We start from the raw sequence: 121,896 nt of genomic DNA on the forward strand, positions 1-121,896 counted from the left end.
GGACAGCGGCTCCCCCGGCCCCGGGCGTGCGGAGAAGGCTCCTGCTCCCCTCAGCCCGGGTGGGAGGAGCGAGCTGTCACTTTTCGGTGCTGGGCTCGCCCAGCATCCCTGTCGCAGAAGCGCTGCCGGGCTGCGATGAGTCAGGTCGGCGCTGCCACGCGTTCCTCCCCCAGCCCGCGCCCCGCTCCGGGGTGCTCAGCTCCGCGGCCGCCAGGGTGCTGGGCCGGCCGCCGGCCCCCGCCGGGCCCCTCCGGCTTCGGGGCCGCGCCGTGCGGGGGCCGCCGCCCCGCAGCCCGGGGAGCCCCGGCTCGGGCGGGCATCCCGCGGGACACGGGCACGTTCCCGTCCTGCGTCCCACCTCCTCTCCCAGACAATGAAAGCCTGCCCTCCTTCCCGAGCCGCAGCAGAACAAATAAAGCAAGCACCATATGGTGCCAAGACACGTTGGAAATGGGGCCAAACCCAGGAGGCAGGGGGATGGCAAGCCTCCATCCCCACGCCAGGCCCCATCTCGAGCTCCGGGCGAGGGTGGGTTTGGGGCGAGCCCTGCACCGTGCCGGGGCTGCTCCTGCTGCCCCCGCTCCCTGCTCTGCGGGGGCACGGCTCCGTACCTCAGCCCGGCTTTGCAGTGACTCCCTTGTCCCCCTCCCTGCCTGCGGCGGGGCTGAGGAAGGAACCGAAGCTGCCCACAGGAGCCCTTCCTCCTGCAGGGGCTCGGCTGGCGACCTGGCTCACCTCCGGACCGGCACTGGATCTGCCAGGGATAACGCCCTGCACCCTGCCACATGACAGCCTGCATTCTCCTGCCCTTCCCCCAGAATCACAAATCCAAGGAGAACTGCAGCCGGCCTCTCCCCTACAGTCCCTGCAGCCTTGGAAGCTGGCGGGGATGCTTCCCTACAGCTTCAGGACGCCACAGACATCGGCCCCTGCTGTGGACAGGACAGAGAGTGGCATCTTTTTCTACCTGCCCCAGCGATCCTCCCACCTGGATACGCTCCCACAGACCTGCAGCTCACAGGTGCCCGCGTGTTTTCAGGCCTGTCACCTCCACACACAGGCACCTGGAGGCGAGATGCCCCCAGACAGAGCCGGGCGTTCCCACGGCTGGGTTTTTGGAGGTGCTGAGTGCCTGCAGTCACTTTGCAGCCAGCTTCTTGCGCGTCCCTCCCAGCACCCAGCCTGCCTGGGGCTAGGGCCCAGCATGGGACAGTGGGACCCAGAGTGTCCTGGGGCTGGGCATGGGTAAGTCCTGGGGTCAGAGGGCTCCCCCCAAACTTTGACAGACCTTCTGCAGCCTTAGCAAACGGACAGAAGCCCTGGGCATGCCTGGGAGCCCCATTTGCAGAGCCAGGGTAGTACCTGTGCTTCCACCCTCGTTTGCCCCACTCCCTCTGCAATGGCCTCAAAGAGGGAAGCATTTGACTGTGCCCTCCAGGCCAAACTGAATCAAAATGAGGATCTCCCAAAGGTTTTGTAGCCATGGGGTCCAATTCCATCACTTGCTAATGTGAGCAGATCATTTGCACCTGAGTCATGCTGATGAGAATCAAGTAAGTTGTGCAAGCAAAGGGGTTTATTGAATCATACACAAAAATGCTCGGATGATAACGATCAACCAGGGCCCAGGGAGCAGCCCACGGTCCTCCCCCTGCCCCCCGCCCTCCTGTCTAAGAGGCCGTGCGGGGAGGCGCACAGACCTCATCCTGCTCCCCACCTGCCACCAGCTCCGAGCAAGGCGCTCAGCCTCTGGAAATGCTCCACGCTGACTCGTGTTTGCAGAGCACTCTGCGGACGCGAAGCGCTGTATGAAATATTCTGTTATTATTTATTGCCAGTGTCATAGATAACTGGGAAAGCAAGGGGCAGTCGTGTCCCACACAGCCTTCCTAGGCTTCCGAGCTCACGCAGCCCCGGCGGAGGGTCCCTGCTGCGACGCTGTTTGTCGGCCAGTGGCCGCGGCCGCCTGTGCTCATCCTGGCCCCAGCTCCACCCTCTGACTCACTATCCCTCCACTTGTTGATAAACAGAAAAAAATGTACAATGGGTGCATTGAAGTTGCACAGTTAAGCAAAGAGTGCAGCAGTATCGGGTCAGAAGGGGAACCTCTGTCATTTTTTGCTCTATTAATTCAGAGGTGGGAATTGGTGGAAACGAGGACAATCGACAAAATGCAGGGACAAAAATTCTGAATTTCTGAACGTCCCCCAGGGTTGGATCCTGGGCAGGGTTTAAACGCCAGCAGGCAGAAAGAACAGCAGCGAAATCAGGAACAAAGAGGCCGTGGGTGCCGCGGGCACACGCTGGCCAACTCCTGGGTGTGGAGGAAGGAGCCCGGGGGCGGCGCTGGGCCGTGCCGTGCCGTGCCGTGCCCCTGCAGAAGGGCAGCCTGCGGGAAGAGCACGTGCAGCTGTGGTGGCGGGGCTGGGCTCCGGCACCTGGGGATTAACCAAGCAGGCAGCAGAGGTGGCGAGGCACTCACCTTGCACAGCGACGACCTCCTTTGCTTGAGGTGCCTGCACGCAGGGGACGGGGGGACGTACCGGCCCGTGGCTGTGCCAGCATCGCCGCTGCACGCACGGGATGGTGCCCGGGCACCGCAGGGGCAGGCAGCAGGCACAGCTCCACCCAGCAGGTCACCGAGGTGCTGGCAGGGGCAGTGCAGCCAGGAGCTGCCACGGCTGTGCGCAGCAGCCGGCCTGGGTGGGAGAAGCCCAGGGAAGCTGCGGGTCCGCACCAGGACCAGGACCCTTGCAGCTCCCGAGGCCTCTGGGCTGGTGCGTTCGGCACTGGGGTGATGGGGTTTGCGCCAGGAGCCGCGTGTGCCCACATGCTGCTCCGGCCGGAGCCTGCCGTCAGCAGGCAGGCCAGGGACCCACGCCTGCAGGAGGTATTTGCAGGATTGGGCCCAGAGCAATCTGTTCAGATAGAAGTGGGTGGTGAATTAATGGAAATGGGAGAACAACTCCCCTGTAGCTCCAAAGCGGGGCGTTAGCAGCGAGCAGAGCTCTGAGCCGCGGAGAAGGCTGGAGCCCTCCGTGCCATTTCATCGCTGCTGCTCTGCGTCGGATTTCCCAGGAGCCCTGCAGCCTCGGCCTCATTAATTATGCAAATGAAAAGGTGTTGCCAGCACGCCATCCCGAGGTAGGATCCCTGTGGCCCAAGTTCTGCTCCCAACCTGCCGGCCGCTGCCCCTGCGCTCAGGCCAGCGAGGGTCCGGGAGCACATCAGGCAGGATGGATGTTTGCAATAATTATCCAGTCATCCCCTTCAAGTGTACTGCAGCCATAGCAACAGACAGATGTTCTGTCCCAGCCAGAGTCCGCAGCGAGCTGGGGAGAGAAGCACAAAAATTAACCCGTTCAGGCCCAGGACAATGCAGAATCCGCTTTATTCTGGGACCAGAGCAAGCCTCAACATCTCCGAGGAAATTCTAGGAAATCAGGTTAAAAAATAAAAACATACACACACACACACCATGAATAACACTTGCCCCGCTGCTCACTCACCCGCTGTCTTGCAGGAGTTGGCTGAAGGGCAGCAGCACCCTGCAGCACCCTGCAAGCCCTGCAGGCCCTGTGGAGCCCCCCCGTGCCCCCGTCCCAGTGCGGGCTCGGCCGGCCCCGCAGGAGGCGACGCTGCCGGTGCGTGAGGCTCTCGCTGCCCGGCGGTAACCGGCCCCTGGAGATGAAGGACACCGGGGCTGCTGCTGTGGCCGAGCACGATGGGCACCCAACCGGGCAGGGAAGGGAGACGGACGAGCCACCTGGAGGAGCACCCACTGCTAAATTAACAGCTTTGTCAAAGTGTTTAAAGTATTAGGAGGTGGGACACAGCCAGACGGAGAAATAGCTGGCATTTCGTTGTCCTGATTCTGTGCAGGTTTCCAGGATTCTGCCGAAGTCGCTGACATCCCACCCAGAAATGCTGTAACAAGGGTCCTCCTGCCCACCACCACACCGAGAGCTTCACCCAGCTTCTACAGGGGCCCTTATCAGCAGGCAGCCCTCTTCAGGCACAAGGTCTTTGCTGCCTTCTCCTTTCCCCACTTGCCAGAGCTTCCTTTTAGCACTAGAACCGAAGTGTTTTAAGCCAAAGGGCAGGCTCCCACAGAGCAGTGCCTTCCGAAGGGACCGAAGCTGCCCGGCCCGGCCAGACCCTGCCGTCCCTTCCCATGCCAGCGATGCGCTGCGGTCCTGCAGTGGCAACCCAGCCCGCAGCACCGCTCTGGGGATTCCTCTTGGCGGCCCGGAGCAATCCCCTGACCTCGGAGCACTATGAGCAGGCTCACGGGAAAGCCCCGTCCAGATGTCTGCAGCTGCAGATGCTGCTGGAGTGCACCCACGGTGAGGATTTCAAAAGAGGACAATGGAAATGCGGGAGGACAGCCCGCGCAGATGTGCCTAGGGGAACCAATTACACCTAAAGGGAAGGAGAGAACCCTCTCCTCCCGGCTGGGTGAGCGAGACAACCCACCGTCCTGCACCACTCGCAGAGGTCACAGGAACGCAGTTTCACTTCCCAAACTGTAAGGCTATTTTTGATTCATATTACTTCCTTTCTTGTCCTCTGGCACCCAGACAATGAGAACTCCAGCTCGCAGAGGGCATCCTGGCTCCTCAACGTTTGCCTAGTGACAGCTCGTACCATGTCCACACGGCCTACCCTGGAACTCTTCGGTCTCCTGGTTGGGGTTTTTCCTCCTTCTCCTCAAGAAGAAGGAGGAGAGCAGTAAATGTGCTGATCTTGAAAGCGAGGGAGATGTGGCATCGTGTGCAGTCGCACAGGATGTGGGCAGGTGCCATCAGACTTCCCCACGCAGCTCTGGAAATGTAACTCAATCCTGATCTACAACTCCCTGGCTGTTCCTGTCCCAGGCTCCCACACAACTCTGGCAGATGATGGGTATTTCAGTCCTAACCAAAACATTTAGGCTACTGCACTCCTTCTGCTTTCTTTTTTCTCCTCTTTTCTTTTTTCTTCAAGCACATCAGTTGAGCGTTCACGTGGTTTGATTCCCAGACCTCTGAAGCCAAGCTGGAGATAGAATAAGGTGGGAGAAATGTCTATTATTCCCACAAATCCCAGTTCAATTTGTAACTCCAGCTCCTCTGCTTGCTTCAGTCCCAGGCCTCTCTGGAGCAAAAGACACACCAAATAATGTTTTGGTGCTGTGACATGGACAGAAATTCAATAGGCTCCAGAAGGAATTCGCGCTCTTTGCTGACTACCCTTAGCTGTTTTGACTTATTATCTGACCTGGATCTAAATTAGGTTTTGATTAAAGTCAAGAATAATTTCTACTTTGAAAAGTCTCATTGTTTAGGTTCAGAGTTAGCAAAAACTACAGGAGAATTAAAACTGATCTCTCACTTTGGGGACAGAGACCTCAGAGGGACGTGCTCGGCTGTGCCCAGCGCCCGCTGCGAGGGGCAGCTCCGCCGTGTGATGCCATTCAAGAACCGACCACGCTCCGTTTTCACAGCGGTCAGGTTCCCTGCCCAGTTCTCCTCTGGGATCGCTCCTGGGGAGACTCGCTGATCCGATGCCTGGTTAGCATCTTCTAATTCCAAGCGTGGCTTTACACACAGTAAGGTTATTCCTACTTGTTCTCATGTAGTGCTGTAGCTCAGTTCTCTTCTCTCCCTGGTGTTTATCTCCTGATTGTCCACAAATGCGTCTTCTCTCAGCATTCGTTTTGCTGAGATCAGTGAGCCGAGTCATCTCTCTAAGATACTCTCCTTCCTCCTGAATATTCTAGCAAACTGTCTCCAACCAGAACTAGACAGCAGTCCAGGGTTTCACGAGAGCCTTTTATACTTCACCATCTCTCTCCCGAAATGACTCTCCCAGGACAACTTGGGATCGTTCTCCTTTTTCTTGACTGTGTCCCGTTGGTGGATCACAGCTACCTCACCTAGCTCCAGGCAGGTGCAAGTCAGATGGGGACCAGGTGAGACATGTAGGCTGCCTTTACGTTAGGTAGAAAGAGTAAGGCACCTCCGGAGAGCGACTCGTCTCGCTCCACGACAGGCATTTAGAGCATCTGGGATGAATCGCTCCTCAAGGCGCTCATCTTCCCACATCGACTGTGAAGGGAGTCTGGGCAACCAGGCACTACCAGCTGGCCAGAGCTTAAATGGCTGAAGCTGAGAGAGCCAGGCACTCACCCCTAGTGATCCAGTAAGTACCTCCACATTTCTCTGCTATTTCTTTTCCAAAGGAGGAACTCCCAGCTTCTAGCAGAAGTGATCGTTACTACCTCCTCAGCCCACTTTGTGCTGCTCAGGACCCTGCCACGTCCACTGACGTGGTCCCAGTACAAGAACGAATCCAGCTGTTGACCAGCACCACCAGGACAACTCAGGCACCGGCTGGCACCGCGCATCCCAGCAAGCCTCTGCGGTCTGCGGAGCACTTGCTGTGCGTGACTTTGCACAGCTTTTTTGTCTTTCAGCTGATAAACCGCATTTAGGAGAGCCCCAAGGAGAAGGGTACTTCCCTGTTGTCCCCTTCCCACATCACTGTAAGTGTGCCTGGGGCGAGGGCTGGGAAGCGCCCCCTGTGCCACCTCACCCCGAGCAGGCAGCCGGCAGCCCCTGCTCCCGGCCAGCCGAGAACGGCTCCGGCACCATCCTGCTGAGAATGGCTCCAGCACCATCCTGCCAAGAATGGCTCCAGCACCATCCTGCCAAGAACGGCTCCAGCACCATCCTGCCAAGAACGGCTCCAGCACCATCCTGCTGCGAACGGCTCCGGCACCATCCTGCCAAGAACGGCTCCAGCACCATCCTGCCGAGAACGGCTCCGGCACCGTCCTGCTGAGAATGGCTCCAGCACCATCCTGCCAAGAACGGCTCCAGCACCATCCTGCTGCACCGAGGCACGAGCCGGGCTCCCGCGGGAGGAGGGAAGGCCGATTCCCCGCAAGGAGCTCGCTGCCTTTTTGCTTTGCATCTCCCATGGAGGAAGTTGCCCAGTTGCCCAGGATACAACTATGTTGTGACATTTGTTTCAAAATACAACTAATCCTGCCGTGATTATTTGTTCCAAAACATCGCCATTCCTACCTGGCCAGCTCGGTGGGCACTGAGCCGCGGCCGAAGGCGCTGTGCGCTCGTAATGGTGCTGGGTGCAAGGGCCCCGGCAGGGGGTCACACGCCGTAGCTGTTGGATGGGACAGCTGCAGGAAACACGGGAATATTGCTGAGCTGAATCAGTCCATCTAGGCTGCTGTGCCGTCCCTGACCCTGATAAACATCAGGTACTTCAAAGGAAGCCCCGAGTGCTACAGCAAAAAACTGTGGAATGGAATATCCACAAAGGCAGCGTCCTTCTCACTCCTGACAATCGGTTTTAGACTTATCCCCTAGAGCACGAATGTTTATCTCTCCCTTTCTTTTTCTTAAGTCTGTGCCTTCACGTGTTTCTCCTCCAAACAGGCACCCGGTCCCTTTGAACACACAAACACTCTGTGTGGTGATAAATTCCATGGGTTAGCTGTAAGATGGGTAAAAATTATCTGGTTTTATCCATCTGGGTGACTCATAATTCTGCTGATCGTCCCTTATTCTTCTACCTTGAGAAGAGACCTCTGAGCACACACCCTTTGCCTTCTCCATACATTCCCATCCTACAGAACAGCATTGCAGCCTTCCTCGTTCATCTCCCACCTCAGCTAACCTGCCTTAATGTGTCTAATTAAGTATTTCCGAGGTATTATAATCACTAATTCCTGATTTCCCTGTTTTTAGGTATCTCCTTCTGGTGAGGGAATAACTACAAGCAGTGATTATAAGTACCCCTCCATGAAAAAATGTTACAAAGAGAAGTGATGTCCAGATCATATTTCTTGGCAGTTACTAAGAACAACTTTTACTTGTATGGTGTAAGTAGCAACGGACCTCGCGTAATCTCACGCTTGTCTGCAAAGGAACCTGCAGCAGATCCCCTGTGCTGAACAACTGGCATCGCTGTCATCCAGAGCTGAGAGCCTGAATGCCAGTGCCAGCAATCGCACTTTTTTTTTTTCTTTTTCTATTTTTAAGGACAAGAGTGGCCTCAATTTCATGCATTATAATCTGGCATGTCATGAGATTACCCATGCAGTGCAAGTTAAACCCTTGTTGAATCTGTGCTGGATTGGGACCTAAAACGCTGGTCTGCACGCTGAGCCCGTCTGTGAGGGGTCTTCCCAAAACCTTCACGCAGAGGCTAGCAGTTCTTCTTGTCCTGCCTTGCCTTGCCGAACTGGGGAAACTCCTGTCCCTGCTCTCAGGAGAGTGATCCCCCCCCACTTTCTAGGTGGAGCCCCAAACCTTCTCAGCAGAAAGATCAAGGATATTCAGGTAGTCACATGAAAGAGCAGACAAGACAATTAACTGCAACTGTTAACAAATCAAAACAGATGGAAGATAGCAGAGGAACCTAGCCAAAGGAAAAGGTGAGCAGGATGTAGCTCGTCACAGCTGGAATGCCAGGAAGCACAGAAATCAAGCCCAGCAAGCGCTGCGCACCAGATTAAGGCCACTCACTGGAAACGCTGCAGTTTCCAGCAATTTTCTGCGGGGGACAGCCACTGCCAGGGAAGACCATAGAAGTGTTTCCCTTCCACTGGCCACGCTGCCATGTGGCAGGAGCAGGCTGGCTCGTCCCACGCCAAGGATGTGTCCCAGACAAACGCCACGCTGCTGGCTGGGTGGGCAGCCCGTGCACGCCCAGGCCCTGACCCTTATTTCCTGATGTCCCAGCATTTCCCTGCTGCACAGGTGAGGAGGTGACAACATCATCATTCTAAGATGCAAATACCACCGGTGCAACAGCCACCTCACTTCTGAGCACAACCAGTAACCGTGAGCCATGCCGTGGCCCTCAGCGTTGTTCTTCCTCCTCTTGACTCACCCCTCTATTCTGGCTCTCCCCATGCTAGAAATTACCTCCCACGGCCAGTGCCTCCAAGGCACATTTTCCGCTTCCAAGCCCTTGTTGGAGGCTCTCCTCCAAGCCTTCCTGCCCTTCACTCCTGCCATCGCACAGCTCCCTGCACCTCTCTCCCCACACGGCAGCCCCGCAGCTTGTCCCGCGCCTGCCGGGTCCTTCGCTGCTCGGGGCACAGCCAACATCCTCTGCAAAGTGCCGTGTTTGTTGGGGAGGGGTGTCCCATAACCACTGAGGAATATAAAGCTTATTACTCTGCTTCGCTGTGATGGAGCTAACTCTTGGTGGTCACCATGATTTGGCAGTGATAAAGCCCAAATCCGTGCTGTTCATGGGAAAACATCCAGGTCCCGTGGGCAGGCAAGCTCCTGCCTCGGCTTCAGGCGGATCAGACTTTTGTCCCCACCTGCAGTGCCGTGAGAGGATGTTCCCTCTTTCCTTGGCTCCCGAGTGTTTAAATTGCAAGGTGGGAAATTCATTGATTTACTTCACTCAGGTCTGCTCGCGCTGAGGAAGGCAGCACTGCCGCTGGTCAGAACAACTCCTCATTTTCGTAGTAAAAGGGAGGCTTCCTCTTACTCTTTTCCCCACTCAGCATCTTCTGTGAAGCAGCTGGACTAGTGCTGAGCGCTTCCCTGATGCTCCGGACAGGCAGCGACCCCCCCTTCCCACAGGGCTATTTGCAGAGTTCTCAGAAAGCTCACCCACCCCGCTGCCACCCCGCTGCCACCCAGCTGGTCACTGCTGGGCACCCGCAGGCAGCACGCCCGCGTGCAGGAGCAGGCTGAGCTGAGCCTCGGCAAAGTCTTTGCGAGAAAGCTGGCCACCAAGTCCCAACCATGCTGAATATTTTTCTCTTTTCTGCCATTTCCATCCCCCCCAACCGCTCCTCGCAGCTGTCCCCTGAGAAAGCTGTGCTTCCATGGCTGACTGAGGCTTGAAAGGATGTCCATCTTATTTTTAGTGGTCAGCAAAAATACTGCACTGCACTGGCAAGTTCCTCTAGGCATCCTGTGTTACGTGCCTTTGGGTAGAAAAACCAGAACAGGGCAGACCCTCTGCGCTCCACAAGTCCCTCTCCATCAGCGTCATGCTGGGCTCAGTGCAACCTGGATGGTGAAACTGGGAAATTTTTGAGAGCTGTCCAGAGCTGTCTAATGGGGTAGAAAGGGTCGACGTGACTCATAATGGAGCATTTCAGTAATTAATTTCAGTGCTTCAGCGTGACAGACATCACCTTGTGTTCACCGTACCGCCCCCAGCATGGCTAGCCCACTGCTCAGGTCCTGCAGCACTCAGTTCTCACCTGGGAGACCTGGCCGGGCGCAGTGCGGCCGACAGGGTGCGAGGTGCCAAAGAGAAGAGCCGCCACCGGCCAGTGAAGCGCCCTCGCTTTTGCCCCTGCCTCCAGCCCCGGGCGTGCGGCACCTGGCAGCGGTGTGCCTGCCAGCTCCGGCCCCGCTGCGCCCCTCACCTCCAGCCCCAGCCCCAGCCCCAGCCCGCTCCCTCAAGCATCCCCCATTCCTTTTCCAGGCTCCCACAGGCTCCCGACTGCGGCTTCCACCTCCTCGGCTCAGCCCTACCTCCACCGGCACCGCAGGCAGCCCCCGCTGCGCACCCAAATGACACGGAGCAGGCGTGTGCCGCCACGGGGCAGGGCCGGTGCACACGCGTGGCACCGACGGGCGGGCACGGAGCACACGCGTGGTACCGCCAGGAACACGGCACACGCGTGTGTCACGGCCGGGGACGGCCGGGACCGGCCATCCGGTCCCCACGGTGCCCCCCGAGCTGGCGGCACGCAGCCGCCACCGGAGACCCCCGGAAGGTCAAGGACGGTCCCCACGGAGCCCAGCCCCGCAGCGGCCGGGCCCGGTGCCCCCGCGGGACAGCTCCGTGCGCCCCGGGCCCGCCGCACCCCCAGGCGGCCGCGGGGACCGGCCAGGCCCCGCCGCTGCCGGAGCAGATGCGCGCGGGGCGGGGGGCGGCTGCCTTCCCCCGCTCACCGCCACGGAGCGGAGCGGCACCGGGAGCCCCGGCGGCTCCCCCGGCCGGCTGGGGACCGGCCTTTGTCTGCAGCCCCGGGGCTGACAGGGGCACGGCCGTCCGGGGCCGGCGGGGGCTGTCCCGGGGCGGGTGCCGCCTTCTCCCCTCCCCGGCCCGGCCCGGCCCGGCCCGGCGGGACGAGCCCGGCCGCCGCGGCGAGCCCCTGCCCCCGGTGCCCGCCCGAGCCCCGCAGGCCGCCGGCCCGGGACTAGCGCCGCGGGGGCGGCCCCGGCGCGGTCCCCGCCGGCCGTGCCAGGCCGCTCCGGCGGGCGGCGGACCTGCCGCTGCCGCTGCCCCGCGGCTCCTCCCCGGCTCTGCGGCGGCCGCGGCGCTCGGCAGGTGCCCGCCTCCGCCGGCCCGCCCGGCCCGCGGCCCCGCCGCACACGTGCGCCCGCGCCCCGCCGCGCCGCCGCAGCCGGCCGGCCTTTGTCTGGGGCCGGCACCTGGCCCCGCGCCCCCGGCCCGGCCCCCGAGCGCCCCCGCCGCCGGCCCCGGCCGCCCCCCCCCCCCCTCGCCCTGCCCGGCCCGGCCCCCGGGCGCCCCCTGGGCCCGGCGTCCCGCCGCGGCCGGCCCGGGCAGAGCCGGGGGGGGGGGGGGGGCAGCGGGCAGCGGCCCGGGGGCGGCCCGGGGCGGGCGGCCCGGGGGGGGGTGGGGGGGGTGGGGGGGGCGCGGCCCCGCGGGTCCGGGCCGGGGGGGAGCGCGGGGGCCGGGCCGGGCCGGGCGAGGGGAGCGCGGAGCCGCGGGGCGGGCGGAGACGGGGGGGGCGCGGGGCCGCCGGTGGCCGGGCCGGGCCGGGGGGGGGGGGGGGGAGCGCGGCCCCGCGGGTCCGGGCCGGGCCGGGCCGTCCGGGGGAGGGGGCCCGTCGGCGGCGGCGCGGCCGCTCTAACAGGTGGGATCCCGCTGAGAGGAGGAGGCGGCCGGAGGGGGCGGAGGAGGCAGGGACGGGCGGGCGGGCGGGCGGAGGGAGGGAGGGGGACGAGCCGGAGCCGCCTGTGATCCTGTGACAGGAGCGGCTGCTGCTGCTGCTGGCGCCGCCGGTGCCTCCCGCCGCCCGGCTCCCGGGTCGCTGTCCGAGCCCCGGCGCCCCCCCCGCCGCGGCCCCTCCCGGGCATCGCCCCCCAGCCCCGTCCCGGGCCGCGCCGCGCCGGGGCCGGCCGGGCTCGCCGCGCCGCCTCGGCTTCCCCCAGCCCCGCCGCACGCCGCGCCGGGACAGGGCGCGGGGCCGGGCGCCGCCGCCGCCGCCGCCGCCGCCGCTGTCGCTGCCGCCGCCGGCCGGGCGATGCCGAAGCCGCCGCTGCTGCTGCGGGGGAGCCGCCCCGGGGACAGCGAGCTGGGGCGGCAGTTCCGGGACTGGTGCCTGCGCACCTACGGGGACTCGGCCAAAACCAAGACGGTGACCCGGAGCAAGTACCAGCGCATCGCCGAGGTGCTGCAGGGGGGATCCGGCTCCGGCGGCGGCTCCGGCGGGGGGGAGAAAGGCAAGTTCCAGTTCTGGGTCCGGTCCAAGGGCTTCCGCCTGGGAAACGGCACCAGGGAGGCGACGAAGATGGGTCAAGTGGTGGTTTATGTGCCGGTGAAAACGGGAACGGTTAGTGCGCTCCGTGCCCCGGGGGCTCTGTGTCTGTCTGTCTGCCTGCCTGTCCGTGTCTGTCTGTCCTCCCCGGGGGTGCGGGCGGGAGGGGGGGGGGGGGCGGCGGGCCGGGGGGTTGGAGGGTGAGGGGGGACCGGGGCGGGGGCGGGCACCCCGGGGCCCCTCTGCCCGCTCCCCTACCGGCCCCGTCCCGTCAGCACCGGGCGGCCCAGCCCCGCCGCGCCGCCGGCCGCCGGGAGCGCGCATGCCCCATGCGGGGCGCGACGCGGGGCCCGGCCGCTCCCGCAGCCCCCCGCGGCTCCGGGCGGCAGCACCGGGACGGCCGCCGCCGCCCCGAGCCGACCCACCCGGGATGCGGATGGCGAGAGGCGCCCGCCCGGAGCCTCGCACCTTCCGCCGCCCCCGCCCCCCCCGTCCCATCCGGTGCAGCCCCGAGCGGGCGGCGGCGGGGACGGGGGCGGGAGGGGGGGGGGGGGGGGGCGGCGGTGCCCCCGTGCACCTGCCCCCGCGGGAGGGGGGGCGGGGGGGGAGCAGCGCCGCCGCCCGGTGCGGGCCCCGCCGCCCCCCCGCCCCGTCCGCTCACGTTCGCCCCGCATTTCCCATCCGCCCCACGGCCCGAGCCGGGCTTGCAGTCAAGGGCAGAGCGGCGGCGGGGAGGGGGCGCCGGCACCCCCGCCGCTGCCGCCGCCGCGCCCCGCCCGCCCCGCCGCACCGAGCCGAGCCGTGCGGAGCGGAGCGGAGCGAGCCCGGCCCGCTGCGGCTCGCCCGGCCCCGCCGTCCCGCGGCGCTGCCCGCCCCGTGCGGCCGCGGCAGCCGGTGCCCCGGGGGGTGCGGGCGGCGGCAGAGCCCGGATTAGGGCTGCCCCCCCCTCCCCCGCGGCCGCCGTCCCGGGAAACTCCCCCGCCGGAGCCTCATTGTTCGGCGCCCCGCCGGGCCGGCGGCGCGGGGCGCACCGGGCCGCCTCCCCCCCTCCCTCCCTCCGTCCCTCCCTCCCTCCTTCCCTCCGTCCCTCCCGCCCCGCCGCCGCCCGGGGCTGCCCCGCCGCCCCATTGTTCCCGTCCCGAGCGCGCCCCGCTCGCTCCCCGGCGCGGAGGAGAAGGCGCAACTTTCGCAGCCCCCGGCCCCGCGCGCTGGGGTGCGCCCCGGCCCCGCTGCCCCCCGCCGCCCGCCGGGGGGAACCGGGGGATTGCTCCGGGCCAGCGGGCACAGAAGGGCTCCGGGAGGGCTTTTTTTTTTTTTTTTTTTTTCCTGTCCCTCCCCTCCTCTCCCCGCTGCTGCTGCTGCTGCTGCTGCCGCTGCTCTAAAGGGTGCAGTGTTTTCTGTGCACACACAGACTCCAGCATTGATGTGGCTGGAGGATGCTTCCATTGAGGGCAGCCCATCTGTGGCAAATGCTTCTAAACGCACTATTTACCTCCCATCTGGTCTGCCTTATTATTGGGGGGAGGGGGAAGGGTCATTATTTCTCCTTTTCCCTTCGTGGTGCTCAGAGGCGCCTTTCTTTCTCCCCTTGCAGCCCCCCTCCCCCATTCCATGCCCCAAAAAAATTCTTGGCAATTTTTTTTTGAGACATCTCTGCAGCCCTCCTCTACCGCTTCCCCTCCGCTCCCAAACAGCCCCTGCCGAGGGCGGATTAGGAGCCGAGCCCCCTTGCACAGATCCTGCGCTTCCCCCAGGTCCTCTCCATCTAGCCGGCGACTCTATCCCAGATCTTCCAAATGCTGCAGAGTCATGGTACCCCAGAGAGGCCACGCCAGACTCCCTCGACCCCGCCGCCAGTGAGACACCCCCTCCCCTTTGTCCGTGGCGGAGTCCCGAGGGTCAGGAGCTCAACGAGGCCGGCGCAAGCCCGCGTATTCCCAAAGGGCTTCCGCACAGATGAAGTTTCAGCGAGGAGCGTGCCTAGGCCCCCACATCTTCCCTGGCAGAGTCCCTGCAGGCTACAGATAGGAGATACACCCAGGCTCCCGTAAGCCAACGAACAAAAAGCAGGCATGCCCCCAGGGGACGGCTGCCTTTTCCGAGGGGCAATACCGCTTATTTCCCAGGGACTGCAGTACCTGCCCGAAGTTAGGGCTGGCAGCGCTGCAAAGAACCACTGGCTGTAGGAAAGAGCTGTCATCGCTCTCCCCGAAATCCTCCGGCGCCGGGTCTGTAGAAGTTGTGGCCGCCTCTCCCCCAGGCTCCCGGCCCCCCCCAGCCCCACCTCGCCCCCCCCAGGGAATCCCGTGGCTGGCTTCAGCCCCAGTGCGTGTGCTGGGTTTTGGCTTTGCCTGAAGTGGCTCTCAAATGTAGAGGTAACTTGACGGGGATTTTCTTCAGCTCCTGATAAGTCGGTGCTCTCCTGGTCTTTGGTGCTTTGGGCTGGTTTTGTGGGTGTATTTCGTTTCTCTCGTGCATGCAGTGAAATAATTCACGACGCCAACACGAGCTTTTGGCTTGACAGTAAAGTGTGTATTCTGTTTTCGTGCCTGTTCTGCCGCTTCTCCCAAATGGTCCCGGACTGGCGTTTCGGTTGCTTTCTCCTGGCCGTGCTCCTCAGCAACCCGATACCCCTCGTCCTGTCCCCCCGTCTTCCTCCCAGCACATCTGCCGGGGCGCTGGCGTGCTCGGCACCGTCCCGGGCCGCAGGGACAGGCAGAAATACACGCGGCCGGGGGGCAGCGCCGGGGGCGGGGGGGGCCTGGGCGCCGCTGTGCTGCATCTGCAGGTTGCTACAGGAAATCCGAGGTACCGGAGCGAGAGCTAGAGGAGAGGTGCTAAAGAGCGCGTAGAGGGCAGCAGTGGGGATAAGATCTTTCCTGCCCCTGATAGGGCTGGGGCCACTCCTCCTCTGAAAAAAAAAAAAAAAGGCAAAAATCATCATAGTAACCCCCGCAGCGACCTGGTAGAGCCGTCCCTTTTGGCTTATGCATCCTGAGCTGGCTTGTGCATTTTCTGCGCATCTGTAGCGAAAACATAATTAACATGGGGTTATTATTTTCTCTCCCGAGTAACTTTCCCTTGCCCTCCTCCAGGCCTCTCATCAGAACAGGCCTAATCAGATTTGGGTGGCTTGAGAGCTGTGACTGTGCACTGAGAAGGGGGCATCTGCCTTAGGTGGTGGTCAGAGCAGATGGTGGTCTTCTCAAAGAATGCACTGGGAATAGGAACAGCAGTGCGGACGGATGTCTGGCACAGAGACTGTTCGGATTTCTTTTTCCCAGATGAACGTCCCAAAGATGCTGGACATTTAACACATACAATTAAAAAAAAAACCCTCCGCAGCTACGCACGGGGTTTGGCAGCGTAGGGCGTTGTTGTCCGACAGCCCGGTTCACGCTCCGGCCGGGTGCTGCATCCCGCAGGCCAGGCGCTTGGACAAATCGGCGTTTAGGCTGTGCTGAGGAGGAGGGTATCTTTGTGTGCTGCTGCAGCACAAACAATGGATATCCCAAAGTGCCCAAGGCTGCCGTTCCCTCACGTGGATGGCGTGCACTAAGGTGCAAACCACCTCGTTATCCGCCTGCTGGGCCGAACCCCGCGTTCCCTGGGCAGCGCTCCCCCTTCGCCCCGGCATTGCGAAGAACTGTGGGAGAATTCGGTCGTGACAAGGTGCTAAGATGCAGTTCGTTAAAATCTCGTGTCCCTCCTGTCCTAAGCATTTAGCATCACTTAGACAGTCTTGTGCAGAAGCGCGGTGAGGCAGGGGAGCAGCGCAGGGGCGCGGGCGGCCCTTTGGTGACAGCCGGGCTGCGGGTGCCTTTCCCGGCGCAGCAGGGCGTGCTGGGGCCGGGCGTGAGCTGCGGGAGTGGTTACGCACGCTCTCTAAATCAATGCCGTACCTCGCCGTGCGTGGTGTGAGCTTGTCACAACTCCGGAGCGGTGGCCAGCCTCGCAGGATGGATTCATTCTGGCAGCCCGCGACGCAGGCTGGAGGACTGAGTCCAGTCGGGCTGCGGGGTGAGGTACGGGAAAGCCTCGCGCTGGGCTGACCCTTTGGGTATTGTGCAAAGGCTCGGGGATTGGGTAGGCTCTGCAGCACTGCCTACGTTTGATTTTGCTTTCCTGCTCGCTCTCTGTCCCCTGCAGAGCTGGCATGAGGTTCTGGAGTTCTTTTAGGCATTAATAAAAGGCTGATGACATTTGTGAGGGTGGGCTGCTATTGTTGTAGCAGTGCAGTTCACCTATGCTGGCTCCCCCGGAACTGAATGTTTGAAATCATTTCACGATTGTGCCTGGTGAAATTCATCCAAGGAAAGGTACTGTGGCGGGGAGGAGCGCTACAGAGAACAGAATGAGACCAAAAAGCAAAATGGATGCAGGCCTTTCACCGACAGCAGGAAAGACATCACATGGGACACGGATAAATCTCACAGTACAGCGTATCCCTAAATATATTTTAGTTCCCAGAGACAGAGAGCGTTGTGATGCTGAAGCATGTGAAAGCCGTGATGCTAGGCCGTGGGACAGCACAGCACAGTGGCAGAAAGCTTGAGTTGAGAAGCTGGGCATGTCGGAAAGATGCTGCTCCAGCAGTTAATAGAGGCTACATTTTTCCTGGTACAAGTGCACTTCAATGCCCATATTCAGTGCCCCAAAAAGCTGCACATCTATAACCTCTAAGAACATTAGTCAACAGAAGGTTTTCACTATTGTGAATAACCACTTAGACTTTCTGTGGACTTCACGTGATAAAAAAAAAATAAATCAAGACTGTTCAGAAGAGCCTTAGACAAGGCAAATGGGCCTGAGGGTATTATCTGAGAAATTGTCTATTACTTCTTTAGCACGAGCCTTACTTAGAGTATACAGAGCCTTCACCTGCTCTGAAATAGCCTACCCCTGAGCGTGCAGGGCAGCAGTGGCTTTTCCAAGGAGCTGAACTGGTGGCAGGTTTACATTCAAATGTGCACTTAGGAGACTGGCACAATGCTGGCTGGATGCATGGTCCCATCCAACCAAACACAGAGATCTCCTACCTCAATACCAGTTCCAGGTTCAGCTCTGAGTTTGCACAACATCAGCAGCAGTTTTTGCTTCTGAAGACTGCTGGTGGTCAGAGTCACGCTAGCGATAACCCGTCCAAAGGTTCCCCATCCCACCCCTTCTCCCGGTCCCAGCCCCCTTACGCATGCCCGGATAAACAGTTTCCAAAACAGTCGTCTCTATCCACCGTTTATGCCGTACGTCCTACGTGATTCCAGAAACATTGCTGGCATTGCCGATCTGAGAGGAACCGAGATCCAAGAGGATCTGAGAGTATTTCCTTGATGAAGCACTCGTATCACCTGAAAGTTATCTCCCCCTGCAACTGCTTTAAGATTTGTGTTGCTTGTTGGGCGTTGCTTTGAAGAAGGGAAAAAAAAAGAAAAAAAAAAGAAAAAAAAAAAAGAAAAAAAAAGAAGCAAATGAAACAGAGCTTCTGTAAGGCCTTCTTAAAATAATGCTAAAATGCAAAGGAAGGAAAGCCAGGTCCGGTGAGACACTGCTCTTGGGGCTCTTCAGATTATGCCCCGTCTTTGCAGAGGAAGAGGGGTCCAAGCACTCAGGGCCCTGCATTAGCGAGGAGCTGAGAGGACTGACGATAAGAGCAAATGTAGGCTGTGCTCTCACCTCTCCTCCAAGGGCCGTGACTCAAAGGGACTTACTCTTATTCTGAGCAGGCAGGGGAATTCAGTTGCTGACTAAGGATGGCAGCAAAGCCCAGAAGAGGTTGTTGCACTGGTTTCACTGCGAACTTTCTCAAGAATGTTTGTCCAAACCATTCTCAGCAAAATTCTCAGATAATATCGTTCCCTCAGTTTTGTTTTTGCTATTAAATTAGGACTGATATGAGCAGTGTATGAACTTTATGGACAAAATAAATTGGCAGGGAAACCACAAAGAGGCATGGGGCATCAATGGAGTGTCCAGCCAGCCAGCACACGTTGATGCTCTGGCTTCACAAAACCTTGTCTGCGTTCCTGGGACGAAGGAACACATATTCTTTTCTCTTCCCTTAGTGCAAATTAGCATTTACCTTCCCCTGATCTCATGTTAGCTGTGCCCACCTCTGAAGAACTGCATCCAGATGGGCCAAAGTCACCACCGAGTTTTGGTGTCTCATCTAATTAGCTGATTGTAGCTAGGAGGTACCTGGTGGCCAAAATCGTCGTCTTTGTTGGAATGCTGCTGACTTCCACTTTTATGGCTGGTGCCAAAGAGCGGCAATTTATTTGAGAAGAAATAGCTGCAGAATGGACGTGCGTGTATATGGGAGCGGGCAGTAATAGCAGAGGTTTGGAGTAATGGTTTCTTTCCCGTGTGTCTGAGATTAAGCCAGCAGCCACTGAAAGTAGGAGGCTGGTTATGTCTTGCCAGAGCGGTACTGGGCCTTTCACAGGAAGACAACTGGGAAACCGGGATGCTGTGTAAATGTTTTCTCTCGGCCCTTTTTCTGTTTTGGCTTGACGGCCTGGAAGGCACACGTTTACTCTTCTAACGTACAGGCAGAAGCAATGCTAGCATCTCAGCCGGACCTGCTCCACGCCGAGAGGGAGGGATTGCTCTGGGGAAGGCAGGGCAGGGCCTCGGGACTCCTGGCCTGGCTTGCATTTGAGTGAGCGATCTAAGAGCAGACCCCGGGTCATCCATGCATCCGCGCTGCTGAGGCATCCGAACCCTTCTGGGTGTCGGTGCTGCGAGCGCTGCCTGCGCTGGTGCCATGGTGGCCTGGGTGCTCCGGGGGCCCTGTGGCAGCACCCAGCCGGGGCAGCTCCTCCCTGGGCGATGCTTTCGGGTCGTTGTTGCCACTGCCGGTTCGGGTGCCGGGTACCCCGGGCCCACGGGGCTGTGGCGGCGGGGAGGAGGCCTGCCTGCCCTCGCTCACCTGCCTCGGGCCTTGTGATCCAGCACAAGCCCTTGAGCTGGTGACAAAGGTCTGGATGTGGGCTGGGAAGTACGGTCCTGTCTCTTAGCAACTGGTTCCTACCTCTGAGCTCTCGGAGCTGTGTGGGACAGAGAGCATCAGTCACGCTCCTGCTGCAGCAGCAGCGTGCCGAGGAGGGGACGGGGGGTCCGGCCCGCTCCAGCCACAGCCCCGACGCTTAGAGAAGCTCGGGCATTTCTAACACGAGCAGTCAGCTGCGAGTCCTAATCAAAGCTTCGGTTTAATTGCTTTGCCCGTGCCCTGTCTCCGCAAGGCGAACACATCGCCCGTTGGCCGCCTGCAGGGGCTGCCTGCCAGCTACCTCGGGAGCAGCTCCGCGCTGCCCCTGCTTTTTGGTGGCAGGGTGGGGACCGGGCGGGGAGGAGGGAGGACACGGCCCATGTATTTCTAGAAAAATTAGATGTCACAGGGTCCTTCCCTGAACTCCTCCGCACTGCACTTGGGAATCCCCCAGCCCTCCTAGGGACATTTGCATTGCTATTTTCTGTCTCGGTGCTTGGTTCTGCTATTTCACCCTCGTGTTTCCTCCTCCTAACCAAAAGCGACTCCTCTCTGGTGAGCATTTCTCAGAGGCTTCCTTGCAAAGAACTGTTTCATAAACATTTTCACAAATCCTCTGCTTTGTCCTCCTAATTAACCATCCAATTGGCCCCCAATGGAGCCTTCACCTCTCCTGTGAAGATCCTGCTTGCACAGATTATAACCTGTCAGCTGCCAATTTATTCCTCATGCAGAGGGCAGGTTATATTAATTGTCTGTCATCCCTGCCCCGTTTGGTTCGCCCTCCCTTTCTTCTGCTCACCGCAGCATCCCTGTTTCGAGACACGGGCTCACAGAAAGGCAGGGGAAGCCAGCGGCGAGGCAGCGTGGCTTTACCGATGTGCCCAGCCTGCAGCGATGAGGCTGCTGGACCAGCCGTGGTGGGATGCTGCTGGGCGGTGTCAGCCCTGGGAGAGGGGGCCCTGTGGACGGATTGCCATGACGGAGCCGTCGGTGTTAAACAGCACGTCTCATTTCTGATCCCCCCACACGTAGTTGCAGTTGAGAGCTCCAAAAAAATCCATTTGGCTGGCCCAGGTTAATCGGGAATCCGTGGGGATGATTTACAAGTCAGATCTTGGAAGAGTTGGGGCCCACCCTGCGTGGTTACAGTGGAAACAAGCCAGAATTCAGAGGAGGGTTACCTGACAGATCTAGCAAAATTCAGTCAACTTCTGCCCCGTCCCCAGCTCCCTGTGTGGGACCCCCCCACACCCTTTCAGGTCCGTGTATGCAGCTCAGAGTAAATAAACACTGACTGCGGTAGGAGCCTGCTGTCACCAAGGGTAGGTGCCGTGTGTTTTGCTTGGTTCAGGTGTCAGGGAAGGGGGTGGTGGAGTCCAGCATAACCCTTATGGCTCAGCACCGTCAGCTTTTGGGGTAAAGGCAGGAAAAAGGCGCAGCAGCACAGTGCAGCTCATGTCCTCGGTGCCCTTACCTGGCACAGAGGCTCGGTTCTGGGAGGCAGCTTGAGCCCCCTCGAAGGGCTGCTGAGTTGTCAGCGCTTTCCTAGAGGCACATCTTGCAGTGCCTGCGGGAGTCTCTGACTCTGGCCCACATCCTCTGCATTGCCAGGGAACAATGAGCTGACACCAGGATGCCATGCGTTCGGGGCTCAGCCTCGGCCCGCCTGACCTTGATTCACTGGAGCATCATTTGTAACTTATTTTACATAATTTTGCTTGCCCCTAACGAGCTGAGCTGCTGCTGCTGCACTCTGCCTCCTCCTACTTAGTTTCATTTTGACATCACCGTGTCCTCACGGCAGGTTCGATGATGTTGCACGGCTGCCCTGACGCTGCTGGGTCTGTTCCCAGGCAGAACGAGGGGTAACCTTGCGGCGAAGGGTGACCTCGTCACTTGGTACAGCGGCGTCTCCTCCTCCGGCTTGAAAGATTTTGCTTTGGTAGTGATCTTTATTAGATTCCTGCCTCAGAGCTGGGAAGATTGTTTACTGTGATAAGTTACTGTAGGGAAGAACCACCTCTAAACACGTACTGAGTTTGTGTTGCAGCTATGTATTTTCAATATTTTTCCAATATTCGATATATAATTTTCAACATATAGCTGCAGACTTGCTTTAGAATGCTATTTAATATAAATGCTCTTCTAATTACAAATTCAATTTCTTGCTACCCCCCCGGCATGCCCCTCCATCTCACCTAAAAAGATCCAAATGCCATTAAGAAATCGCCCCCCATCTTTACAGGTTTATTAAAAAAAAATAAACAACAACAAGCTTGCATTTTAGCTCTGCCTAATTGTTCAAAATAACAAGAAATACTGCAGCACGGCAGCAGCCACCAGATGACAATGCCCGTGACACCTGCCCGCTAGCGAGCCACCCCGCCGCACCTCCCCGGCTCAGCGGAGCAGCGCGGCGCAGTCCGGAGGCTGCAGCCGGGGCGATTCCCCGGGCAGGCCGGAGCTCTCTGCAGTCGGGCGCTGTGCTCACGAGGCCGCACCGGTGTTTCCACCCCAAACCGTCAGAGACGAAGCCCTGACGCAGCTCGGCCTGCCCCGGTGCACCCAGCGGTTTGTTCCCTTCGACGCGGCCGGCTCGCCCACGGCGGGCAGCGCTGGCTCCCGGCTGTGCCCGGCCACGGGGTCACGTTCGCCCGGCAGCGTGCACTCACCTCCCGGCGCAGCTGCTCCTGTGGCTTCCCCGCGGCGGGCGGCCGGTGCTCGCGGGGAGGCAGCTCGGCTCTCCTGCACCGTGCAAAATGTCCTCTGCCTGCAGGGCATGGCAGGCACGCAACCGAGCCTCTGCCCGCCGCCGCTGCTGCGCCCGTCGCCCCTGTGCCCCGTCGGCACGGGGCATCGGTGCCCACCCCACCACCCGCAGCCCCCCGCAGCCCACCTGGGCCCTCCCCGCAGCCGGAGGCAGGGCTGCCATTTCCAGGCTCGCCCCTCCCAGGCTGCCGTGTTTTCATTCAGAGCCCTGGGAGCCGGCAGAGAAATAAGCTGAGGTCAGAGCAAAGGCCTGGGCTCATGGAGACGGCTCAGCTGTGGCTGCTGAAAGAGCAGCTCGCTTGTAAGAGGCGCCTGTCCCCGGTGAAAGACATACACCTCAGCTTTGTTTGCCGTCTAAAAATAATGCGCCTGGCTCCCCCTCACAAGGAAGTATTTACCTTGGAAAAAAAGTATTGTGTACCGTGCCGGCTAGAGAAACAATGCGAATGCACCGAGCACGAGGCTGGCAGTCGGGGACTCGGGTATGCTGCTCCACCAGCCCCCGGCCGGAGTCAGCGGGTAGCCCTGGGGAAATTATTTCTCCTGCCTGCCTTGGTTCCCCCTGGAGAAATTACCTCTCCTGGGCCGTGGTGAGGATCAGTTGATCAGCAGAGCCAGGGCAGGTTTTACTGCAGTGAGGAGGACTGTAGCTATAACAGCTGGATTGGGCTTCATGTTTGCCTGGTAGTTTGTGCAAAATTATGTATAAATGTTTAGCACAGAGAAACGTCATCAGCATTTTAGCTACCATTTTTTCCCAATTTTCCAACCAGATATGTTCAGAAAAAATTCCCAGAAAAATACCTCTGGAGAAAAAGGAGCAAAATCTGTAAGTTAAAGCATTTCCCATGTTATTCTGGTGGGTTCTTTTTATCATTAGCCATACAGTTGATATTGTCCTCAGTCTAGCATTTCCCCAGGGCCTATTCCTAAGGCATGCACTGTGCCCGTGGTAAGAGGGACAAGAGGAAGAGGGAAGTTCTAGGAATCGAGCTCTTCTTTCTCCTCGCAGCATTAGCAGAGGGAGCCTGCTGTGGTTTAACATATCCCCCGCAAAAGCTGCTTTCATCCTACACCTAAATACCATGAGGAGTGAACTTCCTAAAGCCCTGGAGAAGTCTAAATATAGAAGCCAATCAAGGACCGACTTCCCAGAGATGAGAAGTACCAAGAACAGTTTCTTGATCAAAAGTTGTAAGAGTCCATATTGAAATAAAGCGTCTGTCTCGGTACCCAAGCCTGCGCGGAAGGAGTAATTGTAGAGGTGGGCTCGTGCTCCTCGCATGCCGGCTCCGTCTGCCTCGCGGTAGCCGCAGCGCCAGGTGCCGGAGGCAGGCAGGAGGCTGCGGTCTGGCGAGGTGGATGGATGCAAGGTGCGAGTCACTGAGGCACCGACAGGAATTTTTCTGACAGTGCGACAGAATTTCGCTCCTTGCTGTGTATTGCAGTTTCTGTCCCTCTGTAACCCACGGCTTTTTCCTGTGCCTGTCCGCTCCTGGTCACAGCTGATCATTTTTTTCTGAAGAACAAAAATTTTCTTAGAACAAAGCACAACTTACAGGAAATTAGAAAGGCACGACACCACGGTTGTGAATCTCAAAGCAGCAATCTGACAGCGCCTCCGTGCACGTAGCAGAGGGAACCACCACAGGCGCCGAGGAAGAGCAGGGATTGCTGATTGCTGCAGAGATGGCGCTGCCAGGCGTGAGCCCTCGGCTGTGCCCCATGGGGGCACGGGATGGGGAGCCCTGCTCTGCCCTGCAGCACTGCAGGCAGAGGGGACGGCGCTGCCTCTTCCCCGCCTGCAAGGGAGGTGACCTTGAGGGGCCGCTTAGTGCAACCAGCCCCAAAGCTCCCATTCGGGTGTCGCGGGGATGAGCGTGACAGGGGCCCTTCCAGGTAGCCGTGGGAAGTAAGAGTTTAACGTGCTGAGAGAGGCTGTACTGAGCCGGGGGGGAGATGCTGTGGTTGAGACAGAGACGAGCACTTTCGTGTGGGATGTGCGAGGACAGGGGAGGGCTGAGGGTCTGCTCCTCGGACAGCCCGCAGCGTGCAGCCATAATCAGCAGGGCTCTGCCGGCAGGAAGTGGCTTTTTGCTCGCAGGAAGCTGAATTCGGCTGCTATCAGCCCCTTGCGTAAAGGCCAGGGGAGCGTTTTATCTGCCGTTGAGCGCAGCAGATGGGGAAGCAGCCGGCACTCCCTCCTGTCCCGCTCCTTTTCCAGCACCCCTGCCCCGTGGCCCTCGCGTGACCTCCCCCCCTCTGAAAACCGCCGCTTTCCTGCAGAGCGGTGCAGGGCAGAGCTTGCTGCGCCCAGGAAAGCTGCCGGCCCCGCTGGAGGAGGCAGACATTGCCCCTGCCGGAGCGCAGCCCTGGGACCCCAGGCTCCCGAGCTCCTCCTGGGCCTGTGCCGCATCCTCCAGCAGTGACCCCGCCAGGCGTGCAGGCCGCGGAGAGCCGGGTCCCCGGGCGTTCGGGTGGAATCCTCCCAGCTTCTCTCAAATCAGAGCGGCAGAGCCAGGAGAGGGGACCGGGGCACAGAGGCTCGTGGGGACGGGCGGCCCTTGCACGAGGCCGCTCCTCGCACGTTTAGGTCTCGCGTTGCGCAGGGAGGCAGCAGCATTTGGGGGCCGGTGCAGAGGTCGGCGCGGGGGTCCCGCCGCCCTGCGGAGGGTGAAGCGTGCCCCTCAGCGCTGGGCTCAGCCGCAGAGCCCCGGCCGGGACCGCTTTCACACCCCAGGCAGCCAAGAAACGGCTGCAGGGGCCTGCAGAGGCCCAGCGGGCGGCTGGCAGCAGGGAACGGCGGCCGGGGGCGCTCGGGGTGGCCGCTGCCCACCGGGACCCGGGGCCGCCTGCGGCCTGGGAAACCGCCCCGGGGCCGTGCCCCACGGCCGCTCGGTGCCTGCCGGGCCGCGGGGGGTCCCCACCGGGGCCGCCCCCGCCAGCCGGTGCCTCCCGGCCGCGAGGAGCCGCCCGGCCGGACCCGGCCCGGCCCGGCCCGGGGGAGCGGATTACCGCCGGCAGCGCGGCCCCGCCGGTTGCCATGGCGACGCCGCTACCTGCCGCCGGGGCCTCAGCCCGGGCCGGGCGGAGGGGGGGGGGGCGGCCCCTTCTTCCCCCCCCCCCGCCGCCGCGGCAGATGTCACCGGGCGGCCCCGGGGCGGCCCCCGCGGAGCTGCACGGCCCGGGGCAGCGCGGGGGCGGCCGGCAGGGAGGGAGGGAGGGAAGGGGGGGGGGGGGGAAAGGGCACGGCCGCGCCCCAGCCGCTGGGCCCCGGGGGAACGGGGACGAGCGGGGCCGCCGAGGCGGGGGCCGGCGTCGTGCGGCAGCCGGGGAGGGCAGGGCGGCTGCGGGAGAACAAAGATGCGGGGAGGGGACGCGGGCGAGCCCCGTGAGGGCAGCCCGAGGCCCGCCGCCATCTCCCCCAGCCCCGGGGCGCCTGGCGCGGGGCTCTCCCCTCCTCTGGCTGCCGAGGGGGGCTCCGGTGCCGGGGGTGCGAGGGGACCCTAACCCCAACGCGGCCCCCTGCCCCGAGCGGGGCCCCGGCCCCAGCAGGGGGCTCGGCCAGGGGCAGCGAGGAGAAGTGGGGGGGGCACGGGGCGAAGGGCGCGGGAGGCTGGCGCGGGACGTGGGGCCGAAGGGGCCTGTGAAGTGTGAGCGGGGGGCACGGGAGGAAAGGGGGGGCCGAGGAGAGGAGGGAGACAAAGGGCTGCGGGGAGGAAGGAGGCAGGTGGGAAGTGAGGGGGAGAAACGGACAAGAGGGGTTGGAGAGCACCGAAGGTGGTTGGGAAGGTGGGAGAAAGGGGAGCAAAAGCTGTAGGAATAACGTATAGGGGACAGGCCAGGGACAGGAGGGGAGGAGATGGGTGAGAAAGGGCAGGAGGAGAGGCCGACTAACGCTGGGCAAAGGTGGGAGGAGGTGGGATGCCGGAGCATGGCGAAGGGGCTCCCTCTGCCAAGCACCTGAGGTGCCGCCGGCTTCCCAAGCACCTGTCTCAAGGCTGACTCCTGAAATCTTGTGTGCATTTTGGGGGCTGGCAGCTCCCGGTAAAGCCCCAACACCAGTAGGGGGCAAAAGCATCCTTTATGCTCGTCCTTCTTCCCAACTGAATTTTTATTGCTTTTTAAACTTAATGGCTTTTAAGCCGTTCTGAGATATTACGGGCTCTGACTCATGCCTTGAATACTTGTGAGCAATACTGGGTGTGGAAGGAAGACGGACGGAGAGGGGCGTAGGCCCTTTGAGAGGTAACCTATAGCACATATGTCCTCTTAAATCCTAGGTCAACATTCGGTTATATTGCCACTGATAAACCTTCATAATCCCAGAATCACCAACTTGGTACAGCTTCTTATATCCAGTGGCTTTGATACCACTTGCATCTCACCTGCTTCCCAAAGCTAAATAGTCATCGTGGGGGGAGAAGTCTCAGCGCGGACAAGGGGCTGGAGAGCCTGAGGAGTCGGGAGGGCTGCAGCAGGGGACGGGCTGGCGAGGAGGCAGCTCTGGCACCCGGCATCCGGACGGGCTGGCGAGGAAGCCAGCACTGATGAGCAGAGAGGCTGTAGTGATGCCAGACCCCGAGGTTCTCTTAGCTGCAGTCATTGTAAAACCAAGGAGGAAACGGGCAACCACCGGCCTTGCAGGGATGAGGGTATTTGCTGGTTGGGATGGCCCTGGAAATAGTGATTTGCGTGTGGAGTTGGTTGCAACCTTAATTTTGAGGGCGCTGCTTGTTGCGACTGACTGTGCTTTTCTCCTGATGCAGTTTCCTTTGTCCTGTTTCTCTAATTATCCTCATTTCAACCCTGCTCTGAGGATTATTGGTCAGTAGGAAGCCTCCTAATGCCCATTCCTCCTTGGCAAGGGAATACCCGTGCCCTGGATTAAAGTGAAACTCCCCGAACAGTGACAGAAGAAATTAGATCTATATTCCTCAGAAACCCTCCCTCAGGCGAAGTTTCCCGACCCCCACCACATCAGCCCTGCCACCGTGCCCCTTGTGTTCGTTCTCAATATTCTCTTTGTTACAGCCACCTTTATGTACGGCTCAGAGCTCCCGAGGGAAGGGAGAGGTGGTTTGTGCAGGAAAAGCCCCGTGCCCGTTTCCAGAGCGAGCACGCCCACCCGTCCCGCTGCGGCCGTGCCGAGTGTAGATGGTCTCTGCTCTGAAATCGGGGTGAGCAGCTTCAACAGGCAGCGCTTCACGGTAAAAGACTGCTTACCCAGTGCGTTGGGTAGTCTTTAGCAGAAGTCCATCCCTCTAAATGATTGATTTTTGAGATTCCCTTGACTGGAGGCTTAAGAACAGCATTTATTCAATCTGTAGTCCGTGTGAGTATGTACAGCCCAAGCACCAATAACAACAAAAAAGACAGCTTGGAAGATGGGATATTTCCTTTGCATGCAGCCCTCTGCTTGCATTCACAGATTTGAATGCACACGAAGAAGATAGTTTGCAGGTCATTTAGATGTGCAGGTTGCTGCTCACCAGCCTGCTGTGTACAAACTGGGCTGCATCTGTGCATTTATTTTCGGAAGGCAGGCCTCAAAGGGAAGTGTTATGTATATATGTGTGTGCGTGTGCGTGTGTGTAGCATATATTTATATATACAGACGCAGCAATGGCATTTTTTCAAGCAGAGGCAGAGTGACCTCCAGCAGCCTGGCCCTTTCTGGTACTCCCTGCTGTCAGGGCAGGCACCGACCGCCTCCATCGCTGCTCCCCGTGCCGAGGCTTTGTGCCCGAGCGCCGTCAGCAGCTGCCGGCTACCAAAAGCTGCCTCCCCTCCCCGGCGCTCCCTGCCAGCGTGAGCTGACACCGTTCTTGCCAGTCGGCTCGGAGGAACACTGCTCACCACACTTCCCACTCCCACCAGTCTGTCACCACTGCCGTGTGGCAGAATTACAGCCTCCTGCTCCTCGGCACATCCGAACACAAAGAGCTGTGCTGCTGCTGCCAGCGCTCAGCTGCTCTGCGTATGTGAGGGAGGGAGGGTGCCTCGGAAAGGTCAGTGCAGGGAAGGAGGGCGATTCTGTCTCGTTCCTTTAGGGGCCGTATCCTGGCATCACAGTGAAATTTTGTCCTGCTTATCGATCGTGTTCGTGGGGACTGCGTTCAGCTGGGGTGCCCCACGCACGGGCACGCACATCTCGGGGGTTCCCAGGGTGCTTTAGTACCGCTGCAGGTCCACACAGCTTCCTCTGCCTATTCCCTGCCTAGCAAAATCATTCCACATTATGAAAATTGAATTTCTCGATTGGTTGTGACTCCGCTCTGGACTCTCCCCTCGTTTTTGTTCCTGGCCCAATTTCACTGGCAGCTTTAGCAGCAGAACAGCAGCAGCCGCCACTGCCCTGGCTACAGCATCCTCCCCCCCAGAGCACTGTTTAATTTATCCCCCACCTCCCCTGCGCCCCAGGCGGCTCGGGGCCGGCGCTCTGCGACTCTGCCCCCTCCAACCACATTAGCCCCGGGCCCATCTCGTCACCCCTGTCACCCACCGCTGACACTAACTCGACTTGCCTGCACTGTTGTAGGGGGCAGATGGACTGTCGGAGCCCGAGGGCATCTCTCTGAAACGCGTGGCCGTGGTGGAAGATTTCTTTGACATCATATACTCCATGCATGTGGAGAGCTCGTCGGAGCCGGGCAAAGCACCCAAACATGCCGGGCAGAAGAAAACCTACCGAGCGGTGAGACCCCTCTTGGTGCGCCCGGCGGCGAGGGGACGGGCGCGCAGGGCAGCGGGAAGCGCTTCCAGCGGGACGGCCGGAGCGGTGCCGCGCAGGGGGAGGCTGGAGGCGATGGAGGCCGCTTGCCTGTGCGAGGAGGCGTGAGAAAAGAGTTGTTTAAAGGCACAGCAGCTGCGCTCAGGAGACGGGAAGCGGGGCTGCAGCAGCAGCACAACAGCACGGCTGCTTAGAGAGGAAAGACCGAATGAATCATACAAAGGCAACTGTACATGTCTGGGGGAAAAAAAAAAAAAAAAGAAAAAAAGGAGAAATGCTCAGCATCGCTGATGTGCGAGGGGATGTTTACCCAGTCCCCCGCGCTCTGCTCTGTGCCATCTGCCTCCCCTGTGCCAGCCTCTCCCCAGGGAAATGTCAGGCCTGGGCCTCAAAGGGCAGCAGCAGCCAGGAGAGGGGACTGGGGCACAGCCAGAGCCCGGCCCCGCTCAGCACCACGCCAGGGGCATTGGCCTCAGCAGCCCACGGCTCGGCTCCCTCCTCTGGAAAATGGAGGCTGTTCCCGAGCTGGGTCTCCTCAGGTGCTCCCCGGATGCTGAGAACCAGATCTATCCATCCTGAAGCCATTCTAGTTAGGTCAGGAATAATTTAGCTTGAAGTGTGCTTCTCCAGGGAGCTCCCTGTTTCTCCTGACTCTGCACAGCCCTTCGATGCAAATATTTGGGCTCTCCTGTTAAAAGAAGAGCTGAATTCACTGTCCAAATCCGAGCTGCTCTCCTGAATCCCACAGCCCTGAGGACCGAGTCGCGTGGAGACAGAAGTGGCTGGCAGCAGCTGGCGTTTCTGGTGCGCGCATCAGCTCGGAGAGCTCTGTGCAGGCCGCCCCGCTCTCCGCGATGATGCCCGGGGTTGTGCGGGGCTTGGTGCGGGGCTGGAGCCCTCGCGGGGCTGGGGGCTGTCCGTGTGCGTCCCACGCCATGGGATGGTGCAGCCCTGCCCTGCAGGTCCCCACTGCTGGCACTGCAACGTGCTGTGCGCGCCCTCCTGCCCTATGGACTGCAACAGCCCTTCCCCAGTTCCTTCGATTCATCTCTCAGAAGGACGAGGCTGTGCCTGGGCAGCTCAGGAGAGCAGCGGGGTCCCGCTCTGTGCCCGGGGCTCCTCGCTCTCCCCTCGGGCTCCCTCCTGGGCTCCCCCTGCAGCACCGTGCGTCCCGCTGGGCCCGGGGCTGCAGCTCCGGCCGGTCGGCTCCAGGAGCTCGGCTGCCCCCAGCTGCCTCCCCCTCTCCCCAGCATTTCTGATTAGAGAGGCACTGGAGAGTTTGCCCTTGTCCCTGACCTCCAGAGGGAGGCAATCAGAAAGGGAGTTTGGATGGGAGATAACTCATCAGGGAAGCTGTCTGCTCTGCAGAGCATCAAATCAGCTGAGAAATAACAACTGTATCACTAAAATTAGCTGAACATTTGCAGCGGGAGCTGAGGGCCTGCTAGAGCAAAAGCGACAGGGACACCGGGCTCGGCCCCGCAGGCGAGGCGGAGGGACAGCTCTCTGCACACACCGCGGTTCCACATTTGCCGGCAGCAATTTTCAGGCCCTTGAACGTCAGCGTTTCTGTGGGAGCTCCTGGTGCTCGAGCACGGATAAATATCGCGCGGAGGCAGGGGCTGAGCCGGGCGTCTAGGCAGCCACAGCAGAGCTAGATGGGGCTGTGCCTAAATAGAAGGAGAATCCCATGAGGACCAGGCACTGCATCCTCCATTTGAATCGCTGGGACGAGGTCCCTGCCTGAACTTTCTACCCATCTGGCATTAGCATGCATGTAAAACACTGGGCTCTGCTGCCGCTCAGTGGAGATGGATGTCTCTCTCCCTCCCACCGCAGCGTCAGGGCCCAGCGCTGCTTCGCCATCACCGCGCAGCCCCCCTGCCCCAGCAGCCTTCCTCCATAACGCGTTTGCCATCTATTTAGGAAGACTTAAACGTCGCCCCTTCCCGTAGGATAGAAAATAAAAAAATATGCTTGGAATTCATGCCCCTTTAATTTTGTTAGCGAAATGAGGTGGGAGGCTGAAGCCCCTGGCCGGAGGAGGGTCCGGGCTGCCCGCCTGCCTCTGCCCCGCTGCCGTGGCTCCCCGGGTGTCTGGTTGCAGCCCCGCTTCCCCTGTGAGCCCCGCTTCTGCTGGGCTCGCCGCCCCGAGGACGGGCCCGAACAATTGAATTTCTGTCTGCTTTATGACCCCACTTGTAAGTGCTGTGACCCCTGCTGGGGTCGTGGCCCTGGTTTGGGAACCGCTGCACTGGGACAAGTCACTTAGACCAAACAGGATGGGTGATTAGCAGGAGGAACCAACCCCAACGTAAGAGGTGGGCTCTCCACCCTCTTAATGCCTCCCAATTAAGACCAGATGTCTTCCTGGATGATGTTTTAGGCAAGGCACAGGCTGCTGGGCTGCAGGAGAACCTGGGTGAAGCTCCCTGCCTGATGCTATACAGAAGGTCGGGCTCCATGTTCTCCTGTGGCCTTGCAGAAATCTTTACATTAACATTGAAATTGCCTCCTCTTTTCTCCAAATAACCCAAACATGTTATTTAGAAACACTGTAAGGTTGCAGCTGTCAGGAACTGATCGGAACAGTAGGGGCCCACGACAGCCAGGTGCCTTCTGTGGGTGCTGAGGTCTGGATATAGGGCTTTAACTTCAGGTATCTGAGTTTAAAAAATTTACCCTTAGGTCTTCCTCATCTGTAAAATACACATTTCCCACAAAGGTTCAGGAGATTTAATTCATCGCTATTTGTAAAAATGTTTTCAATTCCCTAGATAAAATATGTCACAAAAGTGCAAAGTATTATTAACAGTAATTGATTGTCATTGTGGGAAAAAGTGACCTGCCCTTACAAAAGATTAATGGATTCTTCAGGTTACTGGTGCGACGGTAATTAACAATGCAAACAGAGCTGAAGAGGCCTTACTTTCTCATTTGATTCTTAGGCATTCGTGGCTTCCCTCTTCTCAGACTCCAGGGAGGAGCAGAGAGGAGTTTCGGGGCGGGGGGGCTGAACCTGGCCCTTTTTGCTTGGCCACCCTCCAAAGAGCGTTTGCAGGACGGGTGATGCTCAGGGCAGGGCAGGGCTGGGAGCAGCACCCCGTTGCTGCCCCTACCCCAGCTCGCTGGGCTGCGCGGGGCGAGGGGGGACGGTGCTGGCTGCACCCCGGCCCTCGGGCTCTCAGCCAGGCCATGCAGCCCTCTCTTTGTTTCTCCAGATTGCAGAGACCTATGCCTTTCTCCCAAGAGAAGCTGTGACCAGGTTCCTGATGAGCTGCACCGAGTGCCAGAAGAGGATGCATTTCAACTCCAACGGACTGGAGCCCAAAGGTAAAGGCAAAGGGATTGCGCTAGCAGAGCGGGCAGCATCCCATACCAGACATCACGGGAGGGCTGTCGGTGGCTGCCCCACTCACGGGATGCGGCCGTACCAAATGGTTTTCCCACCCTGGGCTATTTTCAGTGAGCTTTTGCAGCAAAGCCTAAAGAATTGTTTAAAACTTGTGTTGTCCATCACCGTTCATGCACTGTTTTCAGCAGAGGGAGTGGGAAGGGGCTGCTCAGCCCCGCTTTCCTTCTGAGCAGGCGATTCCTCTTCTGGGTCCACCTTCCCCAGGGCAACTGTACAGAGCTCGGGTCAAAACCTTTGCAGAGAGGTCTGCAATCAGCTCGTGACTGTATGTGGGTGGAAGTGCAGACCTCTGAGAAAACCTGAGCTAAAGTTTTTCCTTTAAACTATTAATTTGGTAATGAAAGACACTGAATATGTCTGAATAACTGAAGTTTCTGATAAAGAAGGAATTTGCAGTAATTAATAGATATGCACGTCATGATCCCATTTTGGATAACAGAAAGTGTTTTGGTAATCAAAGTTATATTATGCCTGTGTATACAACCAATTAGCATGGCAACTGTGGTAGTTAGCTCATTACGGTTCTTTTGTAAACTGAGCCAATCTGCAGCTCCGAGGCCTAAAAGCTATAAGCAGCGCGTAAGATGGGACCAAGTTTTCTTCTAGAGTAAATGGTTAAAGCTGATGTTATGTTTGTTTTTTTTTTTCTGAATTGTGAACTTGTTTTCCTCATCAAGTGCAAAGCATCAAACTGACTCTGAGAGGTTTCGCCCAACAAAATTACTCCTATAAAAAAATATAAGCAAACTGCAGAGACTTAGAATATTTCAAAACTCTAAAGGCAAATAGAATCATTTGGCAGCTCCTATCAAGCAGACGAGCAGAGTTAAATGAAAAAACAGGATCCAACAATAGGAACTTTCTAGTATTAAATACCAATTTCCAACTGTTTACTACTAGGAACAGACCTACAGACAGCCCGGAGGTTCCGTTTAAGTGGCTTATGTGTGCCAGTTATCCATAGCTAGTTACTGAAATGCTTTGTGCTTGCTATATTTTTTTAGAAACTCTCGCAAATAATCCTACGTGACATTTATTAGCCTCGGCTCCAGCAGTGCAGCCCTTGCCCGTCCTGCCTGCCAAGGGCCCGATCCCTCCTTCAGATCAGGTCAAGAGAAATTGTGGCCTTTGGCCTCTGGGGGAGCAAGCCCGACCTTTACACCGGCCGCACCGCATCTGCCGCACGTGGGGCCCCTCGTGCTGCCCCTCGCGCTGCGGCCGCACCAGGACTCGGGGGCAGGAGGGGCGGCAGGGTGGGAGGCTGCGGAGCTGCCCATCGGGTTGCTGCCCACCGGGTTATTGCCCACCGAGGCCGGGTCCCCTTTCCGGGGGCTGCTGGTGGCAGGGTCCTGCCCTGCATGTCCCACGTGCCTCCCCCGGGGCCGCGGCACCGTCCAGGCTCAGTGGCAGCGCACGAAGGCAAGACGCTGGGTGTCCTCCCCAGGAGCAGGGCTGAGATGTGCTGCCCTGAGCAAAGCAGAGCAAAATGACTGCCACGAGGTTTTCCCCCTTACCGGTTCTCTCGAAAATAAGCCCAAGAGGAAGAGAACACGCGTCGGAAGTCCTGCTCCTTATCCGCCAGGAATGGAAGGACAGAAATACCTTTCTGCTCTGAATAGTACCTAAATAGTGACTAAGTACCTGTGAAAACACAGAGAGTAGATTAGATAAGGTAACTTTTACTGGGGAAGAGCGTCTGATTTCACTAATGCATATTCAACAATTCATCTGGAGCAAATCACCAAAAAATGCTGGGGTTGTAGAAAAATTATTTAGGTGTATTCACATGCATAAACACATACAGACATACATATGTAAACTCTAACTCAGTGAGATGGAAACATTGGAGTCATTCCTACCTACTCCTACTTCTCTTGTCCATTAAACAAGCCTCAGCACACTTCGTTTGTAATCAGAAAAATCCCTAATTAAACGTATCTAACGTTGAACCCTGCAGGGCACCCACATAGTTCATAAAAGCAAAATTATCTTGCTCATGGGAAGCTTTGAACAACACTGTACTTTTACACTGTTATTAAATTAGGGCTAATTCCAGTGGAATTATACGAGTCTGGAATTAGGATTGAAACCATTTTACTTTAAACCGTTCTGCCTGTTTCATCTGTATTTCCAACACACAGGGCATGCGATATAGTTAACTTTTACAAAAGGAGCTAAGCGATTCCAGTAGACCCCTTTGGTGACAGAGGATATGAGGATTGTTCCTGTGGAGTCCTCCAGACCCTTTAAAACAAAGGTTTTCTTTCTTTGCAGTTAGCTTTAAAAAAATAAATAAACAAAGGTTTTTTAGGCTCCAGCTCTTCCTGTTGCAGTTGCCCGAATTACAGGACATTTGTTGCTGCTAGCGGGACGATTCCAGGGTTACGCCGGGATGGTTTCAGGCAGATCTAAGTGCCAAGGTTCATCTCCCTTCTCCTGCTCCCACCTGAGGGTGCTGAGCCGCCTCCGAGGGGCCTCGCTCACCGCAGCAGCTCTGAGCTACGGGGGGCAAGGTGCAGGAGAGCGGCGTGCCGGCCTCAGCGCCGCAGGGCTCGCCCCTTTCAGGCCTGGGCTTCAAGGAGAGAGCAGCCCCATCTGTGTTATTCTTAGCAAAGCTTTCCTAAACTCGTCCCGGTGACCCCAGCCCAGCTGTGTAGGAGGCAGGTTTTGTTCCTGGGAGCTTTTTTCGCTTTTACTGCAGAACCAGCCTGCGGGAAGCACCCCTCGTGCTGGGATTTTGCGTCTTTTTATCACAAGATAACGTCCTTGCGCAGTAGAAAAATGGCTTATTTTGCATGCTTATGTATACATAGAACGGCTCCTAATTAATCTGTAGGTCGACGCATGACAGAGAGCGGTGATATACAGCCATGAGGAAAGAGGAGAGGAATTAGTTTACAAGATCCCCAAGTTTACAACATTCCTAAAAGCTTTGCACCTTCATATGCGAGCGAGTGACGGCCCGAGGAGCTGCGGCCATCTGTCCTGCGTGCAGAGGCAAGAACGCTTCGGATGCCCAGGACTGAATTAGCAGGACCTGGAAAGAAAACCTCGCATTTCCACAGACCTTGCCTAGGCTCTCGGTGTGGAAGATTTGCAAAAACTTTGCAACGTTTAACTCAGTTACAGACAGTATGTTTTTGGGTCAGGTAATTTTTTAGTCAGTCACGATAGATGTGATATTTCCAGAGGTGTGAAGCATCTCCAGGTCCACTGAGTTCCACGGGGATTTTGTGATATTCAGCATTTCTGAGAAGCAGGCCCATTACGTTTGGGTTGATGGATTTTCTAAGCTGCTGTAAAACATTTTGTGAAGGCTGTTTGTTAAAGGGGCTGTGTCAAAGGTGCCTGTGAAACTGGTGACCCCAGAAAATGCAAGCCAGGCAGTGGGATTCAGAGATGGGAGTGGAAACCTCCCACCATCAGTTCACCTTCAGCTCCTGGAAATCCTTCTTCGTTGTTGCTTAAGCTTGCTTTCCCCTGGATGGCTGCACATCCCTGCCGAGTGCCCTGGAAGGTTGGGTCAGTTCTCCACACTTGCATATCCCTGGGCTGAAGGCAAAGAAATCTTCCTTTTTGCCAGCAGCCTTTCCTGTGGGAAATGGCAACTTTCCTCGTGAACAAACACACTGCATGAGCATGTAAATTTAGTGGCAGAATAAATAATTGTAGCGGTCTCCAAGTCCTGCGCAGGGAGCTCCACAGTGATGACGACAGAGCTGACAAGTCTTTGTGAATTCAGAAAAATCATTGAGGATTTGCTTTATTGGGACTTGCCTAGTCTGGCTAGAAAAAGTGATCTGCAGGAGCAGTCTGAATCAAGAGTGATCTCCAGAGCTCAGTATGGTGCAGCCAGAGGAATCAACAGGAACAATTTAAGTTGAAGATTTTTTTAAATTAAGTTTGTGTTTTAATGAGGGTGTTAAAAATAATCTTCATCACCAGATAGTGATATTTAATAAGTTGCCTTAATGTTAACTCCTACCTGAGGGAATCCCAGCAAAATTGGCAAGACTTTGCAATGCTAAAGCAAGCTGCAAATATATTCGTGTTCATCAACCTCTGCATAAATCCCATTTGCATGGAAGTGCTTCTGAGACCTTCAGCAAGACTCAGTTTCTTCCTCTGTTACATTTTAGTTTGGTAGGCTGAAAAAGTATATATTGTGTGTAGTCTTTTTCCACACACAGGTGACAGCAACGCTTTTTCTTTTTTTTTTTTTTTCCAAAACAACATCTGTTCTGTAATTATCCTCTTGGTGGGGTCATGTTCTTATAGGAACCTTAGCTCAGCGGGCACCAGCTCTAGTTAGGGATTCTAAGTGCTTCAAATACGTATGTTTAATGATTATGAGAACGCATCGCAGGTTTGCGCTCCCACATCCCCGTATCTAAACTGATTTTTTCCTCTGTTCCTCAGAGAGCGAACCGCCTTCCTCTTTGGTTTCTGGGATCATTGACTACAACATGCCGCTCACCTCTACTTACCTGAAGCAAATGAAGCTGCGGGTGATGAATTCGCAGGAACAGGTGAGTTCCTCTCCTGCCACAGAGCAGCGCGCGGCGCACGGCGGGTTTCTGCCCATGCGGAAGGGGCAGAGGGGGCGGCTGAAGCTTTCGGGGGGATTTTTGGAGGATGCTTTTGGATATGTCCGGTTTGTCCAGGCGGGTCTGGCTTTGACGAAGTCCAGCAAGTGTTGCTGCGTGGCAGTGGGGAGGGCAGCGTGCCTCGAAGCTTTTGGCTGTGAAAAAGCAAACAGCTGCATCAGTCCTGTCAGCGGAGAGGAGCTGAGATGTACTTGGGGCAGTTATTGTTTATAGCAGTCTGCTTGATCTTTAGACTTACGGTTCTTCCAAAAAGTTGTCTTAAAAATAAATACAGTGCATAGGAATTTGTTTCTTTACCCCTTCCTATTTGCCTGGGAGCTTTAGCAGATGGGCTCCGAAACCCTGCCAAGGCTTCAGTCGCTCTGGTCAGCAGCTTGGTGAGGCTCAACTGCAGCCACTCCGCTCTTGCGTCGCAGTGGGAGAGGGCTCAGTTGGTTGATGAGAGTATTAAGCCACTGGATTTTGATTTGGGACCGGATGGGGCAGACTGCCACAGGATTATACCCAGGCTATGCAATTTTCTGAAGTTCTGCAGCTGCAGAATTAGCTATGGGAACCTCTGTGCACCATGGAAACAGTCTATAAAAAGAAAAGCATGTTTTACTCGCTCCCCACAAACCGGCACTGCAAGCCAGTGCTGGATCTTCTCTCCAGCACACTGAAACCTAAATCTGATCTCCTGCATTATTGCCAGTTTGCAGTAATGAAAGAGTTTGCATTGTGCACGGGAGGGAAACATTGCTGATAGCTTGAACCGTGAAGTCGTGCCCCGTGGATATTTGTTTATCTAATAGCAATCTAAGGGGACGCTGGTAAGAGAATCCAGTGCCAGGGTGTGAAATGCCAGACGTGGGTTTGCTGTCCGGAGCTGAAGGGACAGACACAGAGCTCCTCCGTTGTTTCAGCGGTGAAACCTTGCCTGAGAACGAATGGACGTCTGACAGGAAGCACTGCTGCGTTTCAGAATTTTTCCTTTGCGTGCACTGGACACCCAAGTGGGTCGAGGGTTTTGTTAGCAGCAGGCTGAGCTGCACGGCGGAGCTGCGCGGGGCCGGGCCAGAGGCAGAACTCTGGACAGCTCCAGCCCGGGCTGCGGGACGGGGCTGCGGGGTTTGGGATGCAGGACGAAGGGGCAGGGCTGCGGGGTTTGGGATGCAGGATGGGGGCAGTCTGCGGTAGGTGCCGCTGCAGGGACCCCTTTGGCCAGCCAGGATCGAGGGCTGCCATTTCCTTTGGCTCGTGCAGAGCGGTTGCTGGGTCTCGGTGCAAATCCTAGCAGAGCGGCGTGGCTACAGCCGGGCCGATGCACGTGCCATTAACTACCAACCTTTTCTTCACCAAGGACTTAGCGGTCTGTGAAGGCTAACCGCGCTTTTCAGCATTTGAGGTGGTTCCTTCAAGTTAAGTTTGATGTCTACGTAAAGGACAGTCTGAGAGGTTTGTTTATTTACCACTTACACGTTTTCTACTGATAGGGCAATTCCTCTTGGCTCCAAAGTGCTGTTCAAGAGAAGCATGTTGTGAAGCTTAACTAAACTCCTGTGCCAGTTTCTACAGGTAGAAAGCAGGACTTGTAGTTTGATCTCACGTCTGTAATAGGAAATATCCTGGAAGCTAGCAGACGGTAGTACAGAATCTTGAGTTTTGAAGCTGCAAGTTTAGGGATGCGTTTCGAGAACTTCGGTTTGGTAACTCAGAGTTTTGAGAAGTGTGTGCCCTGAATTTTGCTGTAGGAGTTTGCACTGGCTCTATCACTGGATAGACAGACATAATGTACTGCTAACAAGAATGCAATCCGAGCTGGGGGACTGAGGGACACAGGCTGCTGCCCCCCCTCTTCCCAGCAAGGCAGCTTTAGGGTGAGGGAGCTGCGGCTGCAGTGGCTTCAGGTGTTTACAAACTGCAAAAGTCCTTTAAAGGCAGAAGTTATTCTGACTTGGCTACTAATGTAAAAACGAGGAGAAAATGCTCCCTGCTTTTAAAGTTTGTTTGCACTACACAAATATACACGGCATGGTTTTTATATCTCAGAATTTACAAAAAGATACTGGTTCCTCTGTCTCGGCTTTGCTGCCTTGCCACCTTGCTGCCTTGCACTGCGCTAACGTTTGATGGTATTAATAGAAATAAATTAAGCAACTGACTTGTGTTCTACTTGGCTTTTGCCAAAAGCAATTATTTGTATGCAGCAGCACCAGGAGGAACTTGCTTCACTAGGGGTAACAATGAATGAATTTATGCCAAAGTGGCCTTTTAACTTCATTATTCAGGAAAAAAAATGTGCATGTAACTGTAATTTATTACTGCTGTTAAGCACATCAGTATTAGGGCAACAGTGTCTCCACGAGGAAGCACAGCCAGAAGAACCTTAGAGAAAGCATTTTATCCGTATTTAGGGACAAAAAAAAAAAAAAAAAGAAAACACACAAAAAAACAGTAAAGTAAGGCACTCTTTCCGTGGCCGTTTATACAATGAGGAGTTCCTGCAGAATTTACAGAACGAGAAGGCAAATCACCATCCTGTATGGAAGTATGCAGAGAACAAAAGTCAAATAATTTTCTCACATCAGTGAAGATCAATATATTTTGAGTCAGTACATTTATTCTGGCACGCCTGACCCACGCAGCTTATATTGGGTTCAGTAGAACATGCAGGAGCTTCTGGGCTGTGCGTCTTCCTTCATTCCAATTTCATAGCAATTCTCCTGTGTGAGAAAAATCGGGCCCCTTACCCTTGCCACATAGTGCAGAATTAGCCATATTTCAGGGTATCTGCTGAGGTATTAAAGCATCCTCTGAACTTCTGACCTTTTCAGTCTAGCAGCAAAAAGGAATGAAAAGAGGATATTTGATATTTATCTATAATGATCCTTCCACCTCATTTTCACACAATAAATATTAGCATTTTTAAATGATTGCTTATTTGAGTTTATTGCAGTCATTTTCCAGACAATCTTTTCTATCTTATTCAAACTCATCCGTGGATTTATTTTTCATGCCACACTGTTCAGCATGATTTCCACTGAGGCCTCATGCACAGTGGCTGGTGGAATACGACCGCTTTAGAAGAACAAACCCCAGCACTGAAATGCCAAGCTCCCTCTGCTTGGAGACGCTGCTGCTACCTTGGCAGATTCGGTCTGGGCTGAGTAACCAGGTTTAAATGATAGAGAAACATTTTCAAAGGTTGCTTCAATGACTGCTGACAGAAGGTCACACAATCAGTGAATGGCAGGAGCTGCTCTTGGATGTGAAAAAACACAAGCTTTTTCCTTGTTGCTATGGCTTTGCTACACGGACTTGTAAGTGCTCGCGAGGGAGAGGGCCTTGTCCTGCACCCTCACACACTCCACCTGCCCATTAATTGCACGGTGAGGCTGGGGTGACGGTGCAAGGATGTGAAGTGCTTTGCAAAATAAGAACTCGGTTTCGAGAAATATTTCAACCAAAGCAAAAGGGTAATCCTGGAAGGGGGGGGGGGGGGCAAGGGTTGAGGTCCCCCCGCTGCACAGGGAGCTGACGTTGTCTCACGGTGGTTAGGGTCCTGCCTCGCTGCAGGACCTGGGAGATCGCGGAGCCTCGTGGCCAGGGAGGCTGTCAGCAGCGTGAGGCCCTTCGCCTTCCACTCTGCTTTCTCCCTGGTCCGCCGCTATTGTGCTTGCTCACTTGGGTGTCTCAGAAGGCTCCGGTATTACCAGAACAGCTGAGATGCATCTTGCCCTGGCAGCGTGCTTGCTTCCTTGCTGCTTCAGGTCCATCTCCGTGCTAATGCTGGGGATGCAGAACTGGCTCGCGGGAGGCAGCCGGGGCAGGGAGGAGCGCACGGCTGGAGCTGAGGGCTCGTGGTTGTGTGACGGTGCTGGCCAGCCACAGCTCGGGGCCGTCCTGAGACCCGTGCAGAGTTGGTCTAGCAAATGTCCTGGGCTAGATTTCTGAAATCTGACAGCATTGCGGTGATTAACACAGGTCTGAGTGTGTCAGTTCATTAGTGAGAATCATAGACATCTCTTTTTGTGTGGTCCAGAAGACCAGCGCCAGGTCTGGCAGATCTGTGCGAGGTCCAGGTACCGGGATTTAGCTGTTTGGGTGCGTTGTGAACAGTTGTGAAGAAATGTTGATGTGCGGAGAAAGCAGAAGCGTGCAGTAAGTATTCCTGTTCGGTGCTTGGAAGGAAGCGGGATGATGTGTTTGCATCACATGAGAATGATAAGGTACTTCCTAGTCCATTAGTGATTAGAGAGGGTGTTAAACATCTCCAGGAATAAATATCTCTAAATCAACATGACAAGATAACTTGCATTCAAGAGTCCTTTCCTCAGCTTGGGAAGATCGGTGTTTCCTGACATTCATTTTTAAGACACTTTGGAGCACTAGCAAAATCTCCTTGGATTTTCCCCTGGAGAAAGGGGCATATTGGCCCTATGTGGAGCGTGGCACCGGGACCAGCGGTGACCCTGGGAAGGACGGGAGAGCTGCGGCACCGGGCACGCGGCCTGGCAGGCTGCTGCGGGGGGAGAGCTTTCCGTGACCCTTGGGTGTACCGACAAGGACGGGGACAGCAAGAGGAGGCTGCGTCATCCCGGCTGGGCTTGCTGAGACCGAGACTGCGATGCCACATCCAGGTCTAGGGGCTGTTTTTGAGAGGCCGTTGAGAGGCTGCCGAGGGAGCAAAGTGGCACCAGGGCTGCCCTGCGGCTGGGCCGGCAGTGAGGGGCTGCGGGAGCTGCGTCTGCCTGACCAGGCAAGGAGCTTTAGGGGTAATTTGATTGCAGGCTCTGAGTACCTTGAAGTCAAACAAACTTAATAAGGAAATAACATAGACATAACAAGGAAAAAGGCTTAAGGGCTGAACTTAGGAAAACTCAGAAATAAAGGGCACATTTTTAGCAGAGGGAGAGCGAACATTCACTGAAACAAGCTCCCAGGGAAGAGATGGGTTCTCCATATTTGTATCTTCCAATCCAAACGCCTTACCCTTCTAGAAGATACTGTTTTGCTAGATGCAAATTACCGAGTTCAGTATAGACATGACTCTCTGAAATACAGATTTAATTTATGCAATAAAGGCTTGATCATAGATCTGCATCAGCAAAAAAGCCCTCTAGTGGAGATGCAGCTTCTACTGGCAGGAGTGGGCTTTGGCCAATAAATTTAAATTTTGCCCTAAATGACAGACTTTGTCCAGGCAGAAGCAGGGGAGGCGGGCCCAGCCATCATAACAGCATTCCGTACATTTGCTGCTTCCCTTCACCCTCTTAACTGACAAAGACGGTTTAGCAAAACTTTTATCCTTGGCCTTAAGGGCTCATGAGATGCGGGAGGTCAGATGATCAAACCATTTAGCCTGGTTTCAAACTTCTGTGAATGGCTTGCTTTCAGTGAAGGTCAGCTCATTTTTGTTATTGGAATTAACCATGAGGTTCCCAGCTGGTAAAAACATGTGACGTTTATTTCCAGTTGTGTGGATCTTACAGTATTTTTCCCAGTGTAGCTGCGTTACAGGTAAGCTTTGTACCTGCTCAACGCAACGCTTGGTGCAAGCAATACAATTTGAGAGCAGACCCTGGGCTGGCTGGGGTAAATTCTGCCACCGCAGCTTCCATCTTCCACACGAGGTGTGATGCCAAGGCCCTGACTCTTGGCAGTTACAAGGAAAACCACGTAATTCTCTGTAAGAAGGGAGGCGCTAAATCAAGCGGCACGGCCAGATTCTGGCGATGCTCACCACACTTTGTCCTCCTGCGCTGCCCGGGCGTGTTTAGCGGCTGCGTGCTGCTGCTCCCCTTTCCTCGCTGGCAGTTGGGTGTCGGAGGAGCGGTGCCGGTCCCTCGGCCATGCAGCTCCGGGGCTGCCTGGCCCCGCGGTGCCCCCGCCGGTTCCGTGCCTCTGTGCTGGGCCTGGTCATGGCCTGGGCCTCCCTGGCCGAGCGGCCTGCGGCAGCCTCGTTGCCGTAGCCTGTTTCTGGGAATACCGAGCAAATAGGGCCAGAGATCACATCGTCTTTCTTGAATTCACCGTTTCTTCCAACTATGTCCCGTGTTTTGTGAGGAGAGATGCTGCCCACTCCCTGTGCGGCGACAAGCATCACGGGCAGCTTCTCCCAGCAGAACTGGAGACCAGGTTTTGGTTCGGATCCCGCAAAGGGGGCTCTGAGGCATTTCCGCGGGGGCAGCGTGGCAAGGCCACGCAGGGTTACGAGAGCGTTCAGTGTCTGTGCTCCCTGACGGAGCACCCGTGGACCAGTCCCACGGATCCCGTTCGGGTTTCCCGCAGCCGTGAGAGGTCGCACCGGGGGCTCTGCATCACCTCACAAAGCCGGTTGCTGACGTGCTGCGTGTTGACTTTGATCGAGTCACACAAATGGCTGCTTCTTAATTGCCTTCTCCCTTTAAAAGGGGGCTAATACCTCAGAGAGACTTCTGAGGTCTCGCTCACTAATAAAGCTCTTCGAGAGCTCGGATGGCAGCTACTTTGAGAGCGTGAACTATTATTAATGATTTCCGTTATTATAGAAGATGAAGCTGTGTGGTTCAGCTTTGTAACCTTGAATCATGTACTTGCTTGTGTTTCTGCTCCTGTTAAACCTGCACAGGCAGGCTTGCACCTTGCTTGGTTGCACAGGCTCTTAAGTCCCCCATCATGAGGCTTGCCTGCACAAAATGAGCGTGTGCATCTCTGAGGAGCCAGAGGACTCACAAAGATGGATGCTGAAAAAACAGCGTGGCTTGAGGATGGCTAGGAATGGTTAGTGTCGGTTACGTTTCAATCGACTCAGTTCTGGTTGGGGTGTCTAAGAGGCAAGCTGTGAGGGTCGGTCTCAATTTTTAACACAATGCAGACATTCCTGCTGGTGCCATGTGTTAATGCTTTGACAGTGTTAGGGGAGATCGGATCACGCTTGGCTGCTGGTACCCCGGCCCTTCAAACACCCGCTTCCCTGTACTCCAGGGAAAGCAAATTACATCCACAGAAACTACTCCTTTCTTGCCTCTTTATTTGGCAGTGATTGGTATACCCCCTGAAGTATGCTGTATTTCCTCTCCATCTCTTGGTCTTGGCTTCTGAGGAAAAAAAAAAAAAAAAAGAAAAAGGCAGTTTTATTCATGCATATGCCAGATGCTAACAACTGTTACTTCTACAGAAGGAGCGACCAAGAAGAGGTGGGAATACAGCCCTCAGCCCACAACAAATCTGGTCTGTAATAAAGTTTCCCAAATCTTTACTCTCCTTTTTTTCCCGACTCTGCTCTGGATGCCAGATAACTTAAAATACAGCCTTGATAAAAGTTGTGTCTCCTCCTGCCACGTGACTGTGGCCCTCCTTCAGCTGCTCTCTGCTTTTACAGCGCTGCCCCTCTTGCCCCGCTCTCCTTACGGGCCTCACTCGTGGCAGATTTGCATTTTTGATGCTTATTATCTATTAGTGTGTGATGCTCACGGAGCATCAAACGTGGAGGTCCCGTTTGTTATTTAACCTACTTTCCAGAGGCACAAGAACATCAAGTGACTTGCACAAGGTCGCCCATGAGTCAGTGACTCCTCTGGCATGATAGCCGGATCCTGCATCGTGCAGTCCTTGCTCCCACCACTAGATCACTGTGCCCACGCTCATCAGCAACGTAACTTCCATTAAGCTCCTACAAAGTTTTCGAAAGGTAGCTTACTCCTGGATTTGGCAGCAGCCCCGGTGCTGCCTATGGAGCCTTGCCTTGGGAAAAGATGGCAGATTAGTACCTTAAGGCATTATTATCTGATATTGGGATAAGCTGCGCGACGCGTGGGCAGTTACGGACTCGGGGCACGGTTCTTGTCAAGACCTCGAGCTCAGGCTGTGGTGGCATTGGCAGTGACCTGCCTGGGCAAGCGCTGCCTGACAGGGAGCCCAAGTTTTCCGCACGGGTAGGTCCGTGTCCATGAGAAAGGGTTTGCAGGGATCAGAAGTAATGAACACACAGAGAGGGAAGGAAGCGACTTATAAATAATATATTTGATGTGTATTATATATATAAAATAATAACAGTAGTACTGGTTTATTATGTGTTGGTTTTTTTTAACTTAGTCCCGTAAGGCACTTACCCCTGTTCTTGACAACTTGATAAATTATTATTACCGATTCTATATCTAATTGCCAGTTATTTCCCCCTAGATAGTTTGAATCAGAAAAATGCCCACCAGCAGGCAACTCCACACGCCGCCCTCCAGAGCTCTCCCGGCTCCTCCTGGGGGCAGCCCCGCTTCCGCCGGTGAGCCCCGCTTCTGCCAGCCTCGTGACCCCGAGTGCTGGCACAAACAATCGCATTTCTGTCGGGCTCATGACCCCACTTGTAGCGGCGGTGACCCCATTTGGGGTCAGGACCTCCAGCCTGCATGGGGAAAGGCTCCTGCCCAGCAGCTCTCGCGGAATTGCGTTTCCACCCTCGCTCCCTGTGTGGACGCGTCTGCTCGGCACTAAGTTTGCCGATGTGAAATTTAGGTTAATCCATTTCCAAAGTGGATTAACCTAGCCCACACAAAGGCACTTAGTATAAAATAAGAGTGTCCACATGGGGAGGCAGCACGGAACGGTGCCTGCGCTTTAAACTCGCACCCTTGCTATTTTGTGCTCCCCTGCACGACAGCGCAGCCGCCGCGGTCCCGCGAGGACCTCCGCTCCCGAACGGCTTTGTGCCGGTCCAGCTCGAAGCCGAAGGGAGCGCAAGGCATAAACAAAGCCCGGCAATGGGAAGGGGTTAAAAGCCCGCTCCGCCGAAGTCCACGAGTCTCCTGTTCACCTTAAATGGTCACGATTTTATTTTAGCTCCAGGGAGGAGCAGCAGCCATCGAGCTGGAAGGAGCGCGGGGCAGGCCCGGGCTGGGGGCTGCAGCCGCTGCCCCCCCCCGTGTTCCGCCTCCCGTGGGAGCCCAGGGGACCCCCAGGGGACCCCCAGGGCCCCGCTTTCACCCTCCAGCCCCCGGCCCAGAGCTGGAGGGGCCGAGCCCGGCCGTGCCCCTTGCGCCTCCCGGCCCGGCGGTGCGGGTCCTGCCAGGCGCCCCCCAGGCGGACCCGGTACCGGGGGGGTTACGGCGGGGGCAGGCTCCGCCGTCGAATCCGTTACGCTCGGCTCGTCTGGTGGGAATTTCCCCGGAGCCGTTACCGGCGGGCGGAGGGGCCCGGGTCCGGGCCGCTGGTGCCCCCCGGGGCAGCCCCGGGCAGCCGAGGGACGGCGGCCGCCGCCACCGGGGCCCTGCCTGGACGGGGCGGCCGGGCACCGCTCGCTGCCCGCGGCACCCCCGGGGCTCCGGGCACTGTGCTGCGGACGGGGGCTGCCCGAGGAGCGGCTGTAACGCTTCGAGGCGGCCACGGGGGCGCGGAGCGGGGCCCCCGTCCGCTCCCCTCCCGTGCGGCCGGAACAAAAGGATCCGGCGGGGGGCGGCGGGCGGGGGCTCGGGCACCGTGCGCCCACCGGGCTGCCGGCCGCGAGGCGGGGGGGCGCCGGCCCCGACCCCCCCCCGGGCACGGCCGAGGGCGGCCCCGCTCCCCGGGGTCCCGGCGCGGACAAACCCCGGGGCCGAGCCGAGCGGCCCCGGCCGGGGTGCGGGTCCCTGGGGCCGTGCGGTGCCGAGCGGGGTGCAGCCCCCCCGGCGGTGCCGTGCCGTGCCGAGCCGTGCCGAGCCGTGCCGTGCCGAGCCGTGCCGAGCCGAGCCGTGCATTCTCGCGGCTCTCCAGCAGGCGCCCGGCCCTGGACATTGTCTCTTCCTCCCGGAGGAAGGGCCCTCCCCGGCCCTCCACAATGTGCTCTTCCAGGCGCGGCTCCCCGCGCCCCCCGCCGCGCCCGGCCCGCTGCGCCCGCCCCCCGCGGCCCCGCTCCCCTTCCCCCGCCGCCTCCGCCCCCTCCGCCCGCGGCCGCCGGGGCCCCCGCTCGCTCCCCCCCTCCCCACCTCGCCTCCCCGTCCAACCCCCCCCCCCCCCCCGCCCGCCCCCCCGGGAGCCGGGAGTGACGCGCTCCGCAGCGCCGGCCCCTCTCCCCGGGCAGCAGCTGGCTGTCAGCCTCTCCGGAGCGCCGCCAGCCCGGGCCCCCTCCCTCCGTCCCTCCGTCCCTCCCCGCCCCGCGCACCGAGCCGCGCCGCCGGGCTGGCGCAGGCCGGCAGGGCCCCGGCCCCGCTCCAGGTAGGCGCCCCCCCCTCGCCCCCCCCCCCCCCCCATTTCCCCGGACCCCCCTCCCCGGGGGATGCGCGGGGGCTGCGGGAGGCGGCGGCGGCGGCGGGGGGCGGGCGGGGCGGGGGCGGGGGCGGGGGCCCGGCGGCGGGGCCGTTCCCCAACTCCGGGGCCGGGAGGAGGAGGAAGAGGAGGAGGAGGAGGAGGAGGCCGGGGGGAGCGGCCGCGCCGCCCCGCTTCCCCGGGAAGTTGCGGCTCGGCGGGGCTGCGAGGAAGGGTTAAGGTTAGCGCGTCCTTCCCCGCGCTCCCCCTTCCCCGGAAGAGCACAAAAGCCCAGAAGAAAGTGGGAGGAGGCGGCGGCGGGAGCGCTCCGGCCCCATTAATTCCCGGGCACCGGCCCCGCGCCGCCGCCGCCATCGCCGCGCCGCTCCCCCGGCCCCGGCCCCGGCCCCGGCCCCGGCCCCGGGCGGGGATTGTGCTGGAAATAGCCTCCTCCTCCCTCGAGGTAAAGCCCTACTTACGTGTCAATCCCCGCCGCACGCCGAGCCCCGGCTGCCGGCGGCTTTGCGCCGCGATCCGTCCCCGCTTCCCCGCGGGGCCCGGGCGAGGCCGGGCCGGGAGCGAGGAGCTCGGGTCCCGACGGCGGCTCCGCGTCCCCCGACGTCCCCAAGCCCCCGCCGGGCTCCGGCCGCGCGGAGGACGCCGGTGCCCTTTCGTTCCCGGCGGGGTCCTGGCGAGGAGGCGGCGCCGCGGGGTCCCCGCCTTGCGCCCGGGAGCGGGGCGCGTCCGGTGGGGCGAGCACCGGGACCCCCGCGCCGGGCGACGGCTGCCCGGGGCAGGGCAGGGGCAGAGCACGGGCAGGGGCAGGACGGGGGCAGGGGCAGGGGCAGGACGGGGGCAGAGCCGCCGCCGTGCCCGGCTCCCTCCCCGCGCACCGGCCCCGGCGTTCAGCACCTCCCCGCTGAACAGCAGGAGCGCGGCCCGGCCCGGCCCGGCCCGCGGGCGGCAGGCGGGGAAGGGGCGGCCGCAGCCCTCGCCCCCTGCCCGGGCGGCCGCGGGCGGCATCCTGCCGCTTGCTGGCCGCGGGGCCTCTCCTCGGGGTGATTTTCCCAGAAGAGGACTCAGAAGGGGGATGGGGGGGGGGGGAGGCAGCGATCCTCCCTTCCCCTTCCATTTGTTGTTCGCGTTGCGGCTCACCCGTTGACCCGTTTTTGGGAAGTAGCAAACACTCATTGCTGCCGTGTCCCGTACGAATCGGCAGGAATTGCCCTCGGTGAGGACGCAGGTAACCTGACAAAGAGCGCCCGGGATATCTTGTTTGGCGTGTGGATCGCGCACGCGAGTGGGCAGCGCGGCCACGGATCGCTGCCGCCACGGCCGAGCTGTTCGGCTGCGCCTCGGGGCTCCTCGGGCTCCCCGAAGCAACGACCACTACAGCATTTGTGGCTGCAGTACCAATCTTTGACCCGGAGCGGTTTATCTTCCATTAGTAAGCCTTTCTCTGCGCCGAACTGGTTAAGTTAGGGTCAAATCTGGTTCAATACCTTCTTGGCATGCTCAGAGGGCCGGGTTTAAACAGTTGCTGAGACGGAGATGAGGCCACCTTCCTGATAGCTCCTTGCCGAGCGCCGCGCTGCCGCGTGGGCTGGCGGTGGGAGCTGCGTGCCCCGCGGGGCCGGCGGGTCGCGGCTGGCACCGAGGTGCGGTGGTGACGGGCCCGGCGGTCACGCGTCGCCTTTTGTTGCTTCTAAAAACACCGCTGCCGCTGGTGGGAAGCTGAGCGAGGCTGCCCGCCGAGGGGTTGCGTGGCGCACGGCCTCGGTTCCTGCTCCGCGGAAGGAAATCCGACCGGGACAGGAGGCTGCGGCTTGAAAGGACGTGTTTTAAAATGAAAGGCCTTGAAAAGAGAAAATAAACTATCCTCAGAACCGGAGCCTGGAATATTTAGGCACGGCGTGTAAAGGACTGGAGAGACGCTTGCAGGGCAGTCCCCGAGAAACTGAGCCAGGCTGTAAAATAAGCAGGTTACCGATAGCCTTGCATTTATTTACGAGATACGGTTAGAAGAGCAGCTCCCCCCTGCCCTGGTCAGCCCGCGCTACGGGAGGTTTTTCTCCAAGGAGGAGAGCTGCCGGTGGAGAAACGTTGTCTAGCAATTAAAGCGTCACAGTGCGGAGGTCTCGCTCCTGCTCCCGGACCTGCCACCAGCCTGCTGCCTTCTTGCACCAGCCCGTGCAGCCGTCGGGACCCCGGGCTTTTGGCTCGGTAAGGGGAAGAATACTTTCCCAACGTGGAGGAAAGTTGAGAGCCTCAGCAGATGAGTGCACACACGGTGCTTGAAGATTCGTGAATGAAAAGTGGGACAGAAACGCCGAGCGTTCGTTCTGCACATGCGAGTGTCTGCCTTTGCCAGTTGGAAAACATTGGCTGCGAGTGTCTGCAAAGCAGCTGTGAATATTGGACTGTAGATAAGGAGAGGAGCAGGGATGTTGTTTTTCCAAACCCTGCGCGGTGCCTGGAGTCCTGCTCCGATGTTTGGGTGTGGCTTGTGAACGCACCAGCAGGATCCGACTTCCCCTTTCAAAAGAGGAGCTGCACGCACACGGCCTGACCCTTGATCGCTCGGTCCCTTGAACGTTGGAAACAAAGCGATGGGACTTTACTGCGGGGTGAGAAGATCTCTCTGGAGAGCTGGGCAAAGCAGGAAGGAGGAGGGCAGCGGCCACAATGCTTGGGTTTGAGGAGGGACTGCGGGCCGGCGGAGCGGGGCAGGCGCTATCACTCCCCTCTGTGCCACGAGTGGCGTGGAACTGGGGACGAGGCGGCCAGTCCTGAGGCAGGCGCTGGTAATGGATTGTGTTCTGTTTTCTAATGAAAGTTTCATTTGAAGTTTGTTTACAGGAAAGAAGAAATTAGCAGAGAGAATTCTCCTGAGAACCCAGAGAGGAAAAAGAATGAGCTGCCTGACTCGCAAGCCAAAAGAGGGTGGAAGGGTAGATTAGATTTACCGTATTGCTCCGAGTTGTAGCTGTTGCTGCTGTTCAGAAACGCTTCCTTGTTTGCCTGGACAGCGGAGCCTGCTGTGAGTCTCGGTGTTCAGCCAGGTTACTGGCGTTTGGAGAAAATTCGGGGCTGCCCGCCCTGCCAGGTGTTTTGATCCCGTGGCTGGGTGCTTCGGTGCCGGGAAGCTGCGCCGCAGCCCCGGGGTCTGGTTGGCGGCTGGAGGGCAGTGCTGGGAGTCACGGCTGGCACGGACGGGCAGCAGAGGAGGTCGCAAAGCCCGGCTGTCCAGCCCCGATGGGTGTTGCGAGGAGAGAGCGTGCCGGTGGCTGCTGGTGGCCCCGCCGGCAGCGACGAGGTGGGTGCAGGGGCACACCGGTTGCCGGAGCCACAGCCGGGGCTGCCAGGGTGTGCAGCAGAGCAGCTCCCCGGGCTGCAGCCCCGCTCAGGGAAGAGATGCAGAGGCGCAAGGAGCTCCCGGGGCACCGTCTCTTGGTGCCAAGCAGAGGGGCTCCTCCAGCAGCTCACGCTCCAGGCTCGGGCTGGTCGCTGCCGGGACCCTGTCGAGTTGCTCACCGCAGCATCACCGGCAGCGTTAGCTGGGCATCGCTTGGGGTGCGCTCTGCTCCCGGACCCGTGCGCTGCCGGGGAGGTTTATCCCAGTTGCGTTTTGGATGAGGGTATTAGTGCTGAAAAGCAGGCGGCCTTGGCTGAAAGCAGAGGGTGACACCGGGGACATGGGGATGCTGTGCTGGGCAGGGTCCTGCATCAGCAGCATGCTCCCTGCTGGTGGCTGGAGCGTGGACCTGAGAATGTGCGGCGGCCTTGTTTGTCTTGAGTCATTTATAGCTTATCAGTTTCTGCTTTGATACCCGGGGTATTTCTAATAATAGGCTAATGTTATTGCACCTCGAGAGAATTGTACACATTTGTAAAGCACTTTACATAGCATGTGCATGCAAGGCATCTTCGTGGCTCTGATTTTCTGACTCGTGTGAGTGCATGCAGAGCGTGCTGCCTCCTGGGCTACGTTCGGGTGCTGAGGCTGGGCGTCCTCTGCAAAGCAAGCCCCGCGAAGTTACGCCTGAGCCAGGCACTGTCCGAAAACCTTCTGGTCGCTCCTGGGGCTCCTCACCCTCCAGCTGCCAGGTGTTAGGCTGTGGGCAGCAAGGACCTTGGCATTTGTGTTTGTCTCTTAAGCTCCGACAGTAATCTTGGGTAAGCCTTGTGCAGAAGGCCAGATAGTAGGGTGGCTGGCTCCCTGTAAATGCGTGCAGTAACGGGACTATAAAAGCATGCAGCGGGGAGACCTGTGCGCTCCTCTCCTGTTCGTGCAAGATGGAGTTTGCGGAGAGGCAGGATTGCTTCCTGGCTGGGGCAGCAGCTCAGTGTGCCAGCCGCAGCGTGCCTCCCAGCGCCTCCCAGTGCCTCCCAGCGCGTCCCAGTGCCCTTCCAACGTGTCCCAGTGCCCTCCCAGCACCACCTGCCCTGCTCGAGCCCCGTGCAAGTGCAGGCTCTGCACCGGGGGCCCCTTGCATGTGGGTGCGGTGTGTGCGGGCACCCCGGTCCCGGGGCAGCGGGCAGCTGAGCCGTAAATTCCAGGAAACTCCCCGGGAGGCTGGGGGTGGCGCGAGCCAGCGCCTGCAGCTCCTGCCTCGGGCCAGCAGATGTGTCTGCAGGGACAGGGAGCGGGAGGAAAAGCACAAACCTGTCTTTAAAGACGTTTATTTGTTCACAATAAAAACTGTCAGCCAGAGGCAGCCAGACAGGGCAGTTTTTATGAGGCGCAGCCTTACGTTGGAGGGGTTCTTGCCAATTGCTTCTTACACGGAAAGGGAGCGGGTGGTGTATGTTATCTCGGGACGAGGGGAAGGAAAGAAAAGGAGCTGAGCATTTACAAGCCTTTGAAATACTTCAATCAAAGGAAAGCGCGGTTGAAAGCGCTTCTGGAAACATTTTTGGTGTTCCCCTCCACCCCGCAGCCCTGGATGCGGTCTCCGTCCGTTATTTTGGGAGGGCGGCTGGGGAGAGGAAGGCAGATAAAGGAATTGCCGGCGGGGCCGTGTGGATGCGGGGACGCGCATCTGCTTCCTGCGAAGCGGCGTGCTCGGCTCGGAGGGCTCGGCTCGGGGAGCTCCCCCGGCCCCTCCTCTCATTCAGGATCTCAGCACTGCCTGGATGGTGATGGTTTTGAAATCCTGCGGCTGACCTTTCCGGCTCTGGAAGCGATCCAAGGGCTGTGTCTCGAAGTACTGTAAAGGTTAGCCAGAAGGGAGAGAGAAAATGTCCTTTCAGCAGCAGGAGTGGGAGAGAGGAATGTAATCTATGCCGCCGGGAAGCCGCTGCTGGGGCTGGCAGGGCTCTCCTGCCCCAGGCGGTGCCTCCCGGGGCGGGCAGGGGCCACCGCAGCCCCTCTGCCAGTGCCGGCCTCCAGCCTCCAGCCTGGAGGAGCCTCAGCCTCCCAGCCTCGGGGTCCTCCCTTTGCTAACACAAGCCCCTTCCCTCCAGGGGCCTTTTCTGCAGCATCGGGCAGTTGGGGGCTGTGGGGACCGATGGCACCATCCCCGGCTACCCCTCCGGACGCTCCCCTGCAGCAGATGATTCGGTCTCGGGGAAAGTCTGCGATGTTTTACGGAGCCGTTTTAATGGAGCTGCGCCCTGGCCCCAGCTCCCACATGCCGCTCGCTTGCCAGAAACATGCTGGTGTGGATGGAGATTAAAGGGTAAACTCCAGGGCTCAGCCATCCGCTCCTACAGGATGCGAGCTCTTTCTAATTGTCCTCAATTAGAGACAGTGCCATTGCTCAGGCACGTCTTCAGGCAGGAAGCAGAGCTGGGGCGTTCTCCGCTGGGAAAACCACCTACCCCGGGGCTGCTCGCCAGGGCGCGGGGCCGGCAAGTTTCCGTGGGGTGCAGGAGCTGCGGGCCGAATGGCTTTTAGGAGGGCGTGCGGTCAGGAGATGCTAGAGCCGGAGAACGGAGGAAAGGAAATAGCTCGGCGCGTTAACCCTTTCCCGCTTGCCCCTAGGATGAGACATCGGTGAGCAGCGAGGACTTTGATATGAACGACTCCACATGGATCTCAGCTGACCAGCACCTGAACTCCAGCCTGAGCCCCAGCCAGGACGAGAGCATGCGCAGCCCGCAGAACCTGCACGGCCAGGAGGACGGTGAGTGCCCGCGGCGGGCGGGAAGAGCTCGGCGCCTCTCGCTCAGGATGTTTTTGTGACTTATTAAACATTAACCAGGCCCTCCTGATCAGGTGTCCCACCTGTAGGATGGATTTCATATCAGCACAGGCTTCGAAGCCTTCCCGTTCACCTCCAGGTTGCTGTCAGCCGGGGCCCTCCCCAGCTCCGGGCTGAGGGTCCCTGTGCGGGGACACGGCCCCAGCTCCTCCTGCACCGGGTGCTGGCGTTCCCCAGGTGTGGCGAGGAGACCCCTTAGTCCTCGGCCTGCCGCAGGGAGGAGACCAGCCCTGTGCGGTACTGGCCGCGGCTTCCCGTGCCTGGGAAGTTGCCCTGTGGGCAGCATTTGTGGTCCCCAGGCAAGAAATGTGTCCTCTGCAGGAACCGGCCGCAGCGAGGCTGCGGGGTGGCCGCGGGGCCGTCTCCTCGCTTTGGGCAGGCGGTTGGAAGGGGCTGGAGGTGCTGCACGTGGGATGGGTGGGAGGCGGCCTTCGGTACGAAGTCGTGTTGTGTGACTTCTGTGAAGCGAGCTGGTTTAAAGAAATGCTCGAGTAAATAAGTGGTAGAAGTACGAGTTCAGGTCAGAGTTCATCTCCGTGATGCTTGCACGCGTTCGGTGCTTGGACTGCTTCTCAGCCTGTGCTCGGGAGGTTGGATCCCTTATCCACGTCTCAGATGCTGCTGGGAGGGCAGGAAGGGACTGGGGGCAGCCCGGGCTGTGGGGGGGAGCTCTGCGAAAGGGGACTGGGAACCCCCAGGAAGGAAAGGGCTTTCGTACCCGCGGATCTCCCTGGGGTGGCTCCGTGTGGCCAGAGGCAAGGTGACGGGGGGGCTCCGTTCATTAATCCGGTGCACCATGGCACCCAGTTCCTATTGCGAAGCTGCACTTTGGAGAAGCTGCTAATTTTAAAACTGTCCAGGAGCCTCAGCGGGGATGTGAAACCGTCCGGTGCTGCGGTGCCCTGCCCGGCAAGGCTGTGCCAGGGCTGTGCCCACGGTGCCGGGAGGGCACTTGGGTGCTCGCACCGCTCCGGGCGCTCCGGGGCCAGGCTGCGGGCAGGGCTCCCACGGCAGAGCCTCGAGCACCACGGCCTCTCTTACCCGTGCCCTTTCCAGGTCTCTCCATATCCCCTGAACTTTGCTGTTCTCCTGCCAGGACATTTCAGGCTTGCGGCTTATCCCTCACCACTGTGTTTCCAAGTCTCATTTACAATCTAGAATGACACGGTTTTGAACCCTTTGCTCAACACTATTATTCACCAGGACAGTAATTTAATAAGGGACTCACGTATTTAGGCAAATCAAGACATTCTCACTCAAGCTAAATCCTTTCTCTGCCCTCTTAGGAAATGCATCCAATTTTTCATGCCCTGTGATTTTTCTTCAAAAGCAGGTGTACTCTTTGGGGCCCTTCTTGGCTCCTCTAGTTTCTCTGGTAAGGTTCAGTTGTGAGTGATGAAGGACAAATAGCTCCTTCCTTTTGTGAGGAGTGGAAGTGAACTGGAAAAAGGCTAAAACAGGTCGACTCAGCATGTCAGAAGTGGGGGAGTCAGGGTAAGCAAGCTGAGTCCGGGGTTACTAATGAGGCCCTTCCAGTAGAAGCCCAGCACTGGGGTTTCCATCAGGCTGTCCTCCTTCAGGGGGTGTGTGGGGCCGAAGGAGAGGAGCCCAGTGTTGTCACTGCGGTGAGGATCCATGGCTCGTGTCCAGTGCTGGAGCTGCAAAATTCAGCCCAGCGCTGCTGGGGTGGAAGGCCTCGATCGGCCCCTGTATCGAAGCACCGCTCCCAGGGGGCTGCAGCCCGCGAGAGGCTGCGAAGGCGACGCCGTGGCCCGGGCGAGGGGAGTGCCAAGGGAGGACCTGAAGGGCACCGGGCTGGAGGAGAGGAGCACGGCGTGGAGAGGGGGCATCGTGTCCCGAAGGGAAAGGCGAATTACTGGCATGAGGAAGTGAATGTATATGAATTAAAATGTTGAACACTCTTCAGTTTCCTCTTCTCGTGGCCCATGAGAAGTCTTTTTAAAGAAGCAAACGTGTTTTCCCATGTTCATGCTGGCTTACTTGGGGTCCACGTGCAAGACTCCCAGGGAAACCAGTGTCAGCAACCAGCACTTGTAAGCTGTCCAAGGGGCACCGCACGGAGGGCACAAGCCGTGGTGGCACAAGGGCTCTGTTCAGGGTACTTTGTGCCTGGTCTCCTTCCCCTGAAAATCCTTCTCAGGTTCTGAGCTGCTCCCGTCTGCCGTCGTCCACCGGGAAGGGTGCCTGGAGTGTGTTTTCTGTGAAAGGCTTCCTAAAGCATGGACTTTTAATGAAGAGTTGCCTGTTTGGACAGCAGTATCATCTGACACGCTTTTTTAAAAAAAAGCCTTGTTTGGAGTGCTGAAGCACCAACTTCAGGTCTTCTAGAGGGCTGCAAAGAGCGTACTCTCATATGACACACAAGCACAGCCGCATGAAATCCAGAAAGGCGTGAGAGCAGGAAACGGTTGTCCCACGCTTTGATACACAGGTATCTGCTAAGTCTTCAGAGAGCTAAAAAGCAGCTTGGACAGAAGCCAACGCCTTATTTTGTCTGCGTGCCCAGAAACCTTGGCCCGGTATAACCACGCTGCAAACAGCGTCAGCCTTTGGAACAGCGGGGAGAACAAATAGGAGCTAATGGCTTCGGGAGGTAAGGGATAGCAGAAGACACTGTCGGGAGAGCATCGGCTGCAGAGATGGGGCTCGTGTTGGGACGTGTGGACGTAGGGACCCACCGCAGGGTGCAAGAACACAGGGACGCGTTGCAGGACGCAGAGACGCGCAGCACGATGCAGGGACACGGTGGGACGCAGGGTCAGACAGCCCTGAGCAGCGCCGCCGGCACAGGCACACACTTGCTCCTTCCATTTTCCTTTGTTACTCATCCTGCGGGCCCCAGCATGGAAAACGTGAAGCTCCCTGCAACATCCCTTCCCCATAGGATGTTACTCACAGCGTACGTGCCCCGCAGGAAGCCGGTGGATACCCAGAGCAGCAGCAAGATCAACATCAACTTTTTGCTGCTGGAGCTGAGCCATTGTGCAGGACATCCTGGAGGGACGTGGCCGTGGGAGCCAGCATGCGTTGGGAGCAAAACGCCCCCGAAAGCGGCGGCGTTGTGCTGACCCCACAGCCGTCACCCTCCCCGAAGTGCCGTGTGCCGGGTGCTGCCCTGCCTGAGCTGGTTTCAGGCGTGGGCAGCTGGGGTTGGGAAGCCAGGGGAAGGGGCTGCCCCTCGCCCCCGTCCTTCTGAGCAGGCAGGCTGGCTCCCCAGCGCTGGTTCTGCCTCCCTGCGGGCACGGGGCTGCTCCGTGGCACTGCCCTGGGACAGATCGCTCTGGGTGAGGTCCCTGCACGCCGTCCTTGGTGCCTGGCAGCGTCCCTGCTGAGTCTGGTCTGCCTGGAGCAGCAGGCGCTAATCCAGACCTTGGAGAAAGGACCTTCTTAACCTGCTTAGCTGTGAACGCGCACGCTCGGCAGGGCCGCCCTCGGGAAGGCTCCTGGGTGCCGGGGACGTCCCCTGGGAGCGCTTCGAGGAGAAGCCACGGGGATGTGCATGCGGGCGTTGTTTCTGGATGCTGTCCCGGGGAGTGGGGGTGCTTGTGGCTCCTCAGGACACCTGGGGAATGGCAGGGGCAGCACAAACTGTCCCACCTCTTCTGGCACCGCACACGTGCCGTGGCTCCTGGCCGCAGCACCGTCATTTCCCAAGGTGCCTCTGACTCTCTGCACATCTCCAGGTTCCCTGCGGTACTGACACAGCAGAGAGATTTCTGGGGAGAGGAGCGAGCCTCTGGAAAAACGCTCGCCAGAAGCCGGGCAGTGCCTGCACGCTGAGCCCGGCCTGCCCCATGCCGCAGCCACCCCGACGGCTCAGCCACAGAGCGCTGGCTGCAGGGATTCAGCAGGCCCTGACCCCATCTGTCTGTGCTTTTCCCAGGCTGCCAAATTCTCACTTTTCAGGGCTCCCTGCACCAGTGTGGGACTTCACTCTCTCAGAGACCCCAGCTTGGGGCGAGGAGGCACCACGCAGGGCCGTCCTCCCCGCTCTGCCCTGCCTGGGCCGTATGGGACCGGTGGCTCGCTGTGCCCTCACCTCTCCCCAGGGCACTTCTGTTGATCGGGGGGGAAATCAAAGGCCCCCTCCAACAGCAGGCACCCGTGTTCCAGCCGCTTCTGGAGCCTGAGGAACGCAGCGTGGGTGCTGAGGGACCCCAGCTTCACCCACCCTTGGAGCTGAACGGGACGCCAGGCTCCCTGCGCCTGCCCCCAGGTTGAGCTCTCATCGTTTTGTTTATCCTGGGTGCGAACCCAGCAGCGCTGAGCTGGGCGCCTCTGATCCTTGCGCCCCCACCTCCATCCCCGAATCTGAGCATCCCCAGCCTGCCCAGCAAGCGGGGCCGGCGGGGCGACCCCTCAGAACATGCCTTGGCTAAGCAGGGTGCTCCGAATCCCTTACCCGCTGCCACCATCCTGGCAGCAGGGACAAGGGAAATCCAAGCCACGAGGCCTCCTGCAGCTGCGGTGCGAGGGAAGATGTCTGTCGCGAGGCCCCCCGCCGTGTGGCCGCTCCCTCTGGCCGCGGGAGACGGCACCGGGGGGCACCGGGGGTGCCGGGGAGGGGCAGCGGCCGCACAGCGCTGCCTTGTCCGGCCGGGCCCGCCTGCGGCCGCGCTCCGTGCCCAGCCGTGCCAGGTGTCCGGCTCGCCGGGGGCTCCGGGAGGGCGGGCGGAGGACGGAGGTTTCGTCTGGGACCTAACGAGGTTTGCATTAACGAAGGAAGACAGGAAATACAGTGTCTTAACTGGATGCTGGCCAGCCCCACTTCTCCGCATCTCCCATCGATGTTTCTTTTTTTCTCTTTTTTGCGCGTCTTGGAGGAAATCAGCCGGGCAGGACCTGGAGAAAGCAGACGTCCCCTCTGGCCTCTCAGCACCCTGCCCTTGGGTGCTGAGGCCCTGGAACGCCGCCCGCTTGTGCCTGATGAAAGCTGTGCTCCTGCCCAGCAGTGGCCCCCCGCGAGGCCCCCTTTCCCACTCCGTCTCTCTAATTTGTATTAAGTATCCCTTCCTCGCAGGCTTTCCTCCTCCCCTTCTTCCCCCTTCTCGTCTCTTTTGTGAGTGAATAATTTATGGCACTTTTCATCTTCCTGGCTGTTGTTACAGTCAGACGTCTGTGGGATGCTTTGAACACTTTTGACAGTCGTTTGCAGGCTGGATGCGAAGCTCCAGCCCGTGCGGGTGACACGGCGCTGGGCACGGCCGGCGCTGGGCACGGCCACCTCTGCCACCACCATGGGCATGGGTGGGCACAGCTGGGCAGTGCGGGGAGCAGGGGGCTCCCCGGGACCCCAGTGCTCCCAGTGCCGGCCATGGGCGGGTGGGCAGGGGCTGAGCCCCCGTCCTGGTCCCGGTCCCGGCCGGGGGCTCGGTGGCCCCTGCCCCGCCGTGGCGGTGCGGGGCTGCGGCGAGGTTTCCGTGGGCCGCTGGCTCTTACATAAGCTCATTGTTTTCCAAGTCAAAAGAGGTTTTGTCTTCGCTCTGGAGATGTGACAGGAGGAGGAACAATTTGCCCCATTCATCTTTAATTCTGCCTTTGGACAGCAGCGCGGTGGCCCTCGCTGACATAGACGTTAAACCCAACCACTTCCCTGCCGTAAAATCTCCCGGGGAGCAGGTGTTGGAAATCTCCCCTTCCCCTCCTGATCTCTGCAAATCCAGTGTCACAGAAATCAAGGATAATCCAGAAGCCTCTTCAAAATGAAAACGCTGAGCCCTGATTAATTCATTTAATAAGTGACTGATCCCCTCCTCCCCCATCACCACTACCCAAGAAGCCATTTTGCTTCGACGCTTCCCTGGGATTGGCGCAGCCGGGGAGGGACGGAGGCCACAATAGACCCGGCGCTGCCTCCCCGCTCCGCAGCCGCCGCTCGCCCTCGCCCCTCGCGGTGCTGGCGTGGCCGCGGCAGAAGGGAGCGGGGATCCCGTGCCGAGGGTGCTTCCACCCCGGCCCCTGCGCCCGTCCACGCGCCCGGCTTTCAGGGGCTCCTCCGCCTCCATCCCCCCAGCCCGTGGAGCCCCGGCTCCGGAGGTTCGATTGGGGAATGAAATATTTCGCTTCCCAACTGAAAGATCAAACCAGCTCGAAGTGACATTGTTTTTACAGTTCCATCTGCTTCAATTAGGTCGTGGGGGTGGAGCAGAGGGGCTTCCAATTATCCTCATTAGAGGGGCTCCTCGCTCAGCCAAACTCCAGCCGCGAGCAGAGAGCTCACGAGACTCGTGCTGGTTGATAATGAATATATTCATGGCTGCACAGCCTGGCTTTGCTCTCCTGCTGCTCGCCGAGCCCTGCTATTTATCTGTGTATTTTGGGCGCGCTCTGGGAGTTTGCAGCAAAGCTCCCAAATCGCACAAGTTTGGTGTGCGTGTCTCAGCGGCGGTGGTGTCTGGGAGCGCAGCCCTCCCTCACCCCTGCTCGCGGTCCCGCAGATGCCACGTCCCCGGTGGAGGGTGCGTGGGGTCAGGCGCAGGGCCGGGCTCTCCGACAGCACCCACTGTGGCCAAGGGAGCCCTGGGCCCAGTACCCAAGTCTGGTCCCAGCACCCATGCAAGGGGGGGGGGTCTGAATCCGGCCCCCCCAGGGCACCTCTCGCTGCTGGCCGTAGGCCGGAGCTGCCCCGGCGCTCCCTCCCGAGGGCTTCCCCGTTTTTAAGCTGGCTGAAGCCATTCCCGTTCTGATCCGAGGTCCTCGGCAATCTGGATTTGCAGCCGTTTCTCTGCCCACAAGACTGAGATTAATCCACCGTTCTACAAACAGAGCTTCTGGGAGAGCGTAACCCATAAAAGTGAAGAATTAAGAAAATTATCTGTAGCTAGTGGGTTTACAGACCTCGCTATTTACGCCCATTCATCCTCGGTTTAAACGAAATTGTTCTTGCGGTAGGTGCTGGTCCCTTATGTTCGATTCCCATTTCATTTCTGTATTCCACCTGAATGGGCTCCTTAACACCCCTTCGTGTTCGTTTTCAATATTTTTTGTCTGTAGCAAAGCCAAGGTTTGTAAACGCGGTGGGACTGGCTAGAAACCTGGTTTGCAGCTGCTGTGCGTGTTTTGTGCAACGCAAAGGCAACCTCGAGACATCGGAAGCCGGGAGGGCCGTGCCTCCCCCTGCACCCTGCCCGGTGTGAGCAGCTGGCACGGGACCGGTGATGCCAACGGGGCTGAGCTGGGGGCTACGGGGAGGCTGGAGGGATGGGCAGGGCAAGCTGAGGATGCCTGGAGCAGGGCAGAGATGCTCACATCAGACTGGGGATGCTCAGAGTGCTGCGAACTCTTCTCCCAGGTGCTGCCTCCCTCTGTGCCCCCTGCCCATTGGGGGTCTCTGTGCTGGGTGCCGTGCCGGGGGGCTCCAGGGAGCTGACGGGAGGTCCCTGCCATCGACACTGATCGGCCGTGTGGTTGCTGTGGCTGTGCCCGGGCTGGCGATGGGGCCTGGTGTGCAGCTCTTGCCTCCGCGCACAGCAATAATGCTCCTTAATCCCCCCGAGAGGCATCGCAGGATGAGGCCGGAGCCTCCCTCTGAGCCCTGGGAGGAGAGCAGGGGGAGGGACGAGGCTCAGCCTCCAGCAGCCCTCTGTGCCCCTGCCACCTGCCCCAAGCTGGCATGGATCCTGCGCCCGCACCAGCTGCAGTGCCCGCGGATCCTGTGCAGTGCCCAGCCCCAGCCGGATGGGATGGGGGAGGCAGAGCCGCGGCCAGCCGAGGACACGGAGTCCGTGCTGGGTTTGGCCACAAGCCCACGTGCCTGCCCCATGCGTGCGCGGGGCAGGGGGCTCGGGTGTGGAGCAGCCGGGAGAACGTGGGGGAGCTAAGCTGGGGCCGGCAGCCTTGCTGCTGGCTGCAGAGCAAAGCCTGCGGGCATCTTCTGTGCCCTCAGCCCCGGGCAGCAGCTGGCAGCACCTCCGGCATCGTGCTCGTGCCATGGGCCGGCTGCAGCACCCCACGGGGCCACGGGCATGGAGGGTGCCCAGGGTATGCACTCGCCTCAGCCAGGAGCCAGTGTTTCTGCCTGCTCCCAGACCATGAGTGGGTCAGGGAAAGGAAAGGGACGGGGAACTCGAGCGGGGCTGTTTTAATTCGGGGGCTTGCAGGGGTTGGAGCAGTCTTGGCGCAGGGAGCGCTCGTGCCTGCGCTGGGGCGGTTCGGGACACGCATGGCCCTGGCCGGCCCCCACGGACTGTTCGGATGCCTGAGCGTCCTCAAGTCTGTTTATTTTAAGGGATACAAAGTCCTGCGCTGCTGCAGCCTCCGCAGGGGTCACAGGAAAGTTCGCTGCAGCCTCTCATTAAAGTTCCCTGCAGATGCTGGCCGGGGGGCGGGGGGGGTGGGAGAAGGAGGAGGAGGAGGGTGGCAGCAGCCGGGCACCGTCCCTCTGCCCCGCGCCCGCACACCTTTGGACTCTGAGCCCATGTGCCGGCAGCTGGCGGCACGGGGCCGGGGCCACCCCACAGCCCAAACCTGGGGCTGGGGACCAGGGATTGGGGACAGGGGATTGGGGACTGGGGACCGGGGACCGGGGACCGCCATCTGCTTGTCACCGGCTGCAGCTTCTTTGTTCGCAGCTCGGCGCACACTTGCACAGGAAGCGGCTCCCCACGTGCTTCGCCCTTTCCCTCTCGCGGAGGCACCTAATGAAATAAAGGATTTACTGCAGCGAGGGGGGGGGGCAGGGGCAGGGGCTGAGCGGGGTTTGAAGATGTCCTCCCTGGCCTGGGGTCGGGCTCCTTGGTGGGCGTGGGGCTGCCGGCAGCACAGGGGATGGGGACGGGGACGGGGACAGGGACGGGGACAGGGACGGGCTCTGCTGCAGCCAGGCAGAGCAGCACAAACGTGGGAGGCTTCGGACGGTCAAAGACCCGGGCGTGTGAATGGACGGAGAAAGAGAAAGCGGGGCTGGGGCAGGGGAGGGTGCGTGGTGCCGCCAGGGCTGGGCCCGCGGGGTGCGGCGAGGGCGATGTTTTGCATGGGCAATGGGGCACTGTGGGGAGGCCGTGGCTGCCAGCAGAGCTTTGCATTCGGAAAAGCAGCAGCGGGAAGAGGGAGGGCAGGGAGGGATGGGAGCGGCCGCCCTGGTGGCCCCGGGGGGGCTGAGCCCGGGAGGGGCACGGCACAGGGGGACGAGAGAGCCCCAAAGGGGGCTGCGGTCGGTGCGTGATTGGTGCTGGGGGCACGGGGACGTGGGCAGGGAAGGAGATCTTGTAGGTTGGGTGGGTCGAGGTCAGTTGGTATTGAGCTGGGAGGGACAGGCAGGAAGCCCCCTGCCCCCATCCTCCAGCAGCATGCCCGAGGAGCTTTGCCAAGGGGTCTGCAGGCTGTTTACAAAGCTCCCAAAGCTGCTTGCAGGCTGCACGAGCCCCCTTTTTCCTCCCCAGGTGATCCTGCGCTCACACACAAGGGGCAGGTCCTCGCTGCGGCTCCCTGGGTGCTGGAGTTCATCTCCTCCCTCCCGCGCCGGGTCCCAAACCGTGCCAGGTGCACCCCTTGTGAAAGCCTTCGGAGGCGAGGGACCCAGGCGGGGAGAGGAAATGCCCCTTTCTCCTCCCTGCAATGCAAACAGAAACCTAAAAGGACCAAATTCCAAAGTTCTTATTCAAGCCCGGGTGCCGTGGCCCCGGGCGGAGGTGCGGATGGTGGGACTGACACCTCCAGAGGGACAGGGGGACAGGGGGACAGGGACAGGGGGACAGCTGGCCGCGGTGCAGAGGGTGCAGGGAGCAGCAGTGTCCGGTGGCTCTGAGGAACGAGGCAGCGGAGCCGTAAAGCGATGGCCCTACAGCCTCCGGCTGCTGCCTGCGAGAGTCCGGAGCTGGCTGTGCCGTCTGTCCCTGAGCACCTCGCAGCGAGGCCAGGCCTCTCCGAGCAGCACCGCGGCCATGCTGTACGTCCAGCCGGGCTGGGGGGGGGAACGTGGTGGGGGGCCGGGGCTGCCACCTTGGGGCCATGGCCCTAGGGCATCCCCGGGGTGACCGTGCGTCTCTCCTTGCAGATGACTCCTCATCAGAGAGCTGCAGCGGGAATGGCTCCTCCACCCTGAACCCCTCCACCTCCAGCAGCACGCAGGGCGACAGCGCCTTCCCCGAAATGAACGGCAATGGCACCGCGGCCCCCATGGACTTCACCGCCTCCGCCGACGACCAGCCCATCAACCTCTGCGACAAGCTGACGCCTGCCCACGTCACCCCCTCCTACCAGTCGGACAGCTGCAGCACCGACGGGCTGCGCAGCAGGGTCAAGTACGCGGTGAAGACCACGGCAGAGGTACGGGGCTGGGCTGGGCTGCGCGGTCCCAATCCCCCTGCGCGGGGCACAGCACGCGGGGAGCGAGCGCACGCGGGCGCACGTGGTGCTCGCGGGCTGGGCTGCGAGGGGGAGGCTGGGACGTGAGGAAGGGGACCAGCAACATCGAGCCGAGGAAGAGGATTTTGAGCTGCTCGTCCCACGGCTGCGCCCGCGGGGCGGTGCGGGGTGCCCGCAGTAACCCCCGTCTCCTCGCAGTCCCCTCCATACAGCTCCGGCAGCTACGACTCCATCAAGACCGAAGTCAGCGGCTGCCCCGAGGACCTGACCGTCGGCAGGGCCCCCACGGCCGATGAAGATGACGACGACCACGATGACCACGAGGACAACGATAAGATAAATGACTCGGAAGGGATGGACCCGGAGAGGCTAAAGGCCTTCAACGTAAGGACGGCACCGCGGGGACGGGGTTAGGGTTAGTGAGCCCGCCTTGCGCTGGTTCAGCGTTCCCACCTCGTGTCTTTGTGCTCTGCAGATGTTCGTGCGCCTTTTCGTGGACGAGAACCTGGACCGGATGGTTCCCATCTCCAAGCAGCCCAAAGAGAAGATCCAGGCCATCATCGAGTCCTGCAGCCGGCAGTTCCCGGAGTTCCAGGAGCGGGCTCGCAAGCGCATCCGCACGTACCTCAAGTCCTGCCGCCGCATGAAGAAGAACGGCATGGAGATGGTGAGCGGCCGCCCCGCGTCCCGCCTCGCCGCGGGGGCCTGGCGGCGGGGCCTGAGCACGGCTCTCCCCTTGTGTCTCCGCAGACCAGGCCCACGCCGCCGCACCTGACCTCAGCCATGGCCGAGAACATCCTGGCCGCCGCCTGTGAGAGCGAGACGCGGAAAGCAGCCAAGAGGATGCGGCTGGAGATCTACCAGACCTCCCAGGTACCGTGCTCGCGGCAGGAGGGCGCGAGACGGGGCAGGAGGGGGGAGCGGGAGGACTTCGAGCGAGTTGGCAAAGCGTTTTCAAAAGCCTGCCTCGAAGTCACGGGGCTGCGGAGCGGGGAGCTGCGGCGCGTGCTGGGGCGGGGAGCCCTGCTTCGTCCCGGCCACGCGTCAGCCCTCGCGGCCTGCTGCTGCGGGAGGCCGGCCTCGCTGCAGCCAGCCTCTGCTTCCCTGTGCAGGATGAGCCGATCGCTCTAGACAAGCAGCACTCCAGAGACTCCACAGCCATCACCCACTCCTCCTATTCACTGCCAGCCTCGTCCTACTCCCAAGACCCCGTCTACATCAATGGAAGCCTCAACTACAGCTACCGTGGCTACGGGTCCCTGGGAGGCAGCCTGCAGCCACCCGCGCCGCTCCAGACAGGGAACCACAGTAACGGTGAGTGGCCCCCGGCCCCCCAGCACCCAGCCTCGGCCCCGGCCCAGCCCCGCTCCCGCAGAGCCTCTCCAAAAAGCCCCTCTGCCTCGGCAGCCCACGGAGGGCTCTGCCCCACGGTTCAGCTCGCCTCGTTAGCAAGCGGTTAATTGTTGACGTGAACTTGGAAGGACAGTCTAGGTGGAACTGGTGGAGTGAAGGAGTGTCACTTAAAAAAAAAGAGAATCTGTACCAGCTATTAATAATTAACAGAGCGAGTGCCTATCACCGCCCTGATCTCATTGCTGGTATGAGCCGTTCCCTCCCCAGCCTTCATCGCCTGCTCTTGGGGATGGGGCCGGGGCCGGTGCAGTTTGGGGCACAGCCAGCTCTGGCTGCAGATCAGGACAGCGAGGGGCTGCGTGGCAAAAGCAGCTGGGGAAACAGAACGGATGCTGCAAGGCGAGAAAGCTGTAGGAGAAAGCAGGCAAGGCATGTGGGGCCGGCTTAGCCGTGAGCAAGTGAGCAGAGTGGAGCAGCCTGGGCTGGAGCAGGGCACGTGGGGAAGCACGATGGGAATGGGAACGGGCAAAGTGAAGCTCCCTGGGCAGCAGCCCTTTGGCTTTGCTCGCGCCCCCAGCCTGCCATACGGCCCCATCGCCACGAGCAGCCCCGCTGGCCACCTCGGGCGGTCCCTCCCAGCCCTGCTCTGCCTTCACCCACCCCATGCACCCCGGCTTCCTGCCCCTGCCCTCCCTGATGGAGGGAGGATTTGGAGGGATGTGATTTCCGGAGTCCTGAGAGATGCCTGTCTGGGATTAACTCTTATCATCCCTTCCTAATGCTTCTTAACCCTGAATAAAGATCCCACCCTGGCCTCCAGCTGCTGAGACCTAATCCTTGTGGCTGCCGTGGCGGCAGCTACGGGCCCCCTCCAGCCCAGCACGCAGAGCCCTGGCCCCGCCGCCCTCCTCCTGCTGGGCACGGACACCGAGCGGGCCCTTGACAGGAGACGGCAAACAGCTGCAGCCACGTCCCACCGAGAGCCCCAGCAGGAGCAAACAGGCTCCGTTTATAGCAGACATCAGCAAATTTGCTTCTTTTTAATGGATTTTTCAACCTCTGCTTCCCTATTTTTTTCCTTCCTTTGCTCAAGCGCTTGCCCAGCGCCATGCGAGCGCGCTGCCCTGGCACGGGGCAGGATGGAGCCCGCAGGGAGCTGCTGCCCCTGGGCTGCCTCCTCCCTCCATCCCCCACCGAAGGCGATTCTTGCTCAAACCCACTTCCCTCCCTCCCAGCGCCTTCCTCCTCGGGGAGCTGGGGGGGGTGTCACGGGCTCATTTTCCTGCTGCCTTTTCTGTCCAGTGAGATTGCTTTCGCCTGGCAGCCTCCTCCCCTTCACCCGCGCTCCCTTCTCAGCACTGCTGAGCCTGCTGCGGAAGGCCTCTGCTCACTCCGCTCCTCCCTCACCTCTTGCTGCTCCAACGCTGCTTTTCCTGGTGCTCACCTCCTGCTGCTGCCCCCCCGGGGCCCTCCTGGTGTCCCCCAGCTCCTCCTGCACCCCTCTGCACACTGCTGTGCCTGGGCAGCGGCCGGTCTGCGCAGCTGGAGCTTGGTTCTCCTAAAGCCTTTCTGCAGCAGCTCCAACTGCTCCAGCAGCTCCGGCTCATGGCTGGGGGATGAGTTCGGGGCCCTCTCCTTACCCCCAGGCTCCAGCTCTGCCTTCTCCCTTGCCCCGACTGCAGCCGCGTGTGTAGGACGCCCCTTTCCCCTGCTCTCTTAGTGTTTGGCTGATTCTGTGGTTCTTGTACCTCGTTTGGACTCTCTCGGTCCAACGCAAAAAAAAATGCGGTTTCCTCCTTGCTTTCACCTGGACGTGTCGCTCCTCGAGCTGTGCACCAGCTTTGCTGCCAAAGCCTTCCCAGTGCAGCCACCAAAACTGGGCAACGCAGGTGTGCGTGCACTTGTGCACACCGACGTGCGCACAGCTGAAGCAGCGACTGGAAGACGTTGCCCAGATCTCGGTGAATGCAGTTGTTCCGTGGCTCTGTGCAGGCTGAATGTCCGGGGTGCGGGGGCGGTTCTGCAGCTGGGGCCGGCGGTAGCGTCCCGTCCCCCCCGCAGGCAGAAGCCCGCGTGGCTGGAAGCCACTCGCACGCTGGAGGCAGAGCAGAGAAACACTTCAGAGAACAAATTACCCCTGCCCGTGGAGCAGGCCATAAGTTTTGCAGGACTCCATTTCATTTATGGACTAAGCCAGAGACGTGTACAGCCCAGCGAGCACATCCAGCCCCCCCCCACCACGCCGTGTGTCCGGGCAGCCCGAGCCAGCAGCCTGCGCAGCGGCTCCTCTTGGCCAGTGCCCCCGGGCTCCAGTGGGCCGCAGTCACCCAACAATAAAACAGGGAAACGCACCCTGGGCAGGATGTGACTTGTCACGTGCAGGGGAAAAAAACCAGAGACTGGAGGATCGGTTTGAGCAGGGGCAGGGACGTCCCTGGCAGGCAGCGCAGGTTCGGCGCCTGGCAGCTCGGGGCTGGCAGGCGGCGGTCACGAACCCTCCCTTTCGGCAGAGCAGATGAGGCAGACTGCAGGAAGTAATTTTTGTAATGTTGACTCAAAAGTCCCTTCCCTCGTGGCTGGTGGCGAGGCAGCCACTTACCTGTGCTCGGCTCCGAGCTCAGCGCTGCGGCGCGGGGCTCGCCGCGGGGTCCGGCTGGGGACCCTCGTCCTGAGCTTCTTCCCTCTCGCTTCTCCTTGGCAGGTCCGACTGATCTCAGCATGAAAGGGGGAGCCTCCAGCACGGCTCCGTCCAACAGCACCAGCAGGGGAATGCAGGCTGCCCAGCTCAGCCCCACGGAGATCAGCGCGGTGCGGCAGCTGATCGCCGGCTACCGGGAGTCCGCGGCGTTTCTGCTCCGATCCGCAGATGAACTGGAAAACCTCATTTTACAGCAGAACTGACTCCTCGTGTCTGCGTCGCTCCTCTGTCAAGAAGACAATTTATACCTGCTAGAAAGAGGCTCCCAGCAGTGTCCTGCTCAGGACCACCATCGTCCTCCCGTGAAGCAGTGGGTACATGTAGTTTTAGAAGGTGGAATCCAAAAGACCTGTTTTCTTTTACACTCCAAGCACCTGGGACTTCAGGCACAAGGACACATTTTTGAACCGTACCACCACACGTGCGTCCAGCTGACCAGAAGCCAAACCTGCGGCTTGGAAGGATGTGGGACTTTCAAGGGCAGAAGGGAGCCTGGGGAGGTTTGGGGCTGCAGATGTATTTAGAATAACCTTTGTGGACCCAAATGTTAGAATCCCGTCCCCAGATAATTTCCAAGTCTTAGGTGAGCTGAATCACATATTTATTGAGAAATGGACCCTCCTCTCCCCTTAGTAATTTATTTTTCTGAAAATGGATTCTTTTGAGTTTGTACAGATTGCCAGTTTTTTGTCTGTCTGATCGGAAGGAATTTATTCCTGTGAAATAACACATTCCATATCACTACACTACTAATTTCCAGGCAGCTATGCCTGTTTCTCTGGGGAGCCCTTGTCCCACAGGGTGCGAGTTTGCCATCCAGCCCTCGCGCTTGTAGGTTGCTCAGCCCCCGGTAAGCGCAGGTGGAAGCTGACCAACGGAGGGAGCGTCCTGCTTAGACCTTTGCGCTAAGCAGCCCCGTGTAGCAGCAGCAGTGGGGGCTCAATCTCCTGCAGAGACTCGGCAAGCTCAGCAGACCGGCTAGAAGGACGTCTCGCGCTCTTTTAAGTCATTGCAGATCAGAGAAGGAAGGAAGGAAGCACCTGAGAAACACTGTCTCGCGTTCACCATCTGTATTCTACCTCACACTCCATTGTGGGCTTTTTCCAGGACTCCCGAGCTGGCTCTGTGACTGTAAGCGTGGCAGACAAGCGGACAGGACAGCACGGAGGAGCCCGGGACCAAACCAGCAGCCAAGGACCGACGGCGCCGCGCTCCGTCCCGCCGGGGTGCCGCCGCTGGCCCAGCGCGCGCTGACCACGCTCGCGCCGCGCTCCTCGGCGAGGGAGGCTGTGCTCAAAAGTCTGTGTGAAACCGACACTGGGGGTTGCAACAAGAGAATAAACTATTTAGAAACCACGCACGGGTGTAATAAAGGCTAGCGCGGACTCTCTGCGTGAAAGCAAGCTCCGCCAGCGAGCGGCTCGCTCCTTCCCAGAAGACGTTCGGGCACCGCTCAGCAGCAGACCTGACAAAAAAGCCCTCCAGGGCCCAGGATCCTCCCCCCTCCCTGGCCACAGTCCTGGAACAAGCCCACAATTCCCAAAGTGTGGAAAAAAAAAACACAAAAACAAACATAGTCTGGTTACCATTCTGCCCCGTTACCGTCCCTCTCCCCCAATAATGCACTTCGTTTTGCTCAGTGCAATACCTACTACCAGTGCTGCTAAAACCAGGGACTTCGCTCAGGCACTAAGATGCTGAGCAGAGCCAAGCAATGCAAGGCGCTCTGTAGCCATATAGAGCAGCAAGAAGTGCTGCCTGACACCGCCAATTCTTCTCGCCGCCTCCCTCCCAGTGCTGGCGTGGCTCCTCCCGGCCCTGCTCAAGGGCAGGAATTGTCACCGCGAGATCGATTTGATAAGTACAAAACCATATATAGCTCATTTTGACCAGAGATACTCTCTCTCCTTGGAGCCAGTTTTCTTTTTCTTTTTTTTTTTTTCTCTTTTTCCCCCCCCCCCCCCTCTCTTTTTAGGCCACTTTGAGCCTGAGGATGAGGGCTGCTGCTCTGCGGAGGGCGAGCGCCGCGCGGGCAGGAGCTGCAGAGAGCCCTGCTGGCGCGGCCCGGGGCTGTTACAGGTAGCAGAGGCCGGTCCCCCGCCACGAGTGGACCCGGGCAGCTCGTTCAGTAGCCTTTGTAGCCGACTGAACGCCCAACACACTGGAAGAAAAACAAAACCTAGACCCAGTTCTTAGTTTCAGTACAGAAAGAGCCACCGGCTTTTGAGGACAGGCTTGCCTGGCCCGGCATCGGAAGGGATGAGCCGTTGCATTGACTGTTTTCCCCAAACCTTAAACTTCCCCTAACATTTGGAGAAAAGGGACGTAGCTCCCGGCCGTCCCGCGCAGTCCGAGCATCCCTGCAGAGGTAAGGTGGAGGCCTGCCGGCGCCGTGCTGGTGCGGGAACGGGGAGCATCGCGCCCGCCCGGAGCACCCCCGGGTTGGGGCCGGGCTCCCCCGGCCCGGCAGGCAGGGGAGCGGGGCTGGGGTCCGGAGCAGGACCCCAGCCCCGGCGGCCGCACGCGAGCCAGGTTCCAGACTCGATGCTTTCCCCAGCACTTCGCAAGCCTGCTTGGTTTGTCCACTGCATCCTCCCATACTTGGAATTTATGTAAATATTTATTTTTGTGTGAATACCATGAAGTAACAAACCTTTTACAAAATATGTAACCACAGCCATTTGTGAAAGTCTTAATGTTAAAGAAAGAGAGGCAGAGACAATCGCTGTCCCAGAATTCTCTCTCTCTACGATTATAACCCGATTGGTGCCTCTGCTCCCGTAAGAGGCCCTGAAGAACATTTAGCCATAGGTTTGCCATCCAGTTCACCGAAAAAAGAGGTTACCCAGGGGCTTACGAACAGATTGACATCAGCTACAGTTTGTTTAAAGTTTTATTTATACAAGTTTTAGCTGTCTTGACCAGATCACCTTTGAACTTGTCTTAGCATGTATTAAAGTTTAGTAGCTCTTACACTTTTTTAAACTGCTGGTAGAACACAGATGAGACTCATGGTTGCATAGGAAGGATGTTAAACAGTCTACCCTGTCACAACAACTGATGTTCATAACTTGCAGCTGAATGGTACAGACTCAGATTTCCAAAGCCCTGGTGACAGCCACATCTGTGACAAGTTATGAAACAAATGAGATTGACTACGACTTTCTCTGTCAGGGATTTTTTTTTTTCTTCTCATTTTATTTTTTTGTGAGCCACAGCTTCATGGTTTCTTTGGAGCAAGCTCCGCAGACATCTCAGTGCTCTTTACCCGATCTGCACCCAGCTGTGGCTCCTCTGCGGGCCAGGACTGTTTCACAGCCACGTTCCTGTGCTCGCCCCAGGCAGGAAGGGGTCAGGATCTAGTCTAGGTTCTCAACAAGGAGTGAGCAGGAGCAGAATACAACAGCTTTCCAGATTTTCTGAGAGGTGAAAGGAGAATGCTGGGTTAGCAAATGGTCTGGATGTTTTTTTGTTTAAGAAAAGCTCATCACGGATCGAGAAAATAGATTTTTTGGGGTGTTTTCTTTTTTTTTTTTTTTTTAATACAACCATCCTGCCCTGGATGTGCGGTTCCCATGACGGTGTTTCTACATGGGAGAGCGTTCCCGGGATTCTGAGCAGATGTAACTTGTACCTCCCCGATCCAAAGGGCCACTTCCCTCCCACGGGTGGCTGTCGGATTTAGTACCAGTTCATTACAAAAATGCTGCTTTGAACTCAGAGGGTTAATATACTTTTGATTTGTAATTTTTTGTAAAACTTTTTACAAGGTAGCATAGTATTTCACCAGAATACCAACTACAATCCGTCCATGGTCTGATTTTTATATAATTTAGTGGTGCTTTAGAAACTTTTGTTTGGTTGTTTCGGAGCTGTACAGCTCAGTTCTTCGCCTGTATCTACCTAAGACCAATGTGAACCTTTGTATTTTTGCTCCTAATTTTGGACTCAGTGAAAGTGTACTGTTTACATGTACAGAACTCCCGGCCCCTGTGTGTTCTGCAAGACCTGCTGTTGAAGAGGAAGATGCACCTCACCCGGTTCGTCTGCTTAACAAAGCCACAGACTCACTCACCCTCATTGACACACGTCCCTACCTTAAGGAAGACCCCACAGAATCGAAACGCCCTTTAAACAGCTTTGGGTTTTGCACAAGATATTATCACTTTTTTCCAGCGGCCAATTTAAAGATTGGCTGCAAAACGAGAATTAGTCTGAAGTTCAGTTCACTAAGTACCCAGACCTCCAAACACAAATGGCACAGTCCTCCTATTTCACCATCTTCCTTCTGACATCGGAGGCACAAAGGTGAAAGCTGCCCAGCTCAATTTAGGGTCCAAACAATGGAGAAGAGCAATCGAGCCAACTGGGGGCTCGTGAGGAAGCGGGGGGGGAAACACTCATCAGCATAATTGGAAACATACTTTAACTAACATGGTTAAATCGCCCAAGATGTTAATTTCAGATTAAAATGGTAGGAGAGCGTTCCCTCGGGAGACGGAGGGGCTCCAAAACGAAGCAGAAGATGGCTCTTTGGAAAGTCAGCGCTTTCCAGAGGGGCCAGAGAGAAAGCATATGGCACTTAATCCAGCTTTTAAGGTGACACTTTATTGCTTAATCAATTGATTCATTTCAAAATGATATTTTTGCAGATAGGCACCTATGCAACTTAATGTGGCTCTTAAGCAGATGAGCACTTCCTCCTCAACGAGCTTGATAAGAGTTATTTGTGTTATATACTGTGGATTTTTCCAGTAAATGTGGCTTAATATTTTAATTCTTAGAATGTGTGTCTATTATATATGTGATGCAACTTAATTCTGTTCTGTTTGTGGAATGATTAGCACAGGCCAACTCCCTGTTCCCCTCACTTAACAAAGACCAATGAGCTGTTAATCAAGCTGTTATCTCCATGGTATTACTTGCTAAATGCACTGATTTCATAAGTATGTGGAATCCTTTTTTTCTTTTGAATCTGTATATCATATATAAGACTGAATCTACTTAATAAACACTGTATAACAAAAAGGGCTCTCTCCTCCGCTATCAAACCCAGCGGGGGCTGCTCGCTCCCCGCTGCGCCCCGCGCCATCGCCAGCCGCGTCTGCTCACCGCAGCACAGGCGTAGCCCAGCCCCAGCCCCGCAGCGCGCGAGAGGTCAGTGTCATTCGCCACCAAAACAGCTTCTAAATTTAGGTCTTTTGAAAAAAAATAAATTACCATGCGATTGTTTTGACATAAGCTGTGCTTTCCATTCCTTAACAGACAGCTGCAGTTACCGTAGAGAGCAGCGTTAGCACTCGCAGGTGGGGATAGTCACGGATTAATGCTTAATTTATATTTTGACAAAATTAATTTTGTGAAGTGTCTGTTTTTTGTGGAAATATGGAGTTTTCATTGAAGTTTGTGGAAAGTTCTCCCTCTCCTCATGGAAAATACTGATTTTTCGTTATCAGCTTTATTCATTAAGTATAATAAATCTTTGCATCCATAAAACGTCTATCTCAAAGCACTATGTAGATAAAATCTCCTGATTGGGATCAGTGACTGGCCGAGTCAGGAGGACCGAGGAAAGATGAGTCAAATCCAGTCACAGCTTTGGTGGAAACATCCCATTTTGACGCGTATGCACTTACCTGTGATGCAGAACGGGCAGGACCTTCCCAGGGATTTGCTGCCGAAGCCTTGAGCGAGCAGCCAAAGGGTGCCTTGAACATTTGCACTTGTCAATGGTCAGCTGGGACAGCGCATCCCAAAACGGACCTTGCGTATTAATTGCTGTTAATACACGTGCGCCTGTGTGCACACAGAGCTAACGTAGGTAATGCACGTCCCAGCGCTTCCAGAACACAATTCAGTTTTAACACACATTAAGCCCCAGGGGAATCTCTGTTCCCAAGTTGTAAACCAAGCCAGAGAGGTGCTGCTGCAAGTCACGGACACCAGCAGCAGCAGTCGCCTGGCCGTGCAGAGCCCTTCCCCTACCTCTGGCAATGCCTGCTGCTGTCCCGCAGCTCCGCCGCGGAGAGCCTTGGCTGGGCTGACCGCCGCTCCGCAGCACTGCAAAGCGCGATGCGAACAGCGGGCAGGAGACTGCCTTTGAGAGAGGAAATCGGTTGTTTACCAGATAAATTTCATGGAGGAAAAAAATAGTTGTATTTATTCTATGCGAAATTCAGACATTAATAACAGTTAACTTTGAAGCCTCCAAGCTCCTCTGTTCTGCAGATAACGAATCCTGACATCACCATTCACCACACCAATAAAATATAGCTGCTGATTTCAATTATTTAACAATTTTAAAGCTCCCTTAAGTAACAACTTAGTTTTTGCATTCCTTGCTTTTAGCTTACTTACATTACCTGGGTATCTTTAAGGACACCTGTGTTTGCAGACACAGGCTGCCAGTCAGGACACCACCAGCGCAGGACCCCAGGCCCCAGCCCCCTTTTCTCCCTCCCAAGCCCCCTTTTCTCCCTCCCAAGCCGGTGCCAGAGCAGCCGCTGCCCCAGCCCACGGCTCCCCTCACGGACAGGACCCCTGGAGCAGCAGCAGCTGAGGTTCAGCCAGCTGAGGTCCGTGGGTTTCTGACGAGCCGGCTGCCTCTGCCGAAAGACCGCAGCTAGGACCGATGGCTACATGGAGACAAATCTCCAAACGCGAGGGATTCAGAGCTTTAACCTTCTCCTGTGCTTAGGACAGAGCTTCTCCTTGCACTCCAACGGAGCAAACATTCAGCTTTTGCTCCCCCCCCCCTGCCTTACAGTCTTATCACTATTTTTAAAGCAAGCAGACCAAGGAATGTAGGCTCCGTTACTGCCACGCTTGTGCACGCAAACAGCCCGGCATTAATTACGCGGTGGAGCTCAGGGAGCGGAGCACTGCCACGGCTGTTTTGCAGCACTACAGAACCCACGTTACGCATTTCACTGCCGCAGGGATCCGAGCACTCCCTGCAGCCCCGCCGCCCGCTGCATGAGATCGCCACCTGCCTTGGGGAAGATCCACGCAATGAGGCCAGAAGTGAGGCACGTACCGGGATCTTTCAGGTTATTCTTTTTAAAAATGCTTCCTGCCTAGAAGAAAAAAAAAAAAAAAAGAGAACGTATCAATAAACTAAGTTTACAGGTAGTTTCAAAAAAAAAAAAACGCAAAAAAACAATATAATTGCTATCTCATTGCTATGCTTTTGGAAACGTTTCCAGATCCATTTACTCAACAACTCGTTCAGGCAGTACCACAACATACAAGCTGTACAACAGCAGGAACAGAGGCTCTGCCCGGTGCCACAGGGAGGCAGGCGGCTCGGGTCGCCGTCACTGCGGAGGGGCTCGTGCAAACTTCGCTCCAGCAGCACCCCGCACCCACACGGCTTCTTTACAGCACCTGCTTCCCGAGAGCCACGCAGTGTCTGCAGCAGGCGCACCGTCTTCAATTATCTGCAAGTGTATAAAACACGACGGGATGAGGCTGTGACAACAATGCACCCCCCTTTTTAATCATCTGAGCTGAGAAGCTCTGGAGCGCTCCCAGTTAAAAAAAAAGAAAGAAAGAAAGAAAGAAAAAGCAATATTGCCTTAAAGAGCACAGCGGATGATTTCAGAAAAAGAGGATTGAAACCACAAATGGAGGTTTTACAGAGTGTTTATTTTTCCAATACCACAAGGGACATACATGAGCAGGCCCCCCCGGAGGGCTCTGCAAACCAGACCGCTTCAATCTGTACACTACAGTGGCCCCGAAGGAGACAGAGCCAGAGAACCCCAGCTCTGCTCCCGATCTTTGGTAAGCAGGTTTCACACCTCCGCTCCGACCTCACTAATACTGCGTTTCAGCTCATCCCAGGGCATGCGTGTGCACGCAGGAGTTGGTCACCTCTTTCCTTCCACAATAGGAGACTGTCAGATGCATTACGGATAAACCCTTCCAGAGACTACACTTGTTGCATCCCTCAGGCTTGCACCTCAGTTAAAAAAAAAAAAGTGCACGGTGAAGGGAGGTAGGATAGAGCTAGAAAAGATACGATACAAGCAGAAAAAAATAAAAATAAAACCCCCACACTTCTTGCTACTGTGTGCTTAAAGAACAGCCGACTTTTGCCCCCGTTGAAGCAATTCACTTTTGGTAAGTAATTACTCCAAAGAGGAAGAGAGGCAAGTTTCTGCTCTCTGCCAGTCCACGGCTGCACGAGGCCGTTCACCTTCCTGCAATGCAGCTCTCGCCGAGCGCTGGGAGGTGCGGTTACAGCGACAGCTGGCAACTAGCTCGGAGTGACCGGTAAAGCACACTCAGCTCAGCAAAGCCCCTCAGGTCGTCCTCGAGCTTCTACATCACAGTCTACCTGCACAACACAGCACGGAGCCCTGGGCAGAGGAGGAGGCTGTCAGAACCGAGAGTCACCTTTGCATGTTGAGCCTCACGCTAGGTAAGACAGGATACAGTGGCTCTGACTACAGATGCAGATTAATAACTAACACCACTTTAATGCAATACTGCTGTAGAGCCCGAAAATCCAAGGAAAAAAAGAACCCTTTATGTTCTATGTACATTACATCCATTTACAGAGTTGGCCAGTACTGTGTACAACATATAAATACATGATCAAACAGATGCATAGAGGATACTTACAGGAGCCAAATAATTCACTTTATACATCCAAGAATGAAAATATTTTTTAAAAAAGGAAAAAAAAAATACTGCTTTAAATGTTAGATGATCGTCACACAGATGCACAGCTAGACACTTGCAAGTGGTCAGATGCTGTCACGTTAAGGTCCTCATTGCAGAGCTACAATACAGAGATCGCTGGCCACCTAAACGAGCTTCTAGGAACCTTTGACTTTCCCCACGAACTTGTAGCAACAGCCAGCCAAAAGAGGCAGTCACAGCAGCTGGTCCAAGAGTTCAGCCAGGCACACAGTTCCACGGCCCACGCGTCTTCCTGCAGACCAGCAGAAGGCATTCGGTTGGCACACGCCACCTGTTTTCTTCTTGCATCCTCTCACTTGGCTCCATCCAGTACCTGGTCAGCCGCACGTGGCTCCACCTGCAGAGTGCTTCACTGGTCACTACGTTCACCTGCAGCATCCAGAGCCCGTACAGAACCGTCACCTGCAGAGCAGCTTTCTGCTTGCACTTACTGTGCAGTGGTACTTCCCACACAAACCGAGAATGGAGATGGCAGAAGGGGAGAGTGGAAGACTGTAGGGGCTAGCCTAGCGCAGCCCTGAAATAGAAAACACCCTGTTCCAGTTCCTTTGGATGTAAAGATTTCCTCTACAGAGGGTCCACGGATTGCCACAGCAAACTGCCTCCCGGCCAGGTGTTAGCCTCAGCATGTGTACCAGAGCACAATCAGTATTTCCACAACAGCGTTAAGCAGAAGGATCGCTCCAGTGGGGCGCAGCCCACAGACAGTGGAGTAGTTGTGAGCAAGAAAGGGTTTTGCGCTGTAGATTTCAGCGGGAAGGCAAGTCAACTTTCCTCACCAAAACAAAGTGTAACAGCATTTCTACTATAAACAGAATAGCATTTTGTGTACAGGTTTTAGGATCAGTCATTATCAAAATACACACACTGAATATACAATTTGTCCCATGGCCATAATTTATTATCTCACCACAAGGCACAATACACAAAGCTTAGAGGGTCCTATACAGTCATCATGACAAAATGCCCCACAGCCTTTACACATAATCATGGCTTTAAGGCTGCACGAACACTTGAACGATATTTCTTCAACACTGCTGCTATCAGCAAACATCTGCACAGAAAGGGATGTATTATGGTTTGCAGCAAAGTTCGCTTTGTGGGTTAGCTGCATCATGCTTCCAGCAAGACTTCTGGGAAAAGCTGGAGTGTTAGATGAATAATTAAAGCTGGTGGAATTAAGCTGCAGCTTAGAAAGCTTCCCATAAAATGCTTGTTTGATATTGAACTGAGAAGGTATGGAAGAAGGCTCCAAAGGGTGATTGTGTCTTTTCCCTGGTTCCCTTGAAAACTTAAGAAACGGCAGGTCCATAACCAGCGGAACACTTTGCAAGTGCTCGGTTAGCTCCACAGGGCTTTGTGCTGCGTCCTTCTGCTTCTCTCCACTATTCTTGGTTGGGCTGTCACATGCCAACACATTCTCATTTCTTATTTCTCCTGTGGTGTTCATGTGCTGCTTTGAAGTCCATTCTTCCCTTACACCTGGCATTCCTTCTCCAGATGCACAGCTCTTGGCCAGAGGAATCTGTTTGCTGGGGGCCAAGGTCCCCATGTCTGAAACTTGATCTGAAGCCCTCGAGTGATGTAGTCTAACACTGGCGTTGCAAGGAAAACCAGAACCAAAGAGCTTTTTGCCTTGAACTCCAACGTAATTTTTATTGGCCGGTGTACTCCCTGTCTGTTTTGGACCAAGAGAATTTATATCTGGAGATAAAAACGGAGGCTCTGGAGATGGGTTCAACTTCTCGGGACTTTTATTTGTGATAACATTTGTTAGTGGGTTGCGCTGTGGCACCCAATGGTTCTTGGACACTTCCTTTTGCTCTTCAAAGCTACAGGAAGAAAACGTTCTTTCCTGAGGGCTCATCTCTTCATGCTTCTGAGAGGCACTTGCCACATTTGCTAGTTGGTCTTGGCAGCTTAAAGCTGAGTCAATTTTGGAATGTTTTTCTGGAATAGACTGATTCTCCATATCCTCTGCTCTAGGCAACGCCGCCCCTGGTCCCCGCTTCTTTTCCTGGGAATCTACAGAAGATCTCACCGAGTGGAAGTCATCACTCCTGCTTAGGGCGCTTGTCTTTACTTGTACATCTGGAGAAGATTCTTTGCCAAAATAGCAACTGCCACCTCTGTCCACTTGCATGGAGAGGCTTTCCGACTGTTTGTCTGCAGGTGGTTGTGTAACTTCCAGCTTGACGCTGGGTTGAGATCCTGGGATGACTTCTTCCAGCAGATGGTTCCCCTTAAGCAGCTGCATCACCAAAGGGTTGTTGGTTTCAACTGAGGACATGGGCCGAGCAGAACCTGACAGCCTCTCGGATTTTGGGGGCAATGGTGCACGCGGCCCCCATCTCTGAGGTGGAGGTGCAGCGCTCATCACTGCAACTGAAGGGAAGTCCACAACATAGGCCAGACTATCTGTTTCCACAGGTAACTTCGATCTAACTCTGTCACGTCTCTCAACGTTGCTCTGACAGAAATCTTTCCTGGCTACCTCCCTGCAGCTGACACTTCTAAAACATATATCCATCTCTACGTTCTCATCAGCTATGTCAGCTTCAAAATCCGAAGCAGTATCTGTTGTCTCACTGTGTGTACTCTGTATTTCATCATCTCCATTCAGTTTGAACTCTTGAGTCTCTCTCAGTGGCTGACACACATCTTCTGGTTCTGTTCTGGGGCACCTCTCTCCCAGCTGCACAAGTTTTTCAGAGGTATCTATCCTACTCTGAGAAATGAAGTCCTCACATAAAGAGGATTTCACCAGAGACTCTGTATTCTGTTCTTCATTACTTGTTTTGCCATCACTCTCTCTCTCTGCCTGCACATGTGTGAACTGATACCGTGCAGGCTTTACTTTCTCCACTCCAGTAGTCACTGTTCTGGAGTTATCACTATCATTTCTCGTACACTGTTCCACAAATGTTTCAGAGCCATTACATCTAAATCTAGATATCACTTCTGGCTCGTGGCATTCTGGCTGATGGCATTCTTTACCACCTGATGACAATTCTGGCAGAAGAGTAGGACAACTGGAAGAATTTTCCTTTACATCAGGATGATAATCCAACTGTACTGGGGGAGAGCTACCACCTTTGAGTTCTGACAGAATCCCATCTCCTGTAGGACTGATGACAGTTCCCTGAACCTGACAACAAGACAGACCGTTTACTGGAGGAACCAGGCATTTCGGCTTTGTACTTTGCCTCTCCTCTGATGCAACACAAGCTGGGGTTTCAGTCCTTGCATCACAGAGGACCTGTTCAGGGCTCTCCTCCCGCCTCTCCAAAGTTGCGCTGTCAGCCGATGACCCAGTCACAGCATCACAGAACTGCCTGCTAGGTGAGCCATCCACGTGCTGAGCTTCCCCTGAGCTAGTGCCTGCAGTGCGTTCCGGATTGCCGCTTCCCTCACTCTTTGAAGAAAAGGAGTCTTGTGTTGAAGAAAAGGAATCCACATTAGCTGCCTGAGCAGCCATCTCAGAGTCAGCCTTTTCTCCATTTAGACGGAGAGACGACAGTAATTGTGTTCGTTGTAGATCTGACGAACGCTTTCCATGAGTTCTCTTTGATCTCCTGTGCTCTGTGTGGCTGTTGGATTCTCCTCTGCCACCTCCTTCGTCAGTGCTTCTCCCTCCGCCTGGGCCGCCCCCACCTCCGATGGCAGCTGTAGCAGCTTCTCGCTGGGCTCGGGCCTGCAGAGCACGGGCTTTAATGTCTGCGAGTGTTCTGGCCCCGCTCCTGCCCCGGCTGGAGGGCTCCGTGTTGGGGATGATCCTGGGGCATATTTGGTAAGCTGGCTGACCTTTAACCACCCAGGGTGGTTTAATACGTGAAAGTTGAATCTGAAAGAAAGAGAAAAGCACTTAGTTCTAACGCTCGACTATTCACAGACAGTGAAATGCATTTTATTAACATCTGTTCATCGTAATTCTTGTTATGAGAATTCAGTATAAAGAGTTAAAATTCCAACTTAAAAACAAACTTTGGCAGAGAAGTAGCATGGTTCCCGTAACCTCTGCTTATGCGCTCTGTCACGCGATATGTAAAGCTCACTTAGTATTAACACCGCTTTACCAGAGCCAGCAGATGAATATTGAAACGGGTGGTTTGCTTTCAGAACTTTAGAAATCAAAATGGTCTCCTTTACATCAGGATGACTACTCTGAAGCTAGCAAGATGGATGCCTCTAGTTAAAACAGCAAAAGTCAGAAGGAATACTTTTCTGCCCCCGAAGGAAAGGAACTGGGAAACTACACAGGATAAAGAACATGATTTGAAGGTCTCTTTAGCAATAAGTCAGCTAGTTTCAGGAAAAGTGATTTCTGTATCCGCAGAAATGCAAACAAAGTCAAGGTTACCCTGCGCTCTTGTGCAAAGACCTTGGAATGATTTTCCATTCTTTGCCCTTCTAAACAAGATAGTAACCTGTGGTAATCTGAGGTACTTCGCCAGCTCTGCCAATGAAACCCTTCCACTACTTCTGCTAAGATGACAACGCTTGACATTTCAATAATGTTTTGACGCTAATAAGCATGACAGCCCTGAGATACCAAGCAGCTATAATTCTCTTTCCTACCCGGATGGGTGGGACTTTTGGCTCCTCTTTAGTAGGCTGTGGCTTTTCTGGGTGAACACTTTCAATTGTGTTACGAAAGGACTGACGATCTTCAAGCCGGGGCTTCTTTTCGGGGAAGGATGCAGAGGCAGCCTCCTCAAAGCATTTCCTCTTCTGGTCCTTTGACTCCCGAGCTGAGTTCTCCTGGGGCAAACTAGGAATTCTGCTTGCAGCTGCCAGTGACGGATCTTCGGATTTACTGTGTGACTTGGAAGTCTCCGGAGAGAGATGCAGTTCTGAACTCTCTGGATTCAGTGCTGCAGTAGAAGCGCTTGTCGGATCGTCTTTCTTCAGGTCCATCTCAGGTTTGGTCTCTTTACGAAGAGAGGAATCTGGTCCCACAGAGGCAGTCTCTTTGGAAGCCTCCTTTTGCTCAGATTCACGTAATTTGTACAGGCTCCTCCTGGCTCTGCATCGCAGGTCGGCCCGGGAGCGTTTCTTGAAGTGCCCATCTCTCTGCCGTGTAGAAGGACCGCGTGGCAATCTTGCTTCTCCTTTAACAGACAGTCCTGTCCTGTTCTCAGCATCTTCTTGCACCAAATTCTGCTCTTGGGATTCTTCTTGGGTCAAGCCCAACCTGTGAGGCAAATATAAAAACTAGTTAAAAGCTAAAGCCCATCCTAATTTAAGCATTTCATCTATTATTTATAGCTGTACTGTCACCACTATACATAGTAACATACACATTACAAAGCAGAGACTCATCAAAACCTCATTAAGTCAGTCTGCAATGAGATAACCTGTACATCTGCTATCCCACATTACTGTCACAGGGAATGATGAAAATAAGAAAATGTAAAGATCTGTGATGGAAAACAAATAGTATTCACTTGTCTCGAAAACAAAATAAAGAGGCTATAAAACTTTGCTCTGACCAAGCCAATTCCACTTAAGGATTCCCCTGAAGCAACAGTCTGAATGATTCACTCCACAACTACATTTTTACATGGAGTTTATGCCACATCTTCTCAGGTAACCACAAGCAGAAACGCTCTGCCGCCTTCATAAGCATAGATCCAACAGGACAAAGGAGGCGAAATTTCTTACCTTTGTCCATAGTAGTCCTCAAAGAACTTCTCCTTCCATTGTTCCACTCTTTTCTCCTTTTCCATCTCCTGCCGAATTCGAACTTGCATTTCATGCGTGAATTCACCTACATGAAAGCAAGATACTGAAATTCAGTTCCAAACAAAATCAATTTTGCAAGTGTAACCTTTTTTTGTTTTAATAGTATAGTACAGTAGCTCCCTCTCCCTCTGAAGGACAGATCTTCTGTTATCATGCTGCTCTCCACCCTACTACAGATCTACATGCTGCCTGCAACTACTTAAGGACAACAGTCACACACCCTCAAGCAAACCTGAAAAAAACGAAACAACTTCTATTTTACCACATGTAGGTCACCATTTAACAGAAGATAAGTCTAACATTACTTTACACCTCCGCCATTCTGTTCTGAAGGTCCCATGGCACTTAAGGAAAACATATCTTTGATTTTAACGAAAAAAGAGATAAAAACTGGGGGCAATACAGCCGGATATACAGCCAAACTGGACTAGATTTCCACTTGCTAACTGTAAGAGAAAAACAAAGAAAGCCCACAAGATGAGTACCCATCTTCCAACCACAGAAGAAAGCAAACCTACTCACCATCAGCTAGTCGTTCTCTCCAGCTCTGAGCAGCATGGGTGAAAAATTCGTTATTCAGAGCACTGCCACTGAGACGCATCAGCCCATCAGCCCCAACCTAACAGGACAAAAACAGGTCAAAGAGAAAACATTTGCCTTCAGATGTTCTGCAAGCAGGAGGCTACATGGCGAGTGGAAAACACCCAAGCGCTGCACCTTCATACCTGTCTGTCAACTTCCGGAAGGAGGTAAAGAAGCTGCTGCTGGAAGTGCGATGGGAGCGCATTAAATGTCCTGGAGTTTATCAGAGCTCGCAGGTTTGTATTGACAAGAATGGAACCAGGTGTTTCGAAGTCAATATCCTCACCCCTGTTTCGTTTCATTTGTCCTGTAGTTTAAGGACAGGCAAATATGATAAACATTATTGTACCAAAACGTTTCAGCATTATGGGCAAAAACCCCACATCATAAACTACTGCAGCAAAACGAGTAAAGACTCTAATACTCAAGTGTGAAGAATGGCTCCCTCAACCATGCTAATTAACAGTAAGCATGCATGTGGAATTTTGATATGAGGTCATATTTTTGTCATATTCAGGTACAGTTCTTGATACTGATTTTCAGACTAGGCAAACTTCTCAACAACTGGCTCACTGTGGTTCAGAGAGGAAGGTCCAGATGAAGAGCCTTAAGATTGTCATATGCCCTCTAAAGGAAGAGATCGCTGGTGTTCTTTTCTCGGAAATATACAGACTTCGACACTGCCTGCTTTTATGGATGATTTTCTCCTAACTTTAATCAGGAGCACTTACCAGCCGTGGGCTTTCGAATACCTCTCAGTAGCTGTGGCGGATCCCTGTTTATTTCTGTTCTACTGCGCAAGGTGGCATTGCACAGGGCCAAAGAGCTGCTGCTACTGCTGGATGTGCTACTGCTCTCCCCATCAGCATGCCTTCCTGTGAAGCCTAAAAGCAAAACAATCTCACAAAACCATGCAAAGAGTAGCAAAAGCCCAACTTGCAGAGTGGTTTTAGCATACAAAAATTACCTGCTAAGAACAACAGTTCCACTATTACAGGGTTTTGTCGTCCAGTTACCAGCTATTTTGATGGAGATAAACATATACTTAACAGCACAACTCAGTCACGTGCATTCTCAGCAAGTGTTAAAGAAGCCCTCAGTCAAACTTACGATTAGGGACTACTGATTAAAAGCTAACTACATAGTCATTGCAAAAAATCACCAAAACAAAAGCAATGCTCACCAGATGCAGACTCCATGTGCGCCCCATTTACTTTCAGTGGTGTTAAAACAACACGTGGCAGCATTACACCGGTCTTTTTCTTTTGTTTGGTTGTCTGTGGTCCAGAAAGAAAACGAGAACAAAACAAAGAAACAAAGACATTATAGAAAGACAGGTTAATCATCCATGTACCATATTTCCCAAAGAACCACCCAGCTCCTAGGTAAATCTTCATGCGTCAGTCATTAATTACATTTACAAATAGCAGAGTATTCAAAATTATCTCCTTGTATATGATCCCTCCATGTCATAGAAACTTCTCACCTAAGGAGACATGCCCATAACTCTCCCTGAGGCACCTGCGCACACCTAGTCCCTGTCATCATGCTAATCCCAACAGCATGCAGCAATGAAAGCTCGCCTTCAAAGGCTTTGTGTTTCCATTAGTCCCACATTTTCCTACCTGTGAAGCTGTTCTGTTGCTCTCCCTGGCAGTAGAGGATGCCTTGCTCTGAGATTCAGTGGAACAGGAGGCATTAGAGGAGGTTTCATCAAGAGACACTGAAGTAGATGGGCACTCGGTCAGACACAGAAGTAGATGCTTATAACTTAAGATTAACATTATCAGACACTTACCATCATTATCACCACTCACAGTGCTTGCTTCATTGGACTCACAACTTTCTGCGTCTGCTGTATCCTCCAGTTCATCCCCTTCTGGCACAGACAGATTCCGAGACCACTGAAGAGCATCCTTCTAAACAGGCAAACAAAGCTCAGGTGACTACAGTCCTTCCTCCCAACAACTACCACTTAAGCCAATGGGAACAGATGGTTTAGTGGATGTAGCTTTTAATTTAGATTTTTTATCTTCCCTATTTTAATCCCTTTGATGCAGTAAGATATTTTTAAGCGTGTTTAGGCTCCTAATGGAAGGAAGTCATCCAAACTATCAGCACACTTCACAGACACTTCCTAGATGAATAACTCAAATATATCCAAAATACGTAAGGTTAATATATCACGCTTTTCTGCAAGAAACAAGCAAGCAGTTTCTAATGAAGAGAAACATCTCATTCTTACTACTAAAAGAACAGGTATCACCAGAGTTGCCAACTACTAAGATAGAAAGCTTAGTAGATGCATTTACTACTTGTATAATCAAAGCCATTTCAATTCCATCTGTTTTCAGTAAAGTATGACAAATTAATGAAATTTTCTGACAGCAGGAAAAAAAGGATGCAAATTAAATAGCCAAAATACCAGTGTCTATTAAGCTGATATTTATCAGGGAATCCAACAGTACAAAACAATGCAGAAGAAAAGCCTGACACCAGAAATATTTTCAACATTTATGATTACTGGGACAATAGACTAAAATAAAAAACATTTCGGAGAGACCTTGAGATGTGAGGAAGATGGTGATGCTAACTGTACACAGAATGCAGTGAAACACCAACCAAACAGAGAAAATGAAAATACATTTTCCATTTGAGATTTTACTCGGAGCTACAAGTTCTCAGACCAATGTAATTTATCGGCTGGCCGCGTTCCCTTGTGGCCGTTGGAAAAGGAGTGTAACAGGACCATTTTGATAATCAGCCACCTGAGCTGAACTCCAAATACCGGAATAAGAATTTATTTTGCTTGTGCAATTCAAGAAATAATAAGGGGGTTTAAAATGAATTTATCACCTATGGCTGAATATAGCTGAAAGGTACAAACTAAAGTGAAATAATGAATTCCAGACATACTTTCACAGGATGATCTCACGCAGCACATTCAGCTCACATGATACTCAGTAACAGTTTAACACTCAGCTATGCATAACAAGCAGAACTTGCACCTTGGCCTTCACCTGAGAGTAGAAACTCAACGTTTACCTTGAGCGTGAACAGGCTGATCCGTCCAGGCAGTTTGTAAAAGAGTCCATCACCTCCCCTTGAATTGGAATGGAGCATGGCATTGAGGCAGGCCAGGGGAGAAGTGCCACTGAAAAAGAGGAAGGCAGGAAAGAGACTCAGACAACAACTTAAAAAAAAAAAGGGAGGGGGGCGGATCAAGAAAACGGCCTGAAAGATCTGTTTAAATTAGCATCATTTATCTGACTTAGGGGAACAAAGATGATACTTATTAACCTTATGGGATAGGCTCTTCAGTCTGAACAGCATTACTGTTTTCCTGTTTGACCTGTAAATTAGCCTCAACACATCACAGTAAAGCAATCTGCAGAAAACAGGAAATGTCGTGCTAATTTTGAAGTTACTCCTGGTCATTCTTTAGCCATTCCTAACTTGTATTATTCGTTTGCCTTCCTTTTTTGCTTCAAATTTTCAGAATTGGATTGATTTTACTAAAAAACAGATTTACTCAGCAGTAGAAAAACAAAAAGTCAGCAAAAATTATACACGTATTTCTGAAATGTCTTTCCTAATAGACAGAACTGCACTGGCAGAGTTAGATATAAAAGGTCTGATGAACTAATTTGTCAAGTCCTATGTACCAGCCTGGTTTTGCCATTTGTGATTAGAGCAGCCTACGCTCACACTGATGGAACTTCTGTGCCATGTAACCTCATGTTTTCCAATAAGTCACACATGTGCGTGCAGAAAGTTACCTGGAAGAGACATTAAAGCAATATTGATTTCAAAATTATTAAAACTGAAACTGAAAATTGGATTGAGACAAAACATTTCAAAGAAAATCACTCTCAAATTGAAAACAGCACTTAGAACAATTTCTGTTACCACCCTCAATGCATTTGGTTTTTGGGTGTTTATTCACAAGCCTCAGCAACAGAGGAAATTACCCTCAATCATTTTTAGATACTATGAAAAAAAATTTCCAGCCTTCTGGCCTGTTAGACAGTGCTTTCCCTTCTGTATTTGACGGAACACCCAGCAAGCCAACCAGACACAGAACACATTTTCTTAGAATGGCAAAAAACACCAAAACCCCCCAAAACAACAATAAAACAAAAAAACCCAAACCATGCTTTTTGCCCCAAAGAAGAAAAACCAAACAGTTAAAACTTTCCCAGGAGGTAGAATTTAGCTCTGGTGCTGGACGCCAACGTCCCAGCTCGTGCGCAGGGCGTGTAGGACAACTAAGGGCCAGGACCCTTCCGACGGGCTGGCGTTACCCCGGACCTGGACAACACTGCCTTAAATTGATTGGGAAAACCACATCTTGAGTCGCCAAGCCATTTCCTTCAGGAAATGGAGTTTCAGGAAGGCCTTTTATTCAAGGACCAGGAAAGTCTGCCGCATATTTAGCTAGACAGGATCACTGCCTGTATTCTTTGAACAATTATGCTGCGAAGAAACAGTCTTTGCTTAAAGCAGAGAATTAATAACGGGAAGAAAACAGACATCCCAAAGGAAAACCACCAGCCTCTAAACAAATGATGGAGCTCGGTGGGGTTAAGCATGACGCATGCTGCAAAGTTCAGTCCTTAGCTACCTGCTGTGACAGGTCACTTGTCAAAACTGGGAGAACATCACAATAACTAAGGTCTGAGAGAATGGATCTGCTGTTACCTGTAGCACAGGACAGCCTGTGCACATAGGGCTTCAGCTATCTACCTGCTTAAGCAACAGGGCTGATCTAAGAAAGATGCAGGGTATTGATTAAAACAGAGATATATGGCAGTTTTCATTAAAAGCCTGCCTCAGGGCTGTGACACCACCACCCGCATCCAAACCACAGAAGATCTACTCGGTACGGATCCCAAGCCACAAATTGGGTGTTCCAGCAGCTCCGGTACTGATGCAGCAACGCGGTGGCACAGCACCTCGCCAAACAATGGTAACTCCCACCCACGACACCTCTACATGCATCAAAGTTTTTCACTATTCAAACCATCACAGCTGTTTCCTGACTTCACATACAAATACGGAGCAGAAACAAGCTAACACTTTGAATTGCTGGGTCCCAGAAGAAATCAGTTTACTTTCTGTAGCTGGTTAGAATACAGGTTCAAAGAATGCAAACCAAATGGTGGGAAACGGTCCGCAGAATCAAGGTGAGGAGGTAAGCATGACTAGAAAAAGTCTGCACATCTGGCTTCTGAAGAAGTCAGTCAATAGGCTGCGGATGGAAAAGACTGCTTCTTCTGCCACTGGCCCTCAAACCCTCATCCTTTCCTTTATTTTTTTGGTGGGGTGCCACACAGCACTAACTGACGCACTTGGACTGTCACGGCTACTTACTTTCTTTGATGTGCAAGACAATCTTTATTTTCTACTGGCTCACAGAAATAGAGATTCACAGGAACCTAACTGAAGAAAGTAATCTCCCACTCCTGTAGCTTCCTAAGTTCCACATCATTTTTTTTCCAGATCGAAAAGGACATATCCTCTGCACGATGTCAAGAACCACAACAGTGTAAGCAGCACTACTACAGTGCTCAAAAACCCGAGCAGAAGCCAGGACAGTAATATAAAACAAAAGAGACTTTTCTGAGTCTCCTACTACATAATGTCTGCTCTAGAAATCTCTAGAAATGAAGCATCAAAGGAGACAGAACTTAAACTTACTAGAGCCACAATAGTAGAAAGTACCAGGAGCTACTTACGAGAGAAACATATGAGTGGCAAATGCAACACAATACAGGAATCAAATCCACAACGGGCATTTATTACACAATAGGTGGATGAAGGGGGCTCTCTATGTTATCAAAAAATCCAAGAAAAGCTTCCAGTTATTGTCAATGAAAAAAGTATATAAATGTCTGTAACGTAATCTGAAATTACCACGCTGGAAAGAGAAAAAAGGAAGAAAAGTGGGCTAGAGATGAGGCAGAATCACACGAAACAAGCCAAGGCTTTGTATGAGGCCTCCTCACCCTCCATGCACACACACTGTTTTAAATGAGATCACCAATACTAACCTCATTTCCTTTAGTCCTTCAGCCTCTATGACCTGCAGAATCTGTTTTGGGGTCATGGGAGCATCCGAGTAGTTTTCCAGCACCTGAAGAGACAGAAACACCGGGTGTCATCACAGAACTTGCCTCTATATTCACGGAACTACTCCATAAACCGGGCTTCAGAGACAACGCTATGCCATTTAGAACTTTCTTTATCTACAAAAGACAAATGCTAAAAATTTCAGGCTACCTCAAGATGACGGTAAGCATTACAACAGGCCTACCTTCGTTTGGTCCCTAATTAACTGAAATATAAAGACAAAGAAGAAAAAAAAAGCAGCAGAATTTGGCCATAACACGAAAGCCAGTTGGAGCTTTACCAGACTTCAATCTGCATTAGACCACGTTGCTACCACATCCAGCCTGCAACTCTGTACAGTGGGCAGAGGTCCTCAGCGATGGAAAACGTCCTCCATACCACGTCCTTCCTACCTCTCAGCAGAGAATCCAGTACTTTTCTGGCAATAAAAATATCACTGTCCAGCTACGTAATTCAGAAGCGTACCTTCCTTGGATTACTGCATTCATCTCAGCTTCGCTCCACCTCAAGAAGGGTACCACGGGTAAGAGTCAATTCTTGTCAGAGAAGGACAGAACTCAGAAAAGGACTACGATAACGGTAAAGGATATGGAAAAAATTATGGGTAGACACTAAAAAGATTTTGACTGCTTGCCTTTGAAAGCAAACGAGTAAAGTCAGGTATTAAAAAGGCAATAAAATAAATAACATCTCATCCTTTCATATATCATAGGAAGCGCAGAATTGCCACTTACATATGAAGGATTAAAGAGGCCATTGATTATTTTTAAAGCCTGTGGAACTTACTGCTCCAAAGAATCTAGAAATCAGAATTTCAATGACACAGAAAGAGGACCGGACATTTTGGCGATAAGAAGATTACCCCCATCATCAGGAAACAATGACCAAACAAAAGCTGCAGTAGATGTAAACCACCACGTTTCTTTGGAAGCGGATAACCCTACAACTGCCTGGCACCCTCTGCCTCCCACCGAAGCAGACAGGGCTGCTCCCTGAACGCAAGACACTGATACGGCAGACCTCTGGGTCTGGTCGAGGGCGAGAACTGCACATGGCCCGAAACAGCCAAGAAAAGTGGCAACGGGTATTGGGCCTGGAACTTTTTGATCACAATCACGATCTAAATTCCCCAAATGTAATGGCTACAGTGATGCACAATCCTGATTTTGTTTGTCACCAGGCTTCAGAGGGCTCCACAACATGATACTGGCTTTCAGTTTGACTTGTGTGAGAAGCAGCAGAGGAACCCAAATGCCCCAGTTACATCAGCAGCATCTAGAACTGAGTCACTGCAGCAACGTGTCAAGGCACAGAGACTGCTGCCTGCCTTGCGGGGCTGTGCGAATGGGACACTTCCAAAAAACGCCATGCAGGGGACCACTTGGATCTCCATATTACCTCCCAACCTCTGCAAATAAGGAAAAAAACAACCTCACGTTACTGTAGAGCTCAGCCACGGTTTTTGATTAGGGAATTTCTTAAATGACATCCACCCTATACGGATTTTTCAGATGCTTGAAGATCACATGAATAAGTGATGCTAACCTGGTAGGGGACAACCACAAACCCTGAGATAACACACAGTGAAAACACAAGGAGTTTGAATATAGCTTATCACTTTCTTTGTCTTCTCTTTAAAGAGTAAACAATTTTAATTCCCTGTCAATACAGCTCCATCACACTTTTTCCTTCGCCAATCAGAAAACCTCTGTCGGTTACCATTCTTCTGTGCCTCCCTCGTAATCTGTCACTGCCCATCACTCTGAAGGGACAGGCTGACAAGGGGAAGCACATCGCTCCAGGGGCAGATGCAAGATCCACAAAAGGGAAGACGCCTGTTCTGAAAAAACAAGGAAATTCTTCACAGCTTACAAAACCTCTCTCAAGTGTCAGACACAGCGCAGCCTAAAACTGAGCATGAATGAGCATTTACATAAAGATAAAAGAATCTGCGCTCAGGGGAACAATTTCCAATCAACAGCTATATTAAGTGTACAGACTACTTAACGGAAGCACTGGGAGAAGATCCTGCATCGCTAGCCAGCGGAGCCCAGCCTCCAGCAACCATACCCCAACCCGAAGCTGCCCGTGCCATGTTAATCCTTCAGCACAAGCGACGCCGCAGCCAACCCACGAGGATTTTCCCCTCCACGATTTGTAGCACTGACAGTCAAGGGTTCCTACGCCCGTCACGATGGAGGCTCACATCGCTCCCCCCGTGAAATCACCAGTGGTGGAGGTGTTTGGCACTGACAGCACTTGTCCGACGGTTCCACAGCTCTGGGTGTTCGAATGAATCTTTAAAGGCTTATTTTATGGAATGTGCATGATATTAGCTCCGTAGGAGCAGCAACACTAAAAAGCACTTTTGCCTGTGATTCTCGGAAACACTGAGAGGAATGCAGAATCCAATAGCGTGCGTCAGAAAGGAAAATTAAAAGCATTTTGACAGGGAGCATGTGTAAGCCTAGTGTTAAATAAAGATCTATTTTTAGTGGATTTACAATCAGTCCTGCAAGCTGGAAGTGCAGCTACGCAACTGCAGGTCTCTCTAAGTAGATAATCTAGTAGGAGATAGTTCTATTTCTGGGTCTTCAATGGCTCTAAGATGCTGCTGAGGCTCAGGCATCTCATGCACCTACTGTGACTGCGCCCGAGGCTCTAGCCAAAAGAGCAGTAGGTGAGAAGAGCTGTGTTTGTGAAGAGATTCCTTCCCCATCGCTCGACGAGGGTGGGGAGGTATGTCAGGGAACGGCTTCTTAGAAACCCAGCCACACGTGGTGTTCTGGGCAGCCCATAAATATGGATTTTTCATCCCTCAGAGCTCAGGACATTTGAACGAGAGGGGATTTTGTACCAGATCACCCAGCGCTGCTCCAGCCACGGGGTCACTGCCCGCAGCCAAGCGCCCCACGGAGCCAGGGCCTCCCAGGAGCGCAGGGTGCGGCACCACACTGCCGGATTCATGCACCCAAGTTCTACAGAGGCTTGCTTGCACCCTTTCCCAGTTGTTTCGAGCGACGTCACGTTGGTCAAAAACATTATCATTTTCACACAAAAGATTATGCAAGTTGCTGGAAGACAGATGCCTGTCTGATTAGGTTTCTCCCTGGCAAGCAGCGAGAACGCGCTCGGATATCCAAACCAGCCTCACGCACCAAGCCCGCACCGCAGGAACGCTCGGTGTGAGGTGAGCCTCAGCCGGCCTCGCCCGTGCTGTCCCCTTCTGATGCCCGTGCCCTCCGAGACATAACCTCACCGCGTTACGACATGATAACGACACAGCCCAACAAACAAACAAAAACAAGCAAGGAGAACACCCTCAAGCCCTGTAAATCCGTTCCTCCGTAGCGAGCACGCCCATATCCTCGCAGACCAGCGGCTGAGTACCGCCGACGGAGGTAACGGCAGCAATCCGCTCACGCCCGTACAGCAGTGGCGGGATCGCCGCTCGATCCGCGCGTCGGCACCTGGGATCTGCAGAGATCCACCTCAGGGTGCCCCGAGGAGAGCGGCTGCTGCCCGGGGGCCAGAGCACGAGGCGCTTCCAGGCTGTGGTGGCCGTCAGCCCCTCACCATGCACCATCACGACGAGAGGAGCCCGCTCGTTAGTTCGCCTTTCGCTACCTGTGAGGCGCCCAAGCTGGTTTTGTTATGTTCCCTTGTTCACAAATTGGGTTCAGGACGGACGCGGCTCAAACGCTTCACAGGGGGAAGTTGCGGTGGGCAGACGCCAGCAGGGAGCCACCCCGCCTGTGCGGGCCCCGCTTGGGAAGTTTGAGGGCTCCACAAACGTCCCCAGAGCGCGGAGCTGGGGGCACACACGGCTGCACCTCCTGACCCCCGGGAGGAAACGGCTCCCGGTCCCACTGACGCCAGCCCCAAGGCTCAGTACGGCCACCGGCACGGACAGCCCAGAGCCAGCCTCGGTACCGGGACCGGACCTCCCGCCGGCCTCCCCCCGGGGGGCTGCGGCTCCTCCCCCGAGCCCCAACCGGCCGGGAGGAGGCCGACAGCGGCCGGCTCCCAGCGCGGGGCGGCTCCGGGCCCCTCGGGCTGCGGGCAGAGGGGACCCCGGGAACCCCCCGAGCCCGGGGCCCACCCCAGGAGCCCCCCGCCGAGCGCCGCGGCCTGGAGGCGGCACCGGGCCCGGGACACCCCCGGTGTCGGGGCCGCCCCCCCCCCCCAGGCCCGGGCCGCGAGGGGCCGTCCCGGTGGGCCCGGGGTGGGGGGGCGGCCCGGGGCTGGGGGCGCTCCGGGGGTGCCGCCCCCGCCCCCCTCCCGTTCTCCCGGCCCGTCCCGGCCCCGCGGCGCCCCCCCCTCACCAGGCGGGCGGCCTCGGCCCACGTGCGCTCCTTCTTCCTCCGTTGCTTCATCTCCTTCATCCTCCTCCTCCTCCTCCCTCCCTCCCGCGCGGCGCGGACCGTTAGGCGCGGGCGGGCGGCGGCGGCGGCGGCGGAGGCGGCAGCGGGCGGGCGGCGGCGGGGGCGGGGCGAGGCGAGGCGGGCGGCGGGGGCGGGGCGGGCGGGGCGGCGGGGGCGGCTCCGGGCGCTACGGGAGGAGGCGGCGGCGGCGGCGGCGGCTCGGGCCCGGCATAACAACGGGGTCAAAGGGCTCGGCGCGGGAGGGGGGGGGGAGCGGGGCGGGGCTCGGCGACGGTGGCCGCGCCGGGACACGGCGGGCCCCGCGCGCCGCCACCCGAGGGGCGGGGCCGCGCGGCGGGCCTGGGAGCCGTTTGAAGGAAAACAAACCGCGAGGGCTGCCGGGAGTTGTAGTCCCCGCTGCGGGAGCCGTGGCGGGGCGGGATCAGCCGGCGGACTACAGCTCCCAGCGGGCGCCGCGCGCGCTGCGCGGCATGGCGGGCAGGCTGCGGGCCTCGCCTGGTGGCTGAGGGGAGCTGAGGGCCCGGCCCGGCCCCGGGCCGCGGAACGGGCCCGGCACCCCCAGGGGCACCGCCGCGGCTCGGGGGCGTTTGGCTCAGCGCCTGACGGCCCCGCAGCTCGCCCCGAGGCTTCTGTAGAGCCCGAAGTCCCCGCGCCCGGCCGCCCCCTCACAGCTTGACGGTGAAAACGGGCGCGCTCTGATGCCATAAACCTCACCGGCGTTATTACACGTCGTGTTTAGGGTCGCTTTACGTTCCTAGGCCGAAGAGATGGTACAAATAAATACAAGCCGTAAAAGTATGGACAGGACTATCGGCAGGGTTTTTGCTTGCAGATCACCCGAGGGGCGGCCGGGCTCAGCGCGGCTCCGAGGAGCTCAGAGTGCTCTGGGAGCTCTCTGGGAGCTCTGTGTAAGCTCTGTGACACCGCTGTGCCCGTGAGGAGGCCCTCGGGCCCTTGGGTTCAAAAAGAAAGAGGAATTTAAGAAGGTAGTAAGCGCCTGGACCACTGGGAGTGAAACCCACCGTGAGCAGCCAGGACCAGCGCTCTCGTCAGTTCCATCTCAGCCTCCAAGTATGGCTTTTGCAGGTTAAGTTTTCCAATCTGTGCTTTAACAGAACAGAAACAACCTTTTAAAACGCAGTGCATATTAAATGTGGCGGGTAGAAGAGAGGATAGATCCAGCTTTACAGGTGCCTCTCTGGAACTTGGCAAGCACTCCGTGTGCAGGGAAGGCAGACTTACTACAGCTAAAAAAATAAGAGAAGTTTGATCTGATCTGTATAATGCATCGATGTAATCCAAGATGCTATCACAGAGGTATGCGTGTGTTTTAGAAGATTCAAGCAGCATGCAAATGTTTTTAAAAAGGCGCTAGATCTACGTAAAGGATTTTAAGAAAGTGCTTTAACTCCTACACTTCAGTGTCATGTGGTGCTTGCTCCTGGAGCCAACGGGCTGCTTTTGCTGCAGGTCACTTTTTAAAAAAAAACCAAACACATCCTACTGTACAGATCAGAGCAAAGATGAGAAGGATGTAAAACATTCCTCTGAAAAAGCTGTGACTGCGCACCAGGTCCAAGGGCCTCTTCCAGGAGTCTGCTGGATTTCCTGTCTTTGGCTGTTAACCTGCAGGAAGCCCAGATGGTTCAGATAACAGCCAGAGGCACGCAAACTTGGCAGGAATGTTTCTTAAAAACTTCAACACAGAGTTCAGTACATTTTGTAGAGCTTAAGACAATGTATTTTATCTTAATATCAGTGCCACTGAGTATCTGGTCAAGGGTACGTCCATCAAAAAGAGAATCTAAAAGCTTCTGTAACAATCTGAGATTGCCCATGAATACATTAACCAAGTCTCTAACCACTGCTCCGATTTAAATACAATGACTAAATATGCAATTTTATTCTTTTTCCACCTCACTGAGTTTCTTTTACCTTGCTAATGAATTTCTACAGAATTAAAAGCAGAGCCTTTCTGACATATTTACCAGCTAGCTTAATCAGTACTAAAATGAGAACGGTTTGGGTTTGCACTGTGATTTCCACTGTACCAGTCCTGCCACAAGGGGAGTTTCCAGCATATGAGTTTAATATAGGATTCCCTATGGAACAGAAGTAACTGAGGCAGTGTGCGCATGTGCAAACACATGTGGCTGTGTATGCATCTTCCCATGACACATACATACACGTAGGTATGTACATGTATGCGTATATATATTACGTTGCTGTTACAGGTTGTAGAACCCCTTGTTTCACTTCAGTTCTCTGAGCACTTACAGCATACAATCATCTTTTAAAATGTCAAGGTACAGAATATTATGCGCTAGGGAGAGACGGAGGAGAGGGAAGAGAAGTTGACGTTACATTATACAACAAGAGCTAAGTAAAAGGCTCTCTGTACACAAACAGTGCTTTATAAAAAGGAAGATTATACCAGCTTTCCATGTTCTGGTTGAAATTTGTCTGGTGATTGCTCCCAGTTATGGCCAAACTCCTCTTTCCTCCACCAAAACTAAAATATATGTGTGTGCGTGTGTGTATTGATCTTGTGATCCAGAAAAGCACTCCATGAACCAAAGCAGCTGACTTGGAGTTTATCGGGGCCCACCTGGGCAGCTGGCTCACCGAGGCACCATGCCCGCAAGATGCAGAGGTGAGCTGTGCTGAGTGTGCAGTTCCTTCTGCTCATGGGGGTCAGATACAATGGAGTTCTCCAGCCTGGATGAAGTCACTCAGCAGATACGTAACGAGCACACAAGGCAGAGTCCATATATCAGAGCATTTCTAAAACCAGGCAAGTCCTCATACACTCACACATGTCAGTCTGGAGAAAGTCATCAGTGAAGGAGAGGAAATAGGTAAAAACATTCATAGGGTGACAGCCAACAGCAACCAGAAAAAATAACATCCCAAGTCTCAATATACAATGAACTAAAACTTACAAATGAGCTGCGAGACACTAGACAGGGACACCTTACTCTGTCTTCAACACGGCAGTTCCATCTCCCTCAACCCTGCCACACGAGCCTGCGGCATTACAGCAGCCTGCTTTAGTCATAGGGCAGCTTGCAGAGAGACCGTCAAAAGCAGGAGTTCTTCCTCCCTTGTTTTCAAAGTACAACCCCTGGATTTAACGCCAGAATCCGTTACCCAGACTCGGTTATATCTGCTTGCACTCCCACCGGGCCCTGCATGGTCCAGGAGGTGCAAAGGAAAAACCTCTAACGTGACACGGGTGAGGCACAAGGGGTACCGTGTGCTGAACCTCCTTAGACGCTTCGGAGGGGCCATACTTACAAGAACAGTGCACTCAAAAGCCAGCTTCTCATTAAGGTGCTCTGCTTTCTACCCAGCTCACAGGGGAGAGCAGAGTCAGCCCTGTGAGCCTGCTAGGCAGTTAGCTCCATGCCCACGCTACGTTTCCTGCGAGCAGTGGGAGATTTGAGAAAATGGCCATGCGCCGCCCCCCCCTGTTCAGACTTGGTGTGGAGACTGGTTTCAAATGCCAGGGGTAAGGATGGAGGCAACAGAGAGGAAGAAAGCTGTGGAGCTGGCACTGGTACGCAGATGAATTCTTTGACAAGGTGGTTCCTGTTGGTAGGGGTGAGGTCTGCAGGAGGTCAGTTTAGAGGAGCTCTTACTTATGCCTGTAAACAAGTAAAGGACTTCAATTTCTATTGCTTCCTTTCTACAAAGTTGCTTTCAAGACCCCTTCTTGTCCTACAGTTCTAAAGGGAGGCACAGCTGTCTGGTGGTGAATACATGCTGACAGCTGCCATTCTGCCTGGTCAGACCAACTTCTTAACCCCAAAGGATGATGCCAGCCTTTCAAGCAGGAGGAGGAAAAACTGGGCACCTAGTCAAGTTTGGATAAATCCTTTGCTTTTTAACCTCATTTGGTTCTCACTATGAAGCTCTGGAGCGGTGGTTCTGTTGAGATGACTTTCAACTCTGTCTTCTTATTGCCCAACAGCAAAAAAAGCCCAGTGCAGCAAAAGGGCTAGTGCAGAAGGAGAGACGGTGATGCTGTGAGGTGATCCCCATGCTTCCCATTGCTTCTAATACACTGTAACGTACCTCATGCATTTCTGATTTCCTAACTAAAATCTCTTTCCCACAGAGGCCAAATGCTGAATTGCAAGCACGTATCTTCCTGTGGCTCAGTGCACCTGGACTGGCACAAGTCAGTTAAACAGCAAAGAGGCCACCTCCAGGGGAAAGGGGTTGGAGTCTGGCTGGGAGGTCTCTCTGCAGGTTTCTACTTGTCTCTGCTCTCAGAAGGCAAAGGCTGTTCACGCCCTGGAGAGGAATTGCTGGTTTTACTTTGGAACCAGCCCTCGGGACTGTGGGTAGAGCTGAGAACTATGGGTGCCTGCTGAAGAGGATCCCCCTGATTTCCTTCCAGTTTTAGGCCTGAAGAAGTAAAAATGAAAAAAAATAAACAAAAAAGCCCCAACAATGTCACCTGTTACTCATCAAAATTAATCTTCCAATTTTTTTTTACTGGATTTATACTCTAATCAGTCTCAGCGTTCTCTACTGTCCTACATTCCTTTCTATCTCTGCTTTACAGCCAAGTTAGCCATAGCTTTACTGATGAGAACTGCAGACAGACAGCAATTATATTTGTCCCTTTGCTGTTGGCTAGTCTGCTTACTAAAAATTCAGCTCACCTGGCTTTTGGTTTTTTATTCGAAGTGCTCTCAAAGGTCGAAGCATCCACCTGTATCTCATCTTCATCCTGCAGAGCTGCTTCTAGAGCAGCCTGAACTTTGGGAGCAATGGCTGGTCCTTCATAGTCTCTTGTTGTTCGGCTGGGCATGTCAAGTTCCAGTAATACAATATTCTCTGCCTGAGAAAGTAGAAGCAAAATCAAAGCCTGCATGTTTTCATACAAATAGTTTCTTTTCCCCCCGGAAGCTTATTCTGAAGTACTTTACAAATCTATGCAGGACACTGTAAAAACGTACGTCCCATAGAAGAACTAACAATCCTCTGAAATTCACATTCCCCTGACCAGGAAGGCGAACATTTGAAAGTTGTAACCACATCTGGGCTTACCCTGTACCGAGCTTCTGGACGAATCATCATGGACGTCCTGGCGTGCTGGCTTAGTGGCCTTTTGTATCCTACAGCAGACACCGGTCTTTTCATCATTTGCTGGTTACTAGAGAAACACAGATACTCAGTCTATTATGCACCAAAACCAAAAACTCTTCTTGGAATTTATGAGCTACAACATCTGCAAATTCCACATGGAAATACGTTTCAAGAGAGCAGAAACAAGCTAGACTGCATTTCCAAGAACAGCTCTCAGCAGTCAGTCAACAAGATAAAGCAGTTATCCCTTGTCATCTGTTCCCTGCACAAAGCAGGGTATCTCCATGGTTTTTTGTTGTTGTTTTTTGTCATACAGACCACAGATGCACTTGGTTGCTCCCTGCTTACCAAATTTGCTTTAGAGAACTTCCTCTGTAGAGATTCAGGATATACCCACAGCTCTCGCATAATAATTTTTGAGAGCTTTCCTAACTAATCCAGGAAACAAATACAATAGGAATTTACTGCTATTTCAATGGTGCATGCAGAATTACGTTTATTTTACATATAATTACTGGGCTCATCTAGAAGAATCTTGTGCATCTTGTGCATTCCTATTTTATTCAACCTACTCAGATGAGTAATATCTTCGTTTTATAATTCAACAAGAAGCTAAGAACTTGGAGGGCCGTTTTATATCCCCAATTCGATCCCTCTGTTGGGGTGCCTTGTTCTTAGCACTAGAGGGTTTTATGTGACCTGTAACTAGATCCTAAGTAAACAATTAGAAGTACACTCACTCCAGCCGGGTTATGGGATGCAGTTTCCACTGGTCTTCCTCTTCGTCAAAGAACGATCTGTTCATGATCTTATTCTTTTCTTCCAAAGGAATAAAATTTTCAATAATCAAGTGCCTACATAAAACCACAACAATGGGAAATACACAAGAAACACAATCAGCAGATGATTTTCTCTACTGCTCCTCTCGCACTGCCTTAATATAGCTGTGGAAAAGGAGGAATGTTTTGGCTTTCTCTTGTTGAAATCTTGTTCCACAAGCATGTGCAGAACAGTCCTTCCTTTCACTCCCCCCTAAGAAACCATCTCTGTTAAAGTTAACTGACAGGAAATGAAGTGACGGGACTTACTTTAGCTTTAGTTCCCTGGTAAGTTCATTCTGGGTCTGCTCCAGTTCCTGGCGCTCCTTGATGTGCTCTTCTTGGAGATCATGGATCTCTGCCTTCACAGCTTGCAGCTTGGAAAATAACTGGAACAGACAACAAGAGCTGAAGTCATAGCTTGCCAACGTTCCTCTCGGTTTCATACACAAGTTGATTTTATTCCTAACCCAGTGGATGTGAAAGAATTTTCTTTTTACCTTTTTGAGTTTTTTGGTCTTTATGTCCACCTCTTGCTGAAGAGAACTATAGGTCTCCTTCAGCTCTAGTGTTTCCTCATCCCGACTCTCCATCTGCTGCTGGATTTCTCGCTCCCGACGTTTCTGAAGGATGTGATGTACAATATTAGGGACCACAATTGCATTGCCACCTCCAGGCTGACATACGTGAAACCGACACTTAGGATGTTTTTACTTCCCTGGGTTCCAGGGCTTTTGCTTTAGCTTCTAGTTCTTCCTATCTCTTGCCTTAGAAATACCAGAAGCATTAGCTCTTCTTTGTCTTTATTTTGGTGAGGGTCTATTGGAATCAGATAGGGTGAATAAGTGCTCAGGTTTCAGTTAAAGGAATTATATGTTGTGGTTAGATTTTTTTTTAATCAATTCATACTAATCATTGCACTTCATGAATTACCACCAGAAAATGCAGAAAATAAACTTCTGTCACATAGCAAACACCCCTTCCCTCGAGTTAACAGCTGAATTGTCACTCTCTGAGGCCTTCCAATTATTTCTTCGCTTACAGACATATCCAATTAAGATGGAACATAAATCTTTAATGTGAAAAGCTGGAAGAAAAGTATTATAAACCTTATCTACATATTTCATACAAAAATAAATAGGACACAAGCCCTTGCCCCTTTTTTTGAGATTTAAGATTGCCATTAAATCAATTTCAGGGTTAAACCTGTGCAAACTTTCTTACCTTTCTCCTGATACAATGTTTTATAGAAGTTCCACAGCAAGGCTTTTTATACAAAAACAACAAATGTTCTTCCTTGTACCTGTTCTGCAATTTCCTGTCGTTTCTGTTCCAGGATTTTCTGCTGTTCATTTGTATGATCCACAATATTTTTTCCTCCCACCAGAAGTTTGCTTTCCATTGCCTGAAAGAAAACACGGTCATTAAGTTTCTCTCTCAGTGACCAGCTAACAAGTCTTTTCCGCAGGATGTGACTTTCTCTCATTTACATACGACTTCTTCATGAGGGCAGCTCTCTCTGAAGTCATCTGCTATGAGAATTACTATTTCTAAAAATTCCTGTAAAACTGGGGGATAAATGAAACAGTAACTTGCTTGGAATTACACATTGCTGTAACGTGGCCAATCTGAAGAACTAAAATGTGTACTCTTGTATAAAATCTTGTTAATGATCTGTTACAGAATGAAGCTTTTTTTTTGTGCTACAGCTTGCGAAAAGATGCATCATCGCATTTTATTGTGATGACTGCTTAAGATCTTACAAGATCATCATATAAGAACAATGCAGCAACTCATGAATATTGAGGTTCCTAATTAATGGCGGAAACTAAGGGAATTTCAACTTCTGTCTAGAAACAGTCTATTTTAAAATCTGATTAAACACAAATCACTATTCTGGAAACTTCTTTTGAAATACCTTTCCTAACTGGGAAACCTGCTATTCCCCTCACTGCCTAAATCAATTGCTTTAAAAAAGTATGAAAGTATGACGAGGAAGAATTCTACCTTGATTTTAGCACTCAACATTTCTGTTGCTTCCTTCTCTCGTCGCAGGTCCTCCATTTTCTTTTCCTTCTCTTTCAGCAGTCTCATCTTTTCTTCTGCTACCAAGCTGTGATCCTCAACAATAGCTTTCTTTTCAATCTCCAGCTTTTCTTGTTGCTCCCTCCAATAGTCATCTTTGTCGTCTCCTTCATCCTCACCCTCTTCAGTATCCTCCTCCTCTTCCCCACCCTCTCTTCTCCTTTCCCTCCTCTTTCTTTTGCCAATAGACCGTTTTTCCAGCTGTGCCTTGAGTCGAGCAATTTCTTCCTGGAATTCGCGTAGCAGAGCATCCTTAGGATCTTCATTCACTCTCGGCTTGTTCTTGATGTTTTTGGCACGATTGGCATACCTTAGTGTCGTAAGAGTCTCCTCTACGTTGTAAGAGGCAGGGCCTATATTGGCCACCATCACAGTCTTGGCATTGCCACCTAATGAGTCTTGAAGTAACCTAGTTAGCTTTGAGTCCCGGTACGGAATGTGTGTGCTTTTGCCATCTACTAGGGCAGATATAACATTGCCCAAAGCTGAAAGAGAGAGATTGATTTTAGTAGCTTCCTTTAACCTTTCCCCCTGTGCTCCAGTCTTAGCTTGGCGCTCGCTGCCCGCAAGGTCTACCAGGTTGAGTTTTCCAACACGAATGTGATTCTCTCCATCAAGTCCCAGCTCGCTGCATTCAATGGTGATCACAAAAATGGCATGAGATCGAGAGCTGTGTTCGTTCATGTTGGTGGCACCAACTGAGCGATTTTGGTTTCCCACGTTCATGACGTGCTCTATCTCTTTGACACTTTTTGTAACAAAGGAGGACAAATCTTTAACATATACACCTGTATCTGGCCTCTCTTTTAACTCCAGCCGTTTGGATTGATCCTTTGATAACAAGTCTCTGATTTCCTCTTGGTATATTTCCAGATAAGAAGCTCTAACTAGGTATTGCTGATTTTGGGATCTAGAGATGTGGGTGAAGATGTGATCAAATGAATTGGGGATGACCCCTCTTTTTTCAGGATCACCACGCACCCCTTCCATCGTATATGTTTTCCCCGTTCCAGTCTGCCCATACGCAAAGATTGTCCCGTTAAAACCTTGCAGAACAGAGTCCACGAGAGGTCTGAAGGTCTCATCGTAGAGTTCAACCTGTTTGGAATTCCAGTCGTACACAGCATCAAAGGTGAAAGTTTTAGGCAGTTCATGAGATGTTCCCCGCGGATTCTTCACTGAGACCTGCCCTAATTTGACATCCACGTTAACGACTTTTTCATACGAAGCTACCTTCTCTTTGCTGTTCATTGGCCGGCATCGTACCACCACCCGAACAGACTCAGAGCTCTTTAACTTAGACATGACAGCAGGTCTGTGGCTGGCGTGTTCTGATCAATGGCTGATCCAGTGCTAGAAACCTAGAACAGAAACAAAGAAGGCATCTATGAAGGCAGTTTTCTGCACGGAGCCAATATTCGACTCATCTATTCAAGCAGAATTTTGCATTACGTTCTGAGGGATTTTGAAGAATAACAATTAAGAACAACATAAAAATTTAAAAAAAGGCCTGAGCCAAGACAGTATTATTTTACCAAAGCCCGTCAGTATCATTTATACAGGCTCTGCGGCAAAGAATCTTCATCAAATCTCACCTTTGCAGTTGGCAGAGATCCTTTTCTTGACCTTTAAAAATAATCGTAACGCTTTTAAAACTATTTATAAAAATGATGTAACTCCTTGCCACTGATTCCCTTTGCAGTTTAGCTTTTTGTTTTAGATCTTGTGCTTTGAAAGTCCAGTACAGACCCGCTCTGTCCGTATTGCTCAGAACGCAGCTGCAGGCTCGTGAAAGGAAATCAGTCGGTGATTCACCTGCGTGTTTCACCTCCCTACCAACATTCAAGAGATTACGAAACATAAATACAGTATTTTCAGAGTTGTCTCTTTTTATGCCTCCTATGTATTGACAAAAATGTCTCATTTTTATGAGACCACCTCTACATTACAGTCTTCTCGCACGTGATGTGATGTGATGTGTCATCAGGACCATCCTGACTCGGAAGGTTTAAAACCTGTGCCTGGTTTTTCTTAAGTGACAGCGGTTCCCTGGAACACTGCCCAAATGCTTTTATGTCTTGTGCATTAAAACTTTTAAAGTCACTTTCTGAAGCCTACCTACAGCATAACAGATCTTTAATTGGGCTACAACAGCTGTGAGGACTCGAGATAAAATCGTTAAATACTTTGTCCATTTCCAGGCATCCCATCCCTGAACGTTCCGTTTCCACACCTGGGAAAACCGATGTTACTTTTACTTTTCTGTCAAGAATCAAGTGAAGGAAAATAATTGTTACACAAAAGTTTTCCCACGTCTCGCGATCTAGCTGGCAGCAAAGTAGAGCGTTAAGGCAGCCAAGTGTAGCAGCGTTCCAAGGCTTGCAGGCACTGTAAGCCAAACCAGCCAGGGGACCAAATCACCCCAGTGAGCTGGACTCCAAAATCCGTTGGCAGCTAAGAGGAGTGTTTCCAGCACCTGCCTTCTGCTGGGTGAGGACAGCCAGCCGGGAGCGGGATGAGGCACGGGGTGGGCTCTGCCACCCCCAGCCGGGAGCACCCGAAGGCCCCCTGCTGTCTGCACCCCCTGCGGCCCCCCACAGGGCTCGTCCGCTCCCTGCTCCACTTCCGAGCTTCCCGGTCGATGTTGATCTTGCATTTGTGCTTGCTGCACAAGTATTAGCGTACTTAAAACAGAGGCGGCATTTCCAGCTTGTATCCGGCAGAGAGTAGAAGGGAAAGCTCTAAAGGCGGAATGATCTACGGTATGCCTCGCCTAATGCTCAAGCAATCAGAGGACATCAGGGTGTGAAGTGGACACCTGCAAGGATTTGCCCTTCTCAGCCTTCTGAAGGTGAGTTTAAGCTCCTTTCCTATCACTTATAAACATTTCACAAAGCACTCAGTCCTTTGAGGCCTCCCTCGTCTTTCTCTAACATGATCGCCCTCTGGGAAAGGATTCTGCAAACGAATGTCTTCCTCAGCTAGAGCTCCTGCGTCTGTTTTTATAGGAAACAGAAAACCACCATGTGTGCCTGAGAGCCTTCAAGCACTACTGTTTGCACAGACCTATGCCATTGTTTTTCTTTCACCAATACACTTATGGGGATTTTCCATAAAAGCCAGCTCTGCTCACGCATGCTAACCGCACGGCCCGCACGCCACGCTCCTGCTCTGCTGCAGTGCCGAGTCGGGACCACCGGGCTCACAAGGCTCACCGCCAGCCTGAAGGCACGGCGCATAAATCCAGTTCACGGGTCCGAGCCGTTCGTGCCTCTGGGCTGCAGAGGAAGACACGTGCTGTTGCATTTCCCAGCAGCTGGCACAACGAGCTGCCATTTAAAACAGAGCACAAAGACTGCGTTCCTGCTAAAGCGACAGCCTTGCACTGAAGATCCAAATGGTACAGCTTGCGAAATGCAGTGTGATTTCTAATAAGCTTTTTTTTTTTTTTTTTCCAAATGCATCTTTCTACCAGCTGGATCTGCAGCGGCCCATGGATTCGCTCTAACTGTTTTTACTCAGTAACTGCGCGTCTCCAGAGAGCTTCTCAAATAAGGTGACAGAGAACTTCAAGAGCAGAGCTAGAGGACTGAAGAAGGAAGCAGAACGCTCCTATCTCAACGTCCAGACTGCAGATCTGCACTACAAAGAATAGCACAAGAGGAACAAATAAACATGTTGAAGAACTGTATGGAAACCTCTACACGACCTTCAGAATTTCCTTGCTGTTGTGCAGGGAAGCGCCTCGCTCCCCTGTTATTCCCATGAAAGCACTTAGAAGTTACTAGCAGGAAGATGAAAAACGTGCGTGGAGCTGCCCAAACTGGACAATGATCCAGAAGCGTTTAACAACCCGCATACTGAACTGGAACCGCTATAGGAATTCTGGATTGCAACTGAAGAAAAACATTTCCCTCCTAGCTGACAACTCCAAATAAAGATGACCTTATTTTCTGGCCCACAGGGAACATGTATTTTGGTATGCCAATAGAAAAGAACACTTGAAACGGGGACAAGTCTTGCAGAAGCAGAAAAAGCAACTCTCCCTCTACTCATCATGAGTAATTATATATATAAATACATGCTGTGATTCCGTGATGCTTCTCCTTCCCCACCTACCTGAGATTTTCCTATAGCTCAAGTTCACAAGAGACAAGCTCACAAAACAAGCGACGCATCATTTATCTGCATTACATGGGGAACGTACGTACTGGCAAATACTCAAATTAGGCACAAACTCTGACAAGAGGAGCCCGGTCCTTCTTTATACAATTAATATCCAAAACGTAATTCTGATGAGAAGGGCAGCTTGTGAAAGAGATGCTGACTAGGATTAAACGATGAGGATTAAGTTAATTTTCACATTGGCTGCTTTGTTTTTCAAGAGTATACATTGCTGTGCACACACTCACCTGGAAGTTAAAAGTGAAATGTCCAGCACGTGTCGCTTTAAGATTTGGCAACGCATACTTTTTAACAAAAAAAAATGTTGCATATTTGCTGCTCCTCTGGGTGTATCTCATCAATATGAGCTTCCTAAACTTTTGAGGCATTCCCCCGTTTCACTTGCAAGTCTCTTTTTATAGACCCAGATAATTTATCTTACCCCTGATGTGGGCTATTTTCATAACAACCTATCACGAATCGCCCCCATTTATTTTAGCTGCTGCTGTGCAGCTTACTGAAAGCACAGCACACCAAATTACGCTTCTCCCCAGACTCACCCAGCTGTCTGACCAAAAGCAGAACCAGTTTGTGGTGTTTATGGTCACAGGGACTCTCCTGCAAGGACGGAGCTGCAGGGAGCGGCTGCACAGGGCCTGGCCAGTGGGGCCTGGCAGCGAAACGCGGCGCAGGCTGCAGCACCAGGCGCTCCTCTGCCACGGGGACTCCTTCACGCCACCAGGCAGGTCTCGAGCGACCCGGGTCAGTCCCCAGAGCGTCCCGTTGGGTCTTAGGGTTGAAGGAATGCGTTGGAAGACGGGCTCCGTATAACCAAGGCGGGGAGCAAACGGAGCATTCGAGTTCTCTTCTACGCCAGAAGATTGCTCCTGAGGAAACAAGCACTGCCACGGGCTGGCTGCGGGCTAACGGGGGCACTTCTGGATGGGGACATTTGGCAGCGAGGACGCGGCACACCTGGGCACACCTGGCCGACCCCACAGCCCCGGGCCTCACGAGGCTCCCCCGCGTCAGGTGTAGAGACGAGCGTGGCGATCTCCTGGGGAAGTCCTAGGCGCGGTGCCCAGCTCCTCGCCTCGCATCCTACAGGTACCGCCCCAGGTGCCCCCTGAAGCCCACCGCCGCTCTCTCATTTAAACCTTTCAGATACTGGGGGCGACGGTGCCCTGCCTTACTCCCCCGCCCCGTGCCTCCCAGCCCTTCCCCAGGCGGCGGCTGGCCCTGCCGGCCCCGCTGCCCCCCGACCTCCCCGCAGCCACCGGGCACCGACCGGGGCGGCCACCCCCGGCCCCCGCTCGCCTCCCGCTGCCGGGCACCGCCCGGGAGCCCCCGGCCCGGCCCGGAGCCCCTCCGCCGGCGGGAGGCTGGGGTCGGCGGCTCCCCCCCGGCCGCTCCCCCCCGCCCCGTGGCAGCCCCCAGCGGGCCGCCGCCGCTCCCGGGGCCGCCCCGAGCCGAGCCCCGCGGCAGGGCCCGGCGGCAGCAGCCCGGGGCCGCCGGGAGGGGCTGGGGGGGGGGGGGCACCCAGCGGGGCCGGGCCGGGCCGCGCCGCTCTCACCTGCGCCGTCACCATGGAGCCCCGCGGCCGCCTCCTCCCGCGGCACCGGATGCGGCGGGGCCGGAGCGGCGCCGCCCCCCCCCCCCCTTCCCCGGTCACTTCCTTGGCAACGCCCGCGCCCGCCCCACGCCGCCGCTTCCGGAGCGCGATCGGGCCCCGGTAGAGCCCCGGGCCCCCCCCCGGCCCGCCCCCCCCCCCCCCCCGCCCGGTAGAACCCCGGGCCCCCCCAAAAGGACGCGCAGGGCAACAGCATTGCCTACAAAAGCTCTTTATTGTTAGAAAAATACGGTTTTTTCTAAAAAAAAAAAAAAAAAGAACCAAAACATCCTTTTTTTTCTCCCCCCCCGCCGGGCCCCGCGCCCACCCCCGGGCCCCGCAGGGCTTTGGGTGCACGGAGCCGCCAACCTCCGGCACAGCACGGGGAGGGGGGGCGGCAAGGGACAGCAACACCACCAAAACACCAGCACCCAGCCGGAATTAAACCCCCGGGAACGCTCGGAGGGCGTTGTTTGGACCGCACCAGAGGCGGCCAGGCCGGCAGCGCAGCCTCGCCAGCGGCACTTTTAGGAATTAACCAAAGTTCTGCAGTCGGTGTTCGGAAAAGGTGACCGGAGAACGAAAAGGCGTTGGCCGGACTGAGGCTTACCGCTGAAGACCCTGACGTGGTAGCGGGGGTAAACTGCGCTGGGGCAAACTAAAGCTTTTTGTTTGTTTTGCTGCTTTGCCTTTCAGGTAGCTGTGCTGGGACCTAGCCCTACCAACAGGAATGCTGTTGTCAGAGGGGTTATTTTTACAGAGTACAGAAATAAAAAAAAAAATAGAAACCATTAACACGGACCTAGGTAAAACATGCACCAACCCACGCTACAGCTACTTCAGGAGTTTTAGCTTAAAAACAATTACATTTCTAACAGGACTTCCACCTTACATCAACAGCTACAAAACCCTACGTCTCCAACTCGGCTACGAACAATCTTCCATCCACGTCCCTCCAAAAACCCTTTCCCCAGTTCAATACAAAGAACGTCTGAACACGTAACTGCAACGAGTAAACACGCCTCCACCAGGCTTCTCTAGCACCGCCGGAGAGATCAAGGTGTTGCTCCGCAGCCGCCCCCTCTCACAGCACTGCTGCGAGGCAGGTGTGGAACCTCCCACTACAGGGAACGGAAAGCGAGGCACCGAGGTGATGTGGGTCCAGTAAGGCAATAACCGCGCTCGATAAAACCCAGATCTCATTTCCTATCCTGAGCTTCATCTTGCACTGCTTTTCAGGGACCATGGTATTTCTGACAAACAACTTCTGACAATACTTTGCTCTTTAAAAGAGCTTACGGTCAGTTTTGGACAATGAGAAGCTTCTCAACATCTCCAGATAAAATTACTAACGGCAAAAGAGAGGAAATCTGAGCAGCTTCTTTGTAACTGTTGGCAAACCCCCAAAAATGAGGATGGAGAGATATATAAACTACATCGTAAGAACCGTATGCATATAGTTTCCAGTTTCCTATAAACTTCATGATTTAAAATTTCTTTTCTGTCTGGTATCGCCCTGGAAACGCAGAAGTGAGGTCAGACAGAAGAGTGACTGCGAGGAGTACCCAGGAGCTGGAAACAGGCGCTCCGCAGCCCGGCAGCGTGCTCTGCAGAGCGGAGAACACCGTTAGCACCCGAGTGGTCCCTCGGCGAGGTACCACGCTCAGAGCTCTGAGAACTATCGAGCCCGTTCCGCTTTTGGTCAGAACTCATCCCGTAACCTCGGCGGGTGGTCCATGCCAAAAAACGAAGAGGGTTTTCCATGCACATCACGCTCTCTTTTTACGAAGGCAGTAAAGGAAGAGACGCAGTTCCCGATGAAGTGATCGGACTGGCCAAGAATATACAAATCGATCTGAGCCACCTCCGGCTGCAGGCTTACCACTTTGACCTGCAGAGAAAAGCAAGGAACGTAAATTAACCCAGTCATCCGTTATTACAATCCAAATGTCTCAGCGTAATACCAGCTTTTATTAAAGCACTCCTGCTGGAGTACGTTTCCAGAAGCTTTACCTTTCCTTGGAAGAACTGCTGTATTTCCTTTGTGTAGGGCTCGGAATCAGTAGCAATATAAACGGATTTAGCTTCTGTCTTTTTCACCCACAGCTTGAGGGCACGTTTGATCTCCTTGAGGTCCGGCAGGCACATGTCCATGGTGAGGGGCACAGCAGTGCTTCGGTCGTAGCCCACGCACTGAGGTGACGCCATGAAGTGAGACCCGGCCGTCCCGTCCTTTAGCATGTTACAAGCATTTTTCTGTTGGAAGAAGAGAAAATACCACGTTTGAAAGGAAACACCGCAGGAACACACTACCAAGCCCCCCACCCCCGCCAGCAGCATCACGGTCTGTCTGAGGGAGGAATCCCAACAGCATCTCTAGCAGCCAAACGCAGCGAGTTACTGCACGCAGGCAGGGTTCAGGCTTCCATCCCAGAAGGGCAGCTTCTACTCCAACAGCTTTTCCACGGTGTCAGCCACCCACCTACAGCCACGAGCCCCGCACCGAACCATACCCAATCCGAGCCGATCCTCAGGTGAATTCCTACATACGGCCTAACCAGCAGGGAATGAATGTAGGCGTCTCCTTTCTTCACCATTTCGTCAGACCACACGACGTACTTCTGGAGGGGGCGGTGCTCCTCTAGGACCGGGAACTGGGCTGGAGCCCCGGGTAAGGCAAGTACGGGGTGCTCAGATGGCGGAAACCTAACGGGGAGGGGAAAAAACAAGTCAAAAACATCAAACAGATGGGAGTATAACAACCTTGCACGCATAATCTTGTGCAAGGACTGCCAAGTACAAGTTTTGGGAAGGTAAGAATGGAAACAGCCTGAAACACACAGCACCTACTGCTCCGGATTTACACAAGACAGGTCCGAACCGTTTTGCTGTGGGAACAGAACAGCAGAGCAAAACTCCGATAGCACATTTTACCTCCCACCCAGTAACAAATTAATTAGTATTCTTTGACAGACAAAAAGGTAAGAATCCGGTACACGTAACAACGAGCTACCTAGCAATGACAGCTTATGTTTTCATCCCAGGCTGGAGCAATTGCCACCCAAACATATCGATGTGACTGAAGTCACTTGTGGCTTTGTTTTCCTGAGTTAATCTAAACGCTTAGAGTGGCGTGCCAACAGCTCCCCTGCTTCTCGCTACCTTTGGATCCACTGGTCCTTGTACGCAGGACTGAAGGAGATTCCCTTGAAGAGTTCAGACTTATCGAAATCCACTTTGAACTGATCCCAGAACGGACCAAAGGGATTTCCATCCTGCAAAGGAGAGACAAGCGCTCACTCAGTGCACACGTGGGGTCTGAGAGAGTGAGCTAACAAGATCCCGGGCTGCAGAGCCAAAGAGTTCCTCCCTTACAGGAAGAGCACAGGCTGAATGTAACAGCCTGTGTGTCCCTTTATCAGCTCCATGGGAAAGAGAGAGTGAAACATTAAAGAGCGTTAACTGAGAACTAATGCAAAGGCTGCTTTAAAAGAACACCACCACCACAGTCATTAAATATTTTAAAGGTTACTTTAAAACCAGTTGGACAGTTATACCACAGACAGGAACCAGGCAAGGACCAGTAGGAGACGAGCATTTTTTCTTCCAGGCTTGTTTTCCTTGCAGTCACGGTCAGGTCAGAAGAGGTAAGCCCTACCTGCACAAACAGCCTTCCCGAACCCCCGGCACTTGCCGGCAGAGAAAGGCAGGAAGGTGCAGCCAGGCGCACAGATCAGCAGTGATGGGAACGTTGCTCGTGGTGATTCAGGGCCCGCGTTCGTGAACGAACTGTGCCTTGGGTGAGCCAGCCACCCCTGAACACCCCCAGCACCGAGCTGCGGTAGGCCGGAGGCCCTCACCTTCATGGGACAGCTGCTCCTGTCCGCGCTCCTCTGCGCCGCCGCCTCGAAGCAGTACGCCACGCGCTCCCCGGGCGGCCAGTGCCGCGGCGCCAGCTCCGCCATGAACTCCTCGAGGCTGAGCACGCGGTGGTAGCGCAGCAGCGGCTGCAGCCTGAAGTACTGCTCGTAGGGGACGTGCAGCTGCGGGCAGCACGTGGGGCCTCACCACGGGGCTGGCCCCGAGCAGAGCCCCCAGCGCCCCGAAGCCAGGCCCAGGCCCTGCCCCCTGGTCCCCCGGACTCTGCCCCCCAGTCCCCCTGGTGCTCCCCCTCCGGTCCCTCCCGGTTCCCCCGGGTGCTTGCCCCTGGTCCCCCCACCCCAGTGCTGCCCCCGTTCCCCACCCCGGTGCTTCCCCCAGTTCCCCCCATTCCGCCCCCCGGTCCCCCCACCGCGGTGCTTCCCCGGTGCCCCCCGCAGTTCCTCCCGGTTCCTCCGGGTGCTCCACCTGCTTCCCCCGGTGCTCCCCCCGGTTCCCCCCAGTCCTCCCCCCGGCTCCCCACCCGGCTCCCCCCCCGGTTCCCCACCCCCCGGCGCTCACGTTGGTGTATGGCGGCCGGTGGTGCCGGTACTCGATCCACGGCGGCACAGCCAGCGTGCGGTTGAGGGCTCGGGCAAAGGCGAGGGCGCCCAGCAGGTGCTCGGCCTGGTTCCCGAAGCGGCCTGAGGGGAGGGGGAGGAAGGGGGGAACGGGCCTAGGCCTCAGCCTCCTCCGCCCCACCGGGCCCCGGCGGCGGGCAGGGGTGGGGAGGGCGGCGGGATGGCCTCACCCATGCAGGGGCAGTACAGCAGGTACCCGGCCGCGTCCCAGGCACCGGCTGCCAGCGGCGGCAGCAGCGGCAGCAGCAGCAGGAGGAGGGCGGCGAGAGGCGGCGGCGCCATGGCGGCGGAGGGCGGGAGGTCTGCGGGAGGCCGTCCCCTTCCCGGCGTGCCCCGCGGCCCCGCGGCCCCGGCCGCTCTAGCGGGGCGCGGGCACCATCGAGGCGGCGGCGGCGGCGGGCCCCGACGTCACTCCCACAATGCCCCGCACAATGGGGCCGCCGCGGCCTGCGCCGGAGCCGCGCCTGGCGGGGCCCGGGGGAGCGGGGTGAGTGCGGGGGGGGGGGGGCGGGGCGGGGCGGGGAGGGCACCGGCTCCTTCCTCCCCCCCCCTCTCCTCCTCCTCCTCCTCCTCCCGGGGCTGCCCGTGGGCACGGGGGGGCGGCACCTGAGGGCCCCCGGTACCGGCAGCGCCCCGGGAGCACGGCCCCGCCCCCCCCCCCCGGTGCCCCCCCGGTCGCTGCCGCCCGCCTGTGAGGGCCCGGGGAGGCCTCGGGCCGAGCACCCAGCACCGGGCACGGGGCTGCGGGCTCGGGGGGGGCTCCGCGGGGGCGGCGGGACGGGGGCGGCCGCGGTGGGGAGGCACCGGGAGGCACCGGGCCGGGGGGGCGCGGGTCGGTGCGGGGCCGGCCGGGGCGACACCGGGGGCGTGGGGACGGAGCGGGGGGGGGGGAAGCGGCGCGGGGTGGCCTTGGGAGAGCAGGTGCCCGAGGGCCGTGTCCGGGTCCGGTCTGCCTTGAAACGTAAATAATAATTAATAATAACAAATTACCGAGGGAAGCAGCAGCGGGGACTCGGGGTCTGGAAGCGAAGCGGGGCAGGGCTGGGTCGGAACCCAGCGCGGAGAAGCCGGGGGGTTTCGTCGGGATTTGCTCCGCGCTGCGGTGCCGGGGCAGCTCCCGGCGCTCTGCCCCCGCTCGGCCCCAGCAGCGCCCGTAGGCGAGGGCAGGGCTCGGGACCGGGGGGGGCTGGCGCGGGGCTGCCAGGCCTGGGGTCCCCGCAGGGGCTGCGCTGGGCTCCCACCGGCTGCAGCCCTCAGCCCGGCCGGGTCGCCGAGCGGGAGGAAGCTTGAAACAGCTTCGGGACGGCTCAGCAAACGCGAGTGGGGGGCTCGTCGGGCTGGGGGAGGCCAAATGACAGAATAAGCGGCTTTCCAGCGGGGCGAGCCCCTCAGGCACGCTGCTGTAGAACAGCTGGGCCAGGGCAGTGCAGAAGGAAGCGGGGACGAAGGGGACCTGGGGGTCCCGAGGCCGACCTCGCCGGTCCCGCCGTGTGAGCGCAGCCGCCCGTGTGCGGGAGGAAAAGGGGCAGCGCTGGAGCTCAAAGGCGTGGCGAGGCAGCAGGCAGGGATGGAGAAATTCGAACTGCACGCCAGAGATGCCCGTTAGAAAAGAGAAGCTGCAGCTGCGTGGTGTGGGGATCCGTCAGCCAGGCCTCCCGTCCCACCATCCCCGCTGCAGCGCAGCTTTGCTGTGGCCCGGGTCAGAGAACCGACCCGGGCTCCTTTTGGTGTTTCCCGGTCGTTTTTTAACCCAGATCAGCTCCCCGGTGTGGTTCCCTGCACAGCTGTGTGTCGCCGGAGGGCTCTCTAGGGGCAGACGCTGCTCAAGTACTCGGCAACAAACCCTGCCTGGAGGAGGTTTCACCACTGGAAGAAACTGTCAGAGCAGGGGGGGGACTGTGGCAGGGACTGGCTGTGACACCTGGGAGCTGTTTGTACCACCCGCTAACTCGGACGTCTCTCACTGCGTTCTGTACGGTGGCAGCTGGCTGGGATCGCACGCGGTCCATCAGCTCATACGGTGCCTTCCAGGTGAATTTGCACAAACCCGCTGTGCACAGCAGTGAAATAGTTCGTGTACGTTGGCAGCTGGTGGGGATCCAGCCCTCAGGTGGATCGTATTTTTTTCCAGCTTGTTGTTCACTCTGACGACCTCTCAACCTCTGTAGAACCGAAACAGGAAAATCCATCTGATGGGAGTCTTCTGTAACGATCTTATCTGAGATTTCGGGAGCTTCATAGGCTGGAAGTGTTTTTCAAGGGCTGTGTAAGACGAACAGGCTCCCGGTGCTGGCACCACTGCTGTGATCAAGCACAGGTTAGGTGTTTCCACGCAGCAGTGGCTGTTTCTCTCTGGTGGCTACAGAGTTTAGGGAAGTGCTGCTAAGAAAGCTATTTTAAATACGAACATATTTCTAGCCACGTGTGAGTTGTGTCGTTAACCTTCCAAAGATCCGTGTCACTATGCCTATGCTGTTACTTTTAGGTGAACCAAGTTGCTGAAGAGTTTTCATTGATACTATGCCAGAGCCTCATCTTGTGGGATTTTTTTTTCTTTCTCACTCCGCAGCTGTCAGTGTCCTGCCACATGCCTTTAATTAGAAACAGACTCAATAGGTGGAGTTTTTTCTCTTGCGAGAATCGTACAGTTCTTAAGGAAGGTTCATGAAGTTTAACAGTAATCAAATACAGAAATTATCACGTCTTAACTCATTTGTATTTGGATTTTTGCTCTGAAGGCAACAGGTAGTTTGTGCACCTTGCTGCTGAAGACAGCAAAGTTCAAATTTTGTCTTCTTTCAGGTAGCTTTGAAACTGGCACAGATGGCTGAGCTTGTTCGGAGGGAAACAAGCAAATATCTGGAGGAAGTGGCAGAGAGTCCTGGAACGTGCACGCAGCCCTGAAGCAGCAGACAGAGAACATCTATCACTTTTGGCACCCATCTCATCGTACAGAGGTGAAATACTCACAGCCCTACACGCCAACAAAGACAGACCGCTCCGAAACACGGGATCCCTGCAGCCTAAAGGGTAGGAGCAGCCGCCACGTCACGCTGTGTTGCACCAAAGTGGCGCTCGGCAATCCCAGTCCTTTTTTGTTGTGCTCTGCCTGCGTAGATTCAGCCTGCCCAAACCTGAATCCTGTTCCTAACGGACGTTTCCACACCTCCTACGCAGTGACACATTGTCTTGGAGCCATCCCGTTTCCCGGTGTTTTCCACCCCGAGGGAACGGCTCGCGGTATCGGGATCGATTGTGTGGCTGCCGTTATTGTTATTTCAGCTATTTATAACGTGCCGCGGTGCCCTCTCTTAATGGGGGTTGGTTAGTTCCCTCGTAGTTGCACATCCTGCCCACAACTGGCACTCTTGTTGATGTGCAGGCAGGAAGTTCCTCCCTCTGAAGCAATCATGGAGTGAGAAAGAGCTTGAGGGTTTGATGCTATTTTAAGAAGTTTCTTAGGTAGCTAAATTCAGTGAGGGAGAGCTTTTCTGAGGTTTTTATTCCATCTCACTACGTCCTGGTGTAAGTGCTGGTAGAACCTGACAGAAATGCAGTACTCTGCCAACAAGACAAACGCAACTCAAGAACAACCTGCTAGCGGAGATCAGTAGAGATTTTCTTCTACATAAAAACCAGCAGAGAATCGCCATAGATTAAGAGGACGCAGGAGGTGTGTTTGGTTGAGTGGGTGACGGTTTGAAGTTCCATGTCGATGGATAAGAGTGTAAAAGAAAAAAAATATTTATTACTGTAGAAAACTTGGAATGCAGAGAGGCAGAATTTGCCCCACAGAAGAAAAGAGAAATTACAATGACTTATGGCGCCCTCAGGAGAAGTAGCACCTGCTGCCTTCCTGAAAGAGGCAGCTGTGTGATGGTGCTGATAGCACCAAGCTTTCTTCCACAGCCCTGTTCGCCCACGTGTGGCAACGCAGATTGGTTTGCTGGGAGACAGTCTTGCTAGTGCAGCGTGTCGGTAGGAGAGTGGATGAAAAAAGAAATAATAAATACCTTAAATTTCTGGTCCAGGGGAGCAAAGAGCAAGAGCAAGGGAGAGTAGACATGAGGAACGTGAAAAAAGGGGATGAGGAACGATCCGCAAAAGATGCTGGGAAAGGCGAGGTATTTAGAGCTCCAGAGGCAAACCCACCTATTTCAGGAGAAAATGCACACAGCGGGTAACACTGGCTCTTTATTCAGGGAGACGGAACAGGGGTTAAGAGAGGAAAGCACCAGGTGTAATCTGGACCTGGGAATTCCCCGTGTCTGTGAAGGTGCAGCACGAGCGCCTTCGCGCATTTGTTGCGCTTGCTGATGCTCACCCGTGCTTGCGTGCTCAGGTGGAAGATGTAGTGGGTTAACACCAACTCTTCTGTGATTCCAGATGATGATGTTTTGCTGTTAAAGCAGTTTGGTCACAGAGGGTTCCAACTGAAACTGCACCCAGGCAACATCGCGGCAAGACGGGCAAGACGCCTGCAGGCTCGAGTTCTGCTTGACATGGCCGTGTTCCACTAGGCCTGCCATGACGGCATTTTTTCCCAGTGTTCCCAACTGGATTCAAGATGCAAAGCAGGAGGAGGAAGAGACAGGCTGGAAATTAGTTCCCAGGCCAAGAGGTGAAGAGACTGAAAGTCAGGGAAAATGCCACTGTGAAATATCAGAGAGCTCCTTCACTAACGTGGACAAGCTGAGAACTCACACGCTTTCTCATACCGAGCAGCGACCGTACAACTGTCCCCAGCTGCACTGTGGCAAAGCCTTTGCTTCTAAGTACAAGCTGTATAGGTAGGTAACTGCTGAGTGCCTCTGCAGAACAATGCTCCTCTGCCAGAAGAGAGGGGAAAACCCCTCCATCATGTTTTTTTGATTGAATTTCTGAGAAGGTGGAGGAGGGGGAATGCCCTTGTTACCTTGCGAAGCAGTCGAGTCCCAGACATTACCATACTTGGCATCTCTTTAAGCACCTTCCAGAGAACCTCAGATAATACTTTATCCTGAGCTCAAGATGTTTTCTGTTTTACTAAGGAGGAAATTGAAGCAGAAAGTGAAGTTCACAGATTAAAAACCAAAAAGAAAAGCAAGAATAGCATTCACATTTCATAAGCCCCACCTCTGTAACTTTAATCACAGAGACATTTCTGTGGCACCATTGCTCTAGCATGAAGAAGTAGAGCTCCTATTTACCTACTGAAATATAGAATAGAATAATTAAGTGATATGATCAGTAGGAACTTGAAGACTAGATGAACAGTGTCAGAGTATAAGATACCAAGGTAAAATCAGTCCACGGTGGCCGTCAACAGACACTGCCACCGTCCGATGCTTCCTGATGAAATGAAGCCATCTCATCAGCGGACGAGCATTTCTTGTCCTAAACCACTCCGACTTTCTTTGTCATTTCCCCCTTTGGTAGCCTCAGCAGAGAACAGGAGCCGAGTAGGTGACTGAAGCGTCCATCCGCAGAGGTGATGCGCTCTAGGGAGGACAGGAACTGCTGAGACAGACCCTGACCGTGGCTCGAAATGTCGTGCTTCTGTGCCTGGAGAGTCACTGCTGCCCAGGCTGTCAGTTCAGCACCGCTTAGTGGCGTTAAAACGCCCCCTGGGATTTCTGTGGCATACAGTGTAGGACGCAAGGAGCGTTTTGAAAAAGTAGCATGTGTTCTCATAGGGGTTGGACGCTAGTCTAAACTTTCCCGCTTTTCTCCCAAAAGGCATATGGCCACTCACTCTGCTCAGAAGCCTCATCAGTGCATGTACTGCGAGAAGATGTTTCACCGGAAAGATCACCTTCGCAACCACCTGCAGACCCACGATCCCAACAAGGAGGCCCTCCACTGTCCCGAGTGTGGCAAGAACTACAACACCAAGCTGGGTTTCCGGCGACACCTGGCCATGCACGCGGCTGCCAGCGGTGACCTCAGCTGCAAGGTATGCCTCCAGACGTTCGAAAGTACCCAAGTCCTGCTGGAGCACCTCAAAGCTCATTCTAGACGGGCTTCTGGCGGGGCGAAGGAAAAGAAGCATCCGTGCGACCACTGTGACAGGCGCTTCTACACCCGGAAAGATGTGCGGAGACACTTGGTGGTGCACACGGGGCGGAAGGATTTCCTGTGCCAGTACTGCGCTCAGAGGTTTGGGCGGAAGGATCATCTGACCAGGCACATGAAGAAAAGCCACTCCCAGGAACTGCTGAAGATTAAGACGGAGCCCGTCGACATGCTGGGTCTCCTAAGCTGCAGCTCGTCTGTGGCAGTAAAAGAAGAGCTGAGTCCCGTCCTGTGCATGGCATCCAGAGACATGATAGGTGGTAAGAGCTTCCCTGGCATGCTGCCCGTGGGCATGTACAGCACGCATCTCCAAACCATGCCGAGCTCAGGAATGCCCCATTCTTTGGTTCCTAATTCTCTTCCAATGGGAATGAGTTATCCTCTGGAGTCTTCTTCTCCCATCTCCTCCCCACCGCAACCTCCTCCAAAGTATCAGCTTGGATCTACCTCATATTTGCCTGAGAAACTACCCAAAGTAGAGGTGGACAGCTTTTTGTCAGACTTCCCTGGCAGCCTGTCTCTCTCGTCTGGTGAGCCTCAGTCCTCTTCGCCTCAGCCACCCCCTCTGGACGAGGCTTTGCTTTCCAAGAGCCCTGCTAACCTTTCAGAGGCTCTCTGTGCTGCTAACATGGACTTTTCTCATCTTCTTGGCTTCCTCCCCCTAAATCTTCCTCCTTGCAATCCACCTGTGTCTTCAGGGGGACTGGTCATGGGCTACTCACAGGGGGAGACGCAGCCACTGCTTACCACTTTGCAACATCAACCTCAAGAGTCTCCTGGAGCTGGGGCCTCCCTGAACTTTGGGCCCCTTCATTCGTTGCCCCCTGTCTTCACCTCCAGCTTGAGCACAACCACGCTGCCACGTTTCCACCAGGCGTTCCAATAAGCTGAAAATAGCACTGGAGAACAGATCTTTCAGTCACCCTTCTGTGGAGAGCCTTAAAAACGCACAACTCTTACTTCCCTTTGGGGTGCGAAAGCTTTGCAAAGCTGTTTCAGACAGGAGGTTTCTGATCTCTGGAGGGAGCACTTGTAGACTGGAACAGCAGAGATCCCCATGCGAGTCCCAGTCCTGTACAGCAAGAAGTTTTCAGCTAATAGACTGGATATATTTTATCTAATTCTTAATCTGTGAATCAGGAGCCACACTTAGCACTGACCTTCCCTGAGATCCTGGAGCTACGTTCCTCTTTGGGAAGGGATCGTCCCTGAGAAGGAGTTGAGACTCTTTCATCCGGGGCTAAACTTTTGAAGAGTCCAGCTTCCATTTCATGTTACGACACTGCAATTCTGGCAAAACAGCCAATACCTTCACGCGGAGAAGGAGACGTCAGGACACCCGCCGTGTATGAAGCCAACGGGGAGGAGGCTGTCCTTCCCCACTACCTCTCATCCCATCACCTCGTACAGCTTACTCCACCGAATACAGCTTACTCCACATCAGTGTTAAGCACCGAGACCGTTTACATGGAGAATTCAGCTACGTCACCTCATTCTTCTTTGCGGAGCCGTTAGGTTAAACTCATTACAGTGACCTTTGTTTACACAATGCAAATCTGTTCCCACCGTTACAAACATAGGAGGCACCAGGATACACTGGCTTTATATCTGGTGTAGCTAGAACACTGTTTACACGAGGAAGTCAGGTTGCACTGATTTCTCTTCACTTACCACGTTCTTCCCCCATGGGGAAATACACTGCTTTTTCGGACCATTTCAGCCTCTGCCACTGCAGGCAGCAGCTTCCTGTGTATTTTCTCTGACTACCCACGTGTCAAGGGGATGGAGCAGCTCGCAGAACTTAGCTTGTTTTTGTGGTGTATGGATAAAGCTCTTTTAAGTATCTCCCGCAGGCAAACAGATCGTGCGTCTGTTCTGGAAACCAAAGCATGTGAAGAAGCTGGGTGAGGGGGGGCAGCAGCACTGAGTGCCGTCCGACCAGGCGCGGGTGGGAACGAGCTTCAGGCCCCCGCTCCACGGGTTCCCTTGAGATGAGGAGCAGAGTACGAGTTTCTAGTGTTTGGTTTGTTGTTTGTTGGTTGTTTTTTTTGTTTTGTGTTTTTTTTTTTTAACCACAACAGTTCAGTGAGGTCAGTACCCTTTTGGCTTATCTACGAAGCAGTCTCGAGAGAGAGATTTATTTTTTTTTTAAACCTCTGTCGTAGGGTGATAACAGCAAGGAATTGGGAGGAAAAATTGGTCCCAGCTTCATTTACACTCTGTTACTGTATTTGAAGCATTTTTCCCAACACTAATAGTTGCAACAAATGCTGAGAGTTTGGGCCTGCAGTCACCCTTTCACTTAGGATTTGGTTCCACTGGCCTTTTTGTTCTCTCCTTTTTTTTTTTTGAGCCTTGCCTCTTGAAGTTCTGCTTCCCTTGCTCCCTGCCCCACCTCTTAAGTTCTTCCCCGGACCGTCTCCCTCCCGAGGGCAGAAGGGTTACACTGCTAAGTGGCAGCAAGCATTTAGCGTTGTCTTGTCTCCTGCTCTCAGTTTCCTGGGCACTTGTATTGAAGCAGTGACACGTGGAGGTCACCCTCACCGTACAGCAGTACATGTTTATGATTACAGACATGCAGATCCTTGTACCTCTGCATGCAGGAACCACTGTAGGCCAATAGAAACCAGGAAATCTGTCGATATTGTTCTCTATAAATCCAGAAAATGCAAAATCTACCTCTGTTCTGTTATCCCAGCTCCTGCCGTGAAGCCAGATGCTGCCCTTGCTCAGCTCCCCAGAGCACACCCACTGCAGTCAGGACGCGTTACCTTCTGCTGAGCCCCCGATCCCACAGCCTGACATCAGCCGTGCCTCACGTTTTACGGGCTTGTCCCCGTTCCATTTTGCTCACAAATTTTATTTTAATTTAGTTTAGTAATTCCTCCCAGAAGGACTGTTTAGTGATCCATTGATTCTCCAAAACATAGACCATTTGTTTTAGGCTAGCCAGCGATGCTGCAAATAATACTTTTGTATCAAAATGTAATATAAGATTTATTTACCTCAGCAATATCCTGTGGCAATGATCTCCCCAAGTTAAATGCAGTACTTCCTCTTCTCCACTGTAAGATGTTGCCTTTCAAAGTTCAACGAGTGCCTTCTTGTTCTCTAACCTAGAAAAGGTAAATAGGGCATTTCAGCTAGTCTTCTGTTTACCACCACTGAATACCTCAGTCCCATCTCCTCCTGCTTTTCTCTTGGCAAACGGAAGAGTTTCTCAACGCTATCAGTAATATGCAAGCCTTACCCCGTCTTCAGTTGAGATGTTTTTTTTTTTGAGAAATAAATGGCCAGAACTGATCACTTACTGCAAGTGAGGAGTAGCAGAGTTATGCAGTGCCATCGCACACCTTCTTCTTCCCCTTCCGAGTATTCAGCTTTCTTGCTTTTTGCCTGCATTGTACTCTCAACAGATGTCATCACTGGAATTCCTTTAGCAGCGGTAGCTAAACTTAGAGCCAGGCATCTTTTTCCTACCAGTAGTCTGTCAAAGAATAAATGGAATTCATTTCACTATTATTTGCATGTGTGATTTGCTTTCCACAGCTACGCTAACGATCGGACTTGCAGTAACATTTGTTAATTAAATGAAAGTTTAAACCAGCAAGGGGAGCGTGTTTGCAGACAGCGTGTACAAGCTGATACCAGATATTTACACTGGAAACTGGAGTCAAAATTTCTATTCCTCAGCACAGCTTAGCACTTGCAAGGAGTTTCTCAGCCAGTCTAAAACTACCGCGTCTACTTCCACCTGAAATACTGAGCGTACACAAAAGGAATTATTTACTGAAGCTGATCAGTGAACATCTTTTAGCTGATTGTAACAAAAGACTATGACAATCTAAGATATGCCACTTAAATCTAAATTCTTTAGGAGGCGTGTACTGAGCTATTAGAAAAATCAGTAGAAGTCAGCTTAGACAAGCTCTCGCTAGTGGTGGTTGTAGGTAAAATGCAGCGTCGTGCTTGCCGCGCTGTGAGGATGCTTGCTGCAGCACAGCCCAGACAATTGTTCCGTTTGTGCGCAGGATATTCACGCACGAGGGAACGGCACCCATTACGACAGTTATAGGATGATAAAAAGTTTCAGCCCGGAAAGGTTTTTTTTCCTTTTAAATCAAGGTTTAGGGAGGTTTAAGTCAACATGCCACTTCCTCCCATAACATCGTGATTAACAGGGAGTGGGAGACTGCAGGGAAAAAGGGTGAACGTGGAAGTGTTCCTTAACCAGAGACCCAGAG

At 54.8% G+C, this 121,896-nt stretch overlaps 6 protein-coding genes across 18 annotated transcripts; 2 read left to right on the forward strand and 4 right to left on the reverse strand.

Annotated features, from left to right (window-relative positions):
* The first annotated feature begins 12,227 nt into the window (after nt 1-12,227).
* On the forward strand, nt 12,228-72,971 carry NOL4L (nucleolar protein 4 like). 9 transcript variants are annotated; one of them, XM_083800962.1, is made up of 11 exons: nt 12,228-12,571; nt 28,798-28,968; nt 32,211-32,322; nt 36,824-36,933; nt 53,174-53,315; nt 63,409-63,680; nt 63,918-64,103; nt 64,195-64,386; nt 64,470-64,592; nt 64,832-65,033; nt 67,774-72,971. In XM_083800962.1, exons 1-11 carry the CDS (start codon nt 12,263-12,265, stop codon nt 67,971-67,973), a joined length of 2,019 nt encoding a protein of 672 aa, XP_083657088.1. In that variant the 5' UTR covers nt 12,228-12,262; the 3' UTR covers nt 67,974-72,971. The 9 variants fall into 9 exon arrangements, with proteins under 9 accessions (XP_083657088.1, XP_083657089.1, XP_083657092.1 ...); XM_083800963.1 differs by having other exon boundaries at nt 12,229-12,571; nt 28,798-28,953; XM_083800966.1 differs by lacking the exons at nt 12,228-12,571; nt 28,798-28,968; nt 32,211-32,322; nt 36,824-36,933 and adding an exon at nt 47,001-47,157.
* LOC310882341 (uncharacterized protein) lies at nt 33,425-48,378 on the reverse strand (the record flags this gene model as incomplete). 2 transcript variants are annotated; one of them, XR_014572897.1, is made up of 4 exons in its annotated part: nt 33,425-34,045; nt 36,892-41,794; nt 42,737-44,072; nt 47,667-47,806. XR_014572897.1 is itself a non-coding variant. In XM_083800971.1 (4 exons), 3 exons carry the CDS (start codon nt 48,376-48,378, stop codon nt 41,431-41,433), a joined length of 1,149 nt encoding a protein of 382 aa, XP_083657097.1. In that variant the 3' UTR covers nt 33,425-34,045; nt 36,892-41,430. The 2 variants fall into 2 exon arrangements, 1 of the variants encoding a protein (XP_083657097.1); XM_083800971.1 differs by having other exon boundaries at nt 44,000-44,072; nt 47,667-48,378.
* Nucleotides 72,972-75,396: 2,425 nt separating the features above from the next.
* Nucleotides 75,397-93,429, reverse strand: ASXL1 (ASXL transcriptional regulator 1). 2 transcript variants are annotated; one of them, XM_083800958.1, is made up of 12 exons: nt 93,264-93,429; nt 88,860-88,942; nt 85,852-85,960; nt 84,605-84,725; nt 84,432-84,529; nt 83,990-84,083; nt 83,538-83,690; nt 82,950-83,113; nt 82,747-82,843; nt 82,144-82,249; nt 81,058-81,673; nt 75,397-80,323 (listed from the first exon to the last, which is right to left on the reverse strand). In XM_083800958.1, exons 1-12 carry the CDS (start codon nt 93,321-93,323, stop codon nt 77,381-77,383), a joined length of 4,644 nt encoding a protein of 1,547 aa, XP_083657084.1. In that variant the 5' UTR covers nt 93,324-93,429; the 3' UTR covers nt 75,397-77,380. The 2 variants fall into 2 exon arrangements, with proteins under 2 accessions (XP_083657084.1, XP_083657083.1); XM_083800957.1 differs by having other exon boundaries at nt 84,432-84,725.
* A 1,612-nt stretch (nt 93,430-95,041) lies between these two features.
* KIF3B (kinesin family member 3B) lies at nt 95,042-107,144 on the reverse strand. 3 transcript variants are annotated; one of them, XM_083800959.1, is made up of 9 exons: nt 107,064-107,144; nt 101,249-102,687; nt 100,545-100,646; nt 99,742-99,864; nt 99,512-99,630; nt 99,164-99,277; nt 98,385-98,490; nt 97,997-98,175; nt 95,042-97,736 (listed from the first exon to the last, which is right to left on the reverse strand). In XM_083800959.1, exons 2-9 carry the CDS (start codon nt 102,629-102,631, stop codon nt 97,643-97,645), a joined length of 2,220 nt encoding a protein of 739 aa, XP_083657085.1. In that variant the 5' UTR covers nt 102,632-102,687; nt 107,064-107,144; the 3' UTR covers nt 95,042-97,642. The 3 variants fall into 3 exon arrangements, with proteins under 3 accessions (XP_083657085.1, XP_083657086.1, XP_083657087.1); XM_083800960.1 differs by lacking the exon at nt 107,064-107,144 and adding an exon at nt 106,051-106,761; XM_083800961.1 differs by lacking the exon at nt 107,064-107,144 and adding an exon at nt 105,739-106,021.
* A 171-nt stretch (nt 107,145-107,315) lies between these two features.
* On the reverse strand, nt 107,316-112,063 carry POFUT1 (protein O-fucosyltransferase 1). The gene is made up of 7 exons (XM_083801011.1): nt 111,769-112,063; nt 111,540-111,661; nt 110,960-111,142; nt 110,262-110,374; nt 109,613-109,805; nt 109,113-109,355; nt 107,316-108,990 (listed from the first exon to the last, which is right to left on the reverse strand). Exons 1-7 carry the CDS (start codon nt 111,878-111,880, stop codon nt 108,802-108,804), a joined length of 1,155 nt encoding a protein of 384 aa, XP_083657137.1. The 5' UTR covers nt 111,881-112,063; the 3' UTR covers nt 107,316-108,801.
* PLAGL2 (PLAG1 like zinc finger 2) lies at nt 111,949-121,167 on the forward strand. The gene is made up of 4 exons (XM_083801010.1): nt 111,949-112,085; nt 114,401-114,628; nt 115,985-116,388; nt 117,317-121,167. The coding sequence occupies exons 3-4, from the start codon at nt 116,126-116,128 to the stop codon at nt 118,536-118,538; spliced, it is 1,485 nt and encodes a 494-aa protein (XP_083657136.1). The 5' UTR covers nt 111,949-112,085; nt 114,401-114,628; nt 115,985-116,125; the 3' UTR covers nt 118,539-121,167.
* The last annotated feature ends 729 nt before the right edge of the window (nt 121,168-121,896 follow it).

Source organism: Anser anser (assembly GCF_964211835.1).
Source record: "Anser anser genome assembly, chromosome: 16".
NCBI classification, from domain to species: Eukaryota; Metazoa; Chordata; class Aves; order Anseriformes; family Anatidae; genus Anser; species Anser anser.

Coding starts and splice junctions, on each gene's coding strand:
- ASXL1 (XM_083800957.1), bottom strand. CDS start 93,323: ATGAAGGAGATGAAGCAACGGAGGAAGAAGGAGCGCACGTGGGCCGAG. Junction 82,844..82,949: donor TTCCGGAAGTTGACAGACAG/GTATGAAGGTGC, acceptor TTGTCCTGTTAG/GTTGGGGCTGATGGGCTGAT. Junction 81,674..82,143: donor GAGGACTACTATGGACAAAG/GTAAGAAATTTC, acceptor TTTGCCTCACAG/GTTGGGCTTGACCCAAGAAG.
- PLAGL2 (XM_083801010.1), top strand. CDS start 116,126: ATGACGGCATTTTTTCCCAGTGTTCCCAACTGGATTCAAGATGCAAAG. Junction 116,389..117,316: donor TCTAAGTACAAGCTGTATAG/GTAGGTAACTGC, acceptor TTCTCCCAAAAG/GCATATGGCCACTCACTCTG.
- POFUT1 (XM_083801011.1), bottom strand. CDS start 111,880: ATGGCGCCGCCGCCTCTCGCCGCCCTCCTCCTGCTGCTGCTGCCGCTG. Junction 110,375..110,959: donor GGAGCAGCTGTCCCATGAAG/GTGAGGGCCTCC, acceptor TCTCCTTTGCAG/GATGGAAATCCCTTTGGTCC. Junction 109,356..109,612: donor TGAGGATCGGCTCGGATTGG/GTATGGTTCGGT, acceptor TTCTTCCAACAG/AAAAATGCTTGTAACATGCT.
- KIF3B (XM_083800959.1), bottom strand. CDS start 102,631: ATGTCTAAGTTAAAGAGCTCTGAGTCTGTTCGGGTGGTGGTACGATGC. Junction 100,647..101,248: donor TGTTGAGTGCTAAAATCAAG/GTAGAATTCTTC, acceptor GTTTTCTTTCAG/GCAATGGAAAGCAAACTTCT. Junction 99,865..100,544: donor GACAGGAAATTGCAGAACAG/GTACAAGGAAGA, acceptor CACATCCTTCAG/AAACGTCGGGAGCGAGAAAT.
- NOL4L (XM_083800962.1), top strand. CDS start 12,263: ATGCCGAAGCCGCCGCTGCTGCTGCGGGGGAGCCGCCCCGGGGACAGC. Junction 53,316..63,408: donor CCTGCACGGCCAGGAGGACG/GTGAGTGCCCGC, acceptor CTCTCCTTGCAG/ATGACTCCTCATCAGAGAGC. Junction 64,104..64,194: donor AGAGGCTAAAGGCCTTCAAC/GTAAGGACGGCA, acceptor TGTGCTCTGCAG/ATGTTCGTGCGCCTTTTCGT.